The sequence below is a fragment of the Ictalurus punctatus genome, chromosome 2 (genome assembly GCF_001660625.3).
Source record: "Ictalurus punctatus breed USDA103 chromosome 2, Coco_2.0, whole genome shotgun sequence".
Classification (NCBI taxonomy): domain Eukaryota; kingdom Metazoa; phylum Chordata; class Actinopteri; order Siluriformes; family Ictaluridae; genus Ictalurus; species Ictalurus punctatus.
This window is the reverse complement of record NC_030417.2, coordinates 480,360-624,538: the sequence shown is the minus strand read 5'-3', so window position 1 is coordinate 624,538 and position 144,179 is coordinate 480,360. Positions and strand designations below refer to the sequence as shown.

At 40.5% G+C, this 144,179-nt stretch overlaps 20 protein-coding genes across 20 annotated transcripts in view; 18 read left to right on the top strand and 2 right to left on the bottom strand.

The window, feature by feature from the left end:
- The window catches only part of stx7l (syntaxin 7-like), an 11,219-nt gene extending 3,934 nt beyond the window's left edge, over positions 1-7,285 (top strand). Inside the window, exons 6-10 of the mRNA XM_017458197.3 lie at positions 1-26; positions 348-444; positions 1,251-1,323; positions 4,019-4,101; positions 5,047-7,285. The exon at positions 1-26 is cut by the window's left edge and continues 24 nt beyond it. Of these exons, the coding sequence (XP_017313686.1) occupies positions 1-26; positions 348-444; positions 1,251-1,323; positions 4,019-4,101; positions 5,047-5,145 (378 nt within the window). The 3' untranslated portion in view covers positions 5,146-7,285. The remainder of the gene's footprint in view (positions 27-347; positions 445-1,250; positions 1,324-4,018; positions 4,102-5,046) is intronic.
- Positions 7,286-7,408: 123 nt separating this feature from the next.
- LOC108259050 (trace amine-associated receptor 13c-like) lies at positions 7,409-9,614 on the top strand. The gene has a single exon (XM_017458186.3). It carries the CDS (start codon positions 8,206-8,208, stop codon positions 9,187-9,189), a length of 984 nt encoding a protein of 327 aa, XP_017313675.1. The 5' UTR covers positions 7,409-8,205; the 3' UTR covers positions 9,190-9,614.
- An 8,856-nt stretch (positions 9,615-18,470) lies between these two features.
- LOC108255059 (trace amine-associated receptor 13c-like) lies at positions 18,471-20,490 on the bottom strand. The gene has a single exon (XM_017450707.3). The coding sequence runs from the start codon at positions 19,869-19,871 to the stop codon at positions 18,879-18,881; it is 993 nt and encodes a 330-aa protein (XP_017306196.1). The 5' UTR covers positions 19,872-20,490; the 3' UTR covers positions 18,471-18,878.
- A 255-nt stretch (positions 20,491-20,745) lies between these two features.
- LOC108255066 (trace amine-associated receptor 13c-like) lies at positions 20,746-22,009 on the top strand. Its single transcript, XM_017450718.3, has one exon. The coding sequence runs from the start codon at positions 21,017-21,019 to the stop codon at positions 22,007-22,009; it is 993 nt and encodes a 330-aa protein (XP_017306207.1). The 5' UTR covers positions 20,746-21,016.
- Positions 22,010-33,209: 11,200 nt separating this feature from the next.
- Positions 33,210-35,327, bottom strand: LOC108255032 (trace amine-associated receptor 13c-like). The gene has a single exon (XM_053686138.1). The coding sequence runs from the start codon at positions 34,576-34,578 to the stop codon at positions 33,586-33,588; it is 993 nt and encodes a 330-aa protein (XP_053542113.1). The 5' UTR covers positions 34,579-35,327; the 3' UTR covers positions 33,210-33,585.
- A 23-nt stretch (positions 35,328-35,350) lies between these two features.
- LOC108255028 (trace amine-associated receptor 13c-like) lies at positions 35,351-38,256 on the top strand. Its single transcript, XM_053686127.1, has one exon. It carries the CDS (start codon positions 37,264-37,266, stop codon positions 38,254-38,256), a length of 993 nt encoding a protein of 330 aa, XP_053542102.1. The 5' UTR covers positions 35,351-37,263.
- A 4,132-nt stretch (positions 38,257-42,388) lies between these two features.
- LOC108255037 (trace amine-associated receptor 13c-like) lies at positions 42,389-43,381 on the top strand. Its single transcript, XM_017450650.1, has one exon. The coding sequence runs from the start codon at positions 42,389-42,391 to the stop codon at positions 43,379-43,381; it is 993 nt and encodes a 330-aa protein (XP_017306139.1).
- A 6,970-nt stretch (positions 43,382-50,351) lies between these two features.
- Positions 50,352-51,344, top strand: LOC108255042 (trace amine-associated receptor 13c-like). The gene has a single exon (XM_017450667.3). It carries the CDS (start codon positions 50,352-50,354, stop codon positions 51,342-51,344), a length of 993 nt encoding a protein of 330 aa, XP_017306156.1.
- Positions 51,345-54,767: 3,423 nt separating this feature from the next.
- LOC108255046 (trace amine-associated receptor 13c-like) lies at positions 54,768-55,760 on the top strand. Its single transcript, XM_017450681.3, has one exon. The coding sequence runs from the start codon at positions 54,768-54,770 to the stop codon at positions 55,758-55,760; it is 993 nt and encodes a 330-aa protein (XP_017306170.1).
- Positions 55,761-57,268: 1,508 nt separating this feature from the next.
- On the top strand, positions 57,269-58,261 carry LOC108255051 (trace amine-associated receptor 13c-like). Its single transcript, XM_017450694.3, has one exon. The coding sequence runs from the start codon at positions 57,269-57,271 to the stop codon at positions 58,259-58,261; it is 993 nt and encodes a 330-aa protein (XP_017306183.2).
- Positions 58,262-65,761: 7,500 nt separating this feature from the next.
- On the top strand, positions 65,762-66,754 carry LOC108261498 (trace amine-associated receptor 13c-like). The gene has a single exon (XM_017462363.3). It carries the CDS (start codon positions 65,762-65,764, stop codon positions 66,752-66,754), a length of 993 nt encoding a protein of 330 aa, XP_017317852.2.
- Positions 66,755-71,295: 4,541 nt separating this feature from the next.
- LOC108261629 (trace amine-associated receptor 13c-like) lies at positions 71,296-72,288 on the top strand. The gene has a single exon (XM_017462449.1). The coding sequence runs from the start codon at positions 71,296-71,298 to the stop codon at positions 72,286-72,288; it is 993 nt and encodes a 330-aa protein (XP_017317938.1).
- A 5,413-nt stretch (positions 72,289-77,701) lies between these two features.
- Positions 77,702-78,694, top strand: LOC108261497 (trace amine-associated receptor 13c-like). The gene has a single exon (XM_017462362.3). The coding sequence runs from the start codon at positions 77,702-77,704 to the stop codon at positions 78,692-78,694; it is 993 nt and encodes a 330-aa protein (XP_017317851.1).
- Positions 78,695-83,211: 4,517 nt separating this feature from the next.
- On the top strand, positions 83,212-84,204 carry LOC128635112 (trace amine-associated receptor 13c-like). Its single transcript, XM_053686194.1, has one exon. The coding sequence runs from the start codon at positions 83,212-83,214 to the stop codon at positions 84,202-84,204; it is 993 nt and encodes a 330-aa protein (XP_053542169.1).
- A 7,013-nt stretch (positions 84,205-91,217) lies between these two features.
- On the top strand, positions 91,218-92,210 carry LOC108275836 (trace amine-associated receptor 13c-like). The gene has a single exon (XM_017486862.3). It carries the CDS (start codon positions 91,218-91,220, stop codon positions 92,208-92,210), a length of 993 nt encoding a protein of 330 aa, XP_017342351.2.
- Positions 92,211-102,038: 9,828 nt separating this feature from the next.
- On the top strand, positions 102,039-103,031 carry LOC108275755 (trace amine-associated receptor 13c-like). Its single transcript, XM_017486705.3, has one exon. It carries the CDS (start codon positions 102,039-102,041, stop codon positions 103,029-103,031), a length of 993 nt encoding a protein of 330 aa, XP_017342194.1.
- Positions 103,032-110,654: 7,623 nt separating this feature from the next.
- On the top strand, positions 110,655-111,647 carry LOC108275497 (trace amine-associated receptor 13c-like). The gene has a single exon (XM_017486357.3). The coding sequence runs from the start codon at positions 110,655-110,657 to the stop codon at positions 111,645-111,647; it is 993 nt and encodes a 330-aa protein (XP_017341846.1).
- Positions 111,648-117,486: 5,839 nt separating this feature from the next.
- LOC108275445 (trace amine-associated receptor 13c-like) lies at positions 117,487-118,479 on the top strand. The gene has a single exon (XM_017486278.3). It carries the CDS (start codon positions 117,487-117,489, stop codon positions 118,477-118,479), a length of 993 nt encoding a protein of 330 aa, XP_017341767.1.
- A 9,019-nt stretch (positions 118,480-127,498) lies between these two features.
- On the top strand, positions 127,499-128,491 carry LOC108275489 (trace amine-associated receptor 13c-like). Its single transcript, XM_017486345.3, has one exon. It carries the CDS (start codon positions 127,499-127,501, stop codon positions 128,489-128,491), a length of 993 nt encoding a protein of 330 aa, XP_017341834.3.
- Positions 128,492-138,287: 9,796 nt separating this feature from the next.
- Positions 138,288-139,280, top strand: LOC128635111 (trace amine-associated receptor 13c-like). Its single transcript, XM_053686190.1, has one exon. It carries the CDS (start codon positions 138,288-138,290, stop codon positions 139,278-139,280), a length of 993 nt encoding a protein of 330 aa, XP_053542165.1.
- The last annotated feature ends 4,899 nt before the right edge of the window (positions 139,281-144,179 follow it).

The window sequence follows — 144,179 nt, the reverse complement described above, 5'->3', positions numbered from 1 at the left end:
GGAGGAAATGCTTCACCTTTTGAGAGGTCTGAGACTCAGGATGTAGCGCAAAAAAACAACACCCCCCCCCCCCCCCCTAAAAACAAACAAACAAAAAAAGCTTTTTTTTGTTTGTTTCCAGAGTTATTAAAGCAAAACATATACATAATTTCAAAGTAATTAAAAATGATGAATCAAACTTTACAATATCGTCGTACTGCATGAGAAATTGTATTCATTTACTATAAAATATATTACACATTTAAAATCAAAGCACGAAAAAATTTTTTTTTATCCATTTCAATTCACACATTTACATATGTTAATAAATTATTATTAATAATGATGATAATAATGTGATAATGTAGTGAGACCCAGGCTCAGACACAAAGCTATGATGACGGCATCACTGAGGAGGATCTGCATCTCATTCAGGAGCGAGAAACGTCCATCAGACAGCTGGAGGTACGATAAAATAATCATTTATATTTTTTACTTAATGCATTTTTATTATACTAAAGCAGTAATGTGACCAGAAACTAAGCCGATATAATTTAGATTTAGGGTTGTTTTTTTTTGGATAAACCTGTATTGTGTTTGTAATTGTTTTATATCCATGAGTGCAGAGTATTTTTGTGAATTTATCTTAACAAAAGATCAGAAGCTTAAACAATAAAGAGAATTTTCCACAGCCGCCTTTGCTCATATTTACCGAGGGTGCCAATATTAGTGGAGAGCGCTGTGTAGTTATAAGCTTCAATTACGTGTTGGAGACGCAAGTGAACATAATGTAGTGTTTGTAGTAAATACTGTTCATACACTCATAGTTCATGTTAATTTTGTTGGCATGTACACATGAGTGTTGGCATGTACACGTTCCAGTACATTTTGGCTACTAGAAAGTCATAGGAAGAACTTTAAAAATCCAAACAGGCCACGCCCACTAGCAACAACAGTGTCCGTTCCTACACACACCCAGAACGGTCTTGAATGACTCTCTTGGGTATACGGGCCCTGTAACCGTAACCCCCCCCCCCCCCCCCCCCCCAAATATCATAGAATTAATGGCTTTCACCAAATTCTGGTGTTCTACAAGCATAAAAATGTACTGTGATTCACACCTGATTCACACAGTCTATATGCTGCAAAATAGTTTGACTTAAATGAGACTGGATTATGAATCGTGTAAAAACGAGTCACTTCTGTCTGATATTTAGTGATGGTTCGTGTGTGTTTTGATTAATGACTTGCCTATACGACGTTGTTTTCAGTCCGACATCACGGACATCAATGAAATCTTCAAAGATCTGGCCGTCATGGTGCACGAACAGGGAGATATGATCGGTAAGAACTTCTAGCATAGACACCGAGTACAAGCTTGAAGAAGCCTCCTGTTGTGTTCATGTTATTGATAATAGATTTTATATTAATACACCTGTAGCATTTATTTAAAATTTGCCAATATATCACAAATCTTATTCTATTTGGTTATAGAGTGAGTATATCAGGCACAGATGCACTGTCCGTACACTTCAGCTTAGTAACCCTTTTTTAATTGGGTCCGTTTGCAAAGTTTTGGCACCCCCATAGCCACACCACTGAGCAGATAATAATAATTTAATCAAGCACAGCGTCTGGAAGAAAAGCTGCGCTGTATTGGGTATGAGTGAATTTGACTTACTGCTGTAGCCTGCAAATTGTCTACATCAACAAACTTTCTCCAAAACATGAGGTTTAAACACCCCCCCCCCCCCCCCCCCCTTTATTTTTTTTAATAAAACCTTTCATGCACGTACTAATGGACAGGCTGTAAATCGCCTCCACTCGCAATGCAAACCTTCCACCGGAAGCCGTTCAGTCTGGCGCCGTTTTGCCCGAGGCCTAACTGTACGAGACCTGACAGTTTTTCTTGAGTCCTGAAGCCTTTTAGTCTGAGGCGTGATGCCATTTTACCATATGGCTGATAACTGACGCTGAGGTCTGAGAACGGTGGGTTAATCTGATCAAATGTAGCTCCAGTGTATATCGTAGTACTGTGTGAGGCCCAGAAGCTCACACAATACTCATGGACACGCATACACACGAATACAAGTGTGATTATAGTGTCAAAGTCCAACGATAAGCAGGTGTTTGCTTTTCATCTTAATTATGTTTAATGAAATGCAGTGGCGTAGCTTTTAAGTTTTTCATGAGCTGAAAGTTGTGTAACAGCATGATGTATATAATTTCTCAATACGGCTATATTTTAAATGCAGGAGCCATCAATATGCAAATGAGCTCTCAAACAAGCCAGAATTGTGTTCCTGGTATAAGGTGGTGTGGGGGAAGGGGTTAATGCATTGGATTCACCAAAAAAAATCATGAAATACTCTTTTTTTCATGTTGTGCAGCCTCTGGTCATTATAATGTAAGTTCAGTTAAAACTGTGCCAATCTAAGGCCTTAGATGCAATACAGGAGGCAGTACAAGCAACAGTACAGGTGTATTACAGCACACATACACACACACACACAAACACCTATTAACACTCGTCAGGTAGAAACATCACACTTAAAGCACAGAGGAGTTTCACTAATGAAAGACGAAATCCCTACTGTGTGTGTTTAGGACTGAGCTGACACACAACAACAATTAAAGGTGTTAAAATATCAAAACACACTGTCTATTATTATTCTTTTTATTATTGTTATTATTTTTTATTTAATGAAGTCCTCTGAGAAGACCTGATGTAAACGCAAGAGAACCTTTCAGTTTCATCTAATCTTTGACTGGCAAATCAGAGAGAGAGAGAGAGAGAGAGAGAGAGAGAACGAGAGTGAATGAGTTTGTGTGGGAGGGGGTTAGGGGGGTTAGAGGGGTTAGAGGGGTTGGGGGGGGGTGGACAAACAGCACAGTAACTGCAGAAGTGTCTCCAACATCCTGACTTTTGACATATTGCAATGAAAAATATAACCATAAATGAAATGTGTGCTAAGCTGGAAATATATGAATGTGCCACAAGAGAGCAGTAAAGTTCTATAAATAAATAAATTCTCTTTTGATCACTGGGATGTGCGAGCTGGAGGCCTAGTGAAACTCTTATGAAGTGTGTTCGAGGTGAATCAATTTTCATAAAGTTTCTGCACATATCTTCATATATACATCATTTAAATCAGGGGTGTCGAGCTCGTTTTAGGTGATGTTCCACAAATCAGTTTAGTGACCAAAAGACCCATTAACAAGTCATCATAAATGTGTTCATTTATCTGCATTTAAATTAAAGGTTGCGTTCTGAACAAACGGGTTGAACATATACCGTCTGTCCTCTTTAATAGGAATAGCTGTACAACTGTTCTTTCATGCAATTATCGTAGAAATCGGACCGATGAAGGGAAAAAGTCCAGGCAATGTTTTCCCAATCTGAAATGCCTAAATTAGTCACTAAAAGAAGGTACATAATTATTTGGAAGGAGATGACGTGTGCAATTAGTGTTGTGTTCTGAATATAAAAGTGGTAGCACAGTGGTTAAGACTTTGGACTTCTGATAGGAAGGTCCTGCCACTGCTGGGCCCTTGAGCAAGGCCCTTAACCCTGAACTGCTCACTTGTGTAAATGAGATAATTGTAAGTCATTCTGGATAAGGGCATCTGCTAAATGCTACTGTAATGTAATTACACCTGGTCCTGTAAGAACCCAGAACATGCTAGAGAACATGCCTAAACAAAGAGGAGTGGAGACCAAGGAGCGATCAAAACAAGTCCAGGTTCTAGAAGAGTATCAATTACTTTAAAAAAGGCAAAAAGTAAACTATGAACATAGTGACATTAAATGCGTTATCTGTAACTCCTAGATGAGGCCGTCCATCAAAAATTAGTGAGTGGATTACCTTCATGGTTTTAATTTCTAAATAATTTTTCTAGTCCCACCAATTCAATATTATGGGTAATTGTGTGTAGGTTCATGAGATGTAATCCCAATTTCAGTTCATAACGCTACAAAATATGGGAAAAGTTCAAGAAGGGGTGTCAATACTTATGCCACTGTGTTATTTCTTCGCAGACAGCATAGAGGCCAATGTAGAAAGTGCTGAGGTGAACGTTCAGTCTGCAACGCAGCAACTCTCCAGTGCCGCGAATTACCAGGTAACTCACCATTGGTAGTAAGACTTCATAATCTCTCAATCAAGGCTGCATCCTTCACAAATACAAATCCTAAAACATATTTAGTAAGTCATTTTATGTTTATTCATCAGGGGCACCGTACAACAAAAACATTCATTTCAAATGAGAAGATGAATTAGCTACAAGCTAATTTCAATGTGGAGGGCCTTGTGTTGTAGACAGACATATAATTCGAATATGGCAATGCCAGGGGTGGAAAATACTTGAATACTTTGTTAACAATGTACTTTCTTACTATACTTATGTAAGTATTATTTTGGTATGTTTCACAAATTTGCTTAAATTGTCCGGCTGTATTTAACAAAGTTAATTCAATTTAATTCAAATTTATTTGTCTAGCGCTTTTAACAATGGACATTTACAAAGCAGCTTTACAGAAATATCAGTTCAGGTTAGCCTGTTTTCCTTGCTAATGCCAGATTAAACTAGCATTTCTTTTCCTGTAGCGAACCTAAATTGACTATTCTAGCTACTGGCAAAAATTGGTTATTTACAGTATATTTTACTTCTGATTAATTCGGTAGAAAACCGCGTAGCATTACTCATACTTACGAGCAGAAAACTTTGAGGGATTGAATGATGTTTTCAGGCAAAGCGGCAACAATGAAAATAATCTTCTAACCATTTTAGATAGTAATAAAATCTGCTTTTCTCATTAAAATATGACTTTAACTTAACTTCATTACTTTTATTTAAAAGCAACTTTTATGTATACTTTCACTTGAGCATAATTTCTCAGTTCTTTTTTCATCCCTGGGTAATACTAACATAACTAATTAAGTTAAATTACGATTAAAGGTAGGATCCACCAATTAGCATGATACAGCATAATACAAGTCTTAAATTTGGTTACCGAAGCAATACGTTTACGTTGGTGTATTAATCATTGCTTATGTTTTTCCACAGCAAAAGTCTCGTAAGAAGATGTGCATCCTGATTGGAGTTCTGGCTTTGTTGATTGTGATCATTTCTCTCATCATCTGGGGCACATATAAAAACAACTAAATTCACCTGAATTGTGGTGAACACCTGAAAAACCAAACAAAATTTCTTTCCTGGTAATTTTTTTTTTTTGCTGTTATTCCTGTGATGTAAAAGGTTGGTTTGAGTAAAAATCATCTTTATAAGCATGAAAAACTAGTTTATGATGTCATGGTGACATCACGCACTATATACAAAAACATTTTCTAAACAATGATTAGTCATTATTTGATGTTTGAACCTCCAGATCTTGACAATTTTGACTTATTCAACATAAATAATAATCATAAATAAATCTCATTCCTACCCTTCTGGAATGCCAAGTATTTTAAAAAATAATAATAATAATTCCATCTGATGCTCTGCTACATGGTAATCATAATGAACGAACACTGAATGAAAGCTAGCAAGTAGCGCTAGTCACACTATGTCATGCTACTTGGTGGATACTAGCTTAAACTTTAGCACATTTTAACAGACAAATGCAAGTACAGTTCATTTTAATAACTTAAAGGATTTACTTTGTGGTGGTGTTACTAAAAAATAAAAATAAAAAACGAGCGCTAGCATTTTCCCACATAAAACATATTGTGCTAGCTTTTCTGCTTGAATATTAACTTCACACATTTCTTGTCATAATATCATGAGATACTATTTACAATTAACACTATCCAAGTGATTAGTTTACCTTCTTATAATTATTATTAAACGGCACTTCTAATGACTAGCATTCGCAAGGAGATTCAGACTAGGATACCTAATTTAAATGCCAGAAACTTAGGTTGGTTCATGCTAATTGCTGAATTAAAATTGATTCTACCGTCTTGCTTTAATTGAAACTTACCTTGTGCTTCATGCTAATCTCACTAAAGAAATCTATGCTGCTGTTGTGAGGTGATGGATTCTAGCATTAACTTTTAATTGCTAATTAAAGTTAAAACAATGGGCACCTTTTATATAAAAAAGAAATTGGAACTTGATATCAGTTGAAGCAATGTTGATTTTAAATATATATATATATATTTCCAAGTGTTCTTTGTTGAAATTTAAGCAGATACATATTAAGATATGAAGTTTTGAGCCGAAAAGAATTTGGTCTGGAACAGAGTTTTAGAGACTGAATTAGAAAAGAACATTTCTATACGAGTAGGTCCATATGACCGCTACAACGTTGTAAAACTTTCTCTGTGCTTTCTCTGTGCATTTCATTCAGTAGGAAAGTGCTAGTCTACGCCTTGTCTGGAATGTGAAATATAATAATAATAATTAATGACCGTTGTGTTATTTAATAATTAATAACAGTTTATCTGTATTAAATAGCCCCTTGCAACACTATGGCTAATGCTAATTATAAGTAGTAGTATAAATAAATACATAAAATTACCTACACACATGCATGACTTCCACCATTTTTAAAAATTATTTTTCTTTTTTAAATCACCCTTCTGCCATGTATTTTATTTAGGTAGGCCCTTCAGCCTTTTGATACTTTACTATACAATTAAATGGGTTTAATTTAGCTTTGTGACAAATTTTGTCTGTTTATCTGAACTTTTTTTTCCTTCTGATTTAGAAGGAAATTCACACTCATATGCATTCCATTTAGGAAAATGTAAATATGCAGCTTTTTAAGAGGCAAACAACATGTGCCATTTTAAACATAATTTCACGCAATATCCATTATTTATTTAGTTCAAAGACATTCGAAATTATTTGTCAGACATTGACTAAATATATACTAGCCAAAAAGTCAATCATTTCTTATTGAGGTTAATATTCTAATGCCAAAAATGTCTGTTAAATCATAAGAGATCCATTTAATGATGCTTATTGTAAAAATAATCGTTTAACAAAAGAGAGAGAGAGAGAAATGTTGGATGTAATTTGAAATTGATTTCTGCAACTTAATCATTTGCACATATTGTAAACATTTGACTTACTGTAATAGTTTTATGAAGACATTTCATTCATGTTACTTGTTTAGTATATTCAATTTAAAACACAGCCTTAAACATTATTTCTAATTATTTTAACATTATATATATGTAGTTGCAATTTCTCAAAAATTAACATGAATAAATAATAAGTTTTTGCATATTTGCAGTTTTATTAAAAACAATTCATTGCTTTACATGATTTGTACAATAAATTGGTTTAAAGCGAAGTCTTGCCATGTGATTTGTGAAATACAGAGACACGAGTGACTGGCCTCATTGATCAAGCTTGATATGAACGGATTTATGAGTAAATGAGTACATTGAAATACCATAAATTCAGACAATCGTTTCTATCCTACTTGTGCTCCTGAGTGTGTGTGATGTTATGCACAAGAAGACTAACTAATGTAAACCTCGACCTGATCGACTTCAAATCATATACTCTGCATGGATTAATGCACTTTTATATCTGGAACATACTGTGGAATTTAAACTGCTTATTTTTTATTACGTTTACAGCTTTTAGCCGACGCCCTTATCCAGAGCCATGTATAGAAGAGCTCTGGAGTCTCGATCAAAAACACGTCCTCATGCTAGTTTACTAGGTCACGGACTAAGAGTACCATCGGGAACATTTCGTGAAAACCAGTCACTTTATTTTATAGGCATTAATTAAAGAAAATAAAAAAAAAGAAAGCGAGCTGACACAAACTCTTAATTTAAGTCTAATAAAATGAATCATTCAATTATGACAAAAGAAATGGTGGCATATAAATGGAGGACGGGTCTGTCTGCCTGTCTCTGTCTCTCTGCGTAGAGCTGTAAGCCGTAAACAAACGCCTCAAGTGATGGAGGATCTAGTGCTCGCTCATTATTATTTTATTATATATCATTATTAAATATTTTATAGAAAATAACATCGATAGCTACTTATCTCCAGATAGAGATTCTGGAGGAAAAACAATGACGTAAGTTTCCTCACACCTCTAAATGAATCCCCAGGTAATGTCAACATAATGATGGGGTTTACACGCACAGAGCGTATAAATGCGAGCCATCAGGTGTATACAGATGCTAATGAAAGTGTCACACTATTTGGTGGGGAGATTTTTTTTTTTTGGCTTGTTTACGCCTGTGATTTAGATCAATGAATCTGACGGAATTGAATCAGTCCAGTCGATGTGAGCATTTCTCCTGTCCAGAGAGATCTGGATCTCCTGCAGTTTATATCTTACTGTACGTGTGTTCAGCTGCTGTGGTTCTTCTAACACTGTGTGGAAATCTTCTCGTCATCATCTCTGTGTGTTACTTCAGGCAGCTTCACACACCGACCAATATGCTCGTGCTCTCTCTGGCCACGTCGGATTTTTTGGTCGGACTTTTCGTGATGCCGTTCCACTTCACGTGGCTGATCGAGTCATGTTGGATGTTTGGACAGATTTTTTGCATCCTATTTAATTTTATGAGTTTTCAGCTCACGAGTGTGTCTGTAGGAAACGTGGTTCTGATCGCTCTCGATCGTTACGTGGCTTTAAGCAATCCGTTTCTGTACCTGAAGGATGTCACATCTGCAATTGTTCACACTCTGATCTGTTTGTCGTGGGTGTTTTCATTTCTGTACAACTTTGTGTTTTTTTACGTGAACAGAAATTTCACAGATTTATCGCTGTGTCCCGGTGAATGTCTGGTCAATGCTTTTGATGAAGTCGGCTCGTTAATCGATCTCATGTTCGTCGTTGTCGTTCCTTGTGCTTTAATGCTCGTTTTGTACTTCCAGGTCTTTGTAATTGCGAAGAGGCATGCAAACGCTATACGAGAACTTCATCAAAACATGAGAAACATCTCCAAAAATGTCTCGGATGCTACGAAATCTGAACGAAAAGCTGCGAAAGTTCTGGGAATTCTGGTTTTTGTGTTTCTGGCATGTTTGGTGCCGTATTACGTCTTCGCCTTAATGAGCACAGCACCATCGCACTTCATGATCAATAATATTTTAATTGTTTTTTATCTGAATTCATCCATTAATCCTGTAATCTATGCCCTGTTTTATTCCTGGTTCCAGAAGTGCACAAAAATGATTTTAACTTGCAAAATTCTGCACATGGATTGTTCTTTTGTAAATGTGCTCTGAATAAACAGCTGAATGAAGAACAAAACCCAGCCTGGTTTACGTTACCTGGTTATGGCATCATTGTACAAATGCAAATGGGAAAACAAATGCTTTATTTCTTGCCAATAATTTTAGTAATGCTTAATATTAAGGTTCCCCTAAACCACTGTTATTTACTTCAGTATTAATAAACTATAAATAACGGTAATAGATTCTTAAGAAAACGTTCAAAAAATTGTAGCAAAAAAAGACTAAATGTTGGTACCTTCCTGAGCTCTCTGCTCCGTGTGTACACAACCTCAGTTCTAAATTATAATAAATTATAATTAAGCCCTGATTGTTAATTTTACTCATTAATGGGATAAAAATGGTGTATTTAATTGGTTTATGTAATTAATACAAGTGGTAGTTGTTTTGTTAATGTTACCAATGGCTCATTAATGGTTCATTAAAGATGTTAAATATAAAAATGTATATAAATTTGACCAATTAAGGGAACCTTAATGTAAATAATTACCTTAATAATTATAATCAATCAGTCTTTCTGCATTTTGAATTTCTACAAATTGCATTAGTTAAAGAAAAGCAGTCTAATCAATTATTTTGTAATGTTATAATCGTTCATTGTCGATCCAATGCTTTAATAATGGAAGCCACTTTTTGTTATTTATTGCACGTATACATTCCACGTTAGAGTTGGCCAAGGTTTGGAAATGCTAGAATTTGGGTTCATGATTAAGTTTGATAATGTTCGATACTTTTATACCTTATTTTGTTAATTCTAGCCAGTTTTTATTGCTATAGCACTTTTAACAACACACTGTCACAAAGCCACTTTACATGGATCCAGATACAGATTGAGGAAAAAGTCCCTGAGACAACATGAGGAAGGCACTGTGAGAGGAAACAGACTCTGTGTGACACCGGACTGTGGGATTCTAAATCATTATGTTTTACGGGTGTAGAAGAGTAAAGACAGTTTGAGCAGGTCGTGTGTGATTGTGAGTCCTGGGATGAGGTTTTGTCCACAATTGACCTTGTAGTAACGTTTATATTTCCACTTTCTGTCATAATCATATTGTATACTCGAGTGTTTGTGATTGCTAAGAAACATGCCACTGCTATCAGAGAGCTTAATAATCACACACGGCCTAAAACACAGAAGATCACCTCACACTCGATGAAATCTGAGAGAAAAGCAGCTAAAGTCCTGGGCATTTTAGTGTCTGTGTTTCTGATGTGTTTACTTCCGTATTTTATTTACAGTTTATTAGGTGATGTTATTGAACTACAGACAGAAACATTTCAGAAAGTTTCAATCGTGTTTTGTCTCAATTCCACCATTAATCCTGTTATTTATGCTCTGTTTTACCCGTGGTTTAGGAGGTGCATTAAAGTAATTGTAAATCTGCACATATTCCAAATTGACTCTGAATTAGTAAATCTTCTTTCATGAAATTAATTTGTTACGTTAATAATAAGTATGCAAAATATTTGTTGAACTGTCTTTACAATCACAAATGCATTGTATAGAAATAACTTGTGATTAAGTGAGTAAGAAGTTTGTCATGGGATAAGAACTGTAATTTTTTTTTTAACATTAATAGTAAAAGGTTCCAGCATCTTAAAATAAGTATGATAAAGTAAAAAGTGAGAATGTAGAAACTGAACAAATAAAATATATGGAAAACCACAAATCTACTGTGGATATAAAAAGTTTACACACCCCTGTTAGAATGGCAGGTTTTTGTGATGTAAGAAAATTAAACCAAGATAAATCATGTCAGAACCTTTTCTACCTTTTATTGTGCAATTTTAACCTATTAATTAAAGTGAAAAACAATAAGAATCCTTTTAGGGGGGGAAAAAAGTACAATGACATGAATGTATAAGTTTCCTCACCCCTAAACTAAAACTTAGCTGAAGCACCTTTCGATTTTATCGCAGCTTTCAGTATTTTGGGGTAAGAGTCGATCAGTTTGGAGCGTCTTCACTTAGCAATAATTTGCCATTCTTGCTTATAAAAGCATTCTAACTCTGTCTGATCAGCTGGGCGTCTCCTGTACACAGCCCTCTTCAGGTCACCAAACAGATCTTTGATTGTGATTTAGGTCTGGACTCTGGCTGGACCATACAAAAATCTTGAACTTGTTTTGGTGAAGCCAAAGTTGTGAGGTGCCATCACAGGGTCCATTGTTGGTGTGTGTTAGTGCAGTGTTATTGTAGTGTTGTGTGCTATTGCAGAGTTGGTGTGTGTTAGTATAGACTTCATGTGTGATATTGTAGAGTTGGTTTGTGTTGGTGTGTATTGTGGCGACAGGCCGGCAGCCTGACAAGAAACAAAGATCGCTCCTCCCGCGACAGCCACTGTGGTGCCGAAGAGACAGTTCCGCTTTAGCACCACCAATGTTTTGTACAGCCGGACACCGCGTGGTAGCGGGGTGGGGCTACTGACACACACATGGCTGGTGAATGGGGCACGACATGGCAAAATTCCACCATCCAGCACCCGAGGGGAGCGGATAAAAGGGCGATGTTGTGTCTTTTGCAGATGATTCCGACGCGAGCGAAGATTCCACCCCCTGGCTGCACCCACGGCGTTGCCTGATGGCAGAAAGGGATCCCCACCACTCGGGAAAACCCCAGCATGATCCCGGCAGCTCCGCGGATGACTGATCACTTCACCTCCCGATCCCGCTTCTGCACACATGCACACACGTGCACCCATACACCCTAACGGACTGTTTAAATAAAAATTCCTCCACATGTGACACTGTAACAGCCTCCTGTGTGTCTGTGTGCAGCCCATGGCTAAATTCCCTACACTGGTGGAGGATGTGGGCATGAGCACAGACCCACTTCAAAAAAATAAAAATAAATAAATAAAACAAAAAAACAAAATGGATTCCACGCTGCAGCATCTCCTGGAGATGAATCTCCAGCAGCAGGCTGTGACGCAGCAGCTCACCCAAGCCTGCAGGTCGCGACCCAGGAACTTCTGGCCCGGAAGGCAATGCCCCCCACAGCTGCCATGTGTCTCCCTGATCCCAGCTGCGAGGTCCAGCATCTGCTTTCCCCCACTGACCCCAGAGGACGACATCGAGGCCTACCTATAGGCCTTCGAACGGATCACCCACCGGGAAGACTGGGGCATCGACGAGTGGCCATGTATCCTCGGCCCGCTGCTCATAGCAGACTATTGAGAAGTGAAGAAGGAGATCCTGGCATGGTGTGGGTGAACCCCCAACCAGGCGGTGGCAGAGTTCCACCGGTAGAGCTACCAGCCTGGGGTCAAGCCACACAAGCAGATGGACACCCTTGTGCGCATAACCAAGAGATGGCTCCAACCAGACCTGAATACCACCACTGAGGTGGTAGAGAAGGTGGCCATGGATCGATTCCTGAGGCCTCTGCCACACACAGAATGCCAGGCCATGGGGATGCAGGCGCCCGGGACGCCCAAGGAACTCCTAACTGCCCTGGAACGCACCTTGGCCACTCTGGAACTTGGCCAGGAAGGATGGTGATCCTGCAGCCTTCCCAGAATATTCCCACCATGCCGGCCCAAATGCCAGCGCTACTCCAGGGAGAGGAGGAACCACCGAAGCCAGCACGTCTGCGCGACACCCAGGGATGAGCTCATGCCGACGAAGCCGGACCTGGGGATGCCGAAGGAGGCCCAGAATCCCTGGCTGGCACGGTGCGCCCTCCACATGCCAAACCAGCCAAGAGCACCTACCCTGACTGTGAGGGTCGAAGGGAGCCCAGTTACCGCCCTGCTGGACTCAGTGAGCATAGTGACCCTGGCACGACCGACAATCCTGCCAAAAAATCAGCAGGAAAGGAACCATCACAGTAACTTACATCCATGGGGATGCCCGGGAAGTCCCCGCTACCGAGGTCCAAATACAGGGTAAAGCAGGCACTTGGCCACTCCAGCGTCAGCGTCATTCCCGACCTCCCAGTGCCGCTGCTTCTGGGAAGAGACTGGCTAGGGTTCCCGGCCAGCCCAGCTCCCAATTCCAGGAGGGCACCCAAGCAAGCGAAGGAGGCACAAGTCTGACAGGCCTGCTTGGTGCAAGATGAGGGGGATGCCACAGCAGAAGGTGAGTTGCACACACACGCTAACCCAATCTCATCTGTTTTCCAACAGGTGAACCGGCAGGGGAATTTCGGGTGGGAGGAGAAGGAGGAAGACCACCTGAAACATTGCTGGGCCCAGGTGCGTTAGATAGAAGGGGTTGACCAGAGTCCAGACCAGAGATGCCTTTCTCCTACTTCCTCATCAGGGAAAGCCTCCTTTGTCAATGGGCCAGCCGCCCCACGGGGTAAAATCGTGGACCTTTTGGTGGTCCACAAGAGAAAGACGCAAATGCTGATGCACCTGGCCCATCTGCTCGGGGGCCACTTGGGGGTACAAAACACCCTGGAAAAGATAAAGGACCGCTTTTTCTGTCCGGGGATGGATGCAGAGGTCCAGGGCTTCTGCCAACAGTGTCCCCAGTACTAGCGCACCACCCCAAGGAGGCCCCGCCGGCTCCCCTTATCCTTCTTCCTATCATAGGCATCCCCTTCGAAAGGGTCGGCATGGCCGCTCCACAAATCCACCCAGGGGCAAGAATACATACTCGTCATCATGGATTACACCACCCGATAACCCAAGGCAGTGGTGTCCGAAGGATATTTTTGCAGACCAAGGTTCGCCTTTCGTCTTGAAACTAATGTCTGATCTGTATCAGGTGTTGCAGATAAAACACATGAAGGTGTCCGTCTACCACCCACAGACCGATGGGATCGTCAAGAGGTTCAACCAAACCTTGAAGCAGATGCTACAGCGGGTGGTAGACGAGGAAGGGAAAAATTGAGACCTCCCCCTACCTTATGTCCTCTATGCCATCTGGGAGTGCCCCCAAGCCTCCACGGGTTTCAACCCCTTCGAACTCCTCTTCGGATGGCGACCTTGAGGACTGCTGGATGTGGCCCGGGAAGCCTGGGAGGAACAGCCCTACACGTTCTGCTCGGACATCGATTACATGCAGCAGTTGCAGGGGAGGATTGACCGAGTGGCCCCGATCATCCAGGTGCATATGAGAGCCGCCCAGGAGGAGCAGAAACGAGTGTATAACCACCCGGAACAACGGTGGGGCCGTGAACTATCATCTACAGCAGCCCGGTAAGCAAGTGGAGACACAAACGTACCATGTGAACCTGCTGAAAAAATGGGTAGAGCCGGCACAAGTAGTGTCTGCATTCGCGGTCCTGGACATGGGTCAGAACGAGGGTACCTTGGTCCAGCTCGGTGAAGACCTCACCCCCACACAAAGACAGGAGCTGTCAGAGTTGGTGGGTCAATTCACTGATGTGTTCTCTACCTCCCCAGGAATGACGCTGCTGGTCCACCATGAGATCAAGACCTGGCCAGGAGTGGTGGTGCGGCAGCAGCCCTATTGTGTCCTGGAGGCCCGCCGCAAGGCTATTGAGGAGGAAGTCGGCTGAATGCTGCGGGACAACATCATAGAGGAATCCAACAGCCTCTGGTCCAGCCCCATCGTAGTCGTGCCAAAGCCCGACGGAAGTATGCACCTCTGCAATGACTTCCAGAAGCTGAACCAGGTCTTGGAGTTTGACAGCTATCCCTCCTCCAAGTGGATGACCTAGTGTAGCGATTGGGGAGGGCCCGGTTCATATCCACCCTGGACCTGACCAAAGGCTTCTGGGAAGTGGTGCTGGCCCCAGAGGAGAGACCGAAGACAGCCTTCAGCACGGCAAACGGCCACTGGCAATACCAGGTTCTCCCTTTCGGCCTCCACGGAGCACTCGCAACATTCCAGCGGCTGATGGACATTGTCCTGTGACCCCATCGTGCATTCGCAGCCGCCTATCGGGACGATGTGGTCATCCAGTCTTCCACTTGTCGGATCACCTTTTCCACCTGGGGGAGGTCCTGAAGGAGCTCCAGAAGGCCGGGCTGACAGCCAGCCCCAAAAAGTGCCACTTGGGGCTGACTGAGGCACTGTACCTAGGGTACCGTATTGGCCGGGGCTTACTGAAGACCCAAATGAAGAAAATTGTGGCAGTAAAAGACAATCCCCGACCTACATCGAAAAAACAGGTACGTGCCTTCTTGGGGTTGGCTGGGTATGTGCCTAACTTCTCATTCGTGCCTAACTTCTCCTCTCAGATCTCACGAAGAAGGGCCAGCCGGATCAGGTGAAATGGTCTACAGAAGTGGAGTGGGCTTTCCAAGCTGAAAGAAACCCTCACTAGTGCCCCAGTGCTACACAATCCGGACTTCACCCTTCCATTCACTGTGCACACAGATGCATCCGAGACCGGGCTGGGCGCTGTTCTCTCGCAGACCTTCGGCGGAGAGGAACACCCAGTCCACTAAATCAGCCGAAAGTTGTCCCCAGCTTAGAGGAGGTATGCGCCCGTGGAAAGAGAGGCCCTGGTGATAAAATGGGCCATCAAGGAGCTGCGATATTACCTGGCCGGTCGGCACTTTGTCCTGGTGACAGACCATGCCCCACTGCAGTGGATGGCCAAGGCCAAGGACACTAACGCCAGGGTAACCCGATGGTTCCTCTCGTTGCAGGATTTCTCTTTCCAGGTCCAGCACCGGGCGGGGACCCAACTTGGGAATGCAGATGGCCTCTCACGATGTGATGCACTGTGGGCCCGACACACGACAGCAGTAGGCTCGGAGCTCGGGGGAGGGTACTGTGGCAACAAGGCACAAGAAACAAAGATCGCTCCTCCCGTGACTGCCACTATGGTGCTGAAGAGATAGCTCTGCTTCAGCACAACCAATGTTTTGGACAGCCGGAGAGTGCGTGGCTGCCAGGCAGGGCCGCAGACACACACACGACTGGTGAATGGTGCACGGCATGGCAAAATTCCACCATCCAGCAGCTGAGGGGAGAGTATAAAAGGGCGATCCTCTGCTCGCAAGAGGAGAGAACGCTCTTAGTGCATGTGCACTAATCTGTGCTGTGTCTTTTCCCCTGGCTGCACCCGCAGCCTTACCTGACGGCAGAATGGGATCCCCGCCACTCTGGAAAACCCCAGCACGACCCCGGCAGCCCCACGGACGACTGAGCACTTCACCTCCTGATCCCACTTCTGCACATACGCACACACACACACACCCATACACCCTCACGGACGGTTTAAAAGTGTGACACTGAAACAGCCTCCTGTGTGTCTGTGCTCTGCCCACCACTGGCAAAATTCCGTACAGTATTAGTTTACACTTGGTGTGTGTTAGTGTAATGTTGGTGTGTGTTACTGAACAATTGGTGTGTGTTAGTGTAGAGTCAGTGTGTGTTAGTGTACACTTGGTGTGTGTTAGTGTAGAGTTGGTGTGTGTTATTGTAAACTTGGTGTGTGTTAGTGTGTGTTAGTGTACACTTGGTGTGTGTTAGTGTACAGTTGGTGTGTGTTAGTGTAATGTTGGTGTGTGTTAGTGTAGAGTTGGTGTGTGTTTGTGTGTGTTAGTGTACACTTGGTGTGTGTTAGTGTAATGTTGGTGTGTGTTAGTGTAGAGTTGGTGTGTGTTTGTGTACACTTGGTGTGTGTTAGTGTACACTTGGTGTGTGTTAGTGTGCTGAGGTCAGTGAGAGGAATCTATGCTGTGATAAGCTCTTGGCATTGCAGGGCTTTTCAGTGTTACGAGTGCGGCTCATTGTCCTTTAAATGTTCTTTAAAATGGAACCAGTATTTAATGTTGTATTTTTGGTAATAATGAGAATCAACCTGGATTTGTCTCGGCACGCATCATGTGTCACGTTTCTCAGTACTTTACAGAACTCTGCGTGACCGTGGGAGTGAGTGTTCATTATGAGGTCATGTTTAGTCCTGAATAATTATATTCTTTACACATTCCTGTTTTGTCTAATGTTGTGGAGGTGAATGTCCCTGAGATCGGACTCTTTTCTGTAATATGAGAGCTTTTCAAGTTGACTGTCAGGGCCCAAGTCTGATATTACTGCTGAAACAGGTCCAGTTTCTGCTGTAGCCCCTGAGTGGTGCCTAGACATTTAACAAAGTCTCGTTTGACCCATGACTATGTAATGCACCCATCTTCACCCATCTTTTTTCCTTTCACATCCTACACACGTCGGGCCTCAAATACATCATATGGAGCTATGCACCTGTTAGCTTGTGACTACGATTGGAGCACTGTACATCCTCCATCCTTTTCTCCTCACTCTGATGACCTGGAACTGTGCAGTGGATGCTGCGTGAGAAACCTGGTGTGTTTTGGTTGTTTCTAGTTTCTTCAATGTGGAGTGTTCACTTCAAAGCGTGAATGGCTTTCCTTGTGTGAAGGCCAGCCTAACATGCTGGAAAAGAAAAGAATTTCACTTTGCTGTTTAACGTTACATTTCCACCAGGAAGTCGGGGTTGTTTCCGTGACAGGTCAAGGTCACTCTTACGGGACGCTGGACGCATTTCTAAAAACAACTTCCTGAAACCATGCAACAGATACTTTCCCCATTTAAAAAGTCTTTCACTGTATGCACTCTGTGTTAAAAACTCACATGATGACACTGCGTCTACGTTAATAACTTCATATATAACTCCTTATCTACAGTGTAATATAATCTCTGTATAATCTCATGTATAATCTACAGAGACGTTGTGTCTCCGTTTCCTCTGTCTCCATGCCAGGGTCCATCTTCTCTGTTCTACAGCTGTTTATTAGAGTTCTTCATAAATATATGAAGCCCATTGTTGACCTGGAACAGCGTGTGTACAGTGTGTGTGTAGTGTGTGTACTGTGTCTTTAGTGTGTGTAGTGTGTGCAGGCTGGGAAATGAGGAAACCACAGATTCCCTCTCCTCTCTTCTCCTCTCCTCTCTTCTCCTCTCATCTCCTGTCCTCTCCTCTACTCTGCCAACTGTCCTCCAGCTTCTCTTTAACACTATCACTGAAATTCCACCTGCCAAATCTCTTAACTGGTCAGAGTCTATACTTTCCTCAGGTTCCAGATGTTAAAGGAAGATTCCTCTGGGAAATCTTTGCTAAATAAACTTGACTTATTCATTCATTTATTCATCAGACTATATTATCACTACAGACAAATAGAGTGTGTCATTCACTCAGCATCCTCATCTTCCCTTTAAAATGCCTCATTATACCTGTACAACACTGTAGACTTGTGGATTTGTAAAGATGATATATGTGGCTTTGCATCCCAACGCTGTTCATTTTACAGAAAAAAAATATCATTAACAGTGAAAAATAAATATTATTTTACTTTTGCTTCTTTATTATGCCATGGTGTGTCTACAGTATAGCAGAGATGACATGTAAAGCGAGAAATAAAGTTTTAAGCTGCCAAAATAGTGGTCTACATGACAATTTTAACACCAAGAGTTAAAAAACAAATAAGAAAGAAAACACAAATGTGTCTTGTTTTTATAAACATGCTTGAGTTCATCAATATACATTCACTTGTACTATTACAGACAATCCCTCTTATATAGGGTCTGTGTTTTGCTAATGTTTATCTGTAACAAATCAAATTTCCCCTATCCATATAAATAACACCAAACCAAATACTCTTATTATGTAATGTAATAATTTATAATATACATTATATTAATGGAGCAAATTTTATTTGTTACAGACATTTTAGCGATATATAATATAATAATATAATAGCAATATTTGGGCACACTATCAGATGGTGTGAAAAACCCTTTTCATGAAAGAATATTGATTAATGCAAAGTCTGTCTGGAATATTCGCAGAGTTATAATTAATTTAATGCACCTCCTAAACCATGGGTAAAACAGAGCATAAATAAATGGATTAATGGTGGAATTAAGATAACCCACAATCAAGAGTTTATGGATAGTTTTTATCTGTATTTCAATAACAGCACTTAATAAAGTGTAAATAAAATATGGAAGTAAACACATCAGAAACACAGACACTAAAATGCCCAGGACTTTAGCTGCTTTTCTCTCAGATTTCATCGAGTGTGAGGTGATTTTCTGTGTTTTAGGCCGTGTGTGATTATTAAGCTCTCTGATAGCAGTGGCATGTTTCTTAGCAATCACAAACACTCGAGTATACAATATGATTACGACAGAGAGTGGAAATATAAATGAAAATATAAGATCAATTGCAGACCAAACATCATTGAAAGAGATAACACACTCCCCAGGACAAAATTCAAAATCCATTAAGTTTACATTGAAACAATAGAATATTATGCTATATGCTAGACACACAAACCAGTTAGAATAAACCACAATGCACATAGTCCACTTAGAGATTTTGTTTGCATAGAGAAAGGGGTTTGAGAGAGCCAAATATCGATCCAGAGCGATCAGAGCGACACTGTAGAGGGATAAACCCACGATGAAACTGGCAATCATGCAAAACGTGATGCAGAAAGCTCTCCCAAAAATCCAGCATGACTCGATCATCCAGATTAACACTGGAAGCATTACTAAAGCACCGATGAGGAAATCCGACACTGCCAGAGAGAGCACAAGCAAGTTTGTTGGTGTATGAAGCTGCTTGAAGTGAAGTACAGAGATGATGACGAGAAGATTTCCACACACTGTTAGAAGAACCACAGCAGCTGAACACACGTACAGTAAGATATAAACTACAGGAGATCCAGATCTCTCTGGACAGGAGAAATGCTCACAGCGATCAGACTGGTTAAACTCCGTCAGGTTCATGAATACAGCATATTAAAAAGTCTTCAACATATTTAAAAATAACAGTATATTAGGCGTTTCCTTTGAAAAACATTAACAGTAATCTAATACATGATAGAGCAAGCCAGCTCTGATATTTTTATAGCTTGTAATTTGACCACACCTCCCATGTTTGAGTGACAGTTTCAGACATATGATGTCATAGGTTGTTCAAACAGAAGCTTTAGCTGAGATTTGGCTTCAAAATTATGAGCTTAAAAATAAATAATGATGCAGTGCATGTGTTCTGCCATGGTTTTGTCCCAAGCCGGCAAACTATTGTATTAAATAATATCAAAAAAGGTGTGCCACTTTTGTATTTGACATCAATACTGTGGTCAACATTCCTTGGACCGTGCAACCTTCTAGCCGAGTTCCTGCCGGGTTCCTGCTGCTTCTGAGGGACAGGGAACCCTGGTGCTTATCCAGTGTTCATAGAACCACAGTTACATGTATAACAAGCATTTTATTTCACTATCACTTAACCTATGTCACAATGTCATGAGGGACTGAATGGAAAGGTGTACAGAGATGTCCACCACACTCACTCATGCCCCAGCACTGCCAAGCTGCCACTGTTGGGCCCTTGAGAATTTGAGAATTTGCCCTTAACCCTCACTGGTCCAGGGGCGCTGTATCATGGCTGACCCTGTGCTCTGACCCCAAGTTCCAAACATGCTGCAAGAGAAAAGAATTTCACTCTGCTGTACTAATAAAGACTCGTTATCATTATCATAGAGGTGAATCAGCTCCATTACTGATTCTAGTATTTTCAGCCAAATTCTAACAGGAATCTCTGAAACTCTACAAAAAATTATCCACTCTATTAAAAAACCAGCTGATTTTTATTTGAGAATTTTTTACACACAAATTTACACAATAGCACGTATAATTCTTTAAACAGAACCGCCTATGCCTTTTTTCAACCAAGGTATGACATCATATCTAATATGCTGCCGTTCAAATTCTGGGGGTGTGATCAATTTCTGTACTATAAAAGAACCAGAGCTGCTTGAGCCATAAGTCATTCATATGTGACCTTTTACAGTTAATGGTTTATATTGGTAGCATGCCATATACGAGGTGTTTCATTAAACTTTTAGATACATTAGAGAAATGCTGTATTCATGAATCTGACGGAGTTTAACCAGTCTGATCGCTGTGAGCATTTCTCCTGTCCAGAGAGATCCGGATCTCCTGCAGTTTATATCTTACTGTACGTGTGTTCAGCTGCTGTGGTTCTTCTAACACTGTGTGGAAATCTTCTCGTCATCATCTCTGTTCTTCACTTCAAGCAGCTTCACACACCGACAAACATGCTCGTGTTCTCTCTGGCTGTGTCGGATTTCCTCGTTGGTGCTTTATTAATGCCGCCGATGTTAATCTCCATAATCGAGTCATGCTGGATTTTTGGGAGAGATTTCTGCATTTGTTTTTTGTTGATTTGTGGTTTCCTCACAATCTCGTCCATCTATAATATCGCTCTGATCGCTGTGGATCGGTATTTGGCTCTCTCAAACCCCTTTCTCTACATGAACAGAGTGTCTGTGAGGATCACTGGTATTGTAAATGTATGTGTCTGGTGTGTGGTGATGGCCTATAGCTCAGCACTCTTATATTTCAATGGAAACTTTACAAATACTGTAATGTGTCCTGGAGAGTGTTCTCTCTTTCTGAATAAGGTTTCGTATGTAATTGACCTTATATTTTCATTTATATTTCCACTCTCTGTCATAATCATATTGTATACTCGAGTGTTTGTGATTGCTAAGAAACATGCCACTGCTATCAGAGAGTTTAATAATCACACACGGCCTAAAACACAGAAAATCACCTCACACTCGATGAAATCTGAGAGAAAAGCAGCTAAAGTCCTGGGCATTTTAGTGTCTGTGTTTCTGATGTGTTTACTTCCATATTTTATTTACAGTTTATTAGGTGATGTTATTGAACTACAGACAGAAACATTTCAGAAAGTTTCAATCGTGTTTTGTCTCAATTCCACCATTAATCCTGTTATTTATGGTCTGTTTTACCCGTGGTTTAGAAGGTGCATTAAATTAATTATAACTCTGCGAATATTCCAAACTGACTCTGAATTAATAAATGTTCTCTCATGAAATTAATTTGTTACGTTAATAATAAGTATGCAAAATATTTGTTGAACTGTCTTTACAATCACAAATGCATTGTACAGAAATAACTTGTGATTAAGTGAGTAAGAAGTTTGTCATGGGATAAGAACTGTAATTTTTTAAAACATTAATAGTAAAAGGTTCCAGCATCTTAAAATAAGTATGATAAAGTAAAAAGTGAGAATGTAGAAACTGAACTAACACAATATACAGAAAACCGCAAATCTACTGTGGATATAAAAAGTTTACACACCCCTGTTAGAATGGCAGGTTTTTGTGATGTAAGAAAATTAAACCAAGGTAAATCATGTCAGAACCTTTTCTACCTTTTATTGTGCAATTTTAACCTATTAATTAAAGTGAAAAAACAATAAGAATCCTTTTAGGCAGAAAAAAGTACAATAACGTGGATGTATAAGTTTGCTCACTCCTAAACTAAAACTTAGCTGAAGCACCTTTCAATTTTATCGCAGCTTTCAGTATTTTGGGGTAAGAGTCGATCAGTTTGGAGCGTCTTCACTTAGCAATAATTTGCCATTCTTGCTTATAAAAGCATTCTAACTCTGTCTGATCAGCTGGGCATCTCCTGAACACAGCCCTCTTCAGGTCACCACACAGATCTTTGATTGTGATTTAGGTCTGGACCCTGGCTGGACCATACAAAAATCTTGAACTTGTTTTGGTGAAGCCGTTCCTTTGTTGATCTGGAGCAGGGTGTCTAATCTTATCCGCAAAGGGCCGGTGTGGGTGCAGGTTTTCATTCCAAACAAGTAGGAGGCACACCTAATTCCACCTCTTTAATCAGCTGATCTTGGCTTTCAATAGACGCAGGTGTGGCTTCTGCTTGGTTGGAATGAAAACCTGCTCCCAAACCGGTCCTTTCTGGATAAGATTGATTTGCTTCGGGTCGTTGTCGCGCTGAAAATTTCAATTCCTCTTCATTTTCAGTGTTTTAGCAGAAGCCTTAAGGTTTTGCACCAAAATTGACTCCATCATTTTTGGAGCTATTCATTATTCCCTCCACCCTGATTAAAGCCCCAGTTCCAGCTGAAGAAAAACAACCCCAAAGTCTGATGCTGATTCCCCATGGGGATCGGTTCTTCTGGTGATGTGCAGTGTTTTTCTGCCAAACATATCTTTTGGTATTATGGCTAAAAAGTTCAACTTTGGTCTCATCAGACCATAACACATTATTCCACATGGTTTGGGGTGTATTTATTTATTTATTTATTTATTTATTTATTTATTGTTCGTTTGTTTGTTTGTTTTTTGTTGCCCCCCACCCCAAAGCCCGGAGATATGAAGAAATCGGGAGATTGTTATCACATGTAAGGAGCATCCAGTATTTGCCAGAAATTGCAGAAATTCTTTTAATGTTGCTGTAGGCCTCTCGGCAGCCTCCCTGCCCAGGTTTCTAATGATCTTCTCATCAATTTTAGAGGAACGTTTTGTTCTTAGTCGTGTCACTGTCATGCCATACGAGGATGCTGAGTGAATAACCTACTCCATTTCTCTGTCCGTTTAATACAATTATCATCATGTCATTATATGTTAAAACATTCATATTTTGAATGTAATGTAAAAAATAACCTTCAAATTCAATAGATACAGTATCTCAGAAAAGTGAGTACACCCCTCACATTTTTGTAAATATTTGATTATAACTTTTCATGTGACAACACTGAAGAAATGACACTGTGCTACAGTGTAAAGTAGTGAGTGTACAGCTTGTGTAACAGTGTAAATTTGCCGTCCCCTCAAAATAACTCAACACACAGCCATTAATGTCTAAACTGCTGGCAACAAAAGTGAATACACCCCTATGTGAAAATGTCCAAATTGGGCCCAATTAGCCGTTTTCCCTCCCCGGTGTCATGTGACTTGTTAGTGTTACAAGGTCTCAGGTGTGAATGGGGAGCAGGTGTGTTAAATTTGGTGTCATCGCTCTCACACTCCCTCATACTGATCACTGGAAGATCAACATGGCACCTCATTGTAAAGAACTTTATGAAAAAAAGAATTGTTACTCTACATAAAGATGGCCTAGGCTATAAGAAGATTACTGGAACCATGTCCTGTGGTCTGATGAGACCAAGATAAACTTATTTGGTTCAGATGGTGACAAGCGTGTGTGGTGGCAACCAGGTGAGGAGTACAAAGACAAGTGTGTCTTGCCTACAGTCAAGCGTGGTGGTGGGAGTGCCCTGGTCTGGGGCTGCATGAGTGCTGCCGGCACTGGGGAGCTACAGTTCATTGAGGGAACCATGAATGCCAACATGTCCTGTGACATACTGAAGCAGAGCATGATCCCCTCCCTTCGGAGACTGGGCCGCAGGGCAGTATTCCAGCACGATAATGACCCCAAACACACCTCCAAGACGACCACTGCCTTGCTAAAGAAGCTGAGGGTGAAGGTGATGGACTGGCCAAACATGTCTCCAGACCTAAACCCTATTGAGCCTCTGTGGGGCATCCTCAAACGGAAGGTGGAGGAGCACAAGCTCTCTAACATCCACCAGCTTCGTGATGTGGTCATGGAGGAGTGGAAGAGGACTCCAGTGGCAACCTGTGAAGCTCTGGTGAACTCCATGCCCAAGAGGGTTAAGGCAGTGCTGGAAAATAATGGTGGACACACAAAATATTGACACTTTGGGCCCAATTTGGACATTTTCACTTAGGGGTGTACTCACTTTTGTTGCCAGCGGTTTAGACATTAATGGCTGTGTGTTGAGTTATTTTGAGGGGACAGCAAATTTACACTGTTACACAAGCTGTACACTCACTACTTTACATTGTAGCAAAGTGTCATTTCTTCAGTGAAGTCACATGAAAAGATATAATCAAATATTTACAAAAATGTGCAGCATGTACTCACTTTTGTGAGATACTGTATGTTTCCGTCCAAAGTTGTGAATGTAAATTATGTGCGAAACTGGAAACATTTGCAAATAAAGCATCGCTTCCATCCAGTGAGTCGAAGAGAACAACTGCATCACTTCCTGATAAACCGGCACCAAATATCATAAAGAAAAATGGAATTTGCTGCAGTAGGAGAAGCCGCTGTGGGACTTTTTTATTATTCGTGCACACATGATGAGCAACTAAATAAAATGACCTGACCCAGCTGAGGCGCGCGAGGTATCTGAATGCAACTATACCACCCACCATGTACCATTAGTACATGGAGCTCTGGATGGAACCCATAATCCCTACTTTGGCCCCCACTAAGAGTTACAGGGATTATGTGAACAGAAATGTTGGCCCTCAATCATACTACAGGCCCTCAATGATGATGTGCATCGAGAAATTTATTGAGTAAATGTGTTTCCATCGTAATTTTTGTGCACGTCCTATAACCGGATAAAGAATTTATCAGACTCAATTGAGCGTGTAAGTTTTTAATGCGCATTTTTAGAATTTATGCGCATCTTGGTGTTTGCATCTAGCGTTTCTTAATGTGATATATCGAAATGCGCATAAAAATAGGTGGATAGAAACATGGCTAATGATAAAGTATGAATGGGAATAAAATAATAATTGTGCCAACATCAGTATGATTGGAAAAGCTCACAGAGCACACTGATGAACTGGGGGTGCTGGGATAAACCAGGCATGTGGCAATATTTTTAAGTCATGCACTGTGCAAAAACACACATAAGCAGAATCGTGAATGTAAGTTTAATTAAAATCGTTAAAAAGTTCACAGGAATCTTCATTGAAATCAAAATACTTTTCAAAATAAAGTTGTATAGTTGTGAAGCGCCATCAAAGGGTCTAGTGTTGGTGTGTGTTAGTCCGATGTCTTTATGTGTTAGTGTAGTATTGGCGTGTGTTGTGGATGTGTGTCAGTGTAGTGTTGGTTAGTGTTGCTCTGTGTTGATGTAGAATTAGTGTGTTAGAGTAGTGCTGGTGTATCTTAATCCATTGTTGATGTGTGTTAGTGTAGTGTTATTGTGTGGACAGGGGGCAAGTCACAAGGACTTGCACGGGAAGATAGACACTCCCGTCCTCCACGAGCCTCCCAGCTATGCGTAAATAGTAAAGACTGGATTTGGCAACTGCGATGGGACTGGCACCCTGTCCAGGGTGTACCCCGCCTTGTGCCCGATGCTTCCTGGGATAGGCTCCAGGTTCCCCGTGACCCTGAAGATGGAGTAAGCGATAGAAGGTGGATGGATGGATGGATTTGGCAATCTGTGCGGAACAACAGGCCAACGGGCAGAAAGGCGATTCCCAGCAAAGCGCTGTGGAGCGCTTCAAGAGCATGGCGAGTCACAGAGGTCGTCAAGGTCATCCACTGCACTCAACTCCGACTCCAGCCGTCTTGACTTCGTCTTGCTGTTTGATCCAGTTGGTTTTGGGCGAGAGAGTGAGGTCGACGAAATGCGCAACTCTCCCTCACTTTAAACCAAGTCACCGCGCAAGTCATTTTGTCATCTACTATCCATCACAACCTCCAAGTCCTGTGGCGACAGGCAAGCGACGGAGCGGCAGGTGTGGGTACACTGGCAGCAGTAGCCGCAACCCTGCACACAGGCGGCCCAGGCTATATGGTCGTTCTTCACGAAATGGAGCAGCAGTGAAGTCCGGCAGCCCCCTGAGCGACTGAGCAGCCCTATTTAGCACTGCTCACCTCCAGGCATGAGGAAGGGGCTAGAAAAGGTGCACTAAACATTGCCTGCTCCAAAACTTCCCTAACCAGCTTAACGCGGCTGGTGGGGGCCATAATCAAGCACAAAAACACAAAGAAGAAAACAAGGATCGTTCCTCTCACCTTAGGTGCATGGAATGTGCACACTCTCATGGACAGGCATGACACGGACAGACCCCAGAGGAGACCCGCTCTGATAGCAAATGAATTATTCAGATACAACATCGACATTGCGGCCCTGAGCGAGACCCAGCTCGCAGGCAAAGGTGAACTTTAAGAAAGGGGCTCTGGATACACCTTTTTCTGGAGTGGTCGATACAACAACGAGTGCCGTGAAGCTGGTATCGGCTTTGCAGTAAAATCAGCACTGATTGGCAAGTTGCAGGCCTTACCAAGGGAGTCAGCAACAGGCCCATGACCATGAAACTCCCCCTCCTGTCTGGAAGAAAGCACCTTAAAATCATCAGCTGCTCTGCTCCAACCATGACCAACCCAGATAAAGTGAAGGCCAAGTTCTACGAGGACCTCCACTCTGTCATTGCTGATGTTCCTAGAACAGACAAGCTCGCCGTTCTAGGTGATTTTAACATGAGAGTCGGAAATGACAGCTCTGCCTGGGATGGAGTGCTAGGAAAGCACGGAGTGGGTCACTGCAACAGCAACGGTCTCCTTTTGCTTCAGACTTGTGCCAAACATGAACTGCTGATCACCAACAAGGTATTCCGCCTCCCAACCCATAATCGGACGTCATGGATACACCCTTGCTCAAAGCACTGGCACCTCATCGACTACGTCATCGTCAGGAAGAGGGACAGGCAGGATGTACGTGTGACCAAGTCTATGTGTTGAGCCGAATGCTGGACAGACCACCGTCTCATCATCACCAAGCTCAACATCCGCATCCAGCCAAAGAGACGCCCACAGGGGAAAAAGGCCCCTAAACGTCTAAACATTACAAAGCTGAAGTGCGGTAGAACCAAGCAGTCTTTTATGGATGCCCTGGATGATCATCTGGAATCCACCTCTCTGGACAGCCAGAATGTGGAAGCTGACTGGGCGGCTCTAGGAGAACTGGTCTACAACACAGCTACTGAAATTCTGGGTCAGAAAGCACAAAGATTGGTTTGATGAGAACAGCGAAGACATTAAGCAGTTGCTGAACGAGAAACACCGCCTCCATCAAAATTACCTCAACAACCCTACATCGACTTCCAAGAAGGATGCGTACAAAAACGTACGCAGATTGGTACAGCGGAGACTCTGCCAGATTCAAGACACATGGCTGAGCAGCAAAGCTGATGAGATCCAAGGCTATGCAGACAGGCATGACATGAAGAGATTCATGTTCATCCTCTGCTATGATGCTTTGAAATAAGTGCACAGACCCACGTCATCAGGCTCATGTCCTCTCCTCAGCGCAGATGTGAATACATTGATCACTGACAAGAAGAAGATTCTCGAACGTTGGGCCGAACACTTTGACAACGTCCTGAACCGACCTTCAGCTATCAGTGATGAAGCCATCAGATGTCTCCCCCAAATACCCATCAATGAAGCACTGGATGATCCTCCAACCTTGCTTGAGATCCAGAAAGTGATATGTCTCCTCTCCAGTGGCAAAGCTCCTGGCTCAGACTCCATCCCAGCAGAGGTCTACAAGGAAGGAGGCACAGCTTTAACACAGAGACTTCATCAGCTCTTCCTACTGATGTGGCAACAAGAGACGACACCACAGGATTTCAAAGATGCCTCCATCATTCATTTGTACAAGAGCAAAGGGATCCGCCAGTCCTCCGACAACCACCGTGGCATATACTTGCTATGCATCGCAGGCAAGATTCTTGCCCGGGTTCTGCTGAACCGTCTGAACGCTCACCTCAACCAAAGGCTTCTACCAGGGAGCTAGTGTGGATTTCGGAAAGAGCGCGGTACCATCGACATGGTGTTTGCAGCATGACAGCTACAAGAGAAATGTATGGACCAGAACGCCGACCTCTTCTCTACCTACGTCGACCTGACCAGGGCCTTTGACACTGTCAACAGAGAAGTTCTTTGGAAAATTAAGGCCAAGTACGGATGCCCAAGGAAGTTCATAGCCATGGTGCAGCAGTTCCATGACGGCAGGCAGGCAAGAGTCCTAGACAACAGAGAAGCGTCTCAGCCATTCCCAGTTTCCAGTGGCGTCAAGCAGGGTTGTGTCCTGGCGCCGACCCTGTTCAGCCTCCCTCTCATGTTCTCCGCAATGCTGACTGACGCCTTTAGAGACAGTGATGTTGGGATAGGCATCAAGTACCCCACGGGTGGTAATCTGTTCGGTCTCAGGAGGCTCCAAGCGAAAAACAAGGTTTCGACAGACATCATCAGAGACTTCGTCCTTGCTGGTGACTGTGCCCTTAACGCTAGCACAGAAACATACATGCAACGCAGCGTTAACAGGGTCTCCAGTGCCTGCACAAACTTCGGTCTCACCATCAGCACCAAGAAGACTGAGGTCATGGATAAGCCAACCCCAGGGAAGCCCTATACAGAGCCCAACATCACTGTCAATGGTCAGAGACTGAAAACAGTGACCAAACTCACCTACCTCGGCAGCACATTGTCACAAAATGTAACAATAGATGACGAAGTTAACGTCCGCATTGCGAGAGCCAGCTCAGCTTTCGGGAGACTGTATGCCAAGGTTTGGAACCGAAGAGGCATCACCGACCAGACCAAGCTGAAAGTGTACAGGGCAGTTGTGCTCCCCACACTGCTGTATGCATGCGAAACGTGGACAGCGTACCAACGTCATGCCAGGAATCTGAACCATTTTCACACCACTAGTCTCAGGAAAATCTTTCTCATCAAGTGGCAGAACAAAGTCCCAGACACTGTGGTTCTCACTCAAGCAGGCCTTCCTAGCATCTTCACCATCTTGATGAAGACCCAGCTATGCTGGGCAGGACATGTGGTACGCATGACAGACCAGCGTCTACCAAAGAGACTCTTCTATGGCGAGCTCCAGCAAGGTCAACATTGCCAAGGAGGCCAAAAGAAACATTTTAACATTAATCCTGCCTCCTGGGAACAGACTGCACTGGATGGTGATGCCTGGCACTCCTCCATCCACAAGGGCTCTTTGCTGTGTGAGACAAATCGGACAGCTGGAGCCAAACGAAAGAGGCAAGCCAGATAAACCTGTGCCAGCAACCCTCCTGGAGACGTCCACCTCATCCCCTGTTCCACCTGCCATAGGACTTTCCGTGCAAAGATTGGCCTGACCAGCCATCTACGCACGCATCATCTCTGATGACAAAATGGTATTCGTTGCTATGACAGACAACCAAGAGAGTGTTATTGTAGTGTTGTGTGCTATTGCAGAGTCGGTGTGTGATATTGTAGAGTTGGTTTGTGTTGGTGTGTATTGTGGTGACAGGCCGGCGGACGGCGCACAAGAAACAAAGATCCCACGACTGCCGCTGTGGTGCCGAAGAGACAGTTCCGCTTCAGCACCACCAATGTTTTGGATAGCCGGACAGCGCGTGGCTGCGGTGCGGGGCCACTGACACACACGGCTGGTGAATGGTGTGCGGCATGGCAAAATTCCACCATCCAGCAGCCGGGGGGAGAGTATAAAAGGGCGATCCTCTGCTCGCAAGAGAATGCTCTCAGTGCATGTGCGCTAATGTTTAATTCCGAATTTTTTGTGTGTGTGTCTCTTAGTTGACCTTCTGCCTGCGTGCAGACATACTCCACCTACGCTCTAAGGCCTGCCGCACTAATCAAATACATGTATTGTTATCCCCCTGTGCATTGCTTTTCTGTGTGTTACGTCTTATGTGAACATCCGTTCTTACACTCCACCAGCCCAGTGAATTCTCAATAAGATTACATATTACTCATACTAGGTCTCCCATGTGTTTATTTCATGTATATTTTATATACAACAGTGTCTTTTCCCCTGGCTGCACCCGCAGTGTTGCCTGATGGCAGAATGGGATCCCCGGCACTCGGGAAAACCCCAGCATGTCCCCGGCAGCCACGCGGACAACTGAGCACGTCACCTCCCAATCCCACTTCTGCACACGCACACACACGCACCCATACACCCTCACAGACGGTTTAAATAAAAATTCCTCCAAGTGTGAAACTGAAACAGCCTCCTGTGTGTCTGTGCTCTGCCCACCGCTGGCCAAATTCCCTACAGTATTAGTTTACACATGGTGTGTGTGTTAGTGTAGAGTTGGTGTGTGTTGGTGTAGAGTTGGTGTGTGTTGGTGTAGAGTTAGTGTGTGTTAATGTAGTATTGATGTGTGTTGTTGATGTGTGTTAGTGTAATGTTGGTGTGTGTTATTGAACAATTGGTGTGTGTTAGTGTAGAGTTGGTGTGTGTTAGTGTAGACTTAGTGTGTGTTAGTGTAGCGTTGGTGTGTGTTAGTGTACACTTGGTGTGTGTTAGTGTAGAGTTGGTGTGTGTTAGTGTAAACTTGGTGTGTGTTAGTGTGTGTTAGTGTACACTTGGTGTGTGTTAGTGTACAGTTGGTGTGTGTTAGTGTAATGTCGGTGTGTTAGTGTACACTTGGCGTGTGTTAGTGTACAGTTGGTGTGTGTTAGTGTAATGTTGGTGTGTGTTAGTGTAGAGTTGGTGTGTGTTAGTGTAATGTTGGTGTGTGTTAGTGTACACTTGGTGTGTGTTAGTGTACAGTTGGTGTGTGTTAGTGTAATGTCGGTGTGTGTTAGTGTACACTTGGTGTGTGTTAGTGTACAGTTGGTGTGTGTTAGTGTAATGTCGGTGTGTGTTAGTGTAGAGTTGGTGTGTGTTAGTGTGCTGAGGTCAGTGAGAGGAATCTATGCTGTGATAAGCTCTTGGCATTGCAGGGCTTTTCAGTGTTACGAGTGCGGCTCATTGTCCTTTAAATGTTCTTTAAAATGGAACCAGTATTTAATGTTGTATTTTTGGTAATAATGAGAATCAACCTGGATTTGTCTCGGCACGCATCATGTGTCACGTTTCTCAGTACTTTACAGAACTCTGCGTGACCGTGGGAGTGAGTGTTCATTATGAGGTCATGTTTAGTCCTGAATAATTATATTCTTTACACATTCCTGTTTTGTCTAATGTTGTGGAGGTGAATGTCCCTGAGATCGGACTCTTTTCTGTAATATGAGAGCTTTTCAAGTTGACTGTCAGGGCCCAAGTCTGATATTACTGCTGAAACAGGTCCAGGTTCTGCTGTAGCCCCTGAGTGGTGCCTAGACATTTAACAAAGTCTCGTTTGACCCATGACTATGTAATGCACCCATCTTCACCCATCTTTTTTCCTTTCACATCCTACACACGTCGGGCCTCAAATACATCATATGGAGCTATGCACCTGTTAGCTTGTGACTACGATTGGAGCACTGTACATCCTCCATCCTTTTCTCCTCACTCTGATGACCTGGAACTGTGCAGTGGATGCTGCGTGAGAAACCTGGTGTGTTTTGGTTGTTTCTAGTTTCTTCAATGTGGAGTGTTCACTTCAAAGCGTGAATGGCTTTCCTTGTGTGAAGGCCAGCCTAACATGCTGGAAAAGAAAAGAATTTCACTTTGCTGTTTAACGTTACATTTCCACCAGGAAGTCGGGGTTGTTTCCGTGACAGGTCAAGGTCACTCTTACGGGACGCTGGACGCATTTCTAAAAACAACTTCCTGAAACCATGCAACAGATACTTTCCCCATTTAAAAAGTCTTTCACTGTACGCACCCTGTGTTAAAAACTCACACAATGACACTGCGTCTACGTTAATAACTTCATATATAACTCCTTATCTACAGTGTAATATAATCTCTGTATAATCTCATGTATAATCTACAGAGACGTTGTGTCCCCGTTTCCTCTGTCTCCATGCCAGGGTCCATTTTCTCTGTTGTACAGCTGCTTATTAGAGTTCTTCATAAATATATGAAGCCCATTGTTGACCTGGAACAGCGTGTGTACAGTGTGTGTGTAGTGTGTGTACTGTGTCTTTAGTGTGTGTAGTGTGTGCAGGCTGGGAAATGAGGAAACCACAGATTCCCTCTCCTCTCTTCTCCTCTCCTCTCTTCTCCTCTCATCTCCTGTCCTCTCCTCTACTCTGCCAACTGTCCTCCAGCTTCTCTTTAACACTATCACTGAAATTCCACCTGCCAAATCTCTTAACTGGTCAGAGTCTATACTTTCCTCAGGTTCCAGATGTTAAAGGAAGATTCCTCTGGGAAATCTTTGCTAAATAAACTTGACTTATTCATTCATTTATTCATCAGACTATATTATCACTACAGACAAATAGAGTGTGTCATTCACTCAGCATCCTCATCTTCCCTTTAAAATGCCTCATTATACCTGTACAACACTGTAGACTTGTGGATTTGTAAAGATGATATATGTGGCTTTGCATCCCAACGCTGTTCATTTTACAGAAAAAAATATCATTAGCAGTGAAAAATAAATATTATTTTACTTTTGCTTCTTTATTATGCCATGGTGTGTCAACAGTATAGCAGAGATGACATGTAAAGCGAGAAATAAAGTTTTAAGCTGCCAAAATAGTGGTCTACATGACAATTTTAACACCAAGAGTCAAAAAACAAATAAGAAAGAAAACACAAATGTGTCTTGTTTTTATAAACATGCTTGAGTTCATCAATATACATTCACTTGTACTATTACAGACAATCCCTCTTATATAGGGTCTGTGTTTTGCTAATGTTTATCTGTAACAAATCAAATTTCCCCTATCCATATAAATAACACCAAACCAAATACTCTTATTATGTAATGTAATAATTTATAATATACATTATATTAATGGAGCAAATTTTATTTGTTACAGACATTTTAGCGATATATAATATAATAATATAATAGCAATATTTGGGCACACTATCAGATGGTGTGAAAAACCCTTTTCATGAAAGAATATTGATTAATGCAGAGTCTGTCTGGAATATTCGCAGAGTTATAATTAATTTAATGCACCTCCTAAACCATGGGTAAAACAGAGCATAAATAAATGGATTAATGGTGGAATTAAGATAAAGCACAAACGCAAGTTTATGAATAGTTTTTGTCTGTAGTTCAATAACATCACCTAATAAACTGTAAATAAAATACGGAAGTAAACACATCAGAAACACAGACACTAAAATGCCCAGGACTTTAGCTGCTTTTCTCTCAGATTTCATCGAGTGTGAGGTGATTTTCTGTGTTTTAGGCCGTGTGTGATTATTAAGCTCTCTGATAGCAGTGACATGTTTCTTAGCAATCACAAACACTCGAGTATACAATATGATTATGACAGAGAGTGGAAATATAAACGTTATTACAAGATCAATTGCAGTCCAAACCTCATTCATAATGAGAAAACATTCTCCAGGACAAATGACAAAATCCATTAAGTTTACATTGAAACAATAGAATATTATGCTATATGCTAGACACACAAACCAGTTAGAATAAACCACAATGCACATAGTCCACTTAGAGATTTTGTTTGCATAGAGAAAGGGGTTTGAGAGAGCCAAATATCGATCCACAGCGATCAGAGCGACACTGTAGAGGGATAAACCCACGATGAAACTGGCAATCATGCAAAACGTGATGCAGAAAGCTCTCCCAAAAATCCAGCATGACTCGATTATCCAAATTAACGTTGGTGGCATTAATAAAGCACCGATGAGGAAATCCGACACAGCCAGAGAGAACACGAGCATGTTGGCCGGTGTGTGAAGCTGCTTGAAGTGAAGAACAGAGATGATGACGAGCATATTTCCACACACTGTTAGAAGAACCACAGCAGCTGAACACACGTACAGTAAGATATAAACTGCAGGAGAAAAGGATCTCTCTGGACAGGAGAAATGCTCACAGCGATCAGACTGGTTAAACTCCGTCAGGTTCATGAATACAGCATATTAAAAAGTCTTCAACATATTTAAAAATAACAGTATATTAGGCGTTTCCTTTGAAAAACATTAACAGTAATCTAATACATGATAGAGCAAGCCAGCTCTGATATTTTTATAGCTTGTAATTTGACCACACCTCCCATGTTTGAGTGACAGTTTCAGACATATGATGTCATAGGTTGTTCAAACAGAAGCTTTAGCTGAGATTTGGCTTCAAAATTATGAGCTTAAAAATAAATAATGATGCAGTGCATGTGTTCTGCCATGGTTTTGTCCCAAGCCGGCAAACTATTGTATTAAATAATATCAAAAAAGGTGTGCCACTTTTGTATTTGACATCAATACTGTGGTCAACATTCCTTGGACCGTGCAACCTTCTAGCCGAGTTCCTGCCGGGTTCCTGCTGCTTCTGAGGGACAGGGAACCCTGGTGCTTATCCAGTGTTCATAGAACCACAGTTACATGTATAACAAGCATTTTATTTCACTATCACTTAACCTATGTCACAATGTCATGAGGGACCGACCCTCAGGACTGAATGGAAAGGTGTACAGAGATGTCCACCACACTCACTCCTGCTACTGGAAGGGACTATGTTAACTTTGTAGGACATGGAATAGGTGCATGGTGACACCCAGATAGGAAGAGCACAGGTCTCCTGGAACAGCATGCCTATAATTAATGCCCATGAGCAGCAGACACTTCATGTAGAGTGTAATTTCACAGTAAGGGCTGACTCTGTGTCTTTCCCCATGACATACAAAAAAAATTTAACTGATGATTGAATCACTGCTGTCCAGTCTAAATAATAAACTATATGGCCAAAAGTATGTGGACACTTGATCATCACATCACACCATATGTGGGCCTTCCCCAAACTGTTCCTACAGAGTTGGAAGCACAAAATATTGTAGAATGTTTTTGGATCCTGTAGCATACATTAAGATTTCCCTTCACTGGAATTAAGGGGCCTAGCCCAAACCCGCTGCAGCATAACTGTGGCACTGTGCAAAAAGCTTTTGCTTGTATTCCAGTACATTTGCTTAAACAAATACTACCAACAACAATCAAACCTCTGTTAAAAAATAATAAAGTCTTCCCTTGTGTACCTAAAGCTGTTAAATTAACTGTTATTAAACCATTGTGGAGAACCCAGTGTGTACGTGTGTGTGTGTGTGTGTGTGTGTGTGTGTGTGTGTGTGTGTGTGTGTGTGTGTGTGTGTGTGTGAGAGAACTTGGGAGACAGGTGACTTTTTACAGAGCTTTGTGTGTCCTATTTATTTTCCAATATTAATAAATAAGCACAAACAAATCCAAACTCTATGCTGGGCACAGCTTGTTATGTTCACATTCAAGTTGACGTTCACGTGTAAGCCAAGTGTGTTGTGGGTGTTGTGTTGGCTCACTCCAAACAAAAATGGACAGATCCGTTGGCCTTGAGCACCAAGACCATGAAGCTGCATAAATCACTGTGGGACTCCTTGATTACTCCCATGTCGAACATAACCTTGAGTTCATCCTGAACCACTTTTTTGTGTTCAGGTAACAAGAAGGGCCGGCTGCATACAACCGTGCCTGGAGGCATCTCAATGTGGCGCTCAATGAGGACTGTGTGACTGGATAGGGGCAAAAACCCACCAACCTGTGCTGTCTGGGATGGTGAAAGGTGGTGAAGAGTCGTTGACTTTAGGAATGAAAGAAGATGAGGCAGCAATGTCGCCTTGGTGTGACCCTGTGTGCGAATTATACACTGACTTTCCAGGGAGTCAGCTTTTTTCAGTTTGCCCAGATTAACTAGTTTGTACAAGTAGCTATAGTTCATACAATCCTGTTCACCTTCATGATAATGATAATGAGTCTTTATTGGTCACATATGCACAGTGAAATTCTTTTGTAATTAGCAGATATTTGCCTAATTCTGCAGTGCATGCATAGTTTGCAGTGTGCCGATGCACCTGAAGGATATTTTTTACAGAATTCTGCATGCAGGGTTTCAACTTAATGTTTTTCCCATTTGGCAAATTCTTGATTTGTTAGTGGACGCCACACCTCACTGTGGTGGCTTGGCGGTTAAGGAAATATAAGAAATTGTCATTTGACGGCATAAAATGGTCTGCGGCCTTCATCTCTCAGTTCATTCATTGCAGAGTGGATTCCTGGAACTGACAATACATCATAAAAATGTTTATCTCCATTTGTTCTGCATTTGTCTTGTTTACTGTCATTGTAGTTGTAGATTTGGCCCTAGGGCTTGTCTTGTAATAAACTCACTAAAGGGGTTGCCAAACACTTTCAACAAAATTGTTTTGACTTGATAGGGCGAGGGGTACAAAAGCACTTGACGTCTACATTTTCTACAAAATTATCCACTCTATCCAAAAAAAACCAGCTGATTTTTATTTGAGAATTTTTTACACACAAATTTACACAATAGCACGTATAATTCTTTAAACAGAACCGCCTATGCCTTTTTTTCAACCAAGGTATGACATCATATCTAATATGCTGCCGCTCAAATTCTGGGGGTGTGATCAGTTTCTGTACTATAAAAGAACCAGAGCTGCTTGAGCCATAAGTCATTCATATGTGACCTTTTACAGTTAATGGTTTATATTGGTAGCATGCCATATACGAGGTGTTTCTTTAAATTTTTAGATACATTAGAGAAATGCTGTATTCATGAATCTGACGGAGTTTAACCAGTCTGATCTCTGTGAGCATTTCTCCTGTCCAGAGAGATCTGGATCTCCTGCAGTTTATATCTTACTGTACGTGTGTTCAGCTGCTGTGGTTCTTCTAACACTGTGTGGAAATATGCTCGTCATCATCTCTGTTCTTCACTTCAAGCAGCTTCACACACCGACAAACATGCTCGTGCTCTCTCTGGCTGTGTCGGATTTCCTCGTTGGTGCTTTAGTAATGCCACCGATGTTAATCTGGATAATCGAGTCGTGCTGGATTTTTGGGAGAGCTTTCTGCATTTGTTTTTTATTGTTCAGTGGTTTCCTCATGATTTGTTCCATCTATAATATCGCTCTGATCGCTGTGGATCGGTATTTGGCTCTCTCAAACCCCTTTCTCTACATGAACAGAATCACTAGAAGGACTATGTGCATTGTGGTTTATTCTAACTGCTGTGTGTCTCTGACGTATATCACAGCAGTCTATTATTTCAATGGAAGCTTCATGGGTTCTGTAATGTGTCCTGGTGAATGTATTTACTTTCTAAATGAGGTTTGGTCTGTACTTGATCTTGTTGTATCATTTACATTTCCACTTTCTATCATAATCATATTGTATACTCGAGTGTTTGTGATTGCTAAGAAACATGCCACTGCTATCAGAGAGCTTAATAATCACACACGGCCTAAAACACAGAAAATCACCTCACACTCGATGAAATCTGAGAGAAAAGCAGCTAAAGTCCTGGGCATTTTAGTGTCTGTGTTTCTGATGTGTTTACTTCCGTATTTTATTTGCAGTTTATTAGGTGATGTTATTGAACTACAGACAGAAACATTTCAGAAACTTGTGATTGTGCTTTATCTTAATTCCACCATTAATCCTGTTATTTATGCTCTGTTTTACCCGTGGTTTAGGAGGTGCATTAAATTAATTATAACTCTGCGAATATTCCAGACAGACTCTGAATTAATAAACGTTCTTTCATGAACATGCTTTTTTTCCACTCCATCAGATGATTTCCCAAATATTGTTATTATCTTATATATAATATAATAGCAATTTGTCTTATATATAAGATAATAGCAATTGGAATTACAATACATTGGAATAGAAAGGCCATTTATTTTACTTTTTCTATACACTGAAGGGTTTGATTTCCTGATATTCACATCTAGATGTGTTAAACAACTAAGAACATAGTTGGTGGCAGACCACCCAATTTTAGTTGAGCAAAAGTATTGGAACAGGTAGTCTTAAAGTAAATGAAAGTAAATAACAGTTAATTGTTGGTTGCATATCTCTTGCTTGCAATAACTGCATCAAGCTGGCGACCCACTAACATCACCAGCTGTTGTAATATACTTTAATGATTCTTTTACAGACTTGTCGTACAGTTTCTTTCAGTTGTTGCCTGTTTTGCCCTTCAGTCTCCTCTTCAGGAGGTGAAATGCTGCTCAATTGGGTTAAGGTCTGGTGGTTGACTTGGCCAGTCTAAAACATTCTACTTTCCCCACCCTGATGAAGTCCTTTGTTGAATTGGCAGTGTGTGAAGTTTCTCCAAATTAGACGATGCATTTCTCTGTAAATCAACAGACAAGTTTCTGTAGACTTCTGAATTCATTCTTCTGCTACCATCATGAGTTCCATCATCAATAAAGATTAGTGAGCCTGTTCCAGAAGCAGCCATGCAAGCCTGCTGGCTCAAATTTAGCCCATTACCCAAAGACACTTAAAAATGTAACATAGAAGCCAATACTCACATATTCAAAACCAGTTGGAGATAGAAAAATCAGACACCAGCCATGAGTGAGGAAAAGCAAGGTTTCAGGTTTATTGGTTCCACTACACACGAGAGCCACACCGATGAGAATTCTCAGACGTGATCTGACACCCGGAGCTGAAGCTCCCTTATTTATACAGTTTTCTACACCCAAACCAAAAAAGCTTTCCCATAACACCATTATGTTTAGAACGAGCTTTCCCATAACACTATTATGTTTAGAAAGAGCCTTCCCATAATACCATTATGTTTTAGAATGAGCCTTCCCATAATACCAATATGTACACGACTCAACATTTCGGAGAGACCTTGGTCTCACGGGGTCCGCATTGCCCATAGACTGTTATCTCACGGCCCTAGCTATTCCCATCAACGGTTATCCTGCAGCCCTCGCTATTCCCATAGATGGTTATTACACAGGTGCAACATGGCTCAACTACCCTTATAAACGGCCCGTCTTGGTTCTCTCTTAAAAATTAAAGCCTTCGTCTGTGTCACTCCTGACTTTTTCTCGTGAGAAAAGGATCCTCCTCACCTTCAAGTACATTATGAGTAAGTTTCTTTCTCATTTTTCTGTTTTTCTATATTTCTGTTTTATAATGCTTTTTCCTTTCATATTTGCTCTACATTTCTGTTTTATATCTGGTTATACTGCTGTCAAGTATTTTACCCCCTTTTCTGTACTCCATACTTCATAATATCCTTATAATATCCTTATAATCCTTATATTATCCTTATAGTATCCTAATACTCCTTTTATTATCTTTATAATGTTCTGCTTCCCTTCTGTATGTGTGTGCGTGGCGGCCTAGGCCTCTGTGTGTGTGTGTGTGTGTGTGTGTGTGTGTGTGTTATGCCTGCATGCCTGACCTTGACTGTGTGAGTGTGTGTGCCTCTGTGTGTGTGTGTGTGTTTCTCAGCCTGCACTCCTCAGCTCCTATATTTCTCTGTGAATAATAAATCATAATGTTAATCTTGAAGTGTGAATCCATTTCACCAATATCCGCCTAATACCGTTTATTTGCTTCTGTGTGTCCTAGGTGCCCGTCACTTTTCCTTATCTCCTTTACTGGAATGAATGAATGAATGAATGAATGAATGAATGAATAAATGCCTTTTATTGTCACTATACACATGTACAATGAAATTAAGAGCCACTCCTTTTTTTGTTCTGTGCCAACATGTACATAGAATAAACAAGAAGAATAAACAGATAAATAAGATAAATAAACAGATAAATAAACAAGATAAATAAACAAGATATTGGGGCTGGATTTGGATCTGAACACTCGCTATCAGCTCGCGCATCTCACTGCTGACATCACTATGCTACTCGACGTTCTGTGCACCCCCTCTGGAAATGCGGGGTCCCCCCTCCCCCTCTCAGATATAGAATCCCCCCCGCGAATGTGTGCATTGACGCCTCTACGCAGACAGACCCTCTGCCTGACCCTCAAGCTATCAGACTGAGTATGTACACCTCGGCTGGCTATCCCATGTCCCCAGGACGCACCCCATTTTATCACCCGTTTTCTCCCTACCATTCCCCCCAGGATTATGATCCCACCAGTCCTGTGAACTCTCAATAAAATTACATGCTATTCATACTTGGTCTGTGAAACCTAAATAAACTTACATACTAATCATACTTGCCCAAGCCATGACACTTTGGCCTTTCCACCACTTTGGTAGAGGTTAATCTTGGTTGCATAACATTTGTGGCTCATCTCTGTATTTATTTATAAATTCCCATCTGGCCTTTAGATTTTTACTGCTGATGAGTGGTTCACATTTTGTGGTGTTTCCTCTATATTTGTGCTTTCAAAGTCTTCTTCGATAGCTGGATTGTGATACCTTCACCCCTGCCCTGTGGAGGTTGTTGGTGATGTCACTGACTGTTGTTTTTGGGTTTTCCTTCACAGCTCTCACAATGTTTCTGTCATCAACTGCTGTTGTTTTGTAAGTTAACACTATTATTTTATTTCATTAAAACTTTCTATAGTAAAAATTTACATGGGAGAATTATTCACCAGACAGTGTGTTAGATCAACCCATGAACATTGTAACAATCACATGAAAAGCACATTGCTTTTCTTCAAAGCTTTCATTCCATTTGTGTAAATGTGTAACATTCAAACTGAGCACAGGTTCGCATGTGTCAAAGGGAACGTGAATTGAATTTAAAAAAAAAAAAAAAAAAAAAAACCTCCAAAAGAGTGAAACTGTATGATGACAGTTTTGCAGTGGTGGCCTGGTGGTTAAAGGCTCTGGGTTACTGATCAGAAGGTCAGGAGTTCAAGCCCCAGCACTGCCAAGCTGCCACTGTTGGGCCCTTGAGCAAGGCCCTTAACCCTCAACTGCTCAGATGTATAAATGAGATAAATGTAAGTCGCTCTGGATAAGGGCGTCTGCCAAATGCGGTAAATCTCACTGACTTTAGGAGTGAAAACATGGTTAGGCAACAGTGGTATGACCCAAGATATAGTGGGCTACACATATAATGCTTTAAGCTTGCTCACTTTCTTTCCTAGATGTCAGGATTAGTAGAAACACTCCTAACAAACTGATAAAATGTTAAATATTGTATATTTGTTCATCATAGAGAAGACCTAGATGTTTGACAGGTACTAGCAATAATAAAGGGTGTGTCTCCTTCATCTCCCTAGTTCAGTAGTCAATGCACTGATCAGGGAATCGGCCATTTTAAGGGCTGTCTCAATCGCAAAATCCTTCCAGTGCAGTGGAACATTCACTCCCTAAAAAATATCGGGACAGAAGTCGGCACTTAGCTCACCCCGAGTTTGTTATGAAACGTAAGACAAAAAATGTGTTCAGAGATGAAGTCGTTCATGCTTCTTTTGTTTTGTTTTGTTGTCAATTAAACGCTGCCCACGTTATAAACCACAGTCATATGACTAGCATTCGCTGTACTGCATTATATAAAGTCAGTTAATATAAAGATTTTTAAAAAGTCTTTTTCCTAAATTATTTTTAAATAGTACTACAATACTACAACTACAAAAAAAAGTCAATAGTACTTATAAAAATATTATAGCATTACTGTTATGGCTTCGGTACTGGAAAAATAAAGAACATATTACAGGAGGAGTCTAGTCTAGAAGCCTCAGAAGGACTGTTCTAGGAAGGATCCAGTCTTCTGTCTGAGAAACACCCCGTATTTTTAAGTGGCATGACATAATTTGTATCATGCTGTCACTCAAACTCAGGGGTGTGCTCAATTTCTACACTATAAAAGAACCAGAGCTGTTTGAGCCATAAGTCATCTGATGTATGAGTTATCTGTTTAAACTCTGTACACATTAGAGAAATGCTGCATTCATGAACCTGACGGAGTTTAACCAGTCTGATCTCTGTGAGCATTTCTCCTGTCCAGAGAGATCTGGATCTCCTGCAGTTTATATCTTACTGTACGTGTGTTCAGCTGCTGTGGTTCTTCTAACAGTGTGTGGAAATATGCTCATCATCATCTCTGTTCTTCACTTCAAGCAGCTTCACACACCGACAAACATGCTCGTGTTCTCTCTGGCTGTGTCGGATTTCCTCGTTGGTGCTTTAGTGATGCTGCCAATGTTCATCTGGACGATCGAGTCATGCTGGATTTTTGGGAGAGATTTCTGCATCAGTTTTTTGTTGATTGGTGGTTTCCTCACAAGCCTCTCCATCTATAATATCGCTCTGATCGCTGTGGATCGGTATTTGGCTCTCTCAAACCCCTTTCTCTACATGAACACAATCTCTAAGTGGACTATGTACATTGTGGTTTTTTCTAACTGGTGTGTGTGTCTGGTGTATAACACAGCATTCTGTTATTTCAACGGAACCTTCATGAGTTATTTAATGTGTCCTGGAGAGTGTTTTTATATTGTGAAAGATATTCCGTCAGTAATTGACCTTGTATACTCGTTTATATTTCCACTCTCTGTCATAATCATATTGTATACTCGAGTGTTTGTGATTGCTAAGAAACATGCCACTGCTATCAGAGAGCTTAATAATCACACACGGCCTAAAACACAGAAAATCACCTCACACTCGATGAAATCTGAGAGAAAAGCAGCTAAAGTCCTGGGCATTTTAGTGTCTGTGTTTCTGATGTGTTTACTTCCATATTTTATTTACAGTTTATTAGGCAACGTTATAGAACTACAAACAAAAACATTTCAGAAAGTCTTGCTTGTATTTTGTCTTAACTCCACCATTAATCCTGTTATTTATGCTCTGTTTTACCCGTGGTTTAGGAGGTGCATTAAATTAATTATAACTCTGCAAATATTCCAGACAGACTCTGCATTAATCAATATTCTTTCATAAATGGGCTTCTAACAATATAATAAATTATTATATTTCTTTATATATAATTTAAGCTTCTGCAACAAATTATAATAGATGCAGTATTGTACTACATTTAAATGATATTTTTAATTAGCTGTTGTATATAATGCAATTTAATACAGTACCATATACTGTATACTATATTGATAGCGGAGATAAAATTTTTCACTAAAGCTCAAATTAAAATGCTAAAAATTGTCAAAATAGTACAAATTAACACACACACACAGATATATATATATATATATATATATATATATATATATATATATATATATATATATATATATATATATATATATATATATATATACATACATATGCCAAAGACCTGCATGTTTTGGTAAAACCAATAATGTTGCTTTTCTCGTGATTTTATTTAAACATTTATTAATTGTAAAATGTACCACTATTCTATGATACAGTTTTGTAATGTAAAACAGAGTGAAACAGTGAGAAGGGGTACAACATTAACTGTTGAGGCTTGCTCCCTAGCTTAGTAGATGTCAGAACGAGTAGCGAAATTAGTGACATTCTCCAATGAGTCAAATTGTGATGTTCAGAGTGCATTCAGAATCACAGATAGAGTCCATAGACAGCTCTGGGTGATCAAGAGTCAACACCCATGATCAAGCCTCATGCTGAAATCAATGTAGAACAAGATCTTTATCTACAGGTGAGCTATTTGTATAACTGTGTGCTATATAGTCAAAAAGTACAGTCGTGTAACTGGGAAATTCATTACAGTTTTCACAAGAAGTCTGTCTTCTTGAACATATCGACTGTTCACTTTCGGAGACTTGAGTGCAAAACTGTTAGTGGCAATTGCAATCCTAAGCCATCATAAGGTAACTGTTCATATAAGTTGTGGTCCAAAGCACCTTCATTTCCTATGTTAATTTAACTAACATTTCCAATGTTAATATGGATGATCGAGGTTTCTGCGTTTGTTTTTTGCTGATCGGTGTTTCCTCACGTTCCTATCGTCTGTAATATCACTCTGATTACTGTGTATCGGTATTTCGCTCTCTAAGGGTTCAACTCATGATGTCAAAATTGTATCTAAGGCCATGAATAGATCCTGTAATTGGACAAAATGCTTTGAAGTTGGCGTAAATGTAATTTGTCCTTCAAATATATGAAGTGCAGACTGAGAGAAGTTCATTAGAATGAACCCCGCCTGGCATGCAGAAATGATAGCTTCACCTTAATAGTAAAAATTTGTTCTTATTCAAAAAAATAATAAAAAAAAGGGACTCTCTCCCTCTCTGCTCACACTATTTATTGAATGCACTCCGTTTGCTATCGTACACTGGTCTGAATCATGTTCAAAAAGTGATGGTGAGAGTGAATCTATAACTATAGCTAGATTCTACGACGGGGCCAAATGCTTTGAGGTTGGCTTAAATGACGTGTGCCCTTAAAAAGCAAACCTTCAGGTTGTGCTGACTGACAGAAGTTCTAACCTTCATTACCTTGAAAACGTGCCAGAATACTACGCTTAAACATGGATGCAGCAGGAAGACGGAGAAGTGGTCATGCAAAGGTAGTGAGGAACACCACACCGTGACTGAACTCTTTTAAGCTTCCTCAATGGATAGCCATGGATCGCCCAGAGCCATACGATGGATTTCTTGGCTACCCTGAGCATTTTCTCTTTGAGTGCCAATTGCATTTTTTGAGCCTGACACACACCAAACCTAACCAGAGGCAGTGGCTAGGGTTCATACTCTCCGCCCGCCAGTGGGCGGAACGTCTGACTGGTACAGATTCCAAGGGTCTGCACAATGTAACTCAGTTTGTGGGTCTATTAATTAAGGAGTCCAGAATATGCCCCAACTCGGATGAGTATTTGGAGAAGGCCTGCGTCATAGATAACCTTAACTTGCCGTTCACCACCTATTATGAGCAGGCAAACTGGGTGACCTCCTCCCCAAAGCTCCTGCCTAAGACCCACTATGTGGTTTCAGCAGCTGAGCTCCAGCTGGAGGTCAACGTGGCGGCCCCTCCCCAGAGCACCAGCAGGGGACCCACGAGGCAGGCTCATCCCCAGAGTTCCAGCCTGAGACTCACGAAGTTGTCTCATCTCCACAGCTCCAGTATAAAGTCAAGTTCCTGCTAGAGGTCAATGAGGTGATTTACCAAACCATGTTCCTGTCCGAGGTCAAAGAGACCACCTCTCCAGCCAAGTTCATGTCCGAGGTTGACGAGACGACCTCCCAAGCCACGTTCCCGTCCGAGGTGGACAAGGCGACCTCCCAAGCCACGTTCCCGTATGAGGTCAACGAGGTGACCCCCCATGACATGTTCCTGTCCGAGGTCCAAAAAAGAACCTCTCAAGCCAAGTTCCTGTCTGAGGTCGAAGAGATGACCTCCCAAGCCCAGTTCATGTCTGAGGTCAAAGAGACAACCTTTCATGCCAAGCTCCTGTCCAAGGTCGAAAAGAGGGCCTCTCAAGCCAAGTTCCTGTTTGAGGTCAAAGAGACAGCCTAACACGCCAAGTTCCAGTCTGAAATCGACGATGTAACCTTCCGCACCAAGTTCCAGTCTGAAAGCGACGTCACAACCAACCAAGTTATGCTCACGCCTGAGTCTGCTGACACAGGCAACCAAGTCACCATGCCGGAAACCGACGTCATGACCAACCAGGTTTTGCTCACGCCTGATTCTCCTGACACAACCAACCACGTTCTGCTTACACCTGAGTCTGTTGACACGACCAACCAAGTTCTGCTTATGCCTGAAACCGACAACCAACCAGGTTCTGCTCACGCCTGAAGCCAATTTCAAGACCAAGCACGTTCTGCTCATGCCTGAATCCTACGTCACTACCAACCAAGTTCTGCTCACACCAGAGTCTGCTGACATGGCCAACCAAGTTCTGTTCATGCCCAATTCTGCTGACATGGCCAACCAAGTTCTGCTCATGCCCGAGTCTGATGACACGACCAACCAAGTTCTCCTTATGCTTGAAACCGACATCACGACCAACCAAGTTATACTCACGCCAGAGTGTGTCAACATGTCCAAGCAAGATCTCCTCATGCCTGAAACCAACGTCATGACAAACCAAGCTCTGGTCATGCCTGAAGCCAACATCACACCCAACCAAGTTCTGCTCATGCCTGAAGACAACGTCACGACCAAGTTATGCTCATGCCCGGGCCTGCTGACACGGACAACCAAGTCCTCTGCCTGAAACCGACGTCACGACCAACCAGGGTCTACTCACGGCTGAAACCAACCTCACAACCAACCAAGTTCTGCTCGCGCCCGAGTCTGCTGACTGGGCCAACCAAGTTCTGCTCAGGCCCGAGTCTGCTGACAAGGCCAACCAAGTTCTTCTCAAGCCCGAGTCTGCTGACATGGCCAAACAAGTTCTGCTCACGCCCGTGTCTGCTGACTCGGCCAACCAAGTTCTGCTCATGCCCAAGTACGGTGACACAGGCCACCAAGTTCTGCTCATGCCCAAGTCCGATGACACGGCCAACCAAGTTCTGCTCACACCCGAGTCTGCTGACACGGCCAACCAAGTTCTGCTCACGCCTTAAGCGGATGTCATGACCAACCAGGTTCAGCTCACACCTTAAGCCAACGTCACAAACAACCCAGTTCTGATCACGCCCAAGTCTGCTGACATGGACAACCAAGTTCTCATGCCTGAAACCGACATTACGACCAACCATGTTAGGCTCACGCCAGATTCTTCTGACACAACCAACCACGTTCTGCTCACACCCAAGTCTGCTGACAAGGCCAATCAAGTTCTGCTTACGCCCGAGTCTGCTGACACGGCCAACCAAGTTCTGTTCATGCCCGGGTCTGTTGACATGGCCAACCAAGTTCTGGTCACACCGAAACTGCTGATATGGCCAACCAGGTTATGCTCACACTCGAGACACTCCAAGTCATGTCTGCTCCTCGTCTCCTCAAGGAACCTGTTACTTGTCGGGAAATGCCTGTATTTGAACCTGGGGGGCTGTGGAGACATTTTGCCCAGAGGGTCAGGACCGCAGCAAACCAGTGACTACATTTCTCATCCTGCACTGTGGCCTACAAAAATGGCTGCCATGGACTACACTTCCCACACACGCACATTTACCTTCTCTGGAATTCTAATCACACACACCTGTTGCCAATCTCTCACTCACTCGCTCCAAGCTATAAAAGAGACTTTTTGAACACAATGACTTGGCGTAGTATGGAGTGTTATCACCATACCAAGTGGTTGCACCTTATTCGTCATATTGACTCATGTTTTTTTATCTAGTTTCTTGTTACATGTTCTCAATTCTTGCCTTGCCTCATTTATGCCTGTTTGTTGATTGCCTGACCCATTGTATGTTATTTTGACCATGCTATTGTCTCACAATTTTGATTTATCTGCCTGCCTGTCTCTAAATAAACTCTTATCTGCATTTGCATCCGTCCTTACCTTTATTACTTAGAACACGTGATAAATTACATGATTGTAAACTGTATTAGCTTCTTCAACTCCAAAATAATGAAACTGTAAGATGAGTCCCTGGCTTTAGGGAGGAAAGCGTGGTTTGGCGGCAATGTACCCTTGGAGTGACCAAAGGAAAAATGTGTGCAGAAGAGGTACAGCAATAATACTTGAAGCTTGTTCACTTCCTTAGTAGATGTCAGGAAGACTATGAGAACAGATTTATTTTAAGAACAGAGGGTTAAAAGCTCCAAGGGTTCACAGGGTGATGCTGAGAGCAAATCTAGAACTATGGCTAGATCGTACAATGGGACCATATGTTTTGAAGTCGGCTTAAATGACCTGGGGCCTGAACAAGGAATCTGGTTTGGGTGGCTAAGCAGGTAAGATTCAGTATAGATTTTGCCAACCCTGGGTATTAGGTATCATGTAAGTGGCTCTGCTTTTACTGGTGTTCATCACCACAGTAACTTACACTCCATGGCTGACCTGCTCCAGGGCAGGTTTTGTTCTGGGTTAGAGAACTTAAACCCAACTTGGACCAATCAGCTGTGAGCAAAGTGACATATAAGTGACGCAACGAATTCAACTCCCCAGCGCAAGCTGTAAGAACAAGAGACAACCTCGTGAGTCTCAGGCTGTTCTGTGCCGACGTCACGCATTTATGTGTACGCGCTCGTGGACTAATCATAGCTTAAGGATCAAAGCCTGAGTTGACAGAGTATGTTGATAACCAGTGTCATGGTAGCAGTAAAGCCTGACTGGATTGGTTTGGTTTTGTCAACTCGAAACGAATCCCATAACCCTGCATTTGTTCAGCTAGCTTCATAGAACAGGCCTCTGTTCCCTTAAAAAGTCACCACGCTATAGTGATGAATGACAGAAGGTATTTTAAGGCATGCAGAAATGACAGCCTCTCATTTATAGTGGAAAAGGCTTTGACCTTATCCAACCAAAAAATAAACAGAGCACTGGGACAAACCGTTATTTTTGCACAAATATGCTAACGATTATTAGCTGGATTTTGTATCTTTTTTATAACACTGATTTATGTCTATTCTCAGTTTAGGAACACACACAATGCCAGGATGGCTGGCACAACACAGTTTCTTTCTTTAATCTCGGCAGCTCAAAAACATCTCAGACTGGGGCGCCGTCTAGTGGCGAACAGGTAAAGTTGAATTAACCCAAAGACATGACAAAAACAGTCCTGCTCTGCTCACACCATTTATAACAATCAGTATGAGAACACACTTCTTTTCCCCAAATACATTATCTGATCAGACATGCAAAAACATTCAGATCACAGAACTCTTCTCTTGTGATTGGTGCTGTAGACATCTAAAATACAACAAATGGACATTTACACACTGAACAGTGCCACAAGTGATCATACAGCTGTGGAGACCGATCAGATTTTATGAGTGAAAAACAATATGTAGGTACATTCTTTGAGGTAGTGTTCAAATAGTATGTATTGTGCATTCAGTGCAGACGTTGGTATTGCTCTAGTTACTGTAGTCCAGCTATTATTGTTGTAGCTATTAAATCTAGGATTAATAAATTAGGTGATGAACCGCACGGCTTAAATAAGTATTATTCGAGAATCCAGAAAACATCATTGGCCTTGTTTGATGAGGCTGATAGCACACAGGAAGAAACTGTTGTGTGGCGTTTTCTTAGGGCCTTGGGTTTGGAAGTGCCTGCCTGTTGATACCTTCTGAAACAGACTGTTACCTGGATGGCCATGTGTCCTTGCAGATTTTGAATGACTCACCCCTACTTGCACTTTGTCTGTGCTAGGGTAAGCAACGAAAAGAAGAATTAAGCTTGACTACATTTACAGCAGATGCCCTCATCCAGACTGACTTACATTTATCTCATTAATACAACTGAGCAGTTGAGGGTTAAGTGTCTCCCTGAAAGGCCTAGCAGTGGTAGATTGGCAGTGCTGGTAGTTGAACTAACAAACTTCGGATCAGTCGTCCAGCATCTTAACCACTGAGCTACCACTGTATCCATTTAGTACACACGCAGTGTTAGAATTTCTTTATCATTACAGACAGCCTGTGATGCTCAAATAACTATTCTACTATACTAAATAGTGTTGAGATTATATCCTGTCAACTGTTCATATTTATGATAATCATACCGTGTCATATAGTGTGTCTAAATATCACGTTTCTTTACTGTAGCTGGAGAACGTTATTTGGGACAAAGCCATGAAGAGACAGGAACACACAGCGAATAAGGAATTATGGTTTATTGTGAAATGTTTTGTTAACTACTCACTAGTCAGTATTAGGCCTTTTGTTCCAACACAGCATGACATCATATGTATTCACATGCTGCCACTCAAACTCAGGGGGTGTGAGTAATTTATAAACTATAAAAACACCAGACCCTTTTGAGCCATAAGTCATTTGATTGTGACTTGTTGCAGGTACAGATTTACAATGTTAGCATCCAATATAGGATGTATTTCTGTGGCAGTATGACAGAATGAACCTGACGGAGTTTAACCAGTCTGATCGCTGTGAGCATTTCTCCTGTCCAGAGAGATCTGGATCTCCTGCAGTTTATATCTTACTGTACGTGTGTTCAGCTGCTGTGGTTCTTCTAACACTGTGTGGAAATCTTCTCGTCATCATCTCTGTTCTTCACTTCAAGCAGCTTCACACACCGACAAACATGCTCGTGCTCTCTCTGGCTGTGTCGGATTTCCTCATTGGTGCTTTATTAATGCCGCCGATGTTAATGTGGACGATCGAGTCATGTTGGATTTTTGGGAGAGATTTCTGCATCAGTTTTTGGTTGATTTGTGGTTTCCTCACAATCTCGTCCATCTATAATATCGCTCTGATCGCTGTGGATCGGTATTTGGCTCTCTCAAACCCCTTTCTCTACATGAACAGAGTGTCTGTGAGGATCACTGGTATTGTAATTGTATGTGTCTGGTGTGTGGTGCTGGCTTATAGCTCAGCACTCTTATATTTCAATGGAAACTTTACAAATACTGTAATGTGTCCGGGAGAGTGTTTTATCTTTCTGAATGAGGTTTGGTCTGTAATTGACCTTATATATTCATTTATATTTCCACTCTCTGTCATAATCATATTGTATACTCGAGTGTTTGTGATTGCTAAGAAACATGCCACTGCTATCAAAGAGCTTAATAATCACACACGGCCTAAAACACAGAAAATCACCTCACACTCGATGAAATCTGAGAGAAAAGCAGCTAAAGTCCTGGGCATTTTAGTGTCTGTGTTTCTGATGTGTTTACTTCCGTATTTTATTTACAGTTTATTAGGTGATGTTATTGAACTACAGACAGAAACATTTCAGAAACTTGTGAATGTGCTTTATCTTAATTCCACCATTAATCCTGTTATTTATGCTCTGTTTTACCCGTGGTTTAGGAGGTGCATTAAATTAATTATAACTCTGCGAATATTCCAGACAGACTCTGCTTTAATCAATATTCTTTCATAAATAGCCTCTTTTTGATGATGTGCTTAAATGTTTCTTTTATATTAGATTTAATTTAAGCTTCTATAACAAATCTAATTCCCACCATCAATATAATAAATATTTATAGTACTGTATTATATTATATAAGAGCTTTATTCTGTTTGATTATATATAATACAATACGTGTTGATCTGGATATTTGGGGAGAGGTTCCTGCAGGTTTTTTTTTGTTTTTGTTTTGTTTACTGTTTATTTTTCACAATATTATCCATCTATAATAACACTCTGATCGCTGTGGGTCAGTATTTCACTCTCTATACAAACACAGTCTCTAGGAGGACTAAGTGTAGTATCATGTTCTTTAATCGCTGTGTGTCTGGTGTATAAACATAGCATTCTTTATTCCAAGGGAAACGTCATGAGTTTTGTGACGTGTTCTGGGTCTGGGTTTTTGGTGTGTTTATTCTGTATTTTATTTACAGTTTATTAGGTGATGTCATCACACTACAGTCAGAAACATTACAGAACTTATAAACAGGTTTTGTCTTAATTCCTCCATTAATCTATTAATTTATTTATACTCTGTGGGTTTAAGAGGTGCATTAAATTAAATATAACTCTGCATATATTCCAACCGAGCTCTGCATTAATAAATATTCTTTCATTAATAATCTTTTTTTCTCTTTAGTTCTTCTGATGATATGGACAAATATTGCTATTGTAAATAATTTTAACTGTAATGAAATAATTCAAATCTCCCAATACACCCCCGCCACCCCACCCCCCCACCCACACACCCCATCTGTTAATTGTGTGCATTAACATGTATGGTCCAAGGGCAAATAAATTTTCATGAGAAAAATATTAACTTGTGCTTTTATTGTGATATTTATAAAGTTGGTGTTATTAAGGAAAATGATCAATCTTCAGTGTTCTACAGATATTTAGGCGTATTGAATAATTTTAAATGCAGATGAGTGCTTAGTGAATGCCTGTGTTTTCTGTCACTGCATTACAAATACAGTTTGCATGGTATTAAATCTTAAAGCTTTCATAAGACTATATTTACATAAAATAGTGCCACAAGTGAACATATAGATATGGAGACAGATCAGACTTTACAAGTGTAGTAGATACTGTAGCGAGCTTAGACAACGGTGAGCTGAGCACAGACACACAAGAGGCTGTTTATGTGGAAAACGTGGAGAGTTTATTTTTTAGTTCTGTGAGTGTGAGGGTGCAAAGGAGGTGCAGTGGGGTGAAGTGCTCATGCGTTGGTGTCGTCTGTAGGGCTGCAGAGGGCGTGCTGGGGGCTTCCAGAGCAGCTGAGATCCCGTTCTGCAGTCAGGGACCTCCATGTGTGCAGCCAGGGGGCGAAATTCTCCGTCGCGTCCGAATCTTCTGAAAGAAACACGCAGCGAATTATTACACATACCTCGCGAACCCTCTCTCCCTTTGCTAGCGGAGGATGGCCCTTCTATACTCTCCTGGCGGTGGAGAGCAGCCACGCTGATTATGAGCCGCCAGCCGTGTGTGTGTCGGCGGCCCCGCCTCACAGCCACACGCTCTCTGGCTGTCCAAAACACTGGAGATGCTGAAGCGGAGCTGTCTTTTCAGCACCATACCACAGCGCTCTTTCTCTTTTGTGCGCCAGCTGCCGGCCTGTCGTCACAATACATTCTTTGGAGTAGTGTCCAAATAGCATGTCTTGTGCACTCAGTGCAGGCATTGTTATTGCAGTAGTTATTATAGTCCAGACATTAATGCTGTATCTGTTATGCTGTATACATAAAATAGCTGAAAAACTGCATGAATTAAATGAAATCACCTCCCAAATTATTCGCATGGAAAGGTCAATTTATTTATTTATTTATTTATTTAGCTGTAGACTGAAGAAGTTTGGGTTTGAGATCAAAAGAGTATTATGAGAATTTCAGCTTTTATTTCTTTGTATTTATATAGATGTGTTAAACGTAAAAGAACATAGGGCCTTGGGTTTGGAAGTACCTGCCTGTAGATACCTTCTGAAACAGACTGTTACCTGGATGCCCATGTGTCCTTGCAGATTTTGAATGACACACCCCTACTTGCACTTTGTCCGTGCTATGCTAAGCAACGAAAAGAAGAATTAAGCTTGACTACATTTACAGCAGATGCCCTTATCCAGACTGACTTACATTTATCTCATTAATACAACTGAGCAGTTGAGGGTTAAGTGTCTCTCTGAAAGGCCTAGCAGTGGTAGATTGGCAGTGCTGGTAGTTGAACTAACAAACTTCTGATCAGTCGTCCAGCATCTTAATCACTGAGCTACCACTGTATCCATTTAGTACACAAGCAGTGTTAGAATTTCTTTATCATTACAGACAGCCTGTGATGCTCAAATAACTATTCTATTATACTAAATAGTGTTGAGATTATATCCCGTCAACTGTTCATATTCATGATAATCATACTGTGTCATATAGTGTGTCTAAATATCACATGTTTCTTTACTGTAGCTGGAGAACTTTATTTGGGACAAAGCCATGAAGAGACAGGAACACACAGTGAATAAGGCATTATGGTTTATTGTGAAAATGTTTTGTTAACTACTCACTAGACAGGGCCAACCAAGTTCTGCTCATGCCAGAGTCTGTTCACACGGCCCACAAAGTTCTACTCACACCCGAGTGTGATGACACGGCCAACCAATATCTGCTCACGCCTGAAACTGACGTCATGACCAACCAGGTTCTGCTCATGCCTGAAGTGGACATCACGACCAACCAGGTTCTGCTCACGCTTGAAACCGATGTCACAACCAATCAAGCTATGCTCACGCCAGATTCTCCTGACACAACCAAAAACGTTCTGCTCATGCCTGAGTCTGTTGACACGACCAGCCAGGTTCTGCTCACGCCTTGCCTCGTTTATGCCTGTTTGTTGATCGCGTAGCCCATTGTCTGTTACTTCGACCATGCTATTGTCTCAGATCATATTATTGATAAATTTGGATTTATCTGCCTGACTCTCTCTAAATAAACTCTTATCTGTATAAAAAAAAGAGAGACTCTCTCCCTCTCTGCTCACACTATTTATTGAATGCACACCGTTTGCTATCGTACACTGGTCTGAATCGTGATGATTATGTTGGGCAGAAGGTCAATAAAGATGTTTCTCCACAGGTGAGCTAGTGTGTCCGCACCAAATGGCACATTTCTGTCTTTGAGCAAAACACAGAGCAAAGTGTGTGGAAATTTACATTTGTATAATAATAGGTGGAAACACACTGCTATGCTTTTTGCTCCAATAAGGCAGCATCATATGTATTATGGTGTCAATCAAAATGAGGGGTGGGATCATTTTCTAAACTATAAAAACCTCCAAGAAACTCCCCCATTAAGACCTGAACGAATTTGTATTTAGTTGTTTCATTAAACTGTAGACATAAACACTGTCTTCATGAACCTGACGGAGTTTAACCAGTCTGATCTCTGTGAGCATTTCTCCTGTCCAGAGAGATCTGGATCTCCTGCAGTTTATATCTTACTGTACGTGTGTTCAGCTGCTGTGGTTCTTCTAACAGTGTGTGGAAATCTTCTCGTCATCATCTCTGTTCTTCACTTCAAGCAGCTTCACACAGCAACAAACATGCTCGTGCTCTCTCTGGCGGTGTCGGATTTCCTCGTTGGTGCTTTAGTAATGCCGCCGATGTTCATTTGGATGATTGAGTCATGCTGGATTTTTGATACGGAGTACTGCCTCTGTTTCATGATCACGTCTTTTATTCTCGTAAACCTGTCCATCTATAATGTCGCTCTGATCGCTGTGGATCGGTATTCGGCTCTCTCAAACCCCTTTCTCTACACAAACACAATCTCTAGAAGGACTATGTGCATTGTGATTTATTGTAACTGGTGTGTGTGTCTGGTGTATAATACATCACTCTATTATTTCAATGGAAGCTTTGCGAGTTCTGTAATGTGTCCTGGAGAATGTCTGGTCATTCTGAATCAGTTTTTGTTTGCAATTGACCTTGCAGTGTCGTTTATATTTCCGCTCTCTGTCATAATCATGTTGTATACTCGAGTGTTTGTGATTGCTAAGAAACATGCCACTGCTATCAGAGAGCTTAATAATCACACACGGCCTAAAACACAGAAAATCACCTCACACTCGATGAAATCTGAGAGAAAAGCAGCTAAAGTCCTGGGCATTTTAGTGTCTGTGTTTCTGATGTGTTTACTTCCATATTTTATTTACAGTGTATTAGGTGATGTTATTGAAGTACAGACAGAATCTTTTCATAAATTTGTGGTCTTGCTTTATCTTAATTCCACCATTAATCCTGTTATTTATGGTCTGTTTTACCCGTGGTTTAGGAGGTGCATTAAATTAACATTAACACTGAAAATATTCCAGACAGACTCTTCATTAATAAATGTTCTTTCATAAAAAGCATCCTTTTCACTCCTTTTGATGATGTGCCTACATGTTGATTTTATATTAGATATAATTTAAGCTTCTATAACAAATCTAATTCCCACCACAAATATAAAGGAAAATATACTCTACTGTACTGTATTCTATTCTATTCTATTATATTACTATATATAATACAATACATAAATATGGCTAATATACATGTGTCATTAAAATATAAATATATGCTATGAATCAGTATGGCCTAATTTAGATACGTTCAATTAGTTTTCAAAAGATTTTAATAGATTCTGGATAGATTGCAAAGACGTATGACAGAACTCTTCTCTTGTGATTGGTGCTGTAGACATCTAAAATACAACAAATGTACACTTACACACTGAACAGTGCCACAAGTGATCATACAGCTGTGGAGACCGATCAGATTTTATGAGTGAAAAACAATATGTAGGTACATTCTTTGAGGTAGTGTTCAAATAGTATGTATTGTGCATTCAGTGCAGGCGTTGGTATTGCTCTAGTTACTGTAGTCCAGCTATTATTGTTGTAGCTACTAAATCTAGGATTAATAAATTAGGTGATGAACTGCATGGCTTAAATAAGTATGATTCGAGAATCCAGAAAACATCATTGGCCTTGTTTGATGATGTTGATAACACAGGAAGAAGCTGTTGTGTGGCGTTTTCTTAGGGCTTTGGGTTTGGAAGTGCCTGCCTGTAGATACCTTCTGAAACAGACAGTTACCTGGATGGATGGCTATGTGTCCTTGCAGATTTTGAATGACACACCCCTACTTGCACTTTGTCCGTGCTAGGGTAAGCAACGAAAAGAAGAATCAAGCTTCACTACATTTACAGCAGATGCCCTCATCCAGACTGACTTACATTTATCTCATTCATACATTAATACTGAGCAGTTGAGGGTTAAGTGTCTCTCTGAAAGGCCTAGCAGTGGTAGATTGGCAGTGCTGGTAGTTGAACTAACAAACTTCTGATCAGTCGTCCAGCATCTTAACCACTGAGCTACCACTGTATCCATTTAGTACAGAAGCAGTGTTAGAATTTCTTTATCATTACAGACAGCCTGTGATGCTAAAATAACTATTCTACTATACTAAATAGTGTTGAGATTATATCCTGTCAACTGTTCATATTTATGATAATCATACCGTGTCATATAGTGTGTCTAAATATCACATGTTTCTTTACTGTAGCTGGAGAACTTTATTTGGGACAAAGCCATGAAGAGACAGGGACACACAGCGAATAAGGCATTATGGTTTATTGTGAAATGTTTTGTTAACTACTCACTAGACAGTATTAGGCCTTTTGTTCCGACACAGCATGACATCATATGTATTCACATGCTGCCACTCAAACTCAGGGGGTGTGAGTAATTTATAAACTATAAAAACACCAGACCCGTTTGAGCCATAAGTCATTTGATTGTGACTTGTTGCAGGTACAGATTTACAATGTTAGTATCCAATATAGGATGTATTTCTGTGGCAGTATGACAGAATGAACCTGACGGAGTTTAACCAGTCTGATCGCTGTGAGCATTTCTCCTGTCCAGAGAGATCTGGATCTCCTGCAGTTTATATCTTACTGTACGCGTGTTCAGCTGCTGTGGTTCTTCTAACAGTGTGTGGAAATATGCTCGTCATCATCTCTGTTCTTCACTTCAAGCAGCTTCACACAGCGACAAACATGCTCGTGCTCTCTCTGGCTGTGTCGGATTTCCTCGTTGGTGCTTTATTAATGCCGTCGATGTTAATCTGGACGATCGAGTCATGCTGGATTTTTGGGAGAGATTTCTGCATCAGTTCTTGGTTAATTAGTGGTTTCCTCACAATCTCGTCCATCTATAATATCGCTCTGATCGCTGTGGATCGGTATTTGGCTCTCTCAAACCCCTTTCTCTACATGAACAGAGTGTCTGTGAGGATCACTGGTATTGTAATTGTATGTGTCTGGTGTGTGGTGCTGGCCTATAACTCAGCATTCTTATATTTCAGTGTAAGCTTCATGGGTTCTTTAATGTGTCCTGGAGAGTGTTCTCTCTATCTGAATGAGGTTTCGTATGTAATTGACCTTATACTTTCCTTTATATTTCCACTCTCTGTCATAATCATATTGTATACTCGAGTGTTTGTGATTGCTAAGAAACATGCCACTGCTATCAGAGAGCTTAATAATCACACACGGCCTAAAACACAGAAAATCACCTCACACTCGATGAAATCTGAGAGAAAAGCAGCTAAAGTCCTGGGCATTTTAGTGTCTGTGTTTCTGATGTGTTTACTTCCATATTTTATTTACAGTTTATTAGGTGATGTTATTGAAATACAGACAGAATCTTTTCAGAAAGTTTCAATCGTGTTTTGTCTCAATTCCACCATTAATCCTGTTATTTATGCTCTGTTTTACCCGTGGTTTAGGAGGTGCATTAAATTAATTATAACTCTGCGAATATTCCAGACAGACTCTGCTTTAATCAATATTCTTTCATAATTAGCCTCTTTTTGATGATGTGCTTAAATGTTTATTTTATATTAGATTTAATTTAAGCTTCTATAACAAATCTAATTCCCACCATCAATATAATAAATATTTACAGTACTGTATTATATTATATAAGAGCTTTATTCTGTTTGATTATATATAATACAATACGTGTTGATCTGGATATTTGGGGAGAGGTTCCTGCAGGTTTTTTTGTTGTTGTTTTGTTTACTTTTTATTTTTCACAATATTATCCATCTATAATAACACTCTGATCGCTGTGGGTCAGTATTTCACTCTCTATACAAACACAGTCTCTAGGAGGACTAAGTGTAGTATCATGTTCTTTAATCGCTGTGTGTCTGGTGTATGAACATAGCATTCTTTATTCCAAGGGAAACGTCATGAGTTTTGTGACGTGTTCTGGGTCTGGGTTTTTGGTGTGTTTATTCTGTATTTTATTTACAGTTTATTAGGTGATGTCATCACACTACAGACAGAATCATTACAGAATTTATAAACAGGTTTTGTCGTAATTCCTCCATTAATCTATTAATTTATTTATACTCTGTGGGTTTAGGAGGTGCATTAAATTAAATATAACTCTGCATATATTCCAACCGAGCTCTGCATTAATAAATATTCTTTCATTAATAATCTTTTTTTCTCTTTAGTTCTTCTGATGATATGGCTAAATATTGCTATTGTAAATAATTTTAACTTTAATGAAATAAATCAAATCTCCCAATACACCCCCCCCCACCCCACCCCCACCCCCCACACACACACCCCATCTGTTAATTGTGTGCATTAACATGTATGGTTCAAGGGCAAATAAATTTTCATGAGAAAAATATTAACTTGTGCTTTTATTGTGATATTTATAAAGTTGGTGTTATTAAGGAAAATGATCAATCTACAGTGTTCTACAGATATTTAGGCGTATTGAATAATTTTAAATGCAGATGAGTGCTGAGTGAATGTCTGTGTTTTCTGTCACTGCATTACAAATACAGTTTGCATGGTATTAAATCTTAAAGCTTTGATTGTCTGTTACTTCGACCATGCTATTGTCTCAGATCATATTATTGATAAATTTGGATTTATCTGCCTGACTCTCTCTAAATAAACTCTTATCTGTATAAAAAAAGAGAGACTCTCTCCCTCTCTGCTCACACTATTTATTGAATGCACACCGTTTGCTATCGTACACTGGTCTGAATCGTGATGATTATGTTGGGCAGAAGGTCAATAAAGATGTTTCTCCACAGGTGAGCTAGTGTGTCCGCACCAAATGGCACATTTCTGTCTTTGAGCAAAACACAGAGCAAAGTGTGTGGAAATTTACATTTGTATAATAATAGGTGGAAACACACTGCTATGCTTTTTGCTCCAATAAGGCAGCATCATACGTATTATGGTGTCAATCAAAATGAGGGGTGGGATCATTTTCTAAACTATAAAAACCTCCAAGAAACTCCCCCATTAAGACCTGAACGAATTTGTATTTAGTTGTTTCATTAAACTGTAGACATAAACACTGTCTTCATGAACCTGGCGGAGTTTAACCAGTCTGATCTCTGTGAGCATTTCTCCTCTCCAAAAAGATCCGTATCTCCTGCAGTTTATATTTTATTATATATGTGTGTGCACGGGAAATATACCAGTGTTGTTATATCAACACTCTTGGAATGCTGTATAATTTTATCTATGTACTTATCTAGCGTAAGCTACTGTAGGTTGAACATATACTGATAGATTTTATTTAATGTTAATGAACTCGAAACATTTCCCACGTAACTTGACAGAAAGCGAGGGTACTCCACAAGTCCAGTTGAGGAAATGTAAGCTAGGGGAAGGGGCAGGACTTTCAGGAAGTGTCTGTTAATATCAGATAGTTCATAATACCTGCACAAGTCAGAAGAAATAGGACAGGACTTTTTAAGTTTCCCTAAAACCAGACAATACCACTGTGTTGTCAGATTTTGTATGACACACTCCTACTTGCTCGTTGTCCATGCTAGGGCAAGGGACTATAAGAAGAATTTAGTGTGATAAAATTAAACACGACATTTACAGCATTAAGCAGATGCCGTTATCCAGAGTTACTTACATTTATTTCATTTATACAACTGAGCAGTTGAGGTTAAGGGCTCAGCAGTGACAGTGCTAGGATTTGAACTAACTTTCGGATCAGTAGTCCAACAGAGACTTTGATGCTGAGGAAGGATCTGGCAACCTGAAGTGTCACTGAGGAAGCAGCACCCTTCGAGCTAACGCTATTACATTAATTTACATTAATTTCTTCTAATCTCTATACTTTAACATTATTTACCTTACGTTATACAAATATAACTGACACCACGTTAAATAAAACAATCGTAACGTTGCGCTGTCGCAAATTTGATCTGTATTCTATTTTTTTTTTTTTTTTTTACAAAACATCCGCGACTAGCTTGTAGCCTGTAGCCCGCTAGCATCACCTACCGCTAGCCTTGTTTACGTTTCACATTTCTCACTTACCGCTGTTCTGTTTTTTAAAAAAACAAACAAACAAATATGTCTGCTGTCTCTCCGGTTTTGAGTGCAGATGAGGACTCGCTTGAGCTTCACATGGTGCGGCTGGAACTGGAGGATGTGGAGAAGCAGATCCGCGGCCTACTCGACAAGCAGGCCCAGCTGCTGGAGCGACAAACTGCGCTGGAAACATCTTGTGCCTCTGCTCACATATCCAAGGTAAGCACACAGCGTGGTATTTCCACTCCCAGGCCCTCTACGCCGTGTGTTTCTCTGTGCAGGGACCGTGCACCTAGGACTTTCCCAGCCGTGGTCTCCGTAACGCCAGCGCCAACACACCTCGGGCCTTGGGTAAACCAGCGGCGAAAGGCGCGGGCTGGACCTTCTCCACCTCCAGTGTTCGAGATTCCAACCAGGAACCGCTTCGCCCCTCTCCGCCAGACCAGACCCAACACTGTGATCGTCGGGGACTCCATTGTGCGGAACGTCCGTGTAGCCTCATCTAAAGGTAAGGTGCGCACACACTGTTTTTCTGGTGCTTGTGTCCTTGATGTCGCTGCGCAGGTATCCGGGATCCTGAAGAAAGACGAGCGCATTGGAGCGGTTGTGCTGCACGCGGGGACGAACGACACCAGGCTGCGGCAGACGGAGGTGCTGAAGAGGGACTTCTCCAGCCTGATCGAGACGGTACGAGGCAGATCACCTACCGCGAAGATCATCGTCTCTGGACCTCTTCCCACATACAGACGTGGAGCAGAAAAGTTCAATAGACTTCTAGCATTAAATGATTGGTTAGTCTCTTGGTGTAATGAGCAGAATCTGGTGTTTGTCAATAACTGGAATCTGTTCTGGGAGCGTCCTAGGTTGTTTCGTCCTGATGGCCTGCACCCCAGCAGCCTTGGAGCGGAACTGCTTTCAGACAACATTTCCAAGGCGCTACACTCCAAGTGACTGCCTATCGTAAGTACATCTTCCAATAATAACATTCAGTATAATCAATGTTCAACTAAAAATTCGGAAAACGTAATACATACTATAGAGACTGTGTCTGTTCCCCGAGCTATTCAAATATATAGAAAATCTCGGAAAGTCGATCTTCGTAACCTAATTAACATAAAATTAAATCATATTGAATGCACAGCCAACACTTTTGATCTGAGGCTAGGACTATTAAACATTAGATCTCTTGCGTCTAAGGCTCTTATTGTTAACGACATCATTACTGATCAGGAATGTAATTTAATGTGTTTAACGGAAACTTGGATTAAACCAAATGAGTACATAGCATTAAATGAAGCCAGTCCTCCTGGATACAGTTATGTACATCAGCCTCGTTCAGCTGGTAGAGGAGGAGGTGTTGGACTCATCCATAGTCAAAATCTAGTCATCACACAAAAACCTAAGCATAAATTTAATTCTTTTGAAATTCTTTATACCAGTATAAGTTATGTAGCCACAAAAAATAAGTCAATTCCTCTAATTATTATTTACAGACCCCCAGGGCCATATACTGAATTTCTTAGTGAATTTGCAGACTTTGTCTCAAACCTGGTTGTGTCTGTAGATAAAGCATTAATCGTCGGAGACTTTAATATTCATTTTGATAACCTGGAAGACCCTCTAAGAATAGCGGTTGTGTCCATCTTAGATTCAGTAGGGATTAATCAGAATGTAATCGGGCCTACTCATAATGGTGGTCACACTCTTGACCTCATACTAACATACGGACTAAGTATAGAAAATATTATCATTTTTCCGCAGTCTGAAGTTGTCTCAGACCATTATCTTATCTCGTTCATAATACGTATTGATCATAATATTTCCACCTCGTCTCGCTACCGTGTAAAACGTACCTACACTTCAGCTACTGCACCAAGCTTCATAAATAACCTCGCAGAAACATCAATTAGATTTGGATCACCGTCAGATCACACAGAACTCGATCAGGCGACTGAAAGCTTGGAGTCAACACTCCGCTACACGCTAGATAGAGTGGCTCCACTCAAAAGGAAAATAATTAGAGAAAAAAAAAATTAGCACCCTGGTATAACGATCAAACGCGAACCTTAAAACAGACAACTCGGCAATTAGAACGTAAATGGCGTCAAACCAAACTGGTGATATTTCAAATAGCATGGAAGGAGAGCCTACTGAAATATAGGAAATCTCTTGGCGATGCTAGAAAAATCTATTTCTCCACCTTAATAGGAGACAACAAAAACAATTCTAGATTCCTTTTCAACACAGTAGCAAAATTAACTAGGAATAAAACCACTACAGAGAGAAACACTCAATCATTACATAGCAGTGAAGATTTCATGAAATTTTTCAATGATAAGGTTGAAAATATTAGACGTGAAATACAGGCCATTAAATTAAAACTGGACAGTACTGTAACAAACCCATTACATGACAGTGTAGCAATATCAGATCAATGTTTAGAGTGTTTTGCTCCGCTTAGAGAGAATGAACTAGCTACATTAATCTCTTCAGCCAATTCATCAACTTGCATACTAGATCCCGTACCTACATGTTTGTTTAAACAGATTGGTCCAGTAGTAATTGAGCCACTTCTAAATATAATCAATTCTTCCCTAAGCAGTGGCTATGTACCTAAATCACTTAAATTAGCAGTTATTAAACCCTTGATTAAAAAACCTGATCTTGACCCGTCTCAATTGTCCAGCTATAGACCAATATCAAATCTCCCCTTCATCTCTAAGATTTTAGAAAAGGTTGTAGCAAAGCAGTTATGCTCGTACTTAGATAGGAATAACATTCATGAAATGTATCAGTCAGGATTTAGACCTCATCATAGCACAGAGACAGCGTTAGTTAAAGTAGTAAATGACCTTCTACTGACTTACGATCAGGGTTGTGTCTCGCTGCTTGTGTTACTCGACCTTACTGCAGCTTTTGATACTATAGATCACACTATTCTCCTTGATAGATTAGAAAATGTTGTTGGTATTAAGGGAACAGTCCTCTCCTGGCTCAGGTCTTATCTGACCGATCGTTATCAGTTCGTAGATGTAAATGGTGAATTCTCCATGCGTACTGAGGTTACTTTTGGAGTTCCACAGGGTTCTGTTTTAGGCCCACTGCTCTTTACTTTATATATGCTACCCCTAGGTCAAATTATTCGTAAACATGGAATTAGCTTCCACTGTTATGCTGATGATACACAGTTGTATGTTTCAGCGAAGCCAGAGGACAGACATAAGCTTAGTAAAGTTGAGGATTGTGTAAAGGACATTAGACATTGGATGTTAATTAACTTCCTTCTGCTTGATTCTGATAAAACAGAAATACTTTTATTAGGCCCACGTGTAGCTAGAAGTATCCTTTCTGATCACATGGTTACTCTGGATGGTCTTTCTGTTTCATCATGTGCAGCAGTTAAAGACCTTGGAGTGATTATTGACTCCAGCCTATCATCTGATGCTCATGTAGATAATATTACTAGGATAGCCTTCTTTCATCTCAGAAATATTTCTAAAATAAGAAACATATTGTCACTACATGATGCGGAAATACTAGTTCATGCATTCGTCACCTCTAGATTAGATTACTGTAATGCCATACTGTCTGGATGTTCCAGTAGGAATATAAATAAGCTCCAATTAGTCCAGAATGCAGCTGCTAGAGTCCTAACTAGAACTAGAAGATACGACCATATCACACCGATATTATCCACACTGCATTGGCTCCCAGTAAAATCTCGCATTAATTATAAAATACTCTTATTAACCTATAAAGCACTAAACGGTCTCGCGCCACAATATCTAAGCGACCTTTTGGTTTTATATGATCCGCCACGCCTACTTAGATCAAAAGATGCAGGCTATCTGACGGTACCTCGAATAGTGAAGGCTACAGCAGGGGGAAGAGCTTTCTCTTATAGGGCCCCACAGTTATGGAACAGTCTTCCTATTAGTGTTCGGGACTCAGACACAGTCTCAGTGTTTAAGTCTAAGCTTAAAACGTATTTGTTTACTCAAGCCTACCCTGACTAGATTCTGTTCTACTTTCTCCCTCTCTCCTTTCGCCGAGCCCCACACGAATTTATGGAGATACTAGAGATCCTGATCCTTTCAGCCTCTGGATGGAGCTCAAATCTTCTTTAATTCCAGACTGCTGGGACTACGGCTGCTCCTAACACCATACAGACTTCATATAAATCCATAATGAACTTTTTCACACTATCTGTTGTTACCCAGATGAGGACGGGTTCCTTCTGAGTCGGGTTCCTCTCAAGGTTTCTTCCTCTTAAAACATCTTAGGGAGTTTTTCCTTGCCACCGTCGCCACTCAGTGGCTTGCTCAGTTGGGATAAATTCACACCTTTAATATCTGTATACCGTGTTGATATTTCTGTAAAGCTGCTTTGAGACAATGTCTATTGTAAAAAGCGCTATACAAATAAAATTGAATTGAATTGAATTGAAATGCTCAAATTGCTATGCTACTGTGTTACAGTAAATAGTGTTGAGATTATATCCCTTGACCTGTTCATATTCATGATAATCATACCGTGTCATATAGTGTGTCTAAATATCACATGTTTCTTTACTGTAGCTGGAGAACTTTATTGGGAACAAAGCCATGAAGAGACAGGGACACACAGCGAATTATGGGATTATGATTTATTCTGAAAATGATTTGTTAACCATTTTTACAGTTATTCTTAATCCATAAAGCAGGTTCTCAACTTAAGAACTATGTGTTTAATTGAGATTTTGTTACACATAACACTGCATAATGACAGGTTTAAATTTCTCACTAGTCAGTATTAGGCCTTTTGTTCCAACACAGCATGACATCATATGTATTCACATGCTGCCACTCAAACTCAGGGGGTGTGAGTAATTTATAAACTATAAAAACACCAGACTCATTTGAGCCATAAGTCATTTGATTGTGACTTGTTGCAGGTACAGATTTACAATGTTAGCATATAATATAGGATGTATTTCTGTGGCAGTATGACAGAATGAACCTGACGGAGTTTAACCAGTCTGATCGCTGTGAGCATTTCTCCTGTCCAGAGAGATCTGGATCTCCTGCAGTTTATATCTTACTGTACGTGTGTTCAGCTGCTGTGGTTCTTCTAACAGTGTGTGGAAATATGCTCGTCATCATCTCTGTTCTTCACTTCAAGCAGCTTCACACACCGACAAACCTGCTCGTGCTCTCTCTGGCTGTGTCGGATTTCCACGTTGGTGCTTTATTAATGCCGCTGATGTTAATCTGGACGATCGAGTCATGCTGGATTTTTGGGAGTGATTTCTGCATCAGTTTTTGGTTGATTTGTGGTTTCCTCATAAACCTCTCCATCTATAATATCGCTCTGATCGCTGTGGATCGGTATTTGGCTCTCTCAAACCCCTTTCTCTACATGAACAGAGTGTCTGTGAGGATCACTGGTATTGTAATTGTATGTGTCTGGTGTGTGGTGATGGCCTATAGCTCAGCACTCTTATATTTCAATGGAAACTTTCTGAATTTTGTAATGTGTCCTGGAGAGTGTTTTATCTTTCTGAATGAGGTTTTGTATGAAATTGATCTTATATTTTCATTTATATTTCCACTCTCTGTCATAATCATATTGTATACTCGAGTGTTTGTGATTGCTAAGAAACATGCCACTGCTATCAGAGAGCTTAATAATCACACACGGCCTAAAACACAGAAAATCACCTCACACTCGATGAAATCTGAGAGAAAAGCAGCTAAAGTCCTGGGCATTTTAGTGTCTGTGTTTCTGATGTGTTTACTTCCGTATTGTATTTACAGTTTATTAGGTGATGTTATTGAACTACAGACAGAAACATTTCTGAAACTTGTGAATGTGCTTTATCTTAATTCCACCATTAATCCTGTTATTTATGCTCTGTTTTACCCGTGGTTTAGGAGGTGCATTAAATTAATTATAACTCTGCGAATATTCCAGACAGACTCTGCTTTAATCAATATTCTTTCATAAATAGCCTCTTTTTGATGATGTACCTAAATGTTTATTTTATATTAGATTTAATCTAAGCTTCTATAACAAATCTAATTCCCACCATCAATATAATAAATATTTACAGTACTGTATTATATTATATAAGAGCTTTATTCTGTTTGATTATATATAATACAATACGTGTTGATCTGGATATTTGGGGAGAGTTTCCTGCAGGTTTTTTTTGTTGTTGTTTTGTTTACTGTTTATTTTTCACAATATTATCCATCTATAATAACACTCTGATCGCTGTGGGTCATTTCACTCTCTATACAAACACAGTCTATAGGAGGACTAAGTGTAGTATCATGTTCTTTAATCGCTGTGTGTCTGGTGTATGAACATAGCATTCTTTATTCCAAGGGAAACGTCATGAGTTTTGTGACGTGTTCTGGGTCTGGGTTTTTGGTGTGTTTATTCTGTATTTTATTTACAGTTTATTAGGTGATGTCATCACACTACAGACAGAATCATTACAGAATTTATAAACAGGTTTTGTCTTAATTCCTCCATTAATCTATTAATTTATTTATTCTCTGTGGGTTTAGGAGGTGCATTAAATTAAATATAACTCTGCATATATTCCAACCGAGCTCTGCATTAATAAATATTCTTTCATTAATAATCTTTTTTTCTCTTTAGTTCTTTTGATGATATGGCTAAATATTGCTATTGTAAATAATTTTAAATTTAATGAAATAAATCAAATCTCCCAATACACCCCCTACCACACACACACACACACACACACACACACACACACACACACACACATACACCCCATCTGTTAATTGTGTGCATTAACATGTATGGTTCAAGGGCAAATAAATTTTCATGAGAAAAATATTAACTTGTGCTTTTATTGTGATATTTATAAAGTTGGTGTTATTAAGGAAAATGATCAATCTACAGTGTTCTACAGATATTTAGGCATATTGAATCATTTTAAATGCAGATGAGTGCTGAGTGAATGTCTGTGTTTTCTGTCACTGCATTACAAATACAGTTTGCATGGTATTCAGTCTTAAAGCTTTCATGTTATTACAGCATTGAAAGTTTGACTGGGGGGGGTTTGGCCTAATAAATAAGACTATATTTACATAAAATAGTGCCACAAGTGAACATATAGATATGGAGACAGATCAGACTTTACAAGTGTAGTAGATACTGTAGCGAGCTTAGACAACGGTGAGCTGAGCACAGACACACAAGAGGCTGTTTATGTGGCAAACGTGGAGAGTTTATTTTTTAGTTTTTAGATCCCGGGAGGAGCGCTCTTTCTCTTTTGTGCGCCAGCTGCCGGCCTGTCGTCACAATACATTCTTTGGAGTAGTGTCCAAATAGCATGTCTTGTGCATTCAGTGCAGGCTTTGTTATTGCAGAAGTTATTATAGCCCAGACATTAATGCTGTATCTGTTATGCTGTATACATAAAATAGCTGAAAAACTGCATGAATTAAATGAAATCACCTCCCAAATTATTTGCATGGAAAGGTCAATTTATTTATTTATTTATTTATTTAGCTGTAGACTGAAGAAGTTTGGGTTTGAGATCAAAAGATTATTATGAATGAATGAATGCCTTTTATTGTCACTATACATATGTACAATGAAATTAAGAGCCACTCCTTTTTGTTCCGTGCAAACATATACATTCAATACACAAGAAGAATAAACAGATAATACACAGATAAATAAATAAGATAAATAAACAAAATAAATAAACAAGATATACAATATATGCAAGATATATGCACGATAGATAGATATTAGGGTGGATGGCGGAGGTACTATGAAATGCACAGTTTGAGACAATATATACATATGCTGTGAACTCAGTACATGTATTTGTTTATAATGGTAATAGCTTTTGGGAAGAAACTATTCTTAAATCTACTAGTCCTTGTTTTGATGCACCTGTAACGTCTCCCTGAGGGCAACAGATTGAACAGATCAAAGCCAGGGTGAGAACTGTCCTTAATGATAGTTTTTCCTCTGCTGAGGCAACGGGAAGTGTAAATATCCATCAGGGAGGGGAGAGGGCAGCCAATGATCTTCTGTGCTGCTCTTACTACCCTCTGAAGCCTCTCCCTGTCTGCTGCGGTGCAGCTACCGTACCACACCGTGATACAGTATGTCAGCAAGCTCTCGACGGACGAGCGGTAGAAGATCAGCAGCAGATTGGAGTCCAGATTGTACTTCCTGAGAACCCTCAGGAAGTGTAGCCGCGTTTGAGCCTTCTTGATGACCGCTGTGATGTTGTCCGTCCAGGAGATGTTAGCAGAGATAAGGACGCCAAGAAACCGGACGGTGTGGACCTTCTCTACACACTCCCCATTAATGAAGAGGGGGACAGCTCCGTGTTGTGCTTTCTGAAGTCTACAATGAGTTCCTTGGTTTTCTTGGTGTTTAGAGTCAGATTGTTCTTTGAACACCAGGCTGCCAAGTTTAGGACTTCCTCTCTGTAGGCTGCCTCCTCTCCTTTTGAGATAAGTCCGACCACTGTGGTGTCGTCAGCAAACTTGATGATAATATTATTGTTATAGACTGGTCTACAGTCATATGTGTAGAGACAGTACAGGAGGGGGCTCAGCACACAGCCCTGTGGAGAACCTGTGCTCAACGTGTGAGTGGAGGAGAGGTGGGGTCCGAGTCTCACTGTCTGGAACCGGTTGGTCAGAAAGTCCTTTATCCAGGCACACGTGAGGCGGGGGAGGCCAAGGGTGACCAATTTGGTGACGAGAATGTCCGGAATTATTGTATTAAAAGCCGAACTGTAATCCACAAAAAGCATCCGGACGTAGCTCTGTTGCTGCTCAAGATGTCTCAACACGTAGTGGACAGCTACGGCGATAGCATCCTCTGTGGATCTGTTTGCACGATAAGCAAATTGAAAAGGATCGAAATCTGGGGGGAGGTAGTCCTTGATGTGCTGAAGAACCAATCTCTCAAAGCACTTCATGATAACTGGAGTGAGGGCTACAGGACGATAATCATTCAGGCTAGTGGTGGGCGATTTCTTTGGCACTGGAATGATTGTGGCTGATTTTAGGTAGGACGGGATGACTGCTTGGGCCAGGGAGAGATTGAAAATTCTGGTAAAGATGTGGGCAAGCTGGTGGGCACATGATCTGAGCACGTTACCAGGTACACCGTCTGGGCCAGCAGCCTTCCTGGGGTTCACTGCCAGAAACATCCGTCTAACATCGTGTTCCCTCACAGTAAGTAGAGTGGTGCAGGAACTAGAAGGGGATGGAGGCAGGGCTGGACTGGTACGGGGGCCAGATGAGGGTGGAGGTGGGGCTGGAGCAGATGAGTGCTGTTGTTGTGATGTTTCAAAGCGAGCGAAGAAGCAATTTAGCTCTTCTGCCAGAATCGCACTCAGGACTCCTGTTGTCGCCTCACGGCCTTTGTAGTTCGTGATGTTCTGTATACCCTGCCACACCTCCCGTTTATTTTTGCTGGACAGGTGGGACTCCCTGGTGTAAATTCTCCTCTAAGATTTGTACCGATGCTACTCCCCAGAGTAAATGAGAATTTCAGCTATTATTTCTTTGTATTTATATAGATGTGTTAAACGTAAAAGAACATAGGGCCTTGGGTTTGGAAGTACCTGCCTGTAGATACCTTCTGAAACAGACTGTTACCTGGATGGCCATGTGTCCTTGCAGATTTTGAATGACACACCCCTACTTGCACTTTGTCCGTGCTAGGGTAAGCAATGAAAAGAAGAATTAAGCTTGACTACATTTACAGCAGATGCCCTCATCCAGACTGACTTACATTTATCTCATTCATACAACTGAGCAGTTGAGGGTTAAGTGTCTCTCTGAAAGGCCTAGCAGTGGTAGATTGGCAGTGCTGGTAGTTGAACTAACAAACTTCTGATCAGTTGTCCAGCATCTTAACCACTGAGCTACCACTGTATCCATTTAGTACACAAGCAGTGTTAGAATTTCTTTATCATTACAGATGGCCTGTGATGCTCAAATAACTATTCTACTATACTAAATAGTGTTGAGATTATATCCTGTCAACTGTTCATATTCATGATAATCATACCGTGTCATATAGTGTGTCTAAATATCACGTTTCTTTACTGTAGCTGGAGAACTTTATTTGGGACAAAGCCATGAAGAGACAGGGACACACAGCGAATTATGGGATAATGATTTATTCTGAAAATGATTTGTTAACCATTTTTACAGTTATTCTTAATCCATAAAGCAGGTTCTCAACTTAAGAACTATGTGTTTAATTGAGATTTTGTTACATATAACACTGCATAATGACAGGTTTAAATTTCTCACTAGTCAGTATTAGGCCTTTTGTTCCAACACAGCATGACATCATATGTATTCACATGCTGCCACTCAAACTCAGGGGGTGTGAGTAATTTATAAACTATAAAAACACCAGACTCATTTGAGCCATAAGTCATTTGATTGTGACTTGTTGCAGGTACAGATTTACAATGTTAGCATATAATATAGGATGTATTTCTGTGGCAGTATGACAGAATGACCCTGACGGAGTTTAACCAGTCTGATCGCTGTGAGCATTTCTCCTGTCCAGAGAGATCTGGATCTCCTGCAGTTTATATCTTACTGTACGTGTGTTCAGCTGCTGTGGTTCTTCTAACAGTGTGTGGAAATATGCTCGTCATCATCTCTGTTCTTCACTTCAAGCAGCTTCACACACCGACAAACCTGCTCGTGTTCTCTCTGGCTGTATCGGATTTCCTCGTTGGTGCTTTTGTAATGCCGTCGATGTTAATGTGGACGATTGAGTCATGCTGGATTTTTGGGAGAGATTTCTGCACCAGTTTTTGGTTAATTAGTGGTTTCATCGCAATCTCGTCCATCTATGATATCGCTCTGATCGCTGTGGATCGGTATTTGGCTCTCTCAAACCCCTTTCTCTACATGAACAGAGTGTCTGTGAGGATCACTGGTATTGTAATTGTATGTGTCTGGTGTGTGGTGATGGCCTATAGCTCAGCACTCTTATATTTCAATGGAAACTTTACAAATACTGTAATGTGTCCTGGAGAGTGTTATCTCGTTCTGAACGAGGTTTCATATGTAATTGACCTTATATTTTCATTTATATTTCCACTTTCTGTCATAATCATATTGTATACTCGAGTGTTTGTGATTGCTAAGAAACATGCCACAGCTATCAGAGAGCTTAATAATCACACACGGCCTAAAACACAGAAAATCACCTCACACTCGATGAAATCTGAGAGAAAAGCAGCTAAAGTCCTGGGCATTTTAGTGTCTGTGTTTCTGATGTGTTTACTTCCGTATTTTATTTACAGTTTATTAGGTGATGTTATTGAAATACAGACAGAAACATTTCTGAAACTTGTGATTTTGTCTTGTCTTAATTCCACCATTAATCCTGTTATTTATGCTCTGTTTTACCCGTGGTTTAGGAGGTGCATTAAATTAATTATAACTCTGCGAATATTCCAAACTGACTCTGCTTTAATCAATATGCTTTCATAAATAGCCTCTTTTTGATGATGTACCTAAATGTTGCTTTTATATTCGATTTAATTTAAGCTTCTATAACAAATCTAATTCCCACCATCAATATAATAAATATTTACAGTACTGTATTATATTATATAAGAGCTTTATTCTGTTTGATTATATATAAACACAACATGGTGTTGATCTGGATATTTGGGGAGAGTTTCCTGCAGGTTTTTTTTGTTTTTGTTTTGTTTACTGTTTATTTTTCACAATATTATCCATCTATAATAACACTCTGATCGCTGTGGCTCAGTATTTCACTCTCTATACAAACACAGTCTCTAGGAGGACTAAGTGTAGTATCATGTTCTTTAATCGCTGTGTGTCTGGTGTATAAACATAGCATTCTTTATTCCAAGGGAAACGTCATGAGTTTTGTGACGTGTTCTGGGTCTGGGTTTTTGGTGTGTTTATTCTGTATTTTATTTACAGTTTATTAGGTGATGTCATCACACTATAGTCAGAAACATTACAGAACTTATAAACAGGTTTTATCTTAATTCCTCCATTAATCTATTAATTTATTTATACTCTGTGGGTTTAGGAGGTGCATTAAATTAAATATAACTCTGCATATATTCCAACCGAGCTCAGATCAGACTTTACAAGTGTAGTAGATACTGTAGCGAGCTTAGACAACGGTGAGCTGAGCACAGACACACAAGAGGCTGTTTATGTGGCAAACGTGGAGAGTTTATTTTTTAGTTCTGTGAGTGTGAGGGTGCAAAGGAGGTGCAGTGGGGTGAAGTGCTCATGCGTTGGTGCCGTCTGTAGGGCTGCAGAGGGCGTGCTGGGGGCTTTAATTAATTAATCCATCAAAAAATATTCAAAGAACATTAATCAATGCCTCTTTTTGATGATGTGCCTAAATATTGATTTTATATTAGATTTAATTTAAGCTTCTATAACAAATCTAATTCCCACCATCAATATAATAAATATGTACTGTATTATATTATATAAGAGCATCATTTTGTTTGCTAATATATATGTAATTTAATATATTGTTGATCTGGATATTTGGGGAGAGGTAGTTCTGTGGTTTTCCGGTTGCTTACTGTTTCACAATATTATCCATCTATAAAAACACTCTGATCGCTGTGGGTCAGTATTTCACTCTCTCAATCCCATTTCTCTACATAAATACAGTCTCTAGGAGGACTGTGTGTCCTGTCACTTTCTTTAATTGGTAATGAATAATTTTATTTGCTCCATTCACATGTGAAGACATCTGATCTTTGTAAATCAAATCTACAGTGTTCTACAGATATTTAGGCATATTGAATCATTTTAAAGGCAGATGAGTGCTGAGCGAATTCTCATATTTTCTGACACTGCATTACAAATACAGTTTACATGTTATTAAGTCTTAAAACTTTCATATTAAGATTACAATGTGCATGTGACATGAGACGTATGAATGGGGGAAACCCCCTGTGACTTAATTTAAATAATAAATATTACTTATAAAAAAATGTTTTAAAAAAATTACTTAAACAATGATAAAAAGTATGAATTAGGAAAAAAATCAGAAAAAAGCCAAAGGCTCAACATCAGTATGGACTCATTTAGATACAGTCCATTACAAAGGATTTAAATGGCTTCTGAATAGATTTTTTTAGATTTTAATTCTATAGTGAATGATGGAATTATTTACAATGCAATGTGTTACAGCTGCTCATGAAAATTTTTTACAATTATATGGATTTATACTGTATTATCTTATTCAACTCCAAAACAATGAAACTGTAAAACAAGTCTCTGGCTTTATGAAGGAAAGCGTGGTTAGGCAGCATTGTAATTTTGGTGTGACCCAAGATATAGTGTGTACAATAGGGGTACATAGATACCACGTGAAGCTTGTTCACTTGTTTAATAGATGTCAGGATGAGTATCAGAACAGATTAACGAAAGAGGGTTAAAACCTGTCCAAGGTCGAAGAGACAGCCTCGCAAACTGTGTTCCTGTTTGAGGACGAAAAGACGGCCTCTCAAGCCAGGTTGTTGTCTGAGGTCGAAGCGATGACCTCTCAAGCCAAGTTCCTGTCTGAGATCAACAATGTGACCTTTGACGCCAAGTTCCAGCCTGAAGCCGATGTCACAAACAAACAAGTTCTGCTCACGCTTGAGTCTGCTGACACGTACAACCAAATCCTCATGCCTGAAACTGACGTCACGACCGGCCAAGATCTCCTCATGCGTGAAACCGACATTACGACCCACCAGGTTCTTTTCACGCCTGACGTCGACGTCACGACCAACCAAGTTATGCTCACGCCCGAGTCTGCTGACACAGCCCACCAAATTCTGCTCACGCCCGAGTGTGATGACACGGCCAACCAGGTTCTGCTCACGCCTGAAACTGATGTCATGACCAACCGAGTTCTACTCACGCCTGAAGTGGACATAACGACCAACCAGGTTCTGCTCACGCTTGAAAACGACATCACGACCACCCAAGTTATGCTCATGCCAGATTCTCCTGACACAACCAACCACGTTCTGATCATGTTGACACGACCATCCAAGTTCTCCTTATGCCTGAAACCGACGTCACGACCAACAGAGTTATGCTCACGCCTTTCCTCGTTTATTCCTGTTTGTTGATCGCGTAGGCCATTGCCTGTTACTTCAACCATGCTATTGTCTCAGATCATATTATTGATAAATTTGGATTTATCTGCCTGACTCTCTCTAAATAAACTCTTATCTGTATATGCATCCGTCCTAACCTTCATTACGTGTAATACGTGACAAATTTACATGATTTTAGACTGTTTTATCTGGTTCAACTCCAAAACAATGAAACTGTCAGAGGAGTCACTGGCTTTAGGAAGGAAAACGTGGTTAGGCGGCAATGTACCCTTGGTGTGACCCAAGAAAAAGTGTGTACAGAAGAGGTACAGCAATAATACTTGGAGCTTGTTCACTTCCTTAGTAGATGTCAGGAAGAGTATCAGAACAGATTTATTTTAAGGACAGAGGGTTAAAAGCTCCAAGTTTTCAAAGGGTGATGCTGAGAGTGAATCTAGAACTATGGCTAGATCCCACAGTGGGACCATATGCATTGAAGCTGCTTGAATGACCTGGGGCCTGTACCAGGAAGCTGGTTTAGGTGGCTAAGCAGGTAAGATTCAGTTTATTTTTTGCCAACCCTGGGTATTAGGTATCATGTAAGTGGCTCTGCTTTTACTGGTGTTCATCACCATAGTAACTTACACTCCACAGCTGACCTGCTCCACGGCAGGTTTTGTTCTGGGTAAGAGAACTTAAACCCAACTTGGACCAATCAGCTGTGAGCAAAGTGGCATAAGTGACGCAACAAATTCAACTCCCCAGCACAAACTGTAAGAAGAAGAGAACTTCACAGGGAAACATTTACTTAAAACAATTTACATTTTATTAAATGAAATTACATGAAAGATGTTATGGTTATGAATTTTCAATCCGTTTATTCTCACCGTGAGCCTATAAAAGTAAACGTTTTCAACCGGAAGTACGCGCACATGCTCTTTTCCCATGTTGAACGCTATTGGCTGTTCTGTGCTGATGTCACGCGTTTATGTGCACGCGCTTGTGGACTAATCATAGCTTAAGGATCAAAGCCTGAGTTGACAGAGTATGTTGATAACCAGTGTCATGGTAGCAGTAAAGCCTGACTGGATTGGTTTGGTTTTGTCAACTCAAAACTAATCCCGTAACCCTGCATTTGTTCAACTAGCTTCATGGAACAGGCCCCTGTTCCCGTAAAAAGTCACCACACAATAGTGATGAATGACAGAAGGTGTTTCTCATTTATAGTGGAAAAGACTTTGACCTTATCCAACCAAAAAATAAAAAATAAACAGAGCACTGGGACAAAACTGTTATTTTTGCACAAATATGCTAACAATCATTAGCTGGATTTTGTATCCTTTTTATAAAACTGATTTATGTCTATTCTCAGTTTAGGAACACACACAATGCCAGGATGGCTGGCACAACACAGTTTCTTCATTTAATCTCGGCAGCTCAAAAACATCTCAGACTGGGGCGCCGTCTAGTGGCGAACAGGTAAAGTTGAATTAACCCAAACACATGACAAAAACAGTCCTGCTCTGCTCACACCATTTATAACAATCAGTATGAGAACACACTTCTTTTCCCCAAATACATTATCTGATCAGACATGCAAAAACATTCAGATCACAGAACTCTTCTCTTGTGATTGGTGCTGTAGACATCTAAAATACAACCAATGGACATTTACACACTGAACAGTGCCACAAGTGATCATACAGCTGTGGAGACCGATCAGATTTTATCAGTGAAAAACAATATGTAGGTACATTCTTTGAGGTAGTGTTCAAATAGTATGTATTGTGCATTCAGTGCAGGCGTTGGTATTGCTCTAGTTACTGTAGTCCAGCTATTATTGTTGTAGCTATTAAATCTAGGATTAATAAATTAGGTGATGAACTGCACGGCTTAAATAAGTAATATTCGAGAATCCAGAAAACATCATTGGCCTTGTTTGATGATGTTGATAGCACACAGGAAGAAGCTGTTGTGTGGCGTTTTCTTAGGGCTTTGGGTTTGGAAGTGCCTGCCTGTAGATACCTTCTGAAACAGACTGTTACCTGGATGGCCATGTGTCCTTGCAGATTTTGAATGACACACCCCTACTTGCACTTTGTCCATGCTAGGGTAAGCAACGAAAAGAAGAATCAAGCTTGACTACATTTACAGCAAATGCCCTCATCCAGACTGACTTACATTTATCTCATTAATACAACTGAGCAGTTGAGGGTTAAGTGTCTCTCTGAAAGGCCTAGCAGTGGTAGATTGGCAGTGCTGGTAGTTGAACTAACAAACTTCTGATCAGTCGTCCAGCATCTTAACCACTGAGCTACCACTGTATCCATTTAGTACACACGCAGTGTTAGAATTTCTTTATCATTACAGACGGCCTGTGATGCTCAAATAACTATTCTACTATACTAAATAGTGTTGAGATTATATCCTGTCAACTGTTCATATTTATGATAATCATACCGTGTCATATAGTGTGTCTAAATATCACGTTTCTTTACTGTAGCTGGAGAACGTTATTTGGGACAAAGCCATGAAGAGACAGGAACACACAGCGAATAAGGAATTATGGTTTATTGTGAAATGTTTTGTTAACTACTCACTAGTCAGTATTAGGCCTTTTGTTCCAACACAGCATGACATCATATGTATTCACATGCTGCCACTCAAACTCAGGGGGTGTGAGTAATTTATAAACTATAAAAACACCAGACCCGTTTGAGCCATAAGTCATTTGATTGTGACTTGTTGCAGGTGCAGATTTACAATGTTAGCATCCAATATAGGACGTATTTCTGTGGCAGTATGACAGAATGACCCTGACGGAGTTTAACCAGTCTGATCTCTGTGAGCATTTCTCCTGTCCAGAGAGATCTGGATCTCCTGCAGTTTATATCTTACTGTACGCGTGTTCAGCTGCTGTGGTTCTTCTAACACTGTGTGGAAATCTTCTCGTCATCATCTCTGTTCTTCACTTCAAGCAGCTTCACACAGCGACAAACATGCTCGTGCTCTCTCTGGCTGTATCAGATTTCCTCGTTGGAGCTTTATTAATGCCGCCGATGTTAATCTGGACGATCGAGTCATGCTGGATTTTTGGGAGAGATTTCTGCATCAGTTTTTGGTTGATTTGTTCTTTCCTCACAATCTCGTCCATCTATAATATCGCTCTGATCGCTGTGGATCGGTATTTGGCTCTCTCAAACCCCTTTCTCTACATGAACAGAGTGTCTGTGAGGATCACTGGTATTGTAATTGTATGTGTCTGGTGTGTGGTGATGGCCTATAGCTCAGCACTCTTATATTTCAATGGAAACTTTACAAATACTGTAATGTGTCCTGGAGAGTGTTCTCTCTTTCTCAATGATGTTTGGTCTGTAATTGATCTTATATTTTCATTTATATTTCCACTTTCTGTCATAATCATATTGTATACTCGAGTGTTTGTGATTGCTAAGAAACATGCCACTGCTATCAGAGAGCTTAATAATCACACACGGCCTAAAACACAGAAAATCACCTCACACTCGATGAAATCTGAGAGAAAAGCAGCTAAAGTCCTGGGCATTTTAGTGTCTGTGTTTCTGATGTGTTTACTTCCGTATTTTATTTACAGTTTATTAGGTGATGTTATTGAAGTACAGACAGAAACATTTCTGAAACTTGTGATTGTGCTTTATCTTAATTCCACCATTAATCCTGTTATTTATGCTCTGTTTTACCCGTGGTTTAGGAGGTGCATTAAATTAATTATAACTCTGCGAATATTCCAGACAGACTCTGCATTAATCAATATTCTTTCATAAATAGCCTCTTTTTGATGATGTGCCTAAATGTTGCTTTTATATTCAATTTAATTTAAGTTTCTATAACAAATCTAATTCCCACCATCAATATAATAAATATTTACAGTACTGTATTATATTATATAAGAGCTTTATTCTGTTTGATTATATATAATACAATACGTGTTGATCTGGATATTTGGGGAGAGTTTCCTGCAGGTTTTTTTTTGTTTTTGTTTTGTTTACTGTTTATTTTTCACAATATTATCCATCTATAATAACACTCTGATCTCTGTGGGTCAGTATTTCACTCTCTATACAAACACAGTCTCTAGGAGGACTAAGTGTAGTATCATGTTCTTTAATCGCTGTGTGTCTGGTGTATGAACATAGCATTCTTTATTCCAAGGGAAACGTCATGAGTTTTGTGACGTGTTCTGGGTCTGGGTTTTTGGTGTGTTTATTCTGTATTTTATTTACAGTTTATTAGGTGATGTCATCACACTACAGACAGAAACATTACAGAATTTATAAACAGGTTTTGTCTTAATTCCTCCATTAATCTATTAATTTATTTATACTCTGTGGGTTTAGGAGGTGCATTAAATTAAATATAACTCTGCATATATTCCAACCGAGCTCTGCATTAATAAATATTCTTTCATTAATAATCTTTTTTTCTCTTTAGTTCTTCTGATGATATGGACAAATATTGCTATTGTAAATAATTTTAACTTTAAATAAATCAAATCTCCCAATACACCCCCCCCCCCCACACACACACACACACACACCCCATCTGTTAATTGTGTGCATTAACATGTATGGTTCAAGGGCAAATAAATTTTCATGAGAAAAATATTAACTTGTGCTTTTATTGTGATATTTATAAAGTTGGTGTTATTAAGGAAAATGATCAATCTACAGTGTTCTACAGATATTTAGGCATATTGAATCATTTTAAATGCAGATGAGTGCTGAGTGAATGTCTGTGTTTTCTGTCACTGCATTACAAATACAGTTTGCATGGTATTCAGTCTTAAAGCTTTCATGTTATTACAGCATTGAAAGTTTGACTGGGGGGGCTTTGGCCTAATAAATAAGACTATATTTACATAAAATAGTGCCACAAGTGAACATATAGATATGGAGACAGATCAGACTTTACAAGTGTAGTAGATACTGTAGCGAGCTTAGACAACGGTGAGCTGAGCACAGACACACAAGAGGCTGTTTATGTGGCAAACGTGGAGAGTTTATTTTTTAGTTTTTAGATCCCGGGAGGAGCGCTCTTTCTCTTTTGTGCGCCAGCTGCCGGCCTGTCGTCACAATACATTCTTTGGAGTAGTGTCCAAATAGCATGTCTTGTGCATTCAGTGTAGGCTTTGTTATTGCAGAAGTTATTATAGTCCAGACATTAATGCTGTATCTGTTATGCTGTATACATAAAATAGCTGAAAAACTGCATGAATTAAATGAAATCACCTCCCAAATTATTTGCATGGAAAGGTCAATTTATTTATTTATTTATTTATTTAGCTGTAGACTGAAGAAGTTTGGGTTTGAGATCAAAAGATTATTATGAATGAATGAATGCCTTTTATTGTCACTATACATATGTACAATGAAATTAAGAGCCACTCCTTTTTGTTCCGTGCAAACATATACATTCAATACACAAGAAGAATAAACAGATAATACACAGATAAATAAATAAGATAAATAAACAAAATAAATAAACAAGATATACAATATATGCAAGATATATGCACGATAGATAGATATTAGGGTGGATGGCGGAGGTACTATGAAATGCACAGTTTGAGACAATATATACATATGCTGTGGACTCAGTACATGTGTTTGTTTATAATGGTAATAGCTTTTGGGAAGAAACTATTCTTAAATCTACTAGTCCTTGTTTTGATGCACCTGTAACGTCTCCCTGAGGGCAACAGATTGAACAGATCAGAGCCAGGGTGAGAACTGTCCTTAATGATGGTTTTTCCTCTGCTGAGGCAACGGGAAGTGTAAATATCCATCAGGGAGGGGAGAGGGCAGCCAATGATCTTCTGTGCTGCTCTTACTACCCTCTGAAGCCTCTCCCTGTCTGCTGCGGTGCAGCTACCGTACCACACCGTGATACAGTATGTCAGCAAGCTCTCGACGGACGAGCGGTAGAAGATCAGCAGCAGATTGGAGTCCAGATTGTACTTCCTGAGAACCCTCAGGAAGTGTAGCCGCGTTTGAGCCTTCTTGATGACCGCTGTGATGTTGTCCGTCCAGGAGATGTTAGCAGAGATAAGGACGCCAAGAAACCGGACGGTGTGGACCTTCTCTACACACTCCCCATTAATGAAGAGGGGGGCCAGCTCCGTGTTGTGTTTTCTGAAGTCTACAATAAGTTCCTTGGTTTTCTTGGTGTTTAGAGTCAGATTGTTCTTTGAACACCAGGCTGCCAAGTTTAGGACTTCCTCTCTGTAGGCTGCCTCCTCTCCTTTTGAGATAAGTCCGACCACTGTGGTGTCGTCAGCAAACTTGATGATAATATTATTGTTGTAGACTGGTCTACAGTCGTATGTGTAGAGACAGTACAGGAGGGGGCTCAGCACACAGCCCTGTGGAGAACCTGTGCTCAACGTGTGAGTGGAGGAGAGGTGGGGTCCGAGTCTCACTGTCTGGGACCGGTTGGTGAGAAAGTCCTTTATCCAGGCACACGTGAGGCGGGGGAGGCCAAGGGTGACCAATTTGGTGACGAGAATGTCCGGAATTATTGTATTAAAAGCCGAACTGTAATCCACAAAAAGCATCCGTACGTAGCTCTGTTGCTGCTCAAGATGTCTCAACACGTAGTGGACAGCTACGGCGATAGCATCCTCTGTGGATCTGTTTGCACGAAAAGCAAATTGAAAAGGATCGAAATCTGGGGGGAGGTAGTCCTTGATGTGCTGAAGAACCAATCTCTCAAAGCACTTCATGATAACTGGAGTGAGGGCTACAGGACGATAATCATTCAGGCTAGTGGTGGGCGATTTCTTTGGCACTGGAATGATTGTGGCTGATTTTAGGCAGGACGGGATTACTGCTTGGGCCAGGGAGAAATTGAAAATTCTGGTAAAGATGTGGGCAAGCTGGTGGGCACATGATCTGAGCACGTTACCAGGTACACCGTCTGGGCCAGCAGCCTTCCTGGGGTTCACTGCCAGAAACATCCGTCTAACATCGTGTTCCCTCACAATAAGTAGAGTGGTGCAGGAACTAGAAGGGGATGGAGGCAGGGCTGGACTGGTACGGGGGCCAGATGAGGGTGGAGGTGGGGCTGGAGCAGATGAGTGCTGTTGTTGTGATGTTTCAAAGCGAGCGAAGAAGCAATTTAGCTCTTCTGCCAGAATCGCACTCAGGACTCCTGTTGTCGCCTCATGGCCTCTGTAGTTCGTGATGTTCTGTATACCCTGCCACACCTCCCGTTTATTTTTGCTGGACAGGTGGGACTCCCTGGTGTAAATTCTCCTCTAAGATTTGTACCGATGCTACTCCCCAGAGTAAATGAGAATTTCAGCTATTATTTCTTTGTATTTATATAGATGTGTTAAACGTAAAAGAACATAGGGCCTTGGGTTTGGAAGTACCTGCCTGTAGATACCTTCTGAAACAGACTGTTACCTGGATGGCCATGTGTCCTTGCAGATTTTGAATGACTCACCCCTACTTGCACTTTGTCCGTGCTAGGGTAAGCAACGAAAAGAAGAATTAAGCTTGACTACATTTACAGCAGATGCCCTCATCCAGACTGACTTACATTTATCTCATTAATACAACTGAGCAGTTGAGGGTTAAGTGTCTCTCTGAAAGGCCTAGCAGTGGTAGATTGGCAGTGCTGGTAGTTGAACTAACAAACTTCTGATCAGTCGTCCAGCATCTTAATCACTGAGCTACCACTGTATCCATTTAGTACAGAAGCAGTGTTAGAATTTCTTTATCATTACAGACGGCCTGTGATGCTCAAATAACTATTCTACTATACTAAATAGTGTTGAGATTATATCCTGTCAACTGTTCATATTCATGATAATCATACCGTGTCATATAGTGTGTCTAAATATCACATGTTTCTTTACTGTAGCTGGAGAACTTTATTTGGGACAAAGCCATGAAGAGACAGGGACACACAGCGAATTATGGGATTATGATTTATTCTGAAAATGATTTGTTAACCATTTTTACAGTTATTCTTAATCCATAAAGCAGGTTCTCAACTTAAGAACTATGTGTTTAATTGAGATTTTGTTACACATAACACTGCATAATGACAGGTTTAAATTTCTCACTAGTCAGTATTAGGCCTTTTGTTCCAACACAGCATGACATCATATGTATTCACATGCTGCCACTCAAACTCAGGGGGTGTGAGTAATTTATAAACTATAAAAACACCAGACCCGTTTGAGCCATAAGTCATTTGATTGTGACTTGTTGCAGGTACAGATTTACAATGTTAGCATCCAATATAGTATGTATTTCTGTGGCAGTATGACAGAATGACCCTGACGGAGTTTAACCAGTCTGATCGCTGTGAGCATTTCTCCTGTCCAGAGAGATCTGGATCTCCTGCAGTTTATATCTTACTGTACGTGTGTTCAGCTGCTGTGGTTCTTCTAACAGTGTGTGGAAATATGCTCATCATCATCTCTGTTCTTCACTTCAAGCAGCTTCACACAACGACAAACATGCACGTGTTCTCTCTGGCTGTGTCAGATTTCCTCGTTGGAGCACTAGTGATGCTGCCGATGTTAATCTGGACGATCGAGTCATGCTGGATTTTTGGGAGAGATTTCTGCATCAGTTTTTGGTTGATTTGTTATTTCCTTGCAATCTCGTCCATCTATAATATCGCTCTGATCGCTGTGGATCGGTATTTGGCTCTCTCAAACCCCTTTCTCTACATGAACAGAGTGTCTGTGAGGATCACTGGTATTGTAAATGTATGTGTCTGGTGTGTGGTGATGGCCTATAGCTCAGCACTCTTATATTACAACGGAAACTTTACAAATACTGTAATGTGTCCTGGAGAGTGTTTTATCTTTCTGAATGAGGTTTCATATGTAATTGACCTTATATTTTCATTTATATTTCCACTCTCTGTCATAATCATATTGTATACTCGAGTGTTTGTGATTGCTAAGAAACATGCCACTGCTATCAGAGAGCTTAATAATCACACACGGCCTAAAACACAGAAGATCACCTCACACTCGATGAAATCTGAGAGAAAAGCAGCTAAAGTCCTGGGCATTTTAGTGTCTGTGTTTCTGATGTGTTTACTTCCGTATTTTATTTACAGTTTATTAGGTGAAGTTATTGAACTACAGACAGAATCTTTTCAGAAAGTTTCAATCGTGTTTTGTCTTAATTCCACCATTAATCCTGTTATTTATGCTCTGTTTTACTCGTGGTTTAGGAGGTGCATTAAATTAATTATAACTCTGCGAATATTCCAGACAGACTCTGCTTTAATCAATATTCTTTCATAAATAGCCTCTTTTTGATGATGTGCCTAAATGTTTATTTTATATTAGATTTAATTTAAGCTTCTATAACAAATCTAATTCCCACCATCAATATAATAAATATTTACAATACTGTATTATATTATATAAGAGCTTTATTCTGTTTGATTATATATAAACACAACATGGTGTTGATCTGGATATTTGGGGAGAGGTTCCTGCAGGTTTTTTTGTTGTTGTTTTGTTTACTTTTTATTTTTCACAATATTATCCATCTATAATAACACTCTGATCGCTGTGGGTCAGTATTTCACTCTCTATACAAACACAGTCTCTAGGAGGACTAAGTGTAGTATCATGTTCTTTAATCGCTGTGTGTCTGGTGTATGAACATAGCATTCTTTATTCCAAGGGAAACGTCATGAGTTTTGTGACGTGTTCTGGGTCTGGGTTTTTGGTGTGTTTATTCTGTATTTTATTTACAGTTTATTAGGTGATGTCATCACACTACAGACAGAAACATTACAGAATTTATAAACAGGTTTTGTCTTAATTCCTCCATTAATCTATTAATTTATTTATTCTCTGTGGGTTTAGGAGGTGCATTAAATTAAATATAACTCTGCATATATTCCAACCGAGCTCTGCATTAATAAATATTCTTTCATTAATAATCTTTTTTTTTCTCTTTAGTTCTTCTGATGATATGGCTAAATATTGCTATTGTAATAGCAATATTACAACCTGAAGTGGGCAATTCAGGTTGTAATTCAGGAATGAACTAACAGGAATGAACCCAATTCAGGTTGGGCAACCTGAAGTGTCACTGAGGAAGCAGCTCCCTTCGAGCTAAGGCTATTACATTAATTTCTTCTAATCTCTATACTTTAAAATTATTTACCTCACGTTATACAAATATAACTGACATTACTTTAGATAAAACAATCATAACGTTGCGCTGTCGCTAAATTTGATCTGTTTTTTTTTTTTTTTTTTTTACAAACATCCGCGACTAGCTCGTAGCCCGCTAGCATCACCTACCGCTAGCCTTGTTTACGTTTCACATTTCTCACTTACCGCTGTTCTGTTTAAAAAAACAAATATGTCTGCTGTCTCTCTGGTTTTGAGTGCAGATGAGGACTCGCTCGAGCTTCACGTGGTGCGGCTGGAACTGGAGGATGTGGAGAAGCAGATCCGTGGCCTACTCGACAAGCAGGCCCAGCTGCTGGAGCGACGAACTGCGCTGGAAACATCTTGTGCCTCTGCTCACATATCCAAGGTAAGCACACAGCGTGGTATTTCCACTCCCAGCCCCTCTACGCCGTGTGTTTCTCTGTGCAGGGACCGTGCACCTAGCAATTTCCCTGCCGTGGTCTCCGTCACACCGGCACCAACACACCTCGGGCCTTGGGTGAACCAGCGGCGGAAGGCGCGGGCTGGACCCTCTCCACCTCCGGTGTTCGAGATTCCAACCAGGAACCGCTTCGCCCCTCTCCGCCAGACCAGATCCAACACTGTGATTGTCGGGGACTCCATTGTGCGGAACGTCCGTGTAGCCTCATCTAAAGGTAAGGTGCGCACACACTGTTTTTCTGGTGCTTGTGTCCTTGATGTCGCTGCGCAGGTATCTGGGATCCTGAAGAAGGACGAGCGCATTGGAGCGGTTGTGCTGCACGCAGGAACGAACGACACCAGGCCGCGGCAGACGGAGGTTCTGAAGAGGGACTTCTCCAGCCTGATCGAGACGGTACGAGGCAGAACACCCACCGCGAAGATCATCGTCTCTGGACCTCTTCCCACATACAGACATGGAGCAGAAAAGTTCAGTAGACTTCTAGCATTAAATGATTGGTTAGTCTCTTGGTGTAATGAGCAGAATCTGGTGTTTGTCAATAACTGGAATCTGTTCTGGAAGCGTCCTAGGTTGTTTCGTCCTGATGGCCTGCACCCCAGCAGCCTTGGAGCGGAACTGCTGTCAGACAACATCTCCAAGGTGCTACACTCCAAGTGACTGCCTACCGTAAGCACATCTTCCAATAATAACAACATTCAGTATAATCAATGTTCAATTAAAAATCCGGGCCCGGTAATACATACTATAGAGCCTGTGTCAGTTCCCCGAGCTATACAAATATATAGAAAATCTCGGAAAGTCGATCTTCGTAACCTAATTAACATAAAATTTAATCATACTGAATGCACAGCCAGCACTTTTGATCTGAGGCTAGGACTATTAAACATTAGATCTCTTGCATCTAAGGCTCTTATTGTTAACGACATCATTACTGATCAGGAATGTAATTTAATGTGTTTAACGGAAATTTGGATTGAACCAAACGAGTACATAGCATTAAATGAAGCCGGTCCTCCTGGATACAGTTATGTACATCAGCCTCGTTCAACTGGTAGAGGAGGAGGTGTTGGACTCATCCATAGTCAAAATCTAGTCATCACACAAAAACCTAGTCATAAATTTAATTATTTTGAAATTCTTTATTCCAGTATAAGTTATGTAGCCACAAAATATAAGTCAATTCCTCTAATTATTATTTACAGACCCCCAGGGCCATATACTGAATTCCTTAGTGAATTTGCAGACTTTGTCTCAAACCTGGTTGTGTCTGTAGATAAAGCATTAAGCGTCGGAGACTTTAATATTCATTTTGATAACCTGGAAGACCCTCTAAGATTAGCGGTTGTGTCCATCTTAGATTCAGTAGGGATTAATCAGAACGTAATCGGGCCTACTCATAATAGTGGTCACACTCTTGACCTCATACTAACATACGGACTAAGTATAGAAAATATTGTAATTTTTCCGTAGTCTGAAGTTGTCTCAGACCATTATCTTATCTCGTTCATAATACGTATTGATCATAATATTTCCACCTCGTCTCGCTACCGCGTAAAACGTACCTACACATCAGCTACTGCACCGAGCTTCATAAATAACCTCGCAGAAACATCAATTAGATTTGGATCACCGTCAGATCACACAGAACTCGATCAGGCAACTGATAGCTTGGAGTCAACACTCCGCTACACGCTAGATAGAGTGGCTCCACTCAAAAGAAAAATAATTAGAGAAAAAAAATTAGCACCCTGGTATAACGATCAAACGCGAACCTTAAAACAGACAACTCGACAATTAGAACGTAAATGGCGTCAAACCAAACTGGTGATATTTCAAACAGCATGGAAGGAGAGCCTACTGAAATATAGGAAATCTATTGGCGATGCTAGAAAAATCTATTTCTCCACCTTAATAGGAAACAACAAAAACAGTTCTAGATTCCTTTTCAACACAGTAGCAAAATTAACTAGGAATAAAACCACTACAGAGAGAAACACTCAATCATTACATAGCAGTGAAGATTTCATGAAATTTTTCATTGATAAGGTTGAAAATATTAGACGTGAAATACAGGCCATTAAATTAAAACCGGACAGTACTGTAACAAACCCATTACATGACAATGTAGCAATATCAGATCAATGTTTAGAGTGTTTTGCTCCGCTTAGAGAGAATGAACTAGCTACATTAATCTCTTCAGCCAATTCATCAACTTGCATACTAGATCCCGTACCTACATGTTTGTTTAAACAGATTTGTCCAGGATTAATTGAACCACTTCTAAATATAATCAATTCTTCCCTAAGCACTGGCTGTGTACCTAAATCACTTAAATTAGCAGTTATTAAACCCCTGATTAAAAAACCTGATCTTGAACCGTCTCAATTGTCCAACTATAGACCAATATGAAATCTCCCCTTCATCTCTAAGATTTTAGAAAAGGTTGTAGCAAAGCAGTTATGCTCGTACTTAGATAGGAACAACATTCATGAAATGTATCAGTCAGGATTTAGACCTCATCATAGCACAGAGACAGCGTTAGTTAAAGTAGTAAATGACCTTCTGGGTTCTGTTTTAGGCCCTCTGCTCTTTACTTTATATATGCTACCCCTAGGTCAAATTATTCGTAAACATGGAATTAGCTTCCACTGTTATGCTGATGATACACAGCTGTATGTTTCAGCGAAGCCAGAGGACAGACAGAAGCTTAGTAAAGTTGAGGATTGTGTAAAGGACATTAGACGTTGGATGATTATTAACTTCCTTTTACTTAATTCTGATAAGACAGAAGAACTTGGACCAGGACCACGTGTAGCTTGAAGTAATCTTTCTGATCACATGGTTACTCTGGATGTTCTTTCTGTGTCATCATGTGCAGCAGTAAAAGACCTCGGAGTGATTATTGACTCCAGCCCATCATCTGACGCTCATGTAGATAATATTACTAGGATAGTCTTCTTTCATCTCAGAAATATTTCTAAAATAAGAAACATATTGTCACCACATGATATAAATACTAGTTCATGCATTCGTCACCTGTAGATTAGATTACTGTAATGCCATACTGTCTGGATGTTCCAGTAGGAGCATAAACAAACTCCAGTTAATCCAGAATGCAGCTGCTAGAATCCTACCTAGAACCAGAAGATACGACACATCACCCCGATCTTATCCACACTGCATTGGCTCCCAGTGAAATCTCACATTGATTATAAAATACTATTATTGACCTATAAAGCACTAAATGGTCTCGCGCCACAATATCTAAGCGACCTTTTGGTTTTATATGATCCGCCACGCCTACTTAGGTCAAAAAGTGCAGGCTATTTGACGGTACCTCGAATAGTGAAGGCTACAGCAGGGGGAAGAGCTTTCTCTTATAGAGCCCCACAGTTATGGAACAGTCTTCCTATTAGTGTTCGGGACTCAGACACAGTCTCAGTGTTTAAGTCTAGGCTTAAAACGTATTTGTTTACTCAAGCCTACCCTGACTAGATTCTGTTCTACTACTTCGCAGTCCTAATTATCTTTTTTCTCCCTCTCTCCTTTCGCCGAGCCCCACACGAATGTATGGAGATACTAGAGATCCAGATCCTTTCTGCCTCTGGATGGAGCTCAAATCTTCTTTAATTCCAGACTGCTGGGACTACGGCTGCCTCTAAGGCCATACAGACTTCATATAAATCCATAATGAACTTTTTCACACTAACTGTTTTCACCCAGATGAGGACGGGTTCCTTCTGAGTCGGGTTCCTCTCAAGGTTTCTTCCTCTTAAAACATCTTAGGGAGTTTTTCCTTGCCACCGTCGCCACTCAGTGGCTTGCTCAGTTGGGATAAATTTGCACCTTTAATATCTGTATACCGTGTTGATATTTCTGTAAAGCTGCTTTGAGACAATGTCTATTGTAAAAAGCGCTATACAAATAAATTGAATTGAATTGAATTGAATTAAATAATTTTAACTTTAATGAAATAAATCAAATCTCCAAATACACCCCCCCCCCACCCACACACCCCATCTGTTAATTGTGTGCATTAACATGTATGGTCCAAGGGAAAACAAGTTTTCATAAGAAAAATATTAACTTTTGCTTTTATTGTGATATTTATAAAGTTGGTGTTATTAAGGAAAATGATCAATCTACAGTGTTCTACAGATATTTAGGCGTATTGAATCATTTTAAATGCAGATGAGTGCTGAGTGAATGTCTGTGTTCTCTGTCACTGCATTACAAATACAGTTTGCATGGTATTAAATCTTAAAGCTTTCATGTTATTACAGCATTGAAAGTTTGACTGGGGGGGCTTTGGACTAATAAATAAGACTATATTTACATAAAATAGTGCCACAAGTGAACATATAGATATGGAGACAGATCAGACTTTACAAGTGTTGTAGATACTGTAGCGAGCTTAGACAGCAGTGAGCTGAGCACAGACACACAAGAGGCTGTTTATCTGGCAAACGTGGAGAGTTTATTTTTTAGTTTTTAGATCCCGGGAGGAGCGATCTTTCTCTTTTGTGCGCCAGCTGCCGGCCTGTCGTCACAATACATTCTTTGGAGTAGTGTCCAAATAGCATGTCTTGTGCATTCAGTGTAGGCTTTGTTATTGCAGAAGTTATTATAGCCCAGACATTAATGCTGTATCTGTTATGCTGTATACATAAAATAGCTGAAAAACTGCATGAATTAAAGGAAATCAACTCCCAAACTATTCGCATGGAAAGGTCAGTTTATTTATTTATTTATTTAGCTGTAGACTGAAGAAGTTTGGGTTTGAGATCAAAAGAGTATTATGAGAATTTCAGCTTTTATTTCTTTGTATTTATATAGATGTGTTAAACGTAAAAGAACATAGGCCCTTGGGTTTGGAAGTACCTGCCTGTTGATACCTTCTGAAACAGACTGTTACCTGGATGGCCATGTGTCCTTGCAGATTTTGAATGACACACCCCTACTTGCACTTTGTCTGTGCTAGGGTAAGCAACGAAAAGAAGAATTAAGCTTGACTACATTTACAGTAGATGCCCTCATCCAGACTGACTTACATTTATCTCATTAATACAACTGAGCAGTTGAGGGTTAAGTGTCTCTCTGAAAGGCCTAGCAGTGGTAGATTGGCAGTGCTGGTAGTTGAACTAACAAACTTCTGATCAGTCGTCCAGCATCTTAACCACTGAGCTACCACTGTATCCATTTAGTACACACGCAGTGTTAGAATTTCTTTATCATTACAGACGGCCTGTGATGCTCAAATAACTATTCTATTATACTAAATAGTGTTGAGATTATATCCTGTCAACTGTTCATATTCATGATAATCATACCGTGTCATATAGTGTGTCTAAATATCACATGTTTCTTTACTGTAGCTGGAGAACTTTATTTGGGACAAAGCCATGAAGAGACAGGGACACACAGCGAATAAGGCATTATGGTTTACTGTGAAAATGTTTTGTTAACTACTCACTAGTCAGTATTAGGCCTTTTGTTCCAACACAGCATGACATCATATGTATTCACATGCTGCCACTCAAACTCAGGGGGTGTGAGTAATTTATAAACTATAAAAACACCAGACCCGTTTGAGCCATAAGTCATTTGATTGTGACTTGTTGCAGGTACAGATTTACAATGTTAGCATCCAATATAGGATGTATTTCTGTGGCAGTATGACAGAATGAACCTGACGGAGTTTAACCAGTCTGATCGCTGTGAGCATTTCTCCTGTCCAGAGAGATCTGGATCTCCTGCAGTTTATATCTTACTGTACGCGTGTTCAGCTGCTGTGGTTCTTCTAACAGTGTGTGGAAATATGCTCGTCATCATCTCTGTTCTTCACTTCAAGCAGCTTCACACACCGACAAACATGCTCGTGCTCTCTCTGGCTGTGTCGGATTTCCTCGTTGGAGCACTAATAATGCTGCCAACGTTAATCTGGATGATCGAGTCATGCTGGATTTTTGGGAGAGATTTCTGCATCAGTTTTTGGTTTATTTGTTATATCCTTGCAATCTCGTCCATCTATAATATCGCTCTGATCGCTGTGGATCGGTATTTGGCTCTCTCAAACCCCTTTCTCTACATGAACAGAGTGTCTGTGAGGATCACTGGTATTGTAATTGTATGTGTCTGGTGTGTGGTGATGGCCTATAGCTCATTACTCTTATATCACAATGGAAACTTTACAAATACTGTAATGTGTCCTGGAGAGTGTTCTCTCTTTCTGAATAAGGTTTCGTATGTAATTGATCTTATATTTTCATTTATATTTCCACTCTCTGTCATAATCATATTGTATACTCGAGTGTTTGTGATTGCTAAGAAACATGCCACTGCTATCAGAGAGCTTAATAATCACACACGGCCTAAAACACAGAAAATCACCTCACACTCGATGAAATCTGAGAGAAAAGCAGCTAAAGTCCTGGGCATTTTAGTGTCTGTGTTTCTGATGTGTTTACTTCCGTATTTTATTTACAGTTTATTAGGTGATGTTATTGAACTACAGACAGAATCTTTTCAGAAAGTTTCAATCGTGTTTTATCTTAATTCCACCATTAATCCTGTTATTTATGCTCTGTTTTACCCGTGGTTTAGGAGGTGCATTAAATTAATTATAACTCTGCGAATATTCCAGACAGACTCTGCTTTAATCAATATTCTTTCATAATTAGCCTCTTTTTGATGATGTGCTTAAATGTTGCTTTTATATTCGATTTAATTTAAGCTTCTATAACAAATCTAATTCCCACCATCAATATAATAAATATTTACAGTACTGTATTATATTATATAAGAGCTTTATTCTGTTTGATTATATATAATACAATACGTGTTGATCTGGATATTTGGGGAGAGGTTCCTGCAGTTTTTTGTTTTTGTTTTTGTTTTGCTTGCTGTTTATTTTTCACAATATTATCCATCTATAATAACACTCTGATCGCTGTGGGTCAGTATTTCACTCTCTATACAAACACAGTCTCTAGGAGGACTAAGTGTAGTATCATGTTCTTTAATCGCTGTGTGTCTGGTGTATGAACATAGCATTCTTTATTCCAAGGGAAACGTCATGAGTTTTGTGACGTGTTCTGGGTCTGGGTTTTTGGTGTGTTTATTCTGTATTTTATTTACAGTTTATTAGGTGATGTCATCACACTACAGACAGAAACATTACAGAATTTATAAACAGATTTTATCTTAATTCCTCCATTAATCTAATAATTTATTTATTCTCTGTTATACTGTGGGTTATGACTCGGCAAATATTCTGAACTCTTGCATTATTAAATATTTTTTGTAATATTTTATAGTTATAATAATATTTTAGTTCTTCTGATTCAATGGCCAAATATTGCTATTATTTTATATATAATCTAAACGTCTGTAACAAATCAACACACCTCCCCAATATAATTTATATTGTACTGTATTATATTACATAATAGCATACAGTGCATGTCAACAATTGTACAGATTAACACGTGGGCCAAAAACAAACAGGTTTTCAAAAGAAAAAGATTAAATTGTGCTTTTATTGTGATTTTTTAAAACATTTGATGCTAAAATGGATCACTAATTTAGTGTTTTGTAACTTACTATTTTATTTCTCAGTTAACATGTAATCTCTCCTGTAGACACAGTTATGAGATAATAAAGACACAATACAAAATGATATTTATTTTTCAATGCTAATGAATAATCATCTCTACAGCATTCACATGTGAAGACACATCTCATCCTTGTAAATCAAATCTACAGTCTTATACAGATACAGTGCCCTCCACTAATATTGGCACCCTCGGTAAATATGATTTTGCATTACAAATACAGTTTTTGCATGTTATTAAGTCTTGAAACTTTCATATTATGACTGCAATGTGCATGTGACATTAAAAGTGTGAATGTGGAAGGAGAAAATCCGTTTGGCCTAATGTACATCATAAATATGACTAATGTGCATGTGACAGTAAAATAAAAAGATAAAATATGAATAAGGAAAAAGTAGAAAAAAGAACCATTGCTTCAAAATTAGTACTGAATAATATAGATTCAGTCAATTAGTTTTCAAAAGATTTAAATACCCTCTGGATAGATTTTTGAGTACTTCTATAGTGAATATTTGCATGATGGATTTATGAAGGAAAGCGTGGTTAGGCAGCATTGTAATTTTGGTGTGACCCAAGATATAGTGTGTACAACAGGGGTACATAGATAACACCTGAAGCTTGCTCACTTGCTTGATAGATGTCAGGATGAGTATCAGAACAGATTTATTTTAACGACAGAGAGTTAAAACCAAAAAGCGTTCAAAAGGTAATGGTGAGAGTGAATCTATAACTATAGCTAGATTCTACGACGGGGTCAAATGCTTTGAGGTTGGCTTAAATGACGTGTGCCCTTAAAAAGCAAACCTTCAGGTTGTGCTGACTGACAGAAGTCCTAAACATCATTACCTTGAATACGTGACAGAATACTACGCCTAAACATGGATGCAGCAGGAAGATGGAGAAGACGTCATGCAAAGGTAGTGAGGAACACCATACCGAGACTGAACTCTTTTAAGCTTCCTCAATGGATAGCCACGGATCGCCCAGAGCCATACGATGGATTTCTTGGCTACCTTGAGTATTTTCTCTTTGAGTGCCAATTGCATTTTTTGAGCCTGACGAACCCCAAACCTAACCAGAGGCAGTGGCAAGGGTTCATACTCTCCGCCCGCCAGTGGGCGGAGCGTCTGACTGGTACAAATTCCAAGGGTCTGCACAATGTAACTCAGTTTGTGGGTCTATTAATTAAGGATTCCAGAATATGCCCCAACTTGGATGAGTGTTTGGAGAAGGCCTGCGCCATAGATAGCCGTGACTTGCCGTTCACCACCTATTATGAGCAGGCAAACTGGGCGACCTCCTCCCCAAAGCTCCTGCCTAAGACCCACTATGCGGTTTCAGCAGCTGAGCTCCAGCCGGAGGTCAACGTGGCGACCTCTTCCCCAGAGCTCTAACCTAAGACCCACAAAGTGGTCTCACCTGCCGAGCTCCAGTCTGAGGTCAACGTGGCGGCCCCTCCCCAGAGCACCAGCAGGAGACCCACGAGGCGGGCTCATCCCCAGAGTTCCAGCCTGAGACTCACGAGGTTGTCTCATCTCCACAGCTCCAGCATAAAGTCAAGTTCCTGCTAGAGGTCAATGAGGTGATTTCCCAAGCCATGTTCCTGTCTGAGGTCAAAGAGACCACCTCTCCAGCCAAGTTCATGTCCGAGGTCGACGAGACGACCTCCCAAGCCACGTTCCCGTCCGAGGTAGACAAGGCGACCTCCCAAACCACGTTCCCGTATGAGGTCAACGAGGTGACCTCCCATGACATGTTCCTGTCTGAGGTCGAACAGACAACCTTTCATGCCAAGCTCCTGTCCAAGGTTGAAAAGAGGGCCTCTCAAGCCAAGTTCCTGTTTGAGGTCAAAGAGACAGCCTAACACGCCAAGTTCCAGTCTGAAATCGACGATGTAACCTTCCACACCAAGTTCCCGTCTGAAAGCGACATCACAACCAACCAAGTTATGCTCACGCCTGAGTCTGCTGACACAGGCAACCAAGTCACCATGCCGGAAACCGACGTCATGACCAACCAGGTTTTGCTCACGCCTGATTCTCCTGACACAACCAACCACGTTCTGCTTACACCTGAGTCTGTTGACACGACCAACCAAGTTCTGCTTATGCCTGAAACCGACAACCAACCAGGTTCTGCTCACAAATGAAGACAACGTCACGACCAACCAAGTTCTGCTCACACCAGAGTCTGCTGACATGGCCAACCAAGTTCTGTTCATGCCCGAGTCTGCTGACATGGCCAACCAAGTTCTGCTCACGCCCGAGTCTGATGACACGACCAACCAAGTTCTGCTCACTCCCGAGTCTGATGACACGATGACCCAAGTTCTGCTTATGCCTGAAACCGACATCACGACCAACCAAGTTATACTCACGCCAGAGTGTGTCAACATGACCAAGCAAGATCTCCTCATGCCTAAAACCAACGTCATGACCAACCAGTTTCTGGTCATGCCTGAAGCCAACATCACACCCAACCAAGTTCTGCTCAGGCCCGAGTCTGCTGACAAGGCCAGCCAAGTTCTTCTCCAGCCCGAGTCTGCTGACATGGCCAAACAAGTTCTGCTCACGCCCAAGTCTGCTGACTCGGCCAACCAAGTTCTGCTCATGCCCAAGTCTGATGACACGGTCAACGAAGTTCTGCTCACGCCCGAGTCCGGTAACACAGGCCAGCAAGTTCTGCTCATGCCCAAGTCCGATGACACGGCCAACCAAGTTCTGCTCACACCCGAGTCTGCTGACACGGCCAAACAAGTTCTGCTCACGCCTGAAGCGGATGTCATGACCAACCAGGTTCAGCTCACACCTGAAGCCAACGTCACAAACAACCAAGTTCTGATCACGCCCAAGTCTGCTGACAAGGCCAATCAAGTTCTGCTTACGCCCGAGTCTGCTGACACGGCCAACCAAGTTCTGTTCATGCCCGGGTCTGTTGACATGGCCAACCACGTTCTGGTCACACCGAAACTGCTGATATGGCCAACCAGGTTATGCTCACACTCGAGACACTCCAAGTCATGTCTGCTCCTCGTCTCCTCAAGGAACCTGTTACTTGTCGGGAAATGCCTGTATTTGAACCTGGGGGGCTGTGGAGACATTTTGCCCAGAGGGCCAGGACCGCAGCAAACCAGTGACTACATTTCTCATCCTGCACTGTGGCCTACAAAAATGGCTGCCATGGACTACACTTCCCACACACACACACATTTACCTTCTCTGGAATTCTAATCAAAGAGACTTTTTGAACACAATGACTTGGCGAAGTATGGAGTGTTATCACCATACCAAGCGGTTGCACCTTGTTCGTCATATTGACTCATGTTTTTTTATCTAGTTTCTTGTTACATGTTCTCAATTCTTGCCTTGCCTCATTTATGCCTGTTTGTTGATTGCCTGACCCATTGTATGTATTTTGACCATGCTATTGTCTCACAAATTGTATTTATCTGCCTGCCTGTCTCTAAATAAACTCTTATCTGCATTTGCATCCGTCCTTACCTTCATTACTTAGAACACGTGATAAATTACATGATTGTAAAACTGTATTAGCTTCTTCAACTCCAAAATAATGAAACTGTAAGATGAGTCCCTGGCTTTAGGGAGGAAAGCATGGTTTGGCGGCAATGTACCCTTGGAGTGACCAAAGGAAAAATGTGTGCAGAAGAGGTACAGCAATAATACTTGAAGCTTGTTTACTTCCTTAGTAGATGTCAGGAAGAGTATCAGAACAGATTTATTTTAAGAACAGAGGGTTAAAAGCTCCAAGGGTTCAAAGGGTGATGCTGAGAGCAAATCTAGAACTATGGCTAGATCGTACAATGGGACCATATGTTTTGAAGTCGGCTTAAATGACCTGGGGCCTGAACAAGGAATCTGGTTTGGGTAGCTAAGCAGGTAAGTTTCAGTATAGATTTTGCCAACTCTAAGTTGCAAAGTAAGTGGCTCTGCTTTTACTGGTGTTCTTCACCACAGTAACTTACACTCCACGGCTGACCTGCTCCAGGGCAGGTTTTGTTCTGGGTAAGAGAACTTAAACCCAACTTGGACCAATCAGCTGTGAGCAAAGTGACATATAAGTGACGCAACGAATTCAAGTCCCCAGCGCAAAATGTACGAAGAAGAGAACTTCACAGGGAAACATTTACTTAAAACAATTTACATTTATATTAAATGAAATTGCATGAAAGATGTCGTGGTTTAAATTTTCAATCCATTTATTCTCACCGTGAGCCTATAAAAGTAAACATTTTCAACCCGAAGTACTCACACAGGCTCTTTTCCCATGTTGAACGCTATTGGCTGTTCTGTGCCGACGTCACGCGTTTATGGTGCACGTGCTCGTGGACTAATCATAGCTTAAGGATCAAAGCCTGAGTTGACAGAGTATGTTGATAACCAGTGTCATGGTAGCAGTAAAGCCTGACTGGATTGGTTTGGTTTTGTCAACTCGAAACTAATCCCATAACCCTGCGTTTGTTCAACTAGCTTCATGGAACAGGCCCCTGTTCCCTTAAAAAGTCACCACGCTATAGTGATGAATGACAGAAGGTGTTTTAAGTCATGCAGAAATGACAGCCTCTCATTTATAGTGGAAAAGACTTTGACCTTATCCAACCAAAAAATAAAAAATAAACAGAGCACTGAGACAAAACTGTTATTTTTGCACAGATATGCTAACGATTATTAGCTGGATTTTGTATCCTTTTTATAACACTGATTTATGTCTATTCTCAGTTTAGGAACACACACAATGCCAGGATGGCTGGCACAACACAGTTTCTTCATTTAATCTCGGCAGCTCAAAAACATCTCAGACTGGGGCGCCGTCTAGTGGCGAACAGGTAAAGTTGAATTAACCCAAACACATGACAAAAACAGTCCTGCTCTGCTCACACCATTTATAACAATCAGTATGAGAACACACTTCTTTTCCCCAAATATATTATCTGATCAGACATGCAAAAACATTCAGATCACAGAACTCTTCTCTTGTGATTGGTGCTGTAGACATCTAAAATACAACCAATGGACATTTACACACTGAACAGTGCCACAAGTGATCATACAGCTGTGGAGACCGATCAGATTTTATGAGTGAAAAACAATATGTAGGTACATTCTTTGAGGTAGTGTTCAAATAGTATGTATTGTGCATTCAGTGCAGGCGTTGGTATTGCTCTAGTTACTGTAGTCCAGCTATTATTGTTGTAGCTATTAAATCTAGGATTAATAAATTAGGTGATGAACTGCACGCCTTAAATAAGTATGATTCGAGAATCCAGAAAACATCATTGGCCTTATTTGATGAGGTTGATAGCACACAGGAAGAAGTTGTTGTGGCGTTTTCTTAGGGCTTTAGGTTTGGAAGTACCTGCCTGTTGATACCTTCTGAAAGAGACAGTTACCTGGATGGCTATGTGTCCTTGCAGATTTTGAATGACACACCCCTACTTGCACTTTGTCCGTGCTAGGGTAAGCAATGAAAAGAAGAATTAAGCTTGACTACATTTACAGCAGATGCCCTCATCCAGACTGAATACATTAATCTCATTAATACAACCGAGCAGTTGGGGGTTAAGTGTCTCCCTGAAAGGCCTAGCAGTGGTAGATTGGCAGTGCTGGTAGTTGAACTAACAACTAACTAACACTCTCTGTCATAATCATATTGTATACTCGAGTGTTTGTGATTGCTAAGAAACATGCCACTGCTATCAGAGAGCTTAATAATCACACACGACCTAAAACACAGAAAATCACCTCACACTCGATGAAATCTGAGAGAAAAGCAGCTAAAGTCCTGGGCATTTTAGTGTCTGTGTTTCTGATGTGTTTACTTCCGTATTTTATTTACATTGTATTAGGTGATGTTATTGAAGTACAGACAGAAACATTTCTGAAACTTGTGATTTTGTGTTTTCTTAATTCCACCATTTATCCTGTTATTTATGCTCTGTTTTACTCGTGGTTTAGGAGGTGCATTAAATTAATTATAACTCTGCGAATATTCCAGACAGACTCTGCTTTAATCAATATTCTTTCATAAATAGCCTCTTTTTGATGATGTGCTTAAATGTTTATTTTATATTCGATGTAATTTAAGCTTCTATAACAAATCTAATTCCCACCATCAATATAATAAATATTTACAGTACTGTATTATATTATATAAGAGCTTTATTCTGTTTGATTATATATAAACACAACATGGTGTTGATCTGGATATTTGGGGAGAGGTTCCTGCAGGTTTTTTTTTGTTGTTGTTTTGTTTACTGTTTATTTTTCACAATATTATCCATCTATAATAACACTCTGATCGCTGTGGGTCAGTATTTCACTCTCTATACAAACACAGTCTCTAGGAGGACTAAGTGTAGTATCATGTTCTTTAATCGCTGTGTGTCTGGTGTATAAACATAGCATTCTTTATTCCAAGGGAAACGTCATGAGTTTTGTGACGTGTTCTGGGTCTGGGTTTTTGGTGTGTTTATTCTGTATTTTATTTACAGTTTATTAGGTGATGTCATCACACTACAGACAGAAACATTACAGAACTTATAAACAGGTTTTGTCTTAATTTCTACATTAATATATTAATTTATTTATTCTCTGTTTTACTGCGGGTTATGACTCTGCAAATATTCCAACTGAACTCTTGCATTATTAAATATATTAAAGGTATTTTCAAACCCCGCATTGCATGCAGAATGAATAGCCATACCATACCACTGGAAAAAGGTTAGTCCTTATCCAACAAAAAGAGACAGTGCTGGGGGGAAAGTAGTCCCCCTTTGCTCATACTACTTATCAGATTCAGAACACACTTTATTCACCAGTAAATTGTGTGATCATAGATGCACAGACATGTATCAGTATTTCTCTTAGTGTGAAAGATGTCAAGTTCAGCAAATATTCAACATAATGACAAAAATCAACATATAAACATTGAACAGCGTCACAAGTTAAGCTAGAGACTTGGAGACAGATAACACTTTATTGGTGCAAAAGAATAACACATTTACTAAATACCTTCTTTGGTATCTAGGCATTGCTATTGCACTAGTTGTTATAGTCCAGACATTCAACACAGCACATAGCACACAACTGCTGTTCCGGATCCAGACTGACTGAGGTCTCACAATCACATAGTCCAGGATCCGTTTGAAGATGGAGGTGTTCAGACCAATCAGGTGCTGAGGAATGATTGAATGCTGAAGTCTATGAACAGCATTCGAACGTGTCCAGGTGGGGTGAGGGTAGGGTGGTGGTGATGGCATTATCAGTTTAGTGATGGGGCAGCAGCATTATCCGTTGAGCAGTTGAGTGATGGGGCAGCAGGGTCTCGATGTGCCTCATGACGAGCCTCTCGAGGCACCTCACGATGATGGATGTGAGTGCAACGGAACACTAGTCACATAGTGGAATCGATGGCTCTGCTCAGGAGATGTCAGTGAAATCTCAGTCAGTGGAGAGATGTCAGTGAAAAGGAGTGCCAGCTGATCTGCACATCCTCTGAAATATCTTCCAGAAATGTTGTCTGGTCCAGCTGAAGAAGCCTTCCATGGGTTGACTCTGCATAGAGGTTTCCTCAAGTCAGCCTTGGTTAGACACAGCTCCTGGTCGTTGGGAGGAGGCATGGTTCTGCCTGCTGGAGTTGGGCTACGAAACAAAAATAGCTCCATTTTTGATCCAGAGAGGCTGCTGTGTTCTACTGCCGCTCCACCATCTTGGATCGATCATTATTATTTTATCTTTTATTTCATTTTATTTGTAATTTATTTCATTACTGTTTAAATTTAGCTGAAGATAGTATACAGCAATTTAGCCAACACTTGACTTTTAAATGTGCTATACTGTACAAATTAAGGACACCGATTTTTATTTATTTTTTTTACATTTTTTTGCTGAGGTATGAGAATATATAGATGGTGTATCTGAACAGTGCAACAGCCTGGTAACTTTACTGGAATTTACTGGTAACAGTTGTATAATGTTATCTATGTACTTGTCTAGTGTTAGCTAGGTCAAACATACGTTGATGGATTCTATTTAATATTAGTAATAAAACATTCCCCACTTACCTTGACAGAAAGTAATGGCACCCCACAAGTCCAGTCAAGAATGTAATCTATGGGAAGGGGCAGGACTTTCAAGAAGTGTCGGTTAACATCAGATAAAAAATTGTACAATACTTAAAGTTTCCCTAAAGCCAGACAATACCACTGTGTTGTCAGATTTTGAATGGCACACCCTTACTTGCACTTTGTACATGTTAGGACATGTAACACACAAGCAGTGTTAGAATTTCTTTATCATTACAGATGGTCTGTGATGCTCAAATCACTATGCTACTGTTCTAAATAGTGTTGAGATTATATCCCATGAACAGTTCCAATTTATTATAGTCGTACACTGTCATATAGTGTGTCTAAATATCACAGCATGTTCCTTTATTGTAGGTGGAAAACATTTTCCATACTAGTTCATATAGCAATATTGGATATTGAGACAAAAGCCATAAAGAACAATATGGCATAATGATTTATTCTGAAAATGATTTGTTAACCATTTTTACACTTATTCTTAATTCATAGGGCAGGTTCTCAGCATAAGAACTGTGTGTTGATATTTTATTGAGAATTTGTTGCACACAAGTTTGCATAATGGCAGGTTTAAGTCTCTCACTAGTACTTACTAGGCCTATTCCAACACAGCATGACATCATACATATTCACATGCTGCCACTCAAACTCAGGGGGTGTGAGTAATTTATAAACTATAAAAACACCAGACCCGTTTGAGCCATAAGTCATTTGATTGTGACTTGTTGCAGGTGCAGATTTACAATGTTAGTATCCAATATAGGATGTATTTCTGTGGCAGTATGACAGAATGAACCTGACGGAGTTTAACCAGTCTGATCTCTGTGAGCATTTCTCCTGTCCAGAGAGATCTGGATCTCCTGCAGTTTATATCTTACTGTACGTGTCTTCAGCTGCTGTGGTTCTTCTAACAGTGTGTGGAAATATGCTCGTCATCATCTCTGTTCTTCACTTCAAGCAGCTTCACACACCGACAAACCTGCTCGTGCTCTCTCTGGCTGTGTCGGATTTCCTCGTTGGTGCTTTAGTAATGCCGCAGATGTTAATCTGGACGATCGAGTCATGCTGGATTTTTGGGAGAGATTTCTGCATCAGTTTTTGGTTGATTGATGGTTTCCTCACAATCTCGTCCATCTATAATATCGCTCTGATCGCTGTGGATCGGTATTTGGCTCTCTCAAACCCCTTTCTCTACATGAACAGAGTGTCTGTGAGGATCACTGGTATTGTAATTGTATGTGTCTGGTGTGTGGTGCTGGCCTATAACTCATTACTCTTATATCACAATGGAAACTTTACAAATACTGTAATGTGTCCTGGAGAGTGTTTTATCTTTCTGAATGAGGTTTCATATGTAATTGACCTTATATATTCATTTATATTTCCACTCTCTGTCATAATCATATTGTATACTCGAGTGTTTGTGATTGCTAAGAAACATGCCACTGCTATCAGAGAGCTTAATATTCACACACGGCCTAAAACACAGAAAATCACCTCACACTCGATGAAATCTGAGAGAAAAGCAGCTAAAGTCCTGGGCATTTTAGTGTCTGTGTTTCTGATGTGTTTACTTCCGTATTTTATTTACAGTTTATTAGGTGATGTTATTGAACTACAGACAGAAACATTTCAGAAACTTGTGATTGTGCTTTATCTTAATTCCACCATTAATCCTGTTATTTATGCTCTGTTTTACCCGTGGTTTAGGAGGTGCATTAAATTAATTATAACTCTACGAATATTCCAGACAGACTCTGCTTTAATCAATATTCTTTCATAAATAGCCTCTTTTTGATGATGTACCTAAATGTTTATTTTATATTAGATTTAATTTAAGCTTCTATAACAAATCTAATTCCCACCATCAATATAATACATATGTACTGTATTATATAATATAAGAGCTTTATCCTGTTTGATACTATTTATATATATATATATATATATATATATATATATATATATATATATATATATATATATATATATATACTATTTATATATATATATATATATATATATATATATATATATATATATATATATATGTTGATCTGGATATTTGGGGAGAGGTAGTTCTGTGGTTTTCCGGTTGCTTACTGTTTCACAATATTATCCATCTATAAAAACACTCTGATCGCTGTGGGTCAGTATTTCACTCTCTCAATCCCGTTTCTCTACATAAATACAGTCTCTAGGAGGACTGTGTGTCCTGTCACTTTCTTTAATTGGTAATGAATAATTTTATTTGCTCCATTCACATGTGAAGACATCTGATCTTTGTAAATCAAATCTACAGTGTTCTACAGATATTTAGGCATATTGAATCATTTTAAAGGCAGATGAGTGCTGAGCAAATTCTCGTATTTTCTGACACTGCATTACAAATACAGTTTACATGTTATTAAGTCTTAAAACTTTCATATTATGATTACAATGTGCATGTGACATGAGACGTATGAATGGGGGGAAACTCTGTGACTTAATTTAAATAATAAATATTACTTATAAAAAAATGTTTTTAAAAAATTACTTAAAAAATGATAAAAAGTATGAATTAGGAAAAAAATCAGAAAAAAGCCAAAGGCTCAACATCAGTATGGACTCATTTAGATACAGTCCATTACAAAGGATTTAAATGGCTTCTGAATAGACTTTTTTATATTTTAATTCTATAGTGAATGATGGAATTATTTACAATGCAATGTGTTACAGCTGCTCATGAAAATTTTTTACAATTATATGGATTTAAACTGTATTATCTTATTCAACTCCAAAACAATGAAACTGTAAAACAAGTCTCTGGCTTTATGAAGGAAAGCGTGGTTACGCAGCATTGTAATTTTGGTGTGACCCAAGATATAGTGTGTACAATAGGGGTACATAGATACCACGTGAAGCTTGTTCAATTGCTTAATAGATGTCAGGATGAGTATCAGAACAGATTTACTTTAACAACAGAGGGTTAAAACCTGTCCGAGGTCGAAGAGACAGCCTCGCAAACTGTGTTCCTATCTGAGGTCAAAGAGACGATCTCTCAAGCCAAGTTCCTGTTTGAGGTCGAAAAGACGACCTCTCAAGCCAGGTTCCTGTTTGAGGTCAAAAAGACAACCTCTCAAGCCAGGTTCCTGTTTGAGGTCAAAAAGACAACCTCTCAAGCCAGGTTCCTGTTTGAGGTCAAAAAGACGACCTCTCAAGCCAAGTTCCTGTCTGAGGTCGAAAAGATGACCTCTCACGCCAAGTTCCTGTCTGAGATCGACAATGTGACCTTCGACACCAAGTTCCAGCCTGAAGCCGATGTCACAAACAAACAAGTTCTGCTCACACTTGAATCTGCTGACACGTACAACCAAGTCCTCTTGCCTGAAACCGACGTCATGACCAACCAGGTTCTTTTCACGCCTGAAGTTGACGTCATGACCAACCAAGTTATGCTCACGCCCAAGTCTGCTGACACGGCCGACCAAGTTCTGCTCACGCCCGAGTCTGCTGACACGGCCGACCAAGTTCTACTCACGCCCGAGTGTGATGACACGGCCAACCAAGTTCTGGTCACGCCCGAAACTGATGTCATGACCAACCAAGTTCTGCTCATGCCTGAAGTGGACATCATGACCAATCAGGTTCTGCTCACGCTTGAAAAAACGACGGCACGACCACCCAAGTTATGCTCACGCCAGATTCTCCAGATTCACAGGACACAACCAACCACGTTCTGCTCATGCCTGAAACCGACGTCACAACCAACAGAGTTATGCTCACGATTTGCCTCGTTTATGCCTGTTTGTTGATCGTGTAGCCCATTGCCTGTTACTTCGACCATGCTATTGTCTCATAGCATATTATTGATAAATTTGGATTTATCTGCCTGACTCTCTCTAAATAAACTCTTATCTGTATATGCATCTGTCCTAACCTTCATTACGTGTAATACGTGACAAATTTACATGATTTTAGACGTTTTATCTTGTTCAACTCCAAAACAATGAAACTGCAAGAGGAGTCACTGGCTTTATGAAGGAAAACGTGGTTAGGCAGCAATGTACCCTTGGTGTGACCCAAGAAAAAGTGTGTACAGAAGAGGTACAGCAATAATACTTGAAGCTTGTTCACTTCCTTAGTAGATGTCAGGATGAGTATCAGAACATATTTATTTTAAGGACAGAGGGTTAAAAGCTCCAAGTTTTCAAAGGGTGATGCTGAGAATGAATCTAGAACTATGGCTAGATCATACAATGGGACCATATGCATTGAAGCCGGCTTGAATGACCTGTGGCCTGTACCAGGAAGCTGGTTTAGGTGGCTAGGCAGGTAAGATTCAGTTTAGTTTTTGCCAACCCTGGGTATTGGCTATCATATAAGTGGCTCTGCTTTTACTGGTGTTCATCGCTATAGTAACTTACACTCCACGGCTGACCTGCTCCAGGGCAGGTTTTGTTCTGGGTAAGAGAACTCAAACCCAACTTGGACCAATCAGTTGTGAGCAAAGTGTGAGCAAAGAGCACAAACTGTAAGAAGAAGAGAACTTCACAGAGAAACATTTACTTAAAACAATTTACATTTTATTAAATAAAATTACATGAAAGATGTTGGGGTTATAAATTTTCAATCTGTTTATTCTTATCGTGAGCCTATAAAAGTAAACGTTTTCAACCAATGCCAGGATGGCTGGCACAACACAGTTTCTTCATTTATTCTTGGCAGCTCAAAAGAATTTCAGATTGTTGCGCCGTCTAGTGGCGAACAGGTAAAGTTGAATTAACCCAAAGAAATGACAAAAACAGTCCTGCTCTGCTCACACCATTTATAACAATCAGTATGAGAACACACTTCTTTTCCCCAAATACATTATCTGTTCATACATGCAAAGGCATTCAGATCACAGAACTCTTCTCTTGTGATTGGTCTTGTTTGATGAGGCTGATCGCACACAGGAAAAAGCTGTTGTGGCGAGTTCCCTTTCAAAGGGAACTTCAACGTTGCATTGAGCATAACAGTATGGGAAGTGCCTTGCGCATATGAGCAGTATCTGAAGCTTGTGTAAAATCATGACTCTACATATAGGCCTGCCATGATCAGGTGACATGGCAATTAAGCGCGTCGCATGATATATATATATATATATATATATATATATATAAATATGGCACCTGTGAACCACGCCACCAGCCTTATTATCTCCAGCGAGACTGCATGTCTGTTGTTTGTGTGACAGAAACACTTCATTTCTATTCTATATTTTCTCAAAATCTCTAAGCTTTTCTATCCCTTTTTTTTTTTAGAAAAAAAGAATAGAAAAGAAGCAGTAATGAGCGAGAAAGAATTCAGGAAGTGTGTTACAGCTTGCTCCCGTTTCATCACGGGGAAAACTGCACACTTTCTGGGTGAAGTGTTTAGGAGTGTAGAATGCGACGGCAGCCTCGAGAGGCTGCTCATGGTAATGCCTACATTAAGCAGCTCGGATCGCGACTCACACTCTTCTCAGAAGCCGAAGCGAGTTGGGTTTCAGAGCCTCGCGGATCTGGGCCGGCCACTGCCGAGGCAGCTAGCCAACTCAGGTTCGGGGGATCTCTTATGCATCTGGAAGAGGAGCCGGAGATGAGCACTGTTCTATTTCTTGCTGTCTTCCGGGTTCGGCTCTCCGCTGTATTTTGGAGCACGCGTCGTGACTCCTCCTTCCGCTATGGAAAGCCAAAAGGGGAAGGAAAAAACACAGACAAAAATAATAGTAATACGTAATTCCTCTCTGACTCTGAGGAGCCAGAAAGATGTGCAAAAAACTGAGAGCAGCATATAAAGAGCTGCTTGAAGTGATTACTAAGGCTGGATGAGCCTTTTTCTCCCCAGTGGAAGTAAATCCCTCACACAGCAGAAACTCCCCTTTCTTCCAGAAGTGCATGACAAAATATCAGGCTTCTGGCAGAAAACCATGCATAAGCCATATTTATAACCCCACGATGTTGGATTATTCGATCATTGTAGGGAATGAACGGCATGGCTATTTAGTTATGCTGAAGGTGGAGGAGGCGCTTGTGAGCTACCTCTCTCCATTGACAGCAAGTAATTAGGGGTGCTGGCTTTGCCATCCAAACCACCGTGTAAGGCCACCGTGGCATGGGTGGGAAAGCCTATGCAGTAGTAGTCTTGCTTGTGGGTCACTGCAGACAATGACAGTGTTGCAGGCCTACCAAGTAGACCTGCTGAATTAGCTCACCATATGGCGGTATTCAAAAAAGCCAGTTCTGCTACTAGGCCTGATCTGAGAATGGTCATAAAGGATAAGCAGTCAAAGAAGAGCGGTCCTGAGGGGCAGTGGAGGGATGTATCAGGGGACATGAGGTTGTTCGGGCAGGTAGTCCCCAGTGCTACTGTAGGGTCTCCCCTAGCCAAGGCGGTCCCCATGTTTTCAGTATTCTCTGGTCAGAGAGCTGTCACAGTACAATGAAAATTTGATGCTTTCCCTCCAATAGAATGTGGAATAGTTAACGTAACTAAAAGGCCATCGGGCAGCATGGAAAGTACTGCCAAATGTGTCTCCATGGGTTCTGTCTACCATAGAAAAGGGTTACCGGGTCTAGTTTATAGCTCGACCACTCCCTGTATCCTAGGCCGGATTATATTCCTAAAGTGCCTACATCGGCTGCCCACCCTGTGGTGTTGCAGGCTTCCTGCCCTCCTCCGTTCTCAAGAGAGGATGCACCTGCTGCTCCTCGGAGGCTTTGTCCAAAGGGGTACCATTGAGGGATGTGTGTGCTGCTGCTGGATGGTCTCCACCACACACATTCATTCGTTATTACAGCCTGGATATTCATTACACCCCGGGCTCGAGTGTCTTGCAGTGACCCTCGGGCTTGGGTGTTATGCTAAATGCGTCCCATGGTGTTATGCTAAATGCAACGTTGAAGTTCCCTTTGAAAGGGAATGTCGGGGCATGTAACCCTGTTCCCTGAGAAGGTAACGAGACATTGCATAGCTCTGTCATACGAGGGCAGGCCTGTGAATTGCGTCTTCGCTTCAGATAATAGAGGCTGATGGTGTGGTTCACAGGTGCCATATATATATATATATATATATATATATATATATATATATATATATATATATATCATGCGATGCTCTTAATTGCAAGGCAGGCCTATAAGTAGAGGCATGATTTTACACAAGCTTCAGATACCGGTCATGCACGCAAGGCGCTTCCCATACTGTTATGCTAAATGCAACGTCTCGTTCCCTTCACAGGGAACAGGGTTACATGCGTAACCCCGACATTTTCTTGGGACTTGGGTTTGGAAGTACCTGCCTGTTGATTTCTTCTGAAACAGATGGTTACCTGGATGTGTAATGTTGGCTCAAATTTAGCCTATTACCCAAAAACATTTAAAACTCAACTTAGAAACCAATACTCACATCTACCTCTGAGCCCAGTTGGAGGTAGAAAAAATACACCAGCCGTGAGAATAGAAAGAGAATAGAACCCAGAGAATAGAAAGTGGAGAAGACTAAACAATCTAATGGGACCTTGGTCTTATTGTTAATCCGGGGGGGGGGGGGGGGGGGGGGGGCAGTTTGACCCAGCCACCCTTATAACTGGCTCTCTTCATGGTTCTCTGAAAATTAAGGCCTTCCTTGCAAGACGAGAATCTTCACCATCTGAATCATGAGTAAGTTATATTTTCCTGTATTTCTAGTTTTTATTTTCAGATTTACTCTATATCTCTTATTATATATGTTGCTTGAAAAACCGGTTTACTGTACTTCCTACTTCTTAATAGCATTTTTATAAAAAGTATATATATATATATATATATATATATATATATATATATATATATATATATATATATATATATATATATATATATATATACTTTTTATTATAAGACATTACCCTTATAATATCTTAATATTCCTTTTTATTATTCTTATAAAGTTATAATAGTATGTGAGAGAGATTGTGTGTGTGTGTTTTATGTCTACTTGCCCGCCCTTGACTGTACGAGGGTGTGTGTGTGTGTGTGTGTTTTAGCACTCCTCAGCTCATACACTTCTTTCGACTTTTTGACTAACAACCCATAAAGATCTTTAAAGTGTTTTTCCAATTTATCCACCTCTGACTAAAACCGCTTCTGTATGTCTAGGTGCCGGTGCCCGTCGTCAGTCCCTTCTCTCTCCGTTACTGGACCTGGATCTGGATCTGGATCTGGACACTCATTACCAGCTTGTGCATCTCACTGCTGATATCATGATGCTACTTAACTATCTTCGTAGCACCCCCCCTAGGAATAGAGATCTGGGGTTCCCCCTCTTCTTCGATACAGAATCTGCCCCATGAACGTGCGTGTTGACGCATCTACACAGTCAGAACCAGAACCCCCCTCCAGGTTCCAGTCCGAGGATGATGTTGTCTTCTCTGATCCGGGCCCCGACCATTCGTCCCTCTTCTCACCTACCAGTCCGCCCGACTCTCAGTGGTCCGTTCACTTCACCCTCGCTGATTTCCCCATGTCCCCAGGACGCACCCCATTTTCTTGCCCCTCTCGCTCTCCTCCAGACTACGCACCCACCCGTCCTGTGAATTACCAATAAAATTACATTTTTACTCATACTAAGTCTCCCTCATGTTTATTTCATGTCATTTTTATCCACAACAGTCCTTGCAGATTTTGAATGACTCACCCCTACTTGCACTTTGTCCGTGCTAGGGTAAGCAACGAAAAGAAGAATTAAGCTTGACTACATTTACAGCAGATGCCCTCATCCAGACTGACTTACATTTATCTCATTCATACAACTGAGCAGTTGAGGGTTAAGTGTCTCTCTGAAAGGCCTAGCAGTGGTAGATTGGCAGTGCTGGTAGTTGAACTAACAAACTTCTGATCAGTCGTCCAGCATCTTAACCACTGAGCTACCACTGTATCCATTTAGTAGACAAGCAGTGTTAGAATTTCTTTATCATTACAGACGGCCTGTGATGCTCAAATAACTATTCTACTATACTAAATAGTGTTGAGATTATATCCTGTCAACTGTTCATATTTATGATAATCATACCGTGTCATATAGTGTGTCTAAATATCACACGTTTCTTTACTGTAGCTGGAGAACTTTATTTGGGACAAAGCCATGAAGAGACAGGGACACACAGCGAATTAGGAATTAGCGTTTATTGTGAAATGTTTTGTTAACTACTCACTAGTCAGTATTAGGCCTTTTGTTCCAACACAGCATGACATCATATGTATTCACATGCTGCCACTCAAACTCAGGGGGTGTGAGTGATTTATAAACTATAAAAACACCAGACCCGTTTGAGCCATAAGTCATTTGTTTGTGACTTGTTGCAGGTACAGATTTACAATGTTAGCATCCAATATAGGATGTATTTCTGTGGCAGTATGACAGAATGAACCTGACGGAGTTTAACCAGTCAGATCGTTGTGAGCATTTCTCCTGTCCAGAGAGATCTGGATCTCCTGCAGTTTATATCTTACTGTACGTGTCTTCAGCTGCTGTGGTTCTTCTAACAGTGTGTGGAAATATGCTCGTCACCATCTCTGTTCTTCACTTCAAGCAGCTTCACACACCGACAAACCTGCTCGTGCTCTCTCTGGCTGTGTCGGATTTCCTCGTTGGAGCTTTATTAATGCCGTCGATGTTAATCTGGACGATCGAGTCATGCTGGATTTTTGGGAGAGATTTCTGCATCAGTTTTTGGTTAATTAGTGGTTTAATCGCAATCTCGTCCATCTATAATATCGCTCTGATCGCTGTGGATCGGTATTTGGCTCTCTCAAACCCCTTTCTCTACATGAACAGAGTGTCTGTGAGGATCACTGGTATTGTAATTGTATGTGTCTGGTGTGTGGTGCTGGCCTATAGCTCAGCACTCTTATCTTACAATGGAAACTTTACAAATACTGTAATGTGTCCGGGAGAGTGTTTTATCTTTCTGAATGATGTTTGGTCTGTAATTGACCTTATATTTTCATTTATATTTCCACTCTCTGTCATAATCATATTGTATACTCGAGTGTTTGTGATTGCTAAGAAACATGCCACTGCTATCAGAGAGCTTAACAATCACACACGGCCTAAAACACAGAAAATCACCTCACACTCGATGAAATCTGAGAGAAAAGCAGCTAAAGTCCTGGGCATTTTAGTGTCTGTGTTTCTGATGTGTTTACTTCCGTATTTTATTTACAGTTTATTAGGTAAAGTTATTGAACTACAGACAGAAACATTTCAGAAACTTGTGATTTTGTCTTGTCTTAATTCCACCATTAATCCTGTTATTTATGCTCTGTTTTACCCGTGGTTTAGGAGGTGCATTAAATTAATTATAACTCTGCGAATATTCCAGACAGACTCTGCTTTAATCAATATTCTTTCATAAATAGCCTCTTTTTGATGATGTGCCTAAATGTTGCTTTTATATTAGATTTAATTTAAGTTTCTATGACAAATCTAATTCCCACCATCAATATAATAAATATTTACAGTACTGTATTATATTATATAAGAGCTTTTCTCTGTTTGATATTATATATAATACAATACGGTGTTGATCTGGATATTTGGAGAGAGGTTTCTGCATTGTTTTGTTTTGTTTTTTTGCTTACTGTCTATTTTACTTGCTTACTGTCTATCACTAATTTAGTGTTTTGGAACTTGTTATTTTATTTCTCAGTTAACATGTAATCTCTCCTGTAGACACAGTTATGAGATAATAAAGACGTGATAGCAAAATTATGTTTATTTTTCAATGCTAATGAATAATCGTCTCTACAGCATTCACATGTGAAGACACATCTCATCCTTGTAAATCAAATCTACAGTCTTATACAGATACAGTGCCCTCCACTAATATTGGCACCCTCAGTAAATATGATTTTGCATTACAAATACAGTTTTTGCATGTTATTAAGTCTTGAAACTTTCGTATTATGACTGCAATGTGCATGTGACATTAAAAGTATGAAAGCGGAGGGACAAAATCCGTTTGGCCTAATGTACATCATAAATATGACTAATGTGCATGTGACAGTAAAATAAAAAGATAAAATATGAATTAGGAAAAAGTAGAAAAAAGAACCATTGCTTCAAAATTAGTACTGAATAATATTGATCAAGTCAATTAGTTTTCAAAAGATTTAAATACCTTCTGGATTGATTTTTGAGTACTTCTATAGTGAATATTTGCATGATGGATTTATGAAGGAAAGCGTGGTTAGGCAGCATTGTAATTTTGGTGTGACCCAAGATAAAGTGTGTACAACAGGGGTACATAGATAACACCTGAAGCTTGCTCACTTGCTTGATAGATGTCAGGATGAGTATCAGAACAGATTTATTTTAACGACAGAGGGTTAAAAGCTCCAAGGGTTCAAAAAGTGATGGTGAGAGTGAATCTATAACTATAGCTAGATTCTACAACGGGGCCAAATGCTTTGAGGTTGGCTTAAATGACGTGTGCCCTTAAAAAGCAAACCTTCAGGTTGTGCTGACTGACAGAATTCCTAACCTTCATTCCCTTGAATACGTGACAGAATACTACGCCTAAACATGGATGCAGCAGGAAGATGGAGAAGACGTCATGCCAAGGTAGTGAGGAACACCATACCGAGACTGAACTCTTTTAAGCTTCCTCAATGGATAGCCACGGATCGCCCAGAGCCATACGATGGATTTCTTGGCTACCCTGAGCATTTTCTCTTTGAGTGCCAATTGCATTTTTTGAGCCTGACACACCCCAAACCTAACCAGAGGCAGTGGCTAGGGTTCATAGATAAACCTGACTTGCCTTTCACCACCTATTATGAGCAGGCAAACTGGGTGACCTCCTCCCAAAAACTCCTGCCTAAGACCCACTATGCAGTCTCAGCAGCTGAGCTCCAGCTGGAGGTCAACATAGCGGCCCCTCCCCAGAGCACCAGCAGGAGACCCACGAGGCTGGATCATCCCCAGAGTTCCAGCCTGAGACTCACGAGGTTGTCTCATCTCCACAGCTTCAGCATAAAGTCAAGTTCCTGCTAGAGGTCAATGAAGTGATTTCCCAAGCCATGTTCCTGTCTGAGGTCAAAGAGACCACCTCTCCAGCCAAGTTCATGTCCGAGGTCGACGACATGACCTCCCAAGCCACGTTCCCGTATGAGGTCAACGAGGTGACCTCTCACGACATGTTCCTGTCCGAGGCCCAAAAGAGAACCTCCCAAGCCCAGTTCATGTCCGAAGTCAAAGAGACGGCCTAACATGCCAAGTTCCAGTCTGAAATCGACGATGTAACCTTCTACACCAAGCTCCATTCTGAAAGCGACGTCACAACCAACCAAGTTATGCTCACGCCAGAGTCTGCAGACACAGACATCCAAGTCATCGTGCCGGAAACCTACATCATGACCAACCAGGATTTGCTCACGCCTGATTCTCCTGACATGACCAACCAAGTTCTGCTTATGCCTGAAACCGACAACCAACCAGGTTCTGCTCACGCCTGAAGCCAATGTCACGACCAAGCATGTTCTGCTCATGCCTGAAGCCAACATCACAACCAACGAAGTTCTGCTCACACCAGAGTCTGCTGACATGGCCAACCAAGTTCTGTTCATGCCCAAGTCTGCTGACACAGCCAACCAAGTTCTGCTCACACCCGAGTCTGCTGACACAGCCAACCAAGTTCTGCTCACGCCCGAGTCTGATGACATGACCAACCAAGTTCTCCTTATGCCTGAAACCGACATCACGACCAACCAAGTTATGGTTACATGGTCTGACCACGCCCGAGTCTGCTGACATGGACAACCAAGTTCTCATGCCTGAGACGGACATCACGACCAACCAAGTTAGGCTCACGCCAGATTCTCCTGACACAACCAACCAAGTTCTGCTCACACCCAAGTCTGCTGACAAGGCCAATCAAGTTCTGCTTACGCCCAAGTCTGCTGACACGGCCAACCAAGTTCTGCTTATGCCTGAAACCGACAACCAACCAGGTTCTGCTCACGCTTGAAGCCAATGTCACAACAAAGCACATTCTGCTCATGCCTGAAGCCAACATCACGACCAACCAAGTTCTGCTCACACCCGAGTCTGATGACATGACCAACCAAGTTCTCCTTATGCCTGAAACCGACATCACGACCAATGAAGTTATGCTCATGCCAGAGTGTGTCGACATGACCAACCAAGATCTCCTCATGCCTGAAACCGACTTCATGACCAACCAGGTTCTGCTCACGCCTGATTCCCCTGACACAACCAACCATGCTCTGCCTGAAACTGATGTCACGACCAACCAGGGTCTACTCACGGCTGAAACCGACATCGCGACCAACCAAGTTCTGCCTTCGCCCGAGTCTGATGACTCGGCAAACCAAGTTCTGCTCACACCCGAGTCTGATGACACGGTCAACCAAGTTCTGCTCACGCCCGAGTCCGGTGACACAGGCAACCAAGTTCTGCTCACACCTGAAGCGGATGTCACGACCAACCAGGTTCAGCTCACACCTAAAGCCAACATCACAAACAACCAAGTTCTGACCACGCCCGAGTCTGCTGACATGGACAATCAAGTTCTCATGCCTGAAACCGACATCACGACCAACCAAGTTAGGCTCAGACCAGATTCTCCCGACACAACCAACCATGTTCTGCTCACACCCAAGTCTGCTGACACGGCCAACCATGTTCTGTTCATGCCCGGGTCTGCTGACATGGCCAACCAAGTTCTGCTCACACCGAAACTGCTGATACGTCCAACCAGGTTATGCTCACACTCGAGAGACTCCAAGTCATGTCTGCTCCTCGGCTCCTCAAGGAACCTGGTACTTGTCGGGCAATGCCTGTATTTGAACCTGGGGGGCTGTGGAGACATTTAATGCTGCAATGGCCTGTACCAGGAAGCTGGTTTGGGTGGCTAAGCAGGTAAGTTTCAGTATAGATTTTGCCAACCCTGGGTATTAGGTATCATGTAAGTGGCTCTGCTTTTACTGGTGTTCATCACCACAGTAACTAACACTCCTCGGCTGACCTGCTCCACGGCAGGTTTTGTTCTGGGTAAGAGAACTTAAACCCAACTTGGACCAATCAGCTGTGAGCAAAGTGACATATAAGTGACGCAACGAATTCAAGTCCCCAGCGCAAAATGTAAGAAGAAGAGAACTTCACAGGGAAACATTTACTTAAAACAATTTACATTTATATTAAATGAAATTGCATGAAAGATGTCGGGGTTTAAATTTTAAATCCGTTTATTCTCACCGTGAGCCTATAAAAGTAAACGTTTTAACCCGAAGTACGCACACATGCTCTTTTCCCATGTTGAATGCTATTGGCTGTTCTGTGCCGACGTCACGCGTTTATGTGCACGCACTCGTGGACTAATCATAGTTTAAGGATCAAAGGCTGAGTTGACAGAGTAGGTTGATAACTGTGTTATTAACATACACAGTTGATATGTGTATGTTGTCAGTGTCATGTGTCATGGTAGCAGTAAAGCCTGACTGGATTGGTTTGGTTTTGTCAACTCGAAACTAATCCCATAACCCTGCGTTTGTTCAACTAGCTTCATGGAACAGGCCCCTGTTCCCTTAAAAAGTCTCCACATAATAGTGATGATGTTTTAAGGCATGCAGAAATGACAGCCTCTCATTTATAGTGCAAAAGGCTTTGGCCTTATCCAACCAAAAAATAAACAGAGCACTGGGACAAAACTGTTATTTTTGTACAAATATGCTAACAATTATTAGTGGGATTTGTATCCTATTTATAACACTGATTTATCTCTATTCTCAGTTTATTAAGACACACAATGCCAGGATGGCTGGCACAACACAGTTTCTTCATTTAATCTTGGCAGCTCAAAAACATCTCAGACTGGGGCGCCGTCTAGTGGCGAACAGGTAAAGTTGAATTAACCCAAACACATGACAAAAACAGTCCTGCTCTGCTCTCACCATTTATAACAATCAGTATGAGAACACACTTCTTTTCCCCAAATATATTATCTGATCAGACATGCAAAAACATTCAGATCACAGAACTCTTCTCTTGTGATTGGTGCTGTAGACATCTAAAATACAACCAATGGACATTTACACACTGAACAGTGCCACAAGTGATCATACAGCTGTGGAGACCGATCCGATTTTATCAGTGAAAAACAATATGTAGGTACATTCTTTGAGGTAGTGTTCAAATAGTATGTATTGTGCATTCAGTGCAGACGTTGGTATAGCTCTAGTTACTGTAGTCCAGCTATTATTGTTGTAGCTATTAAATCTAGGATTAATAAATTAGGTGATGAACCGCACGGCGTAAATAAGTATGATTCAAGAATCCAGAAAACATCACTGGCCTTGTTTGATGAGGTTGATAGTACACAGGAAGAAGCTGTTGTTGTGGCGAGTTTTCTTGGGGCCTTGGGTTTGGAAGTACCTGCCTGTTGATACCTTCTGAAACAGACTGTTACCTGGATGGCCATGTGCCCTTGCAGATTTTGAATGACACACCCCTACTTGCACTTTGTCTGTGCTAGGGTAAGCAACGAAAAGAAGAATTAAGCTTGACTACATTTACAGCAGATGCCCTCATCCAGACTGACTTACATTTATCTCATTAATACAACTGAGCAGTTGAGGGTTAAGTGTCTCTCTGAAAGGCCTAGCAGTGGTAGATTGGCAGTGCTGGTAGTTGAACTAACAAACTTCTGATCATTCGTCCAGCATCTTAACCACTGAGCTACCACTGTATCCATTTAGTACACAAGCAGTGTTAGAATTTCTTTGTCATTACAGATGGTCTGTGATGCTCAAATAACTATTCTACTATACTAAATAGTGTTGAGATTATATCCTGTCAACTGTTCATATTTATGATAATCATACCATGTCATATAGTGTGTCTAAATATTGCATCTTTCTTTACTGTAGCTGGAGAACTTTATTTGGGCAAAGCCATGAAGAGACAGGAACACACAGCGAATAAGGCATTATGGTTTATTGTGAAATGTTTTGTTAACTATTCACTAGTCAGTATTAGGCCTTTTGTTCCGACACAGCATGACATCATATGTATTCACATGCTGCCACTCAAACTCAGGGGGTGTGAGTAATTTATGAACTATAAAAACACCAGACTCGTTTGAGCCATAAGTCATTTGATTGTGACTTGTTGCAGGTACAGATTTACAATGTTAGCATCCAATATAGTATGTATTTCTGTGGCAGTATGACAGAATGAATCTGACGGAGTTGAACCAGTCTGATCGCTGTGAGCACTTCTCCTGTCCAGAGAGATCTGGATCTCCTGCAGTTTATATCTTACTGTACGTGTGTTCAGCTGCTGTGGTTCTTCTAACAGTGTGTGGAAATATGCTCGTCATCATCTCTGTTCTTCACTTCAAGCAGCTTCACACACCGACAAACATGCTCGTGCTCTCTCTGGCGGTGTCAGATTTCCTCGTTGGTGCTTTATTAATGCCGCTGATGTTAATCTGGACGATTGAGTCATGCTGGATTTTTGGGAGAGATTTCTGCATCAGTTTTTGGTTAATTTGTTGTTTCCTCACAATCTCGTCCATCTATAATATCGCTCTGATCGCTGTGGATCGGTGTTTGGCTCTCTCAAACACCTTTCTCTACATGAACAGAGTGTCTGTGAGCATCACTGGTATTGTAATTGTATGTGTCTGGTGTGTGGTGCTGGCTTATAGCTCAGCACTCTTATATTTCAATGGAAACTTTCTGAATTTTGTAATGTGTCCGGGAGAGTGTTTTATCTTTTTCAATGATGTTTGGACTGTAATTGACCTTATATTTTCATTTATATTTCCACTCTCTGTCATAATCATATTGTATACTCGAGTGTTTGTGATTGCTAAGAAACATGCCACTGCTATCAGAGAGCTTAATAATCACACACGGCCTAAAACACAGAAGATCACCTCACACTCGATGAAATCTGAGAGAAAAGCAGCTAAAGTCCTGGGCATTTTAGTGTCTGTGTTTCTGATGTGTTTACTTCCATATTGTATTTACAGTTTATTAGGTGATGTTATTGAAATACAGACAGAAACATTTCAGAAACTTGTGATTGTGCTTTATCTTAATTCCACCATTAATCCATTTATTTATGCTCTGTTTTACCCATGGTTTAGGAGGTGTATTAAATTAATTATAACTCTACGAATATTTCAAACAGACTCTGCATTAATAAATGTTCTTTCGTAAATGGCATTTGTTTTTAACTCTTTTTGATGATGTGCCAGAATATGCCCGAATCCAATTTCCAAGATCAGTATAGTAAAATATGCAGGGGTTAGTTAAGTGACGTTAAATGTAAATATGTACTGTACCCTATTATATTATATAATATAAGAACATCATTTTGTGTGTGTGTGTGTGTGTGTGTGTGTGTGTGTGTGTGTGTGTGTGTGTGTGTGTGTGTGTGTGTGTGTATATATATATAAACACAGTGCCCAATATTCTGAATATTTGGGGAGAAGTTTCTGTGGGGGTTTTTTTGTGCGCTGTTTATTTTTCACAATATTATTCATCTATAATAACAATGCAATAATCAATGTCCTTTCATGAAAAGCCCCTTTTCATACTCCCTCATAATTTACCTAAATATTGCTGTTATATTATTTTGCTGTTATAAATATTCCCACTGAACTCTGCATTAATAATTGTTTGGTAACACTTTATGTTATTAAGGATACCTACATGTGAACATATGAACACATTCATAAGCATTATATTAAGCTTTTATCAAACAATATTAGAGGCTTTGTGAAAGGCTTATGTCAAAACTCGTCAGGTGACACTGCAGGTTTTATGCTATATATGAGGGGAGAGAAAAGGGCTCCAGTTCATAAAACACTGATAAAAAATTACACAAATCTATTATTAAGCAGCATAAAACAATTTATTTAAAAAAAATATCTTTGTCAAATCTTGTCAGGTGAGATTATGGTTTTATACAATATCACAGATTAGGACAAAAGGCCTCTCATGACTGATAGACAGTTAGATAACATATGAGCACATGGGATGTGTTGAAATAAATATATGTCAACTTCCCTTTTTATTTTTAACTGTTTACTTAATTTCTGTAGGAATATGAAGCCTCTGGAGGTCCGTCCCATTTATAAAACTTTTATGAACTTAAGAAGCATATATGCCGATGTTATGATTGATTTTGATGCTCTTAAATTAAAGTGATAGAACATTTTCCAATCATTACAATGTCATGAAGCACTATTCTTATACAATGAATACACTGCAAAAAAGAAAATAAATAAATAAATTAATAGTTGAGAAACTTTTAATAAATTAAGGCAACCCACTTCAGGTCTTTTTTGAGTTTCCTCAACTGTTAGGGCGATTAGTTGTACAAACTTAACAATTAAAGTTGAAGTGTATGTACAATGAACATTATATGTTAAGTTAAACAAACGCACAAAAAATATTGTTTCTACATGTCTATTTTGTACAACAAGGTTTCATTTTTAAGTTTATCTGACTAAAAATATAATGTTTTCCTGCTGCAGTGTCCAGAACATGATATTCTTGGTAAGGCAGACCTTTTCCACTAAATACCATGGATGTGCTTCAATCCAACCTGAGTGAATGCTATAACTGATTGAATACCATTGAGTAAAATCAAGACATTGAACCTCAATAAATCTTCAGTAAGTTGAACTAAATGGCCCCAACCGTTAATGATGAAGGTCTCACACATTTTTGCCATGACATGGATTACACAATGTACAAACATATTCACTCTCTTCCATCGTAAATCAATAATAATTCAACAAAATTGGATAAACTCATGGGAAACAATTTGTCAGATGTTCTGCATGGCTAAAAAGGTGTACCTTCTGTTCAAACAAATCTGTAACTGCAGTTCAAAAATAATTACATAAAATATTGGGGAAAAGGGAAAAACTGTCAGGCTCACTGATATGGCACTAAAAGGCCATGCTATGGCCATAAAGCTGCAGTTTAAACAGTTTTTAATCTAAACAAATCAAGCAGCGATAACAAAACTATGGCAACTCTGGAGTCCCAATTGTGTTCAGTAAGTGCAGTTTGAAGTGCGTAGAGAACCAGTTTGTAGCACTAGGCAATAAAAAAAATCCAAAATATAGTGTTGGGGGACTCCAGGACCAGGATTGGGAAATACTGTCCTAAATAAAACAATAAACATTTACAGACTTCATAATGAAGACTGTGAAACTATGAATTGGTAATAACTACTTCACCTGTGCCAGTACTTGAGGAAAGTTTCAATAGAGTTAACACCTCTTCATTACCCGACACCCTGGACCCATTACAATACAATACCTTCCCAATTACTCTACCAAGGATGCCATCACATACCTCCTACACACAGCCCTGAACCATCTGGACATCAGGAAGGGAAATTACAATAAAATCCTGTTGGTTCATTATTTAACACTATAATTTCCTCCAAACTCACCACCAAGTTGGAGGACCTAGGACTTAGCCCGTCCCTGTGTCAGTGGATCTCCAACTTCCTGACAGACAGACCACAAGCAATACAGGTGGGCAGACATGTCTCACCCACCCTCACCCTCAGCACTGGAGCCCCCCCAGGGTTGTGTCCTGAGCCCCCAACTGTACTCGTTATACAGTTATTACTGTGTGGCCATTTCCAACTCTAACACCATTGTCAAGTTTGCTGACGGCAGTGTTGTGGTGGGCCTGATCTCTGACAACGACAAGAAGGCCTACCTAGAGGAGATAAAGAGCCTGGAGAACTGGTGCGAGAAGAACAAAAATCTGCCAGTGGCAAACAAGAACAAGATATCTCACTGAAATGCTGCTTGCGTATGCTAAAGACTATTTCAGGGTGGTTAGCATGGTCTAGAGTAGGGTTACTGCGTACAGACACTTTTACAACATCTCTAGCCCTGCCCACGAGACGGCTAATCTGACTGTTCAGTGACCTGGAAATGTCTTTTCCTCAAATATACACTCATCATACCAACCCACTCCTGAATGTCACATTTATCTGAACCATCCCCTCTGAATACAGGTAGATCTTTATTATCTGACTTGAGGGTGATATTCAACCATGACAAATCCAGGCTTGCACCACTAAAAGTGTGTTCACAACGAGAACACAAAACCGATGCAGCACAATCTAAATTTCTTACAGCACAAACCAGCACAAACAATTGAGACTATTTTGAGACCCGTTGTCCCCTTTGTGTGTGGGTCGCAGGCCCGTCGTCTCACTTACTTTAGGCGTTGCTACACAAAGATTTGCATATTAAAACGTTTAATTCTCTAACCAGTAACTAGTAGGCATGACATCATATTTTTCATTCAAATTAGTGGGGTGTAATCAATTTCTATACTATAAAAGCACCATACAAGAGATGTCTGAGCTATAAGTCATTTGATTATGACCTTTTTTTCAGTTACTGTTTTACAGTAGTAGCATCCAATATATGATGTATTTCTTTAAACTCTATAGATTTTAGAGAATTCTGTTTTCGTGAACCTGATGGATTTTAACCAGTCTGATCGCTGTGAGCATTTCTCCTGTCCAGAGAGATCTGGATCTCCTGCAGTTTATATCTTACTGTACGTGTGTTCAGCTGCTGTGGTTCTTCTAACAGTGTGTGGAAATCTTCTCGTCATCATCTCTGTTCTTCACTTCAAGAAGCTTCACACTCCGACCAACCTGCACGTGCTCTCTCTGGCTGTGTTGGATTTTCTCACCGGTGCTTTGGCGATGCCAGCAGTGTTGATCTGGACGATCGAGTCATGCTGGATTTTGGGAAGAGGTTTCTGCATCAGTGTCTGGTTGCTTAATGGTTTTCTCTGGACCTTATCCTTCTATACTATTGCTCTGATCTCTGTGGATCGGTATTTGGCTCTCTCAAACCCGTTTTTCTACGCAAACAAAATCACTTGGAGGACTACGTGCATTCTGATTTTTACAAACTGGTGTGTGTGTCTGGCATATGTGATAGCATTCTGTTATTTCAGTGGAACCTTCATGAATCTTGTAATGTGTCCTGGAGAGTGTTTTTTCTCTGTCAGTGAAATATGGTTCATAACTGACATTGTAGTAGTTTTTATATTTCCATGTTCTATCATAGTCATATTGTATACTCGAGTGTTTGTGATTGCTAAGAAACATGCCACTGCTATCAGAGAGCTTAATAATCACTCAATGGAATCTGAGAGAAAAGCGGCTAAAGTCCTCGCCATTTTAGTGTTTGTGTTTATGGTGTTTTTACTTCCATATTTTGTTTACAATTTATTAGGTGATTTTATTGAAGTACGTATTGAAACCTCTCTGATTCTCCTGATAATGTTTTGTCTTAACTCCACCGTTAATCCGTTTATTTATGCTCTGTTTTACTCGTGGTTTAGGAGGTGCATTAAATTAATTATAACTCTGCGAATATTCCAGACAGACTCTTCATTAATCAATGTTCTTTCATAAATAGCCTTCTGATGATCCCAAATAATATATGCTCAAATATTCCTATTATACGATACACATTTTAAACTTCTGTAGCAATAAAAAAATAAGAATTAAAAGATTAAAAATACAAATACACACTATGAGAAAAACGTCAGTAATACTACAAACAAACCAGTGCCAAATACAAACAGGTTGCAAAAAAAAAAAAAGGTGTGCTTTTCTGTTGGTTGTTTTTTAAACATTTGTTGTTAAAATTGTAATGTGCACCTCTATTCTAAATTACAGTTTTGTAATTTACTTTTTTTCCTCCCTTAACATGTATCTTCTGCTGTATGACACCTTCATAAGATAATAAAGAAGTGATAGTAGAAATATATTTATTTTCAATATGAATATATATTTACTGTACAATATGCATTCAGATACACAGACACATCTAATCTCTGTAAATTGGCACATCTACTGTACAGTCTTGTCCAGATTTCGAGGTATATCGAGGCATTTTAAAGTGCAGATGAGGATGTTGAGTGAATGACTCAACAGTTAATGCAGTTTGCATGGTATTAAGACTTTCAGACAATGGCTGTAATATGAGCATGACCTTACAATACAATGAGAAGGTATGAATGGGGTAAAACTAGCCATTGCATCACCATCAGAAAATTTTGGAAAAAGTAAGCTAGTCCAGCACACTGATAAAGTGAGGGTGCTAGGCCAGGCTAGGTATATAGTAATATTTTTAGGTCATGCACTGTGCAAAAACATACATCATCAGCAGTACTCAGCATTGTAAACTGCCATGAAATCTTCACAGGAAACTCTACAGTTGTGTACAGATTAAATTCATATACAGGCTTCTAAGTAGCATAATCACAGATAACTTTGGGTACTTTTTACATGAAGTACATTATTGATAAAGTGTTCATTATTTCTATAGTAAACATTTTATTAGGGAATTTTTCACCAGGGAGTGTGTTAGAGCAACTTATAAAAACTGTAACAAGCATTTGATTTTAAACTATATTATCTTCATGTGAGAAACAGCCTACGACTCCAAAAGCGAACTGCTGTTCTTGAAAGATTTCATTCCATTTGTGTAAACACTCAAAACACACAGGTTTTCATGAACAGAATCTCAGGGAAAGAAGGGTGAGGAAAAGCTCTCAACTCCAAAACAGTGAAAGTGTAAGATACATCACTAACTTAAGCAATGAAAGCATGGCTAGGCAACAATATAACTTTGATATTAACCAAGATAAAGTGTGTACGGAAGGGGTACACTGGTAATGCTCAAAGCTTCCTGAAGTGGTAGAAGTCAGGATGAAAACAATCATACATCACTGGGTGGGAAATCCATTGTATTGAGATTTAAACTGTCATGGGTCAAGAATTATAACCTTTATGAAAATGATAAGTGAATAAGAAGTGACACAACAGCCATTCAGACTGTCTTATGTGATGTAGGTCACGTCATGAGTTAACACTCATGTTCAAACTGAAGGGAATTTATTCCTCTGTGATGAAACAATAATATGTTTATTAGAAATAGCAAAAATTGATAATCTCTAGGGTTAGCTAACCTAACATCTAACAATATCTAAATTCTAATCCTAAATTCTAATAGCTAAACTAAATTCATGTGTGCATTCTAAAGACATCCCCCATGCTTTTTGATGACAGAGACCCTGTCATGGAAAATGGTCTGGATTACTTTCATGAACCTCAGGCCACGTCACCTGGAGCTTAATCATCCCAGTAAGGACACCCTTAGTGAACAAATCTAAGGTGAGACAAAGTGTGATCCTAAACAACCTGCAAAAGGTACAAGAAGGCTAAGTTTTTCCTGCTGGGTACACAGTTACACAAGCTGTATCTACACGCAACAACGGATAATTGGGCCACTCGTATAACCTGGTCGGGTTCAACCCAAAATAGTGCGGTAGACACATCTTGTAGACTTCTCACCTGCAGAATAAAGGGTGGTGATCAGGTGCGATGCCAGTCTGTGCCCATTGACATGGCTCCATCCCGTTTTAGTAAGATCAGTCAGTGGGATGGTGACATTCAAATAATTAGACACAAACCTATGATAATAGCCAGTCAGACCCAGGAACTGTCTCACCTCCTTTTTGGTCTTGGTCCTGGGCAGGCTGCAATCACTGCTGTCTTATCAATTTGGGGACACACCTGCCCATGGCCCAAGTGAAAGCTCAGATACTGTACAGTGCTTCCGCCAGCCCAATCGCACACTTTTTGCTTTGGGTTTGCTTTGAGTCCTGCCCATTTCAGCCATCTCAGGACAAGCCCTCAGGTGCTGAATATGCTGCTGCCAATCATTGCAATAAATAATAATGTCATCTAAATAGGCACAGCATAAACATACACATCAACAAAAACCCACAGCATAAACATACATGTGTACACATAAAATTAATTAATCACATGATTAATGAATTCATTAGCTAATTAATTAATTAACACATTAATTGATTGATTATATGTGTACAAGTGTATGTTTATGTTGTGGGCTTGGCCTATTCAGCAAGTAATCTGATTGGCCTACTTTCTCTTGATCAGCTCTGACTGGATCTCTCTATATAGGTGTCCTGAGATATTGCCTGTACAGACAGTGAGCTAATATGCATGGTTTCTTGTACAATAGGTTGAAAATATAGGACAGTCAGAGAAGTTAACTTAGCTATAGGAGACACATAACTTGGGGAAGTGTTTTGATCAGCCAACGTGATCAAGCACTAAAACAAATAAATGACTTGAGGAGATGTCAAAGGTCAAGTAATCAGCCATTACCTACTTATAAATATCAAAGTTAAAATACCATAACTCTATGCAGATCTAGCACTAAAGCGTACCACAAGAACAAAACAAAAATCCTTTATTATGAACTGATTGGTTTTTACAGTGGATATAACTGATATATGAAATATATAAGTCTACATACTGCTGATAAAATGGCAAGTTTTACTTTTATTTTTTAAACCAAGATCAATCATGTCAGAACTTATTCCACCCTCAGTGTGAAAATACAACGTGTAAAAATTAAGTGTAAAACAGTCAGAAACATTTGAATGAAAAATAGGAAAAAATACAACTGTAAATTAACCTTGCTGCATAAGTTTGCATGTCCTTTTCTAATTGGGGGTGTGGTTGTGTTCAGAATGAACCAATCACATTCAATCTAATATTCAAAAGTAATTATGACACAGCTGTCATCAAGGAAAATTATTCTGATTAACCCCAAATAAAGACTAGCTGTTTCTGTAGGCTTTTCTTCACATCTTCTTGGTTTCATCTGACTGCTGAAGCCCTGGTCTGCAAAGAGCTCACAGAGCCTATACAAGGTCTCCCTGTCAGATGGAATCGATCAGGAGAGGGGTACGAAAACATTTCCAAAACATTAGATGTACCATGGAATACAGTGAACGCCATCATCAGCAAGTGTGGAAAATGGAGCACCACAGTGACTTTACCAAGAACAGGACGGTACTCTAAAATTGAGAGAAGAATGGGCTGTGGGGTAGGATGGCTAGATGAGAGCCCTTTCTCACAAAAAAAAACCATCCAACCCCAACTAATTAACCTCAAAACTTGTGGCAAAATGTGTTAAGATCTGATGAGATCAATTCCAAAAGGTATAATAATTCCATAATTCCAAAAGTTATGCTTGGTGCAAAAAAGCACATCAACAAACGAACCATACTCATGGTGAAGCATGGTGGTGTGAGTATCGTGCTTTAGGGCTGCTTTTCTTCAGCCAGAAATGCAGGTTTTATCAAGGTGGAGGGAATCATGAATAGCTCCTTATACCAGCTGATTTTAGTGCAAAATCTTCAGGTGTCACCATTCAGCACGACAACGACCCAAAGCACACATCCGAATGAATGTTCCAATGGAACGGTTTAACCAAAGGAAGAAGAGTGATTTTGAATGTTCTAGCCAGAGCCCAGACCTGAAGCCAACTAAACTAATCTGTTTGGTGACCTGAAGTGGGCTGGGCACACAAGGTGCCCTCACAATTTGATAGGAAAACATTCCCAAGTCAAGACGTGCCAAGCTGATAGACTCTTATCCAAACAGACTGAGTGGTGTGATAAAATCAAAGAGTGCTTCAACTAATTATTAGTTCAGGGGCATGTGAACTTATACAATTAGGTTACTCTAATTTATTTTATTTTTTAAATCTTTTTTCTCTGAAATGTGTCAGTTTGGTGTTCAGTGGTAGTGTACTGGTTGTAATTTTTATGTTAAAGGTGGAAAAGTTCTGATACGATTTATCTCTGTTAAAAAAAAAACCTGCTGCTTTAATAGGGGTGTGTAGACTTTTTATATCCATTGTACATCACAAGCACCAGCTTCATCAACAAAGCTATTAATTGTGTTTGGCTTTTGCACTGGACAGCAGAAGGTAATGGGCTTTCATTGATAACCCCAGGATTACTGAGTGTGTCAGTAGAGTGAAGCCAAAGGTGCTCTTAATGTGTATGCAGTGACAATAAAGTCTTCTGTCAGTGCTTTACTAATTGCTGCATTGGGAGATAGAACAGGTTGAGTTGTGCTTAATGTTTTTTAAGCACAGTTTTTTCTGTGCTTAATGCCTTCTGTGGTCTTTTGTTTCCCCAAGGCATGACATCATATTCATTAAGCTGTCAATCAAACTTGGGGGGCGTGCTTAATTTCTAAACTATAAAAATATCTGAGTTGCCTGACCTATAATTCATTTCACCATAATGTAACAGAGACTTTTTTAAAATGCATGACCTCATGAACCTGACGGAGTTTAACCAGTCTGATCTCTGTGAGCATTTCTCCTGTCCAGAGAGATCCTTATCTCCTGCAGTTTATATCTTACTGTACGTGTGTTCAGCTGCTGTGGTTCTTCTAACAGTGTGTGGAAATCTTCTTGTCATCATCTCTGTTCTTCACTTCAAGCAGCTTCACACACCGACAAACATGCTCGTGTTCTCTCTGGCTGTGTCGGATTTCCTTGTTGGAGCTTTAGCAATGCTTCCAATGTTAATCTGGAAGATCGAGTCATGCTGGATTTTTGCTAGAGGGTACTGTATCAGTTTTTTGATGGCCTCTTATTTTCTAACAAGCCTGTCCATCTATAATGTCGGTCTGATTGCTGTGGATCGGTATTTGGCTCTCTCAAACCCCTTTCTCTACACAAACACAATCTCTAATAGGACTATGTGCATTGTGGTTTCTTCTAATTGGTGTGTGTGTCTGGTGTATAACACAGCATTTTATTATTTCAATGGAAGCTTCACGAGATTTGTAATGTGTCCTGGAGAGTGTTATCTTTTTCTGAATGAAGTTTTATTCGCAGTTGACCTTGTAATAGCATTTATATTTCCATGTTCTATCATAATCATATTGTATACTCAAGTGTTTGTGATTGCTAAGAAACATGCCAATGCTATCAGAGAGCTTAATAATCACACACGGCCTAAAACACAGAAAATCACCTCACACTCGATGAAATCTGAGAGAAAAGCAGCTAAAGTCCTGGGCATTTTAGTGTCTGTGTTTCTGATGTGTTTACTTCCATATTTTATTTACAGTGTATTAGGTGACGTTATTGAAATACAGGCAGAAACATTTCAGAAACTTGCGATAGTGCTTTATCTTAATTCCACCATTAATCCTGTTATTTATGCTCTGTTTTACCCGTGGTTTAGGAGGTGCATTAAATTAATTATAACTCTGCGAATATTCCAGACAGACTCTGCATTAATCAATATTCTTTCATGAATATGTTTTGTACTTGTGAGTATAAAATTATAGGTCCTCATTTAAAAAAAATTAAAAAGCTGTTTACAAACAAATTGTTTAGGCATTTTAATACACATTACAACATTAAACTCTATGTAAACATAAAATTCGTTATATCTGTATATTTATACACATCTATAGGTTTATATACCTTGGCGTATACTGTACAGTATACACCGCTGCACATCCTGTTGTATCATCCCCAACCCCCTCACACATAATATTCACTTAACATTGAATTTTTTCCCAAAAAATGGTTCTATGTAGAACCTTTGGAGAGCAGAAAACCTGGAATATACAATTGCAGGTATGCAAACTTTGACAAACAGGACAAATTTTCCAATCAATTTGAGATGTCACTTTTTTACCAACAAAATCCCATTTTTTGTTTTCTTTATTGTCTCTGTAATTTTCATTTGTTCTTTTTGTCCTTCAGGTGCATTTCCAAATAACCTTTGAAACAAGAAAATGAGAGAAACAAGGCATAACGCTAGATTCATTGGTGTAACAAGAGATACCTTGACACAACCCTTTAGAATAACTCTGTATGCCTGGACATAACAGTAGATGCCTGGCTGTAACCACAGATGCCTTGGCACAATTACAGTCATGTGAAAAAATACGTACATCCCATGGAAATTGTTGGCTTTTTTGATGCATTTGGACAAGCAAACATTTGATCATCTTTAAACGGCGCCTAGTAATGAAGTTGATCTACTTGAACAAAAACACAAGGAAAATTAGCTTTATCAATCATTTATTTAACATAAATATCAATAGATGCCATATTTTCTGTGGAAAAAGTAAGTCTCAGAAGCTAGTATTGCCCCCTTTAGCAGAAATAACGTCTTGTAGGCGTTTTGTATAATTGTCCACCAGGCTTGCTGGAATTTTTGACCACTATTCCATGCAATATTCTTTCAGTTGCAAGATGTTTAAATGTGTTCTTGCATGTTCTCCCCGTTTCGCATCCTTTCACATCCTTTCACAACATTTTAATGGGATTCAAATCCGGCCTTTAACTAGTTCATTCCATAACCCTCCATTTCTTCTTCTTGAGCTGTTCCTTGGTGGATTTACTCGTGTATTTAGGATCATTATCCTGTTGAAATGTCCACTTTCGGTTCAACTTTCAGACAGATGGCCTCACATTATCTTCAGGCACTCTTTGATATGATGCAGAATTTATAGTTGAATCAATGAATGCACACTGTCCAGTCCCTGAGGCAGAGAAGCAACCCCAAACCATAACATTTCCACCACCGAGCTTCACAGTTGGTATGAGGTGCTTCTCCTGAAAAACTGTCTTTGGTCTTCAGTAAACATGTCTGCTGTTACTATGGCCGAACAACTCCATCTTTGATTCGTCTGTCCAGAGCACATTATTCCAAAAGTGGGGGTCTTTGCCTATATGCTCATTAACAAACTGTAGTCTTGCAAAGGCTTTTTCCTGACACGCTTCCCATGCAGGTCAAATCTGTGCAATCTCTTTCTGATTGTAGAAGCATGCACTTTAACCCCAACAGTTGCAAGACTTACTAGTAGATCCTGTGATGATATTTTGGGGTTCTTGGAGACCTCTTCTTGCATCGGACGGTCTGCTCTTGGGCTCAATTTGCTGGGACGGTCAGTCCTGGACTTATTGACAGTCGTTTGAAATCTGCACCATTTGTAGATGATGTTCCTTACAGTGGAATGATATATTTCAAATAATTTGGAGATCTTTTGCCAGATGGAGATCTTGTGGCTGCCTATGACATCTTGCCAGACTCATAGGCAGCCACAACCTTTTTTTCGGAAGGCCTTACAGAAATAACAAAGGGAACACCAGACACTAGATATGAGAGGGGTATAAATAAGACCGGTTCCACCTGCACTCCCTAAGCAAGTTCTAATCACTGGAACCTGATCTTCAACACCTGATTCTGTTTTATGGATTTGAAGTTGTAATAAATGTAGGGGTGTACTTACTTTTTCCATGTGGCTGATGTGTTTGTTGTTGTTTGTTGTTAATTTAAATTGTGAAAATTACTACAAAATATAAATTTTATGTGTCAGATTGGCAGAGCTATCACCTTTACTAATAGGCACTGTTTCAAAGAGGATCAAATGTTTGCTCGTCCAAATATGTACAAAAAGCCAACAATTTCCATGGGGTGTACTTTTTTTTCACATGACTGTATATGTAGAATAAAATTTTCACGATTATCATGAGAACAGTAGTGTCTTAAATACTGTTTTTGATGCAGTTTTAGATCAGACATTCATCAGCACGTTATCATTTATTACAAAACGGCATTTACAACATTCATCACATTTTCTCTTTATCCACACTGCAACATTTCTAAGCTCAAGCAGTTTTTGTGGCCTTCATGTGTTTTTTATTCCTTGGTTTCCGTTAATGTTTTCTTCCTTGTAAACTGAAGAATCACATAATACTAGGTGCTTTTTTCTGTGCTTAATGCCTTCTGTGGCCTTTTGTTTCCCCAAGGCATGACATCATATTCATTGAGCTGTCAATCAAACTTGGGGGGTGTGCTTAATTTCTAACTTATAAAAACATCTGAGTTGCCTGAACTATAATTCATTTCACCATAATGTAACAGACTTTTTTTTAAAATGCATGACCTCATGAACCTGACGCAGTTTAACCAGTCTGATCTCTGTGAGCATTTCTCCTGTCCAGAGAGACCTGGATCTCCTGGGCCGTTAATCTGGGCCGTTGAGTCATGTTGGATTTTTGATAAGCGGTACTGCATCAGTTTTTTTATGATTTCTTATATTCTACCGAGCCTTTCCATATATAATGTCACAATATGTGTGTGTGTGTGTGTGTGTGTGTGTGTGTGTATATATATATATATATATATATATATATATATATATATATATATATATATATATATATATATATATATATATTGTTGATCTGGAAATTTGGGGAGAGGTAGTTCTGTGGTTTTCCGGTTGCTTACTGTTTCACAATATTATCCATCTATAAAAACACTCTGATCGCTGTGGGTCAGTATTTCACTCTCTCAATCCCGTTTCTCTACATAAATACAGTCTCTAGGAGGACTGTGTGTCCTGTCACTTTCTTTAATTGGTAATGAATAATTTTATTTGCTCCATTCACATGTGAAGACATCTGATCTTTGTAAATCAAATCTACAATGTTCTACAGATATTTAGGCATATTAAGTCATTTTAAAGGCAGATGAGTGCTGAGCGAATTCTCATATTTTCTGACACTGCATTACAAATACAGTTTACATGTTATTAAGCCTTAAAACTTTCATATTATGATTACACTGTGCATGTGACATGAGATGTATGAATGGGGGGAAAAACCCCTGTGACTTAATTTAAATAATAAATACTACTTATAAAAAAATGTTTTTAAAAAATTACTTAAAAAATAATAAAAAATTATGAATTAGGAAAAAAAGCAGAAAAAAGCCAAAGACTCAACATCAGTATGGACTCATTTAGATACAGCCCATTACAAAAGATTTAAATAGCTTCTGAATAGATTTTTTTGGATTTTAATTCTATAGTGAATGATGGAATTATTTACGATTGCATGTGTAAGACGAGTCTCTGGCTTGATGAAGGAAAGTGTGGTTAGGCAGCATTGTAATTTTGGTGTGACCCAAGATAAAGTGTGTTCAACAGGGGTACATAGATACATGAAGATTGCTCACTTGCTTAATATGTCAGGATGAGTATCAGAACAGATTCATTTTAACGACAGAGGGTTAAAACCTCCAAGGGTTCAAAAGGTGATGGTGAGAGTGAATCTAGAACTATGGCTAGATCCCACAATGGGACCATATGAGGTCAAAGAGACGATGCCTCAACCCGTGTTCCTGTCTGAGGTCAAAGAGACGACCTCTCAAGCCAAGTTCCTGTCTGAGGTTGAAAAGACGACCTCTCAAGCCAAGTTCCTGTCTGATATCGACAATGTGACCTTCCACGCCAAGTTGCAGCCTGAAGCCGACATCATAAACAACCAAGTTCTGCTCATGCTTGAGTCTGCTGACACGTACAATCAAGTCCTCATGCCTGAAACTGACATCACAACCAACCAGGTTCTGCTCACTCCTGAAACTGACGTCACAACCAACAAAGTTATGCTCACGCCAAAGTCTGTAGACACGACCAACCAAGATCTCCTCATGCGTGAAACCGACATCACAACCAACCAGGTTCTGCTCAGGCCCAAGTCTGCTGACATGGCCAACCAAGTTCCACTCACGCCCGACTGTGATGACACGGCCAACCAGGTTCTTCTCACGCTTTAAACCGATGTCACGACCAACCATGTTATGCTCACATCAGATTCTCCTAACACAACCAACCACGTTCTGCTCACGCCCAAGTCTGCTGACACGGCCAATCAAGTTCTGCTCACGCCTGAACCAACGTCAAAAATAACCAAGTTCTGATTACGCCAGATTCTCCTGACACAACCAACCAAGTTCTGCTCATGTCTGAGTCTGTTCACGTGACCAACCAAGTTCTCCTCACACCTGAAGCCAACGTCACGACCAAACAGGTTCTGCTCACACCTGAAGACAACATCACGACTAACCAAGTTATGCTCCCGCCCTATTCTACTGACACAGACAACCATGTCCTCATGCCTGAAACCAACTTCACGACCAACTGAGTTATGCCCACGCCTGTGTCTGTTGACACGACCAATCAGGTTCTGCTCAAGCCTTTCCTCGTTTATGCCTGTTTGTTGATCGCGTAGCCCATTGCCTGTTACATTGACATTGCTATTGTCTCATATCATATTATTGATAAATTTGGATTTATCTGCCTGACTCTCTCTAAATAAACTCTTATCTGCATATGCATCCGTCCTAACCTTCATTACATGGAATATGTGACAAATTACATGATTTTATCCTTACGTTTCTTATTGGCATGAGCAGAATAAGAGATTATCTGTCCCCTTAAGAAGGCCTTTAGAGTTTGCCAAAGTAGAGTAAGAGATTGAATCAGTTCGATTAGTAAGAAGAAAATCATCCATCGAAGTAGAAATATACTTGCAAAATGCTGAATCGGATAAAAGTAGAGAATTAAGCCTCCATGGTGGGCGAAAGGTGCGATGTGAAGGTAGAAGAATGTCAAGACTTAAAGGAGCGTGGTCTGAAATAACAATTGGTAGATATTCAAAGTTTACAACCCGAGAAATTAGAGAGTTATTAATAAAAAAGTAATCAATGTGAGAAAAAGATTTACGTCTGTGAGGCAAAAAAAGAATATTTTGTCACTGTGGGGTTAAAATACCTCCACGGATCAATGTAACCATTCTGAACCACAAACTCAGAGAACACCTTTGCCATTGCAGGGGGAGCCTTTGCAACAGCGCTAGATTTGTCCAAAACCGGGTCAATAACACAGTTTAAATCTCCCCCAAATATCAAGAGATGTGTGTTCAAAGCAGGAATTTTTGACAACAAATTCTGAGCAAAAGGAGTGTTATCAAAATTCGGGGCATTTACATTCACCAAAACTACTGCCGTTTGTGAAATTTTCCCTTCCACAATCAAATATCTACAATTTACATCAGAAATAACTTCATCAAAAGAAAAGGGCACAGTCTTAGTTATCAGAATAGAAACTCATCTGGACCTGGAATCAAAATTGGAGTGGAACATATGCTATGTCCAGCGAGCTTGGAGTCTGCATTGATCCCTGAGACAGAGATGAGTTTCCTGAAGAAATGCAACATCAGGTTTTTGTAGTTATAAATGTGTCAAAACTCTGGATCTTTTAATGAGACCATTCAGACCTTTCACATTCCAACGTAGGAATCTGATCGAGCATCGGGTATTTTCCATCAATTTAGATTAATACAGAATGGAGTACAGAGAGGTTGATATCAATTGGGGGGGGGGGGACATAACAACAACACAGCATCTCTCCCTGCCTCCCACCCCACCCTCCCCCACCTTACTCTGAACATCAGTTAACTTCTCTCCATTCCCAAAGGCAGAGGCAGAACCCCACAACACTGGAACATCCAGTACCTGTAAACCATACCTATTCTTGTTGTGTGAAGTCACTCCTGAGTATAAAAGGTGCCACAATTATCAAGTATCTCAGGCAACCTATAGATTTAAATGGAACTGATATAGTTGCCCACACCCGAGTAGTTTTACAGTCACATTACAGGTATTAATAAATTGGGTAACTATCATGTAGACAGATTAAGATGGAGGAAACCGTTCATTAAACCATAGTTGTGCTTTTTGGGGACAGTCGAATTGCATCCTCTCATCAACGAGGTCTATCCGAAGGCGAGCAGGGTGTCTGAGAGAAAACCGCACATTTCTCTCACGCAAGCTGTTTCTCACCGCAGCGAAGGCCACCCTCCTCTTATCGACGCTGGAGTTGAAGTCAGGAAAGATGAAGACCTTACGGCCCTGATGGAAAAGTTGATTCCAATTCCCGCGTCAAACAACTTTTTCTCTGTCATGAAAGTAGGGAAACTGCACAATCATCAATCTGGGCCTTTGATTCTCTCGTTCCTCCGGGGCCAATACGGTGCGCTCTGGTTGGAAAGATTTCCGATCCAAGGACATCCTGGAAAAATTTTGACATAAACGTTACCGGACCGCTCCCTTCTTCTCGTTCTGGAATACCGATGACCCGGAGATTGCAGCGCCATGAACGGGACTCCAGATCCTCCACTTTAACGGTGAGTTGTTTGTTAGCCGAATTTAGCGTTAGCACCGTCTGTTCCAGTGCTACAATGCGGTCACTGTAATCGTTCAGGTGCTGGTCAAGCTCATCAATACGTCGTCCTTGTGATTCAATGCCCGATTTAAAACTCTCAAAAGATGCAACAACTGGGGCCAGAGCTGAGTCAATAACTGCTTTCACCTGTACTGCGATGGTAGATGTTAGCTCCACGATTAAAATGGTGCAGAGGTTTTCCAGGTCAAACGGTAGCTTGTCGCCATGACTCGTCATGTTCGGTGAAGCTTTAGGTTTCCGTAGTCTTTCAGAAGCCATAAGTCCTTTCTGGTTATAACTGTAAACTGCGTAATTGAAAAAGAACGCACCAAATGCCTTAGAAAAGATTTAGGTTGCCTGAAAAGAACAATTAAAAATGCTCGGGAGCTCACTCCACACATGCCTTCTCACTCACATGCTGAGCCAAAAGTCCACAAATTACATGATTTTAGACTGTTTTTTATTCTTCAACTCCAAAACAATGAAACTGTAAGACGAGTCACTGGCTTTAGGAAGGAAAGCTTGGTTTCACAGCAATGTACCCTTGGTGTGACCCAAGAAAAAGTGTGTACAGAAGAGGTACAGCAATAATACTTGAAGCTTGTTCACTTCCTTACTAGATGTCACGAAGAGTATCAGAACAGATTTATTTTAAGGACAGAGGGTTAAAACCTCCAAGGGTTCAAAGGGTGATGCTGAGAGTGAATCTAGAACTATGGCTAGATCCCACAATGGGACCATATGCATTGAAGCTGGCTCAAATGACCTGGGGTCTGTACCAGGAAGCTGGTTTAGGTAGCTAGGCAGGTAAGTTTCAGTTTAGTTTGTGCCAACCCTGGGTATTGGCTATCATGTAAGTGGCTCTGCTCTTACCCAGAGCAGTAAACCCAACTTGGACCAATCAGCTGTGAGCAAAGTGGCATAAGTGACGCAACAAATTCAACTCCCCAGCACAAACTGTAAGAAGAAGAGAACTTCACAGAGAAACATTTACTTAAAACAATTTACATTTATATTAAATGAAATTACATGAAAGATGTTGGGGTTATAAATTTTCAATCCGTTTATTCTCATCGTGAGCCTATAAAAGTAAACGTTTTCAACCCGAAGTACGCACACATGCTCTTTTCCCATGTTGAACGCTATTGGCTGTTCTGTGCCGACGTCACGCGTTTCTGTGCACGCACTCGTGGACTAATCATAGCTTAAGGATCAAAGCCTGAGTTGACAGAGTATGTTGATAGCCAGTGTCATGGTAGCAGTAAAGCCTGACTGGATTGGTTTGGTTTTGTCAACTCGAAACTAATCCCGTAACCCTGCATTTGTTCAACTAGCTTCATGGAACAGGCCCCTGTTCCCTTAAAAAGTCTCCACACAAAAGTGATGAATGACAGAAGGTATTTTAAGGCATGCAGAAATGACAGCCTCTCATTTATAGTGGAAAAGGCTTTGACCTTATCCAACCAAAAAATAAAAAATAAACAGAGCACTGAGACAAAACTGTTATTTTTGTACAAATATGCTAACGATTATTAGCGGGATTTTGTATCCTTTTTATAACACTGATTTATGTCTATTCTCAGTTTAGGAACACACACAATGCCAGGATGGCTGGCACAACACAGTTTCTTTCTTTAATCTCGGCAGCTCAAAAACACCTCAGACTGGGGAGCCGTCTAGTGGCGAACAGGTAAAGTTGAATTAACCCAAAGACATGACAAAAACAGTCCTGCTCTGCTCACACCATTTATAACAATCAGTATGAGAACACACTTCTTTTCCCCAAATACATTATCTGATCAGACATGCAAAAACATTCAGATCACAGAACTCTTCTCTTGTGATTGGTGCTGAAGACATCTAAAATACAACAAATGTACACTTACACACTGAACAGTGCCACAAGTGATCATACAGCTGTGGAGACCGATCAGATTTTATGAGTGAAAAACAATATGTAGGTACATTCTTTGAGGTAGTGTACAAATAGTATGTATTGTGCATTCAGTGCAGACGTTGGTATTGCTCTAGTTACTGTAGTCCAGCTATTATTGTTGTAGCTATTAAATCTAGGATTAATAAATTAGGTGATGAACCGCACGGCTTAAATAAGTATTATTCGAGAATCCAGAAAACATCCTTGGCCTTGTTTGATGATGTTGATAGCATGCAGGAAGAAGTTGTAGTTGTGGCGTTTTCTTGGGGACTTGGGTTTGGAAGTGCCTGCCTGTTGATACCTTCTGAAACAGACAGTTACCTGGATGGCCATGTGTCCTTGCAGATTTTGAATGACACACCCCTACTTGCACTTTGTCCGTGCTAGGGTAAGCAACGAAAAGAAGAATTAAGCTTGACTACATTTACAGCAGATGCCCTCATCCAGACTGACATACATTTATCTCATTAATACAACTGAGCAGTTGAGGGTTAAGTGTCTCTCTGAAAGGCCTAGCAGTGGTAGATTGGCAGTGCTGGTAGTTGAACTAACAAACTTCTGATCAGTCGTCCAGCATCTTAACCACTGAGCTACCACTGTATCCATTTAGTACACAAGCAGTGTTAGAATTTCTTTATCATTACAGACGGCCTGTGATGCTCAAATAACTATTCTATTATACTAAATAGTGTTGAGATTATATCCTGTCAACTGTTCATATTTATGATAATCATACCGTGTCATATAGTGTGTCTAAATATCACGTTTCTTTACTGTAGCTGGAGAACTTTATTTGGGACAAAGCCATGAAGAGACAGGGACACACAGTGAATAAGGCATTATGGTTTATTGTGAAATGTTTTGTTAACTATTCACTAGTCAGTATTAGGCCTTTTGTTCCAACACAGCATGACATCATATGTATTCACATGCTGCCACTCAAACTCAGGGGGTGTGAGTAATTTATGAACTATAAAAACACCAGACCCTTTTGAGCCATAAGTCATTTGTTTGTGACTTGTTGCAGGTACAGATTTACAATGTTAGTATCCAATATAGGATGTATTTCTGTGGCAGTATGACAGAATGAACCTGACGGAGTTTAACCAGTCTGATCGCTGTGAGCATTTCTCCTGTCCAGAGAGATCTGGATCTCCTGCAGTTTATATCTTACTGTACGTGTGTTCAGCTGCTGAGGTTCTTCTAACAGTGTGTGGAAATCTTCTCGTCATCATCTCTGTTCTTCACTTCAAGCAGCTTCACACAGCAACAAACATGCTTGTGTTCTCTCTGGCGGTGTCGGATTTCCTCGTTGGTGCTTTTGTAATGTTGCCGATCTTAATCTGGACAATCGAGTCATGCTGGATTTTTGGGAGAGATTTCTGCATCAGTTTTTGGTTAATTAGTTATTTCATCACAGTCTCGTCCATCTATAATATCGCTCTGATCGCTGTGGATCGGTATTTGGCTCTCTCAAACCCCTTCCTCTACATGAACAGAGTGTCTGTGAGGATCACTGGTATTGTAATTGTATGTGTCTGGTGTGTGGTGCTGGCCTATATCTCATTACTCTTATATTACAATGGAAACTTCATGGGTTCTGTAATGTGTCCTGGACACTGTTTTATCTTTCTGAATAATGTTTGGTCTGTAATTGACCTTATATTTTCCTTTATATTTCCACTCTCTGTCATAATCATATTGTATACTCGAGTGTTTGTGATTGCTAAGAAACATGCCACTGCTATCAGAGAGCTTAATAATCACACACGGCCTAAAACACAGAAAATCACCTCACACTCGATGAAATCTGAGAGAAAAGCAGCTAAAGTCCTGGGCATTTTAGTGTCTGTGTTTCTGATGTGTTTACTTCCATATTGTATTTACAGTTTATTAGGTGATGTTATTGAAATACAGACAGAAACATTTCTGAAACTTGTGAATGTGCTTTATCTTAATTCCACCATTAATCCTGTTATTTATGCTCTGTTTTACCCGTGGTTTAGGAGGTGCATTAAATTAATTATAACTCTGCGAATATTCCAGACAGACTCTGCTTTAATCAATATTCTTTCATAAATAGCCTCTTTTTGATGATGTACCTAAATGTTGCTTTTGTATTGGATTTAATTTAAGTTTCTATAACAAATCTAATTCCCACCATCAATATAATAAATATTTACAATACTGTATTATATTATACAAGAGCTTTATTCTGTTTGATTATATATAATACAATACGTGTTGATCTGGATATTTGGGGAGAGGTTCCTGCAGTTTTTTTTTTGTTTTGTTTTGTTTACTGTTTATTTTTCACAATATTATCCATCTATAATAACACTCTGATCGCTGTGGGTCAGTATTTCACTCTCTATACAAACACAGTCTCTAGGAGGACTAAGTGTAGTATCATGTTCTTTAATCGCTGTGTGTCTGGTGTATAAATATAGCATTCTTTATTCCAAGGGAAACGTCATGAGTTTTGTGACGTGTTCTGGGTCTGGGTTTTTGGTGTGTTTATTCTGTATTTTATTTACAGATTATTAGGTGATCTCATCACACTACAGACAGAAACATTACAGAATTTATAAACAGATTTTATCTTAATTCCTCCATTAATCTAATAATTTATTTATTCTCTGTTTTACTGCGGGTTATGACTCTGCAAATATTCTGAACTCTTGCATTATTAAATATTTTTAGTAATATTTTATAGTTATAATAATATTTTAGTTCTTCTGATTCAGTGGCCAAATATTGCTATTATTTTATATATAATTTAAACGTCTATAACAAATCAACCGACCTCCCCAATATAATCTATATTATACTGGATTATCTTACATAATAGCATACAGTGCATGTCAACAATTGTACAGATTAACACGTGGGCCAAAAACAAACAGGTTTTCAAAAGAAAAAGATTAAATTGTGCTTTTATTGTGATTTTTTTAAACATTTGATGCTACAATGGATCACTAATTAAGTGTTTTGTAACTTGCTATTTTATTTCTCAGTTAACATGTAATCTCTCCTGTAGACACAGTTATGAGATAATAAAGACGCAATACAAAATTATATTTATTTTTCAATGCTAATGAATAATCATCTCTACAGCATTCACATGTGAAGACATCTCATCCTTGTAAATCAAATCTACAGTCTTATACAGATACAGTGCCCTTCACTAATATTGGCACCCTCGGTAAATATGATTTTGCATTACAAATACATTTTTTGCATGTTATTAAGTCTTGAAACTTTCGTATTATGACTGCAATGTGCATGTGACATTAAAAGTATGAAAGCGGAGGGACAAAATCCGTTTGGCCTAATGTACATCATAAATATGACTAATGTGCATGTGACAGTAAAATAAAAAGATAAAATATGAATTAGGAAAAAGTAGAAAAAAGAACCATTGCTTCAAAATTAGTACTGAATAATATAGATCAAGTCAATTAGTTTTCAAAAGATTTAAATACCTTCTGGATAGATTTTTGAGTACTTCTAAAGTGAATATTTGCATGATGGATTTATGAAGGAAAGCGTGGTTAGGCAGCATTGTAATTTTGGTGTGACCCAAGATAAAGTGTGTACAACAGGGGTACATAGATAACACCTGAAGCATGCTCACTTGCTTGATAGATGTCAGGATGAGTATCAGAACAGATTTATTTTAACGACAGAGGGTTAAAACCTCCAAGGGTTCAAAAAGTGATGGTGAGAGTGAATCTATAACTATAGCTAGATTCTACGACGGGGCCAAATGCTTTGAGGTTGGCTTAAATGACGTGTGCCCTTTAAAAGCAAACCTTCAGGTTGTGTTAACTGACAGAAGTCCTAACCTTCATTACCTTGAATACATGACAGAATACTACGCCTAAACATGGATGCAGCAGGAAGACAGAGAAGTGGTCATGCAAAGGTAGTGAGGAACACCACACCGACACTGAACTCTTTTAAGCTTCCTCAATGGATAGCCACGGATCGCCCAGAGCCATACGATGGATTTCTTGGCTACCCTGAGCATTTTCTCTTTGAGTGCCAATTGCATTTTTTGAGCCTGACACACACCAAACCTAACCAGAGGCAGTGGCTAGGGTTCATACTCTCCGCCCGCCAGTGGGCGGAGCGTCTGACTGGTACAGATTCCAAGGGTCTGCACAATGTAACTAAGCTTGTGGGACTATTAATTAAGGAGTCCAGAGTATACCCCAACCAGGATAAGTGTTTGGGGAAGGCCTGCGTCATAGATAAACCTGACTTGCTTTTCACCACCTATTATGAGCAGGCAAACTGGGTGACCTCCTCCCCAAAACTCCTGCCTAAGACCCACTATGTGGTCTCAGCAGCTGAGCTCCAGCCGGAGGTTAATGTGGCGACCTCTTCCCCAGATCTCTAACCTAAGGCCCAGAATGTGGTCTCACCTGCCGAGCTCCAGTCTGAGGTCAACATGGCGACCACTCCCCAGAGCATCAGCAGGAGACCCACGAGGCGGGCTTATCCCCAGAGTTCCAGCCTGAGACTCACGAAGTTGTCTCATCTCCACAGCTCCAGTATAAAGTCAAGTTCCTGCTACAGGTCAATGAGGTGATTTACCAAACCATGTTCCTGTCTGAGGTCAAAGAGACTACCTCTCCAGCCAAGTTCATGTCCGAGGTCGACGAGATCACCTCCCAAGCCACGTTCCCGTATGAGGTCAACGAGGTGACCTCCCACGACATGTTCCTGTCCGAGGCCCAAAAGAGAACCTCCCAAGCCCAGTCCATGTCCGAGGTCAAAGAGACGGCCTAACATGCCAAGTTCCAGTCTGAAATCGATGATGTAACCTTCTACACCAAGCTCCATTCTGAAAGCGACGTCACAACCAACCAAGTTATGGTCACGCCCGAGTCTGCAGACACAGACCACCAAGTCATCGTGCCGGAAACCTACATCATGACCAACCAGGATTTGCTCACGCCTGATTCTCCTGACACAACCAACCACATTCTGCTTTCACCTGAGTCTGTTGACACGACCAACCAAGTTCTGCTTATGCCTGAAACCGACAACCAACCAAGTTCTGCTCACGCTTGAAGCCAATGTCACGACCAAGCACGTTCTGCTCATGCCTGAAGCCAACGTCACAACCAACGAAGTTCTGCTCACACCAGAGTCTGCTGACATGGCCAACCAAGTTCTGTTCATGCCCAAGTCTGCTGACACAGCCAACCAAGTTCTGCTCGAAGTCAACATCACACTGAACCAAGTTCTGCTCATGCCTGAAGATGACATCACGACCAAGTTATACTCACGTTCGGGTCTGCTGATACAGACAACCATGTCCTCTGCCTGAAACCAATGTCACGACCAATCAGGCTCTACTCACGGCTGAAACCGACATCGCGACCAACCAAGTTCTGTTCACACCCAAGTCTGCTGACTCGGCCAACCAAGTTCTGCTCACACCCGAGTCTGATGACACGGTCAACTAAGTTCTGCTGACACCCGAGTCCAGTGACACAGGCAACCAAGTTCTGCTCACGCCCAAGTCTGCTGACATGGCCAACCAAGTTCTGCTCACACCTGAAGCAGATGTCACGACCAACCAGGATCAGCTCACACCTGAAGCCAACATCACAAACAACCAAGTTCTGACCACGCCCGAGTCTGCTGACATGGAAAACCAAGTTCTCATGCCTGAAACCGACATCACGACCAACCAAGTTAGGCTCACACCAGATTCTCCTGACACAACCAACCATGTTCTGCTCACACCCAAGTCTGCTGACAAGGCCAACCATGTTCTGTTCATGCCCGGGTCTGCTGACATGGCCAACCAAGTTCTGCTCACACCGAAACTGCTGATACGTCCAACCAGGTTATGCTCACACTCGAGACACTCCAAGTCATGTCTGCTCCTCGGCTCCTCAAGGAACCTGTTACTTGTCGGGCAATGCCTGCATTTGAACCTGGGGGGCTGTGGAGACATTTTGCCCAGAGTGCCAGGACCGCAGCAAACCAGTGACTACATTTCTCATCCTGCACTGTGGCCTACAAAAATGGCTGCCATGGACTACACTTCCCACACACACACATTTACGTTCTCTGGAATTCTAATCACACACACACCTGTTGCCAATCTCTCACTCACTAACACCAAGCTATAAAAGAGACTTTTTGAACAGCATGACTTGGCGTAATATGGAGTGTTATCATCATACCAAGCGGTTGTACCTTGTTTCTTGTATTGATTCATGTTTTTTGATCTAGTTTCTTGTTACATGTTCTCAATTCTTGCCTTGCCTCATTTATGCCTTTGTTGATCGCCTGACCCACTGTATGTTATTTTGACATGCTATTGTCTCACAATTTGGATTTATCTGCCTGCCTGTCTCTAAATAAACTCTTATCTGCAACTGCATCCATCCTTACCTTCATTACTTAGAAAATGTGATAAATTACATGATTTTAAACTGTATTATCTTCTTCAACTCCAAAATAATGAAACTGTAAGATGAGTCCCTGGCTTTAGGGAGGAAAGCGTGGTTTGTACCCTTGGAGTGACCAAAGGAAAAATGTGTGCAGAAGAGGTACAGCAATAATACTTGAAGCTTGTTCACTTCCTTAGTAGATGTCAGGAAGAGTATCAGAACAGATTTATTTTATGGACAAAGGGTTAAAACCTCCAAGGGTTCAAAGGGTGATGCTGAAAGCAAATCTAGAACTATGGCTAGATTGTACAATGGGACCAAATACATTGAAGCTGGCTTAAATGACCTGGGGCCTGAACAAGGAATCTGGTTTAGGTGGCTAAGCAGGTAAGTTTCAGTATAGATTTTGCCAACCCTGGGTATTAGGTATCATGTAAGTGGCTCTGCTTTTACTGGTGTTCATCACCACAGTAACTTACACTCCACGGCTGACCTGCTACAGGGCAGGTTTTGTTCTGGGTAAGAGAACTCAAACCCAACTTGGACCAATCAGCTGTGA

What these genes read in the sequence shown, in the direction of transcription:
- LOC108255051 (XM_017450694.3), top strand. Translation starts at nt 57,269, where the DNA reads ATGAACCTGACGGAGTTTAACCAGTCTGATCGCTGTGAGCATTTCTCC.
- LOC108275489 (XM_017486345.3), top strand. Translation starts at nt 127,499, where the DNA reads ATGAACCTGACGGAGTTTAACCAGTCTGATCTCTGTGAGCATTTCTCC.
- LOC108255066 (XM_017450718.3), top strand. Translation starts at nt 21,017, where the DNA reads ATGAATCTGACGGAGTTTAACCAGTCTGATCGCTGTGAGCATTTCTCC.
- LOC108275755 (XM_017486705.3), top strand. Translation starts at nt 102,039, where the DNA reads ATGAACCTGACGGAGTTTAACCAGTCTGATCTCTGTGAGCATTTCTCC.
- LOC108255046 (XM_017450681.3), top strand. Translation starts at nt 54,768, where the DNA reads ATGAACCTGACGGAGTTTAACCAGTCTGATCTCTGTGAGCATTTCTCC.
- LOC108275836 (XM_017486862.3), top strand. Translation starts at nt 91,218, where the DNA reads ATGAACCTGACGGAGTTTAACCAGTCTGATCGCTGTGAGCATTTCTCC.
- LOC108255028 (XM_053686127.1), top strand. Translation starts at nt 37,264, where the DNA reads ATGAATCTGACGGAGTTTAACCAGTCTGATCTCTGTGAGCATTTCTCC.
- LOC108255037 (XM_017450650.1), top strand. Translation starts at nt 42,389, where the DNA reads ATGAACCTGACGGAGTTTAACCAGTCTGATCTCTGTGAGCATTTCTCC.
- LOC108259050 (XM_017458186.3), top strand. Translation starts at nt 8,206, where the DNA reads ATGAATCTGACGGAATTGAATCAGTCCAGTCGATGTGAGCATTTCTCC.
- LOC108255042 (XM_017450667.3), top strand. Translation starts at nt 50,352, where the DNA reads ATGAACCTGACGGAGTTTAACCAGTCTGATCGCTGTGAGCATTTCTCC.
- LOC128635111 (XM_053686190.1), top strand. Translation starts at nt 138,288, where the DNA reads ATGAACCTGACGGAGTTTAACCAGTCTGATCGCTGTGAGCATTTCTCC.
- LOC108261498 (XM_017462363.3), top strand. Translation starts at nt 65,762, where the DNA reads ATGAACCTGACGGAGTTTAACCAGTCTGATCGCTGTGAGCATTTCTCC.
- LOC108261497 (XM_017462362.3), top strand. Translation starts at nt 77,702, where the DNA reads ATGACCCTGACGGAGTTTAACCAGTCTGATCTCTGTGAGCATTTCTCC.
- LOC108275445 (XM_017486278.3), top strand. Translation starts at nt 117,487, where the DNA reads ATGAATCTGACGGAGTTGAACCAGTCTGATCGCTGTGAGCACTTCTCC.
- LOC108255032 (XM_053686138.1), bottom strand. Translation starts at nt 34,578, where the DNA reads ATGAACCTGACGGAGTTTAACCAGTCTGATCGCTGTGAGCATTTCTCC.
- LOC108275497 (XM_017486357.3), top strand. Translation starts at nt 110,655, where the DNA reads ATGAACCTGACGGAGTTTAACCAGTCAGATCGTTGTGAGCATTTCTCC.
- LOC108255059 (XM_017450707.3), bottom strand. Translation starts at nt 19,871, where the DNA reads ATGAACCTGACGGAGTTTAACCAGTCTGATCGCTGTGAGCATTTCTCC.
- LOC128635112 (XM_053686194.1), top strand. Translation starts at nt 83,212, where the DNA reads ATGACCCTGACGGAGTTTAACCAGTCTGATCGCTGTGAGCATTTCTCC.
- LOC108261629 (XM_017462449.1), top strand. Translation starts at nt 71,296, where the DNA reads ATGACCCTGACGGAGTTTAACCAGTCTGATCGCTGTGAGCATTTCTCC.